Consider the following 136,259-nt stretch of genomic DNA (forward strand, 5'->3'; position numbering starts at 1 on the left):
AATGGCCTGGGAAAAGCAGCAGAAGACGGCCCAAGTCCTTGGGCTCCGTACCCACGTGGGAGACGTGGATGAAGCTCCTGGCTTCAGGTGGGCCCAGCCCTGGCCACTCTGTCTAGAGGGTGAACCTTTCGCGCACGCTCTCTCTCTCTCTCTCTCTGGCTTTCAAATAAATACATAAATCTTAAAAAAAAATAAGAAATGTCTGTGCACATTAAGCATGATTAAACTGCCAAATCGGTTCAAAATTTTTTTAAATTTCTTTTTAAGCTTTTTATTCGGTGAGAGAAATGCATGGGAGAGCGAGGGCTCTATCTGAGAAAGGGAGACCTGGATTCACACCAAGCAGAGAGCAGCAAGTGTTCGGTCTTGTGTTGCTACCAGCAGATTATCACGGGGCTGCGAAGTGAAGGCGTGGGGCAGCGAGGGGAAATAATGGAAAAAGGGGGAAAGGGAAAAAAGTTCAAACATTTTAAAGATTTATTTATTTGAAAGGCAGAGATATCTCTTTCATCTGCTGGTTCACTCCCCACTTGCTGCAAGTGGGGCTGGGCCAGGCCAAAGCCAGGAGAAGTGAACTCCATCCAGGTCTCCCAGCGGGTGCAGGGGCCCAGAGAATTGGGACATCTGCTGCTCTCCCAAGTGCATTAGGAAACTGGATCAAAAGTGGGGCAGCTGGGACTTGAACCTGCACACATAGGTGATGCTGCCAGCATAGGCGGGAGCTTAACCCGTTGTGCCACAGGCCGACTCCACATCGGCTCAGATCAAAGACTCCGTGTCGAGGGGCAGGCGCTGTGGCGCTGTGGGTCGAGCTACAGCTCTCGTGTCTGAGTGCCTGGTTCAAGCCCAGCCACTCTGCCAGTGCTCCTGGGAGGCAGCAGATGAGGGTCAGAGTGCTTGAGTCCCTGCCACTCATGTGGGAGACCCAGATCGAGTTCCTGGCCCCTGGCTTCAGCCTGGACCAGCCCCGCTGTTGCAGGTGGAGGATCCCTCCCTGTCTGTCTCTTCCTTTCTCTGTCACTCTGCCTTTTATCAATCAATCCATCTTTGAAGGGCCTGAATGATTAAAAGGGTGAAATAACTTTCAAAAGTTATGATGGCTGTAAACAACTGTAAGAAACCCGGAAGTAAGGCATTTCGTGTTCATCTCAGGAGCAGCAGCTGATCCAGCCCCTTAGCAGTGTCACAGCCAGCCAGCTGGGCTGCTCGAGCTGAGGCCGCCGTCCCCCGACTCGCGGCTGCACCGGCGCGCTTCTCTTCCAGGGGACACAGTGATCTGAGCGCCTGCATTCTCAGTCCTCACCTCTGCCGCCGGACTGGCACCATTTGGCAGGGGCGCTGCCTGTCCGGCCCGGTGAGTCACTGGGTCTGGCCCTGCCAAGCCACTGTAGCTGGACTCGAAATTCAAGAAATCTATAGCAGGTTATTTTTATGTTAAAGATCTATTTATTTATTTGAAAGGCACTGTTAACAGAGAGAGAGAGAGAGAGAGGTCTTCCAACCACTGGTTCACTCTCCAGATGGCCACAACGGCTGGGGCTGGATCAGGGCTGAAGCCAGGAGCCTGAAGCTCCTTCCAGGTCTCCCAAGTGGGTGCAGGGGTCCAAGTACTCGGTCATATTGTGCTGCTTTCCCAGGTGCATTGGCAGGGAGCTGGATCAGAAATGGAGTAGCCGGGACTCAAACCAGCACCCACATGGGGTACCGTTGTCACAGGGGGCAGCTTAACCTGCCATGCCACAGTGCTGGCCCCCAGGATAAATTTTTTTAGAAAGCTTTTATTTAAGGAGTACAAATTTCATAGGTACAGCTTTAGGAATATAGCAGTTCTTCCCTCCATACCCGCACTCCCACCTCTACTCCCCCCCCCCCCACCTCCTACTCCCTCTCCTGTCCCATTCTTCGTTAATATTCAATTTTAATTATCTTTATATACAGAAGACCAACTCTATACTAAGTGAAGATTTCAACAGTTTGCACCCACACAGACACACAAAGTATAAAGTAGTGTTTGAAGACTAGTTTTACCGTTAATTTTCAGTACAACTCATTAAGGACAGAGGTCAGGATAATTTTTCTTAAGATTTTATTTATGGCTGGCACCGCGGCTCAATAGGCTAATCCTCCACCTGCAGCACCGGCACCCCGGGTTCTAGTCCCAGTCAGAGCGCTGGGTTCTGTCCTGGTTACTCCTCTTCCAGTCCAGCTCTCTGCTGTGGCCCAGGAGTGCAGTGGAGGATGGCCCAAGTGCTTGGGCCCTGTACCCGCATGGGAGACCAGGAGAAGCACCTGGCTCCTGGCTTTGGATCAGCGCAGTGCACCAGCCACAGTGCGCCAGCCGCAGTGGCCATTGGGGGCTGAACCAATGGAAAAGGAAGACCTTTCTCTCTGTCTCTCTCTCTTTCACTGCACTCTGCCTGTCCAAAAAAAAAAAAAAAAAAAAGATTTTATTTATTCAAGAGACAGGGTTACAGACAGTGAGAGACAGAGAGGTCTTCCATCTGCTGGTTCACTCCCCAGTTGGCCACAACAGCTGGATCTGCACTGATCCAAAGCCAGGAGCCAGGAGCTTCTTCTGGGTCTCCCACGTGGGTGCAGGGGTCCAAGGACTTGGGCCATCTTCCACTGCTTTCCCAGGCCATAGTAGAGAGCTGGATCAGAAGTGGAGCAGCTGGGACTCGAACTGGTGCCCAGGTGGGATGCCTGCACTGCAGGTGCGGCTTTACCCGCTACACCACAGCACCGGCCCCCAGGATAATTTTTCAGTTGATTATGACCCACGGTTGATGTTATAAATATCCAAATGGCCCTAGACAGAAAAAAGGAGAGGAGTCAGCTCACTGCACCCTTGAACGCCTAGGGCGCTGGGCTGGCTTCTCTCCGCAGACCGCTGGGAAAAGTCTGCAGTGAGAGAGGTGCGGGCTATTGGGTGTTGAGTTTTTCTGCAGTGTCTTCGAGGAGCAGGTTGTAGGAGAGACTGGATCCAGAAGCCAGATTCCTGGGACCTGTCCCCCCAGGGAGAGCTGCTCAGGCAGTGACTAAGCCCAAGCCACTCTGAATCATCTACTGAAAATGAAGCCACCCGCTCATGTGTTGACTGCAGCCGGAGGGATTCGGAGGGAGCAGAGAGCACACGTAGGCTTGACGTGTCTCCTTATAGGCTTCCGGCCGGGAGGCACAGAAGGTTTGGTGAGTTGGTGCCTTTTTTGTATTTTCAGTACAGCTCTTCCAGGATCACGGATGCCAGGGACAAAGCTGAGCGGCACCTGGGGACGACGGGTCGAGATCATGTAAGTGAGAAAGCCAACACCTGCTCGCTCACACAGTCCACCTCGTCCTGGCCCCAGGCCACCCACGAGAGCTGAGCTGGACCTCTTCCCCTTGGGTACAACCCGACCGCAGGCAAGATCCACCCGAAGGTAAACTGTGGCAAAAGCAAGCCAAGCTCTGCCGGACTCGCTTCCTCTCCCTCCCCTCGACAGAGCCCTTCTGCGGTGTGTCCATCATCCATGGCCTCGTCCCAAATTGCTCTAAAAGACGACAAATATTTATCATCTCTCAGTTCTGGGGGTCGGGCGTTCCAGAGAGATGTGGCAGGCGGCTCTAGTCCTGAGTCTCCTGTGTGGTCACCCGTGGGCCCGCTGAGGGCTGGGGAGTGACCCGATGGCGCGTTGCAGGACCCATGGCTGAAGGCATCCGTCCCTCCTCAGGTGCTGTGTGTGTGTGTTCCATGGTGTGTTGGGAGTCACCTCCAGATAGCTGGGGAGGACTTTGCAGTGCCTGTCATGACCTAGTCTTCAAATCCAAAGGTTGTCACTTTTTTTAAAAAAGAAAAAGATTTATTTATTCGTTTGAAAGAGTCAGAGTCAGAGTCAGAGTCAGAGTTAGAGAGAGAGAGAGAGAGGTCTTCCATCCGATGGTTCACTCCCCAGATGGGCGCAATGGCCAGAGCTGTACCGATCCAAAGCCAGGAGCCAGGAGCTTCTTCCAGGTCTCCCATGTGGGTGCAGGGCCCAAGGACTTGGACCATCTTCCATTGCTTTCCCAGGCCATAGCAGAGAGCTGGATGGGGAGTGGAGCAGCCAGGTCTCAAACTGGTGCCCAAATGGGATGCTGGTGCTTCAGGCCAGGGCTTTAACCCACTGTGCCACAACGCCGGCCCCAGGTTGTCACTTTAAAAAAAAAAAAAAGTATTATTTATTCATTTGAAAAACAGAATCAGGGAGAGGGGGAGGGGGAGAGGGAGGGAGGAAGGGAGGGAGGGAGAGAGAGAGAGGTCTTCCATCCGCTGGTTCACTTCCCAGATGGTTGCAATGGCCGGAACTGTGCCAAGCCGGAGCCAGGAGCTTCTTCTGGGTCTCCCATACGGGTACAGGGGCCCAAGCACCTGGGCTATCTTCCACTGCTTTCCCAGGCCATAGCAGGGAGCTGGATCAGAAATGCAGCAGCCAGGACTGGAACCTGCACCCATATGGGATGTCAGCACCGCAGGCTTTACCTGCTGTGCCATAGCGCCGGCCCCCAAATTTTGTCACTTCTTAGAAGTGAGTCATTGACTTTAACCCACACTATAGGGGAAGAGAATTAGGTGCCATTAAAAAAAAATTATTTATTTGAAAGATAGAGCGGCAAAGACAGAGGGGTGGGGGAAATAAGGGGGTGGGAAGAGAGAGCGAGCCAGCCATCGTCCATCCACAGTTTCATTCTCTGAGTGCCTACAACACTCAGGGCTGGGCTGTACCTAACCCAGGAGCCCGAGACCCCGTCTGGGTCTCCCACACAGGTGGCAGGAGCCCCAGACTTTGGCCCATCACCCTGCACATGGGCAGGAAGCTGGGTCTGAAGCAGAGGCAGGACTTGGCCCCGTGCACTGTGATATGGGACATGGGCGTCCCAAGGGACAGCCCAACCCACTGCACCACGGCATCCACCCCCGTGGTGTGTTTTCAAACAGCCACACCTTGCTCTGCAGCAGGCCCGCACTCCTGGTTGTCTTCTGGCACCTCTGGCTACTCTGTCTCCATGTCCAGCTGTGTCCCTTGTCCCTCTCCACGTCCATTCGCATCCCTTGTATTGTTCCTGTCCCTTGGATGTTGCATCCTGTAGCTTCTCTTCGTCTCGCTCCACCTGTCGGCCCTGGGCTTCTCTCCACACCTGTGCACATTTGCACACGACCCCTGTGGGCCAGGGCTCGACAAACCCCTTCTGACCGGGCGCATGGCTTGGCGGGCCACGTGGCGTCTGTCGGAAGCAGTCCTCTACTACCGTGGTGCGAGTGTGGCCCGAGGCGGCGCAGAAGTGAGCGGGCGGCAAGTGTTCCCATATTTTCCTTGCAAAACAGGCTGCCAGGCCGCTGCCCAGCACCTGCTGCCCTGCTCCAGCCTCTCCCGGACTCTGGGCGCTGCTTCTGGGACGTCTGAGGTAGCGGAAGCTCAGCTCCACGTGTGTTCCGCCCCGGGCGCCTGGTTTTCTGGGTCCTCCCTCGTGAACGCCATCGCCAGCTCTGTGGATGCTGGAGCCAGAAAGGGAGATGTGGTCCCGGCTCGTCCTCCCCCACACCCCACTCCCATCACTCACCAGACAGTCCCTCCTAAGTCACTCCCCTTAAAACAGCAGGAGACCCGAAGGGCTTGGGCTCCTGCCACACACGTGGGAGACCTGGACGGAGTTCCTGGCTCCTGGCTTCAGCCCGGCCCAGCCCTGGCTGTTTGCCGGCATCTGGGGAGTGAACCAGCAGATAGAAGACCTCTCTCCGTCTCTGTGTGTCACTCTCCTTGTCCACTGCTGTCCCCTGGTTCGAGCTGTGCCTGAGGGCAGAACAATCCCCCCCTCCTGCCCCAAGCTGTCCCCATCCCGATCCCCAGAGCCTTCCAGGGCAGCAGGGACGTTGCTGGCGAGATCAGGGAAGGCTCTCGGGACGGGACGCTTACCTGGGTTGTGCGGGGCACCCAGGGGGGCCCAATGTAGCCACAGGTCAGAGTCAGACCCAGGGCGGGGAAGGGGCTGGGGGAGTGGAGATTAGAGCTCTCGGCTCCATTATGATGGACGAAGGGCCAGAGCCCATGGAGCACAGGTGGCCTCCGCACGCTGGGGCTCGGGGTGGATTTTCCACCAAGCCTGTGGGAGGAGGCCGCCCTGCCAGCCCCTTACCTTGAGCCCAGTGAGTGTGAGTCCAGCGGGACAACATGTGTGTATGATGTATGTGTATGCCTGTTTGTGTATGTGTGCAAGGGTTTCTGCATGTCTGTGTGTGTGTGTGTGTGTGTGGTCTGAGGCCACTGTCACCTGGGTAACTGGTCCGAGTGGCAACAGGAAGCAGCGCCCCTCGTGACCCTCCCTGCAGGCCAGCTGCGCTCGCGCCACAGCCAGGTGCGAGCTGTCGCATCCCCACGGAAGGGCTGCAGCGACTCCTGTGTCCTCAGGCTGGACTCCACGCTCCTTAGCTGACTCCATCACCAGCCCCCAGCAGGTCACGGCCGACCACCGACCACCGAGCACGATGAGCTCTGTGCCTGCTCGCTCCCTGTTAGCCGGACGCCCTCCGCACGGGGCACCCTCTGCCCCCCGCCCCCAGGGCTCCCGGCCCCTTCAGCTCTCAGCTTACACAGCAGCTGTCCTGGGACCCCTGTCCTCAGGTCATCCCCCTGCCACCCCGCCAGCCACACTGTGTCATTGGGACGCCGCACATGTGTCTGGTTGGCCACTCTGCAGCCAGCACTGGCCTGGCTGGCACACACCAGCGCACAGCGAGGGGCTGAGCAAATGGCACAAGCAAGAGTTCCCGGGAGGCTTCCCGGAGGTGGTGGTGAGGGCCCATGGTACCTGGCCTGCGTCCCCTCGAGGAACCGGAGCCGGCCGTGGGAGGTGAGCTGCCCTGTTTCCCTTACTGCTCAGTCCCAGTGGGGCAGGTGCCGGGAAGGGCAGCGGGCGCCACAGCCCGGCCGCCACAATTAGCTGAACCTTTCATTCCCCCTCTACAAAGCGGAGAGAGCAAATCAAAGCGAGATAAAAGTGTGTGTCCCACAAAGGACGCCGCGAGGAGGGAGAGGGAAGGGAGGCGGTGGCAGAGCGAGGCAGAGGCGGAGAGAAAGCCCTGCAGCCCAAACAAAAGCCGAAAACCAGCCCGTCCCAAGGATCAGACGGCGGGGACGCGGGGCCGGGAAGAGCGCGGGCCGCCGAGGAGGAGAGGGCAGGAGTGGGGACGGGAACGATGAAAAGCCCGCGGCAATGGCCGGGGAAGAGGGTGGAGACGGACAAAAGCATAAAAAGACCAGCCTGCCACCGTCCCGGCCCGGGAGCCGCTCCACCCAGCACACAAAGAGGAGCCGAGACAAAGGCAGAGGGAGACAGCGGCTGGGGCGCCCACCGGCAGACCCTGGCCGAGGCGCCATCAGCTTGGGGGGGCTCAGCACTTGGCTCTCCAAGGGGGCTCTGGCGGGAGGAGGCAAGACGCTGGCCTACATTTAGCGAAAAAAGTCCTGCCCGGTTAGGCTCTTTGTTTCAGAACTTCCTGTCGAGGGGATTTAAGGAGTGAACAGAGGAGCCCGGGGCGGCCTCCGGCCTTGCAGCGCGGGTTTTCAAGCCTGGCTTCTCTCTCTCTCCGTGTTAGAAGGCTGTTTGCAGTGGAGCCAGCTCACGGTCACTGCTGTATAGTATTCCGCCTCGCACCTGTGCCACTGCTGGTGATCCATCCCTCCTCCTGGCCCCGGGGGAGGGGAGTTTGAATTTGGGTCTGAAATCTGTTAGCTGAAACTAATCTGTTAGCTGGCTCCCATCCCAGCTGCTCCACTTCCCATCCAGCTTCCTGCTAATGCACCTGGGAAGGCAGCAGAAGATGGTCCAATTCCTGGGGCCTCTGCCACCGTGGGAGACCAGGATGGAGCTCCTGACTCCTGGCTTCTGCCTGGCCCAGCCCTGGCTGTTGTGGCCATTTGGGAGAATGAACCAGTGCATGGATGGAAGATTTCTGTCTGTCTGTCTGTCTCTCTCTGTCACCCTGCCTTTCTAATAAATACATAAATCTTGTTTATAAAAGCAGGGGGAGAAAGACGATGCCCGTGGTGCTTAGGCAGAGGGCTGAGCTCTGAAAGGGGCCTGGTGCTGGTTACCCAGCGGCTACAGTGACTGTAGAGGAGTCGGGGCAGGCCCTGCACCCTGCTGGCCCTCTGGTGCTCCTGGGTCCACGCCCCCGGGACACGGTCAACACCTTTGCTTTCACAGCCCCAGCTCCCGATCTCCTCAGCGGTGGATTACATTTCTCCTACAATTTTACTGGATCGTTGATCTCTTCCAGCCTTCTGGTCTTTGTCTCCAGTTCTGTTTTTCCTTGTCTCGATCCTTCCTTATCTCTGTTGTGTCCTTTAGAATCTTCCATCACATTCTTGCAGTCCCCTCCTCATCTCATTTTCCTTGTCATTGTGCTCTTTCCTGGCGACTGGGAGAAGACCCCGGGTTTGGAGGAGGCAGCAGAGGTAATGCACCTGCTGTTCCCCAGGGGGCTCTGTGTGCCGGGACTCCCCAGCGTTTACGCTCCCACCTCGACTAGGAGCTGAGCTGATCCGAAGCCAGGAGTCAGGAGCTTCTTCTGGGTCTCTCATGCAGGTACAGGGGCCCAAGCACTTGGGCCATCTTCTACTGCTTTCCCAGGCCATGGCAGAGAGCTGGATCAGAAGTGGAGCAGCTGGGACTCGAACCAGCATCCATATGTGATGCCAGCACTGCAGCGGAGGATTAACTGCGCCACGGTGCCGGCCCCAGATTGTTTACTTTAGTTCATTGAATCATTTACATTGTTTTAATCATCTCTTTATTTCTTCTCATTTACTTCATTTTTTTTTTTTTTTATTGACTGTTGCGTTTGTCTTCCTCTCTCTCCCGCTTTCCACTGTTTCACCTAAAAGAACTGATGGGGAAGCCCAGGCCTCGGGGAGCCGAGGGCAGCCTCACCCGGGGGCTGGGGGCGAGTGCTCCCAGATGCCCTTCCAGGCTCCTCTGGTGCAGGGACCCCTCCTGACTCTTACAAATGTCTCCCTGGGGGCCAGCGCCATGGCACAGCAGGTTAAGCTGTTGCCTGCAATGCCAGCATCCCGGGTGAGCTCCGGTTCAAGTCCCGGCTGCTCCACTTCCTAACCAGCTCCCTGCTAACACACCTGGGAAAGCAGCAGAAGATGGCCCAGTGCTCGGGCCCCTGCACCCACGTGGGAGACTGTGCCTCAGCCTGGCCCAGCTCTGGCTCTTGTGGGCACTCGGGCATGAACCAGCAGAGGGACAATCTCTCTCTCGGCCACTCTGCTTTCCAAATAAGTAGCAATAAATACGCAATTCTGCAGAGGCAAACGTAGACATGCATGAAGCAGAAGACACAAGACCCTGTGCCCCAGGTTTCTGCCCCTGACTGGGCTGTGCAGACTTGCTAACGTAATTGTGTGTAGCTCAGACACTTGCCTGTTTCAAAATAGCTCCGGTCCGGTTCCCAGGCTGTGTGGGGTCAGGACATGGGGTCCACGTGTGTGACCTTTGTCCATTGACCCCCAGGAGAGCCACCAGCCTTGCAGCAGGGGTTGCTGTCCCCTGGGGGAGGACACGCCCACAGCTCCTGATGTCAGAGCCCTCCCCCCCCCCCCGCCCCCAGCTCCTGTGCCCTGGAAGATAGGCAGGTGTCTGTCCTTGTGTTCCCATAGGCAGACGGCACCAAGTGCCAAGTGTGAGTCATGCCTGAAAGTCTGCAGGAGTCTCCCCTCCAGCCCCACCCCCACGGCGTCTGACAGAGCCGCGTGGGCCGGCTTCCCAGCCTTGAGCGTGCCTAGGAGGGGGCTGCGCCCAAGGACGTGGTCTCCTGGCACCCACGGTGGTGGGGTGGGCAGGAAGGAGGTGGGTGTGGGTCACCTAGTCAGCTTCAGACACCTCTACCTGCAGGTGAGAGGAGGAGGAGGAGGAGGCACCTGCACTCCCAGTAAACTCGTGTAGCCATCAGGTGGGGCCAGGAAGGGATGAGGAGAGGAGGGGAGTAAGCTCCCTGGAAGGAGCCCTCCTGTGGCCCCAGCCTAGGGACCCCCAAGGCCAGGCACTGGTGGGCAGGTGAGCCCCGTGTCCAGAGCAGGCACTGGTGGGCGGGTGAGCCCCGTGTCCAGAGCAGGCACTGGTGGGCAGGTGAGCCCCCATCTCCACAGCAGGCACTGGTGGGCAGGTGAGCCCCGTGTCCAGAGCAGGCACTGGTGGGCAGGTGAGCCCCGTGTCCAGAGCAGGCACTGGTGGGCAGGTGAGCCCCGTGTCCAGAGCAGGCACTGGTGGGCAGGTGAGCCCCGTGTCCACAGCAGGCACTGGTGGGCAGGTGAGCCCCGTGTCCAGAGCAGGCAGCTGGTCTGACTTTTCCTCCCTGAGTAAACTGAACACAGCCCTGAATTTTGTTACCTGGGGTTAAGACTCCATCGTCTTCCACAAGACAGGATGTCCGAGAGAGAGAGAGAGAGAGAGACAGACAGACAGACAGACATCAGAGGGCCACAGTCGGGGCCAGGCGCTGCATGGGTCTTTGGGGGTCAGCTTGGGTATGGTGAGTGGGGGTCTCTGACATGGCTTAGCAAGCTCTTATGCTCTGCCTGCCTCCAAATGGAACAAAATATCTCCTGAGAAGGGGCAATTTGAGTCAACAAGCATGTTTTATTATTTTTTAGAGATTTATATATTTATTTGAAAGAGTGATAGAGAAAGGGAATGAGAGAAAGATCTTCATCTGTTGGTTCACTCTCCAAATACCCGCAACAGCCAGGGCTGGGGCCAGGTGGAAGCCAGGAGCTAGGAACTCCATCCGGGTCTCCCACATGGACTTCAGGACCCCAAGTACTTGAGCCATCATCTGTTGCCTCCCAGGGGTGCCACCAGGAAGCTGGGTGGGAAGCAGAGGCGAGACTTGATCCCGGGTACTCTCTGGTACTTCCCGAATAGTAGCTTAACCTGCTTGTACCGCAGCCCTGCCCTTAGCCCACACCGCTCTGAACCTGCCCCGTCCCCTGCGGGTCTGCTGTATGGCTGGAGAGTGCCGACCACCCTTTCTCCTCTCACTTGTTAGTGGCAGGGACATTGGCAGCGTCCTAGCCCAGGAGACGTGGGTGGAAGCCGTACGTGGGTTTAGGGAGATGCTTGCCTTTCTTAGTGAATGGGACGGATGGCCCCTCTATTCCATTCCCTGGATAGGGCTGTGATGCCTGGAGCTTTGGTATCCATGTTGTGACTCTTGGAGAAAGATCAGGAAAAGTATAGGATATTCTCCTAATATTGTTGTGCCCTTGACCAACGCCACCCACTGACAACCTCTGGGCTTCTCACTACATAAAGAAAATAAAGTCCCACCATCTGGCTTTTCTGTCATCCGTTGAATGCACTCCCACGTGGCAGACCTGTTGTGTGTGTTTTCATGGGAAGGAGGCTTCAGGAGCCGCTATATATATTTTTTAAAGATTTATTTATTAGAGAAACAGACATCAATCTTCCATCTGCTGGTTCACTCCCCAAATGGTCACAACAGCCAGGGCTGGGCAAGGCTGAAGCCAGGAGCCAGGAGCTCCATCTGGGTCTCCACATGGGTGGCAGGGGCCCAGCACTTGGGCCATCTTCTGCTGCCTTCCCTGGCACATTAGCAGGGCGCTGGATCTGAAACAGAGCAGCGGGGACAGGAACCAGCGCTCTGAGATGGATTCCAGTATCTTGCAGGCGGTGCCTAACCACTGAACACACGCCTGCCCCTACAGTCCTGTGGGGAGAGGAGGATATTTCCATCTGGGAGAGGAACCTCCCCCTTGCTCCCTGGCAGGACCTGTCCCCCCGGCCCCAGCTCTGCCCACTGTGCCCCACGTCGGCCTTCTCCCAGGTGAGGGGCCCAGGGTTGTGCGTTCCAGTGTGGGAGAAGTCTAGGCTCTTGGGCTGAGTGCCAAAGAGGTGAAAAAGACAGCCTCAGCCACCACCACCCCCCCCCCCCCCCCCGCACCATGCAGCTGCCGCGTGCCAGGGCAGCGCGCACTCCAGGCCGCGCAGGTGCAAGTTGATGTGCTCGTCCTCGGAGGTCCCCGGGAGGTGCTGGGAGCAGCAGCTCCTTCCCCAGAGGCTCTGCAGACAGCCTCAGGGCCTGCAGTACAGAGCACAGACCCCAGGGAAGAAGCAGGAGGCAACTGGAGTCCTTGGTGCCGTTGTTAGGGGCTGACGTAGTTAATCCTCTGTAGCTGCCCGCTCCCTCCTCCCAGGGCTCCTCTGCCCGCCTCTTGCCTTCTCTCTCTCCTCCCTCGGCCAGGTGTATGGTTTCCATCGCTTCCCGCGCCCTCCCAGTCTCTGAGTCTCTGTCCCCAGCCAGACTTCCCTCCCAAACTCCAGCCTCAAATGAGAACCCAGCTGTTTCTTGTGTATCTGCTCCCAAGCACCAAAACCCTATCCTGTCCCAAACACAGATCTGTTGTCCCCAGGGATGCTCCGACCCTGGCACAGGTCCGTGGCACCTGCACCCTCATGTTGATTTCCTATTGCTACTACAGCTAATTCTCACAAACACAGTGGCTGACAACTTCACGGGTTAATTTTTAAAATAAGTGTCTATTGTATTTGAACCAATATTCTTTTTTAAATTTTCATCTACTTGGAAGGCAGAGTAGAGGGGGAGGGGGAGGGAGTGAGCGATCAAGCAAGAGCGAGCGAGCTTCCATCCACTGGTTCACTCTCCCAATGATGCAACTGCCAGGGCTGGGCAGGGCTGAAGCCAGGAGTCAGGAGCTTCATCCAGGTCTCCCATGTGGGTGCAGCGCCCCAAGCACTTAGGCCATCTTCTACTGCTTTCATAGGCACATTAGCAGGGAGCTGGATCGGAAGTGGAGTAGCCAGGACTCAAACTGGCGCCTATAAGGAATGCCAGCACTGCAAGTAGAGGTTTATCCCGCTATGCCACACAGTGCCGGCCCCTTGAGGATCTTTAACACACGTCAGGGGCCCTCCTGGGCTCACAGGGCAGCCAGAGCTCCTCAGGACACTCACCCGCGTCCATCTGGCTGGGTACCTGGGGCAGGGCCTGGGCTGGGCTGCATCCCTCCCACTGTTGCATCTCCAGGGATGTGGCAGAGCGCTGGGCCCACGCAGCAGGTGCCTGTAGGAGGGAGGTGGGCGATGGGTGGGAGGTGGAGCAGCCTGTGCCCACACTGCTGTGTCCCAGCCACAGGGCCGGGCTCCCTGCTGCCTGGGGAAGGGGGGACTCGCTCTGCCCCTCTGCAGATGCTAACCCGTGTCTCAGCGTAAGCATTTCCCTTGGGTCTGCCATGAACCGATGCTGTGGGTGGACTGTGGGCGTGGGGAATCACCTTGCCAGGAGGTGGGCATGGCGGCAACCCCAGCCCCAGCCGGAGCAGCTGTCTGCTCACCTCGCCCCGGGGCTGCTGCTGTTTCTGCCCCCGACTGGGCAAGGCCAGGTAGTGGTCAGTGGTACTGGCGATAGGAGGCAGCAGAGGAATTAGGGGGCAGAAATAGTGGGGAGGGGTGGGCGCTTGGCAAACAGTTAAGACACCAACCTGGACGCCTGCATCTTAGGTCACACGCAGACGGTGCCTCGTTCAAGTCCCAGCTGCTGCTGCTCCTCTTCCTCTTCTTTTTTAAGACTTATTTAATTTAGGCCGGCGCCTCGGCTCAATAGGCTAATCCTCCGCCTTGTGGTGCCGGCACCCGGGTTCTAGTCCTAGTCGGGGCGCCGGATTCTGTCCCGGTTGCCCTTCTTCCAGTCCAGCTCTCTGCTGTGGCCCGGGAGTGCAGTGGAGGATGGCCCAAGTGCTTGGGCCCTGCACCCCATGGGAGACCAGGAGAAGCACCTGGCTCCTGGCCTCGGATCAGCGCGGTGCACCAGCCACAGCGCGCCAGCCACGGCGGCCATTGGAGGGTGAACCAACGGCAAAGGAAGACCTTTCTCTCTGTGTCTCTCTCTCACTGTCCACTCTGCCTGTCAAAAAATAAAAAATAAAAAAAGGAAAAGACTTATTTAATTTATTTGAAAGATAGAGCTTCAGAGAGGGGGGTGAGATCTTCCATCCACTGGTTCACTTCTCAAATGGCTGCGATAACCAGATCAGGGGCATGTCAAAGCCAGGAGTCTGGAGCTCCACCTGGGTCTCCCACAGCATCCTTCGCTGCTTTCCCAGGCACATTAGCAGGGAGCTGGACCAGAAGCAGAGCATCTGAGGCTCGAACTGGTGTCCACACGGGCTGCTGGCATCGCGAGCACCGGCTTCACCTGCTGTACCACCACGCCGCTCTGCTTCTGAGCCAGCTTCCTGCTCCTGTGCACCCTAGGAGGGAGACCTGGACGGAATTCTTGGTTCATGGCTGCTGCCTGGCCCTGCCCTGCCTGTTGCAGGTATTTGGGGATTGAACCAGTGGATAAAAGACCCTCACTCTCTTCCTTTCAAATAAAATGAGAATTAAAAAAAATTGAAAATGAAAAGAAACACAGTGGGGGAGCAGAACGAGGGAAGAAGAAGAAGAGAGGATGATGAGATGGGGGCTCTGCCAGGCAGATTTAAGCCAGCCCGTGGGGTGCACCCCCTCCCCAACACGGAGTGCTTTCCCAGAACAAAAGACCTGTCGCCAAAGCGCTTATTTAACAACAAGAGCAGCAAAACATACAAGGTACAAAAACATTCTTCTTCAAATTTTCTTCCAGTTCCATTCAACAAATACTTACTTTCGTGAAAAAGCAGAGATATATAAAGAAATAGAAACATGTGGATTTTTTTTTTTTTTTTGATTGAAAAGCCTCTAGGTACATCCAGGAGAACAGCATTGCCGCGTTGAGCCAAGGCACAATGGGAAAGGATTTTTAAAATAGAAAAGAACACTAATATAGAAATGTACCACGGCAATTTAGAGACAGAGCAGAGACTGAACGTGGAGTGGGGGAGGGGACTCACAGGCAACCTGTGTTCTGTGTTCCCTGTGGGCAGCTCGGGGTGCAACTGAACCCCGGGGGACCCTCACCCAAGCCATGGACTATGGGGACAGGAAAGCTCTCTCTCCAGGGTGAGGGATAGTGTAGAAAGCAAACAGGACCACCGAGAGCTGGAAGATGGAAGGCTGCTCCCTTCCCTGGGACTCAGTTTCCCGTTCTGTAAAATGGGTTTGATTATCTCTACCACTGCTCCGGACGCTAGGGTCCTGATTCTACAGGAATCCCAGCAGGGACCTGAGACCTCCCCTCTGGCGTTGCACCCACAAAACTTCACCCAGGAAAATCAGAACAGCCCTCACCCAGCAGGAGGTTTTCTGTTGGCGGTTTAAAATGTCATATGTGAGCGAGGAGACAGAGAGTGAGACACACAGAGCTCCCCTCCCCTGGGTTGTTCCTCAAATGCCCCCGACAGCCCAGTGACCAAAGCCACGAGCCAAGAACCCAGCTGACTGTTGAGCCGGGTCGCGGTCGCCCAGGGCGGCCTCAGTGGGGACGTGGGGTCAGGAGCACCTGCTCTGGGCTGCAGGCTCCCAGCTGGGACTTAGGTGCAGGCGGAGGGTGAGACCCGCGCTCCGCGAATCCTTGGCATCCCGGTTTCCGTCCCCGGGGGTCTCTGTAGGTTTCAGTGAGGTCTGTCATGCCCGAGGTGGACGGAGCCGTCGTGGCTCTGCTGGGGTGGGGGCCGAGGTGGGGGGCGACCCAGCCACGCGGCCAGCGACAGTGGCCCGGCCATAGCGCTGCCGCGGGGCTCAGGGCTGCCTTGGCTTCTCACGGTCCCTTCAAGGAGCCTGTGCCTGTCCCCCATCTCACTGTCAGCGGGTTTGGCCTCTCCCGTCGCACTACATTTTCTCTTTTTTAAAAACTTTTGTTGCTCAAATTATTTCAGCTTTGACCACTGGAGACTTCAGGGTTTCTTTTATATTATTTTTTTAGGGAATTTATTAATACATTAGATTCTCAGGGTCACAGCAACTGCATGATAATTACTACAACACAATTCTCATCAATTCTCATGTTAATGTGATATTAATACAAACAGATTCAGTGTGGCTCCTAGGTACAATTCTAAGAATATAATGATGTTCTCTCTCTCCCTCTCTCCTTTTCTTTCTTCCTTCCTCTCTCTCTCTCTTTGTTTTATCTTCAGTTTTATTTTGAAATGTTTATTTAATTTTATTTATGTGAAAGGCAGAGAGATTGAGAGAGAGAATGAGAGGGAGAGAAACATCTTCCATCTGCTGGTTCAATCCCCAAATGTCTGCGACAACCAGGAGTAGGCAATGCAGAAGCCAGGAGTCCAAAATGCCACACAGGTGGTTCACGTGGCTGGCGAAGACCCAAGCTCCTGAGCCGTCTTCTGCCTCCCAGGAGGCCTCAGCAGGGAGCTGGATCAGAAGTGGAGCAGCCAGGACTGGAACAGGCACCCTGCATTGCGGGGGTACAGGGGTCCCAAGACGCATCTTAAGTTTTGCATCCTTCTTTGTTATTCTTTTAAAATTTTTTATTTATACTTATTTGAAAGGCAGAGAAACTCTGACAGAATTCCTCCACTTGTTGGTTCATTCCCAAATGCCCTCAACAGCCAGGGCTGGGCCAGGCTGAGCCTGGAGCCTGGGTCTCTCTCTGGGCCTCCCACACGGTGGCAGGGACCTGTGACCTGAGCCGCCACCCGCCACCTCCTGCTGTGTGCGTCGGCAGGCAGCTGCGTTGGAAGCAGAGCAGCAGCTCCCACCGGGCGCTCTGATGTGGGGTGCGGGTGCCCCAAGCAGCTGTGCCCGCCCCTCGCTGTGTTTCCTCCTGGCCCGGAAGCACCTGCTCCCGCCTCGGGCGCCTGGCTCCCCGTTCTCTGTCCACATCCCACACGGGTGCAGCGAGGGGCACCCATCGCATCCTCCTCCTCCCGGCCCCACACCCCGGGTGCTTCTGCGAGTGTCTTGAAGGCTGTGCCCGCCTTAGTGAGTCCCAGGTCCTCCGCCCCTTCTGGGTCTCGCTCCAAGTCCAAAGGCTCTGTGCCAATTACACCTGGAGGGAGCGGCCCCCTGCCCTCACCCCAGGCTTTGGAGCTGGGCTAGGCCATTAGGTCATCCCTGATCTCCATCATTGTGACTGCCGCAGCCTGGAGTCTGGAGTCTGCCTGCTCCCAGTGGGCCTGGGCCTGGGCGGCTGACTCGTTTCGCTCTGTGAGCCGCTCCTCTCTGACACTCCACTTGGATTCTCTCACTCTCCTTACCACTGCCACGGGGCGTCTTCCTGGGGAATTCGGCCTGGGGACGGAAGCCCAGGCTGAGAGAGAGACTCCCCCTGCAGCCTCTGTTCCCCAGGAGCCTGAGAAGGAAACAGCGGGAGGAGGGGGAAGCCCCTGAAATACAGAGGTTCCCGTGGGAGGGTGGGAGGCAGGGCCAGGAGTCCCCTGGACAGACGGCCCCTCTCTGCCAGCGGGGGCGCAGAGGCCTGCTGGAAAAGACCCCCTAGAAAAGCCCAGAAAGAGGGGGAAACCCCTTTCCCCCGAGCCACCCCCAGGGCTGCACTGGGCCCTATTACATTCTTATTGGGGATAACAACATGTTTTATCTTTATAGATAAAACTGATTTTTATAGATCAAACTGATAAAGCTGATTTCCTTTTGCTCCGAAGCACGACCTCGCTTGTCCCCGGCTGGAAGGGCGCGCGGAGATGAGCTCTACTTCATAAGTGAGGGACGTGGGAGCCCAGGGCAGCTAAGGGACTTGTGGGGGTCAAATCCAGAACCTGTACCCCAACTCTGCAGCCCAGAGCCGCTGGGCAAACTCCGAGACCCCACGTGGTCTCCTCTGGGCTCTTGAGACTTTTACTTGCTGGGTTGAAATCCCAGGGTTTACCCCCCTTGGAGATCCACAGGGGGGCTCCATCCTCTGGCTGTGGAGGGTAGAGGGGCGCCCCCCAGAATAAAGGGCCACCCCCAGCTGCCCCCTTGCAGCATGCAAAGCCCATGTCAAGACTTCCTGTGAGGATCACACTCGGTCCTCCCCAGATGCCTGGGTGGTGAGCCCTCGGATGACTCTTATTTCTCCAACACAGGGGATCAGAGATGGTAACGCCAAGGCCAAGACTGCGGCAACCCTGGAGCTTTTATTTATTTACGTGAAAGGCAGAGTTAGACACAGAGGTCTCCCATCTGCTGGTGCACTCCCCAAACGGCCATGGTGCTGGGCCAGGCCAAAGTCAGAAGCCAGGAACTCCACCCAGTCTCCCACGTGTGTGCAGGGGCCCAAGTATGTGAGCATCCTCTGCTGTTTTCCCAGGCACATTAGCAGGAAGCAGGATGGGAAGTGGAGCAGCCGGGACTTGAACCAGCATTCATATGGGATGCCAGCGTTGAAGGCTTAACACACCGAGCCATGATGCCGGCCTCTCTGGCGCCTTTAACTGTGAAAGATGCTCTCTGCCTCATGTCCACAGGTCCCCCGAGGGACACACCTGTCCTGTTCAGGCTGCCACAACACAATGCAGCGGCAATAAGGAGCACACGGGAGTGTCTCAGAGTTCGGAAGGCTGGGAAGTCCAAGGTGGAGATGCTGGTCACTGTGGTTCTGGGCCAGCGCTCCCTCCCTGGCTTAGGGATGCTGCCTCCTCGTTGTGCCCTCTCGTGGGGAGAGCTCTGGTCTCGTCCTCTTCTGGCTTTTTAAAATTTTTAATATATTTTTAAAGATTTATTTATTTGAGACACAGAGTTACAGAGAGAGGGAGAGACAGATCTTCCATCCGCTGGTTCTCCTGGGGAGAGGAGCTGGGACTTGATCCCAGGTGTCTAACTGCTCTCTGATGCCCATCCCGTCCTTTTTTTTTTTTTTTTTTTTTTTTAAGATTTATTTTATTTATTTGAAAGGCAGAGTTACAGAGAGAGGTAGAATCAGAGAGAGCAAGGTCTTCCGTCCGCTGGTTCACTCCCCAAATGACCACAACACCCGGAGCTGCACTGATCCGAAGCCAGGAGCCGGGAGCTCCTTCTGGGTCTCCCACATGGGTGCAGGGGCCCAAGGACTTGGGCCGTCCTCTACTGCTTTCCCAGGCCACAGCAGAGAGCTGGATTGGAAGTGAAGCAGTCGGGACTGGAACCTGAGCCCATATGGGATGTTGGTGCTGCAGGTGGCGGCTTTACCCACTACACCACAGCACCGGCCCCTCCTCTCCCTCTTATAAGAGCACATGTGGGGGCTCCCTCCTGGTGCCCTCATCTCATCCTAACCACCTCCTAGCACCATCACGTTGGGAATCAGGTTCCACGTATGAACTGGGGCACGCAAACGTTGTCCTTTGTGTGCAGGGGCACTGATGGGGAGAGCAAGGAACAGGAAAGATAAGCCAGGTGCCAGGGCCCCCGCGTGCCCGCAGGGCCACAGAGGTCACCTACTGACGACCTCAGGGTCAGAAACAAAGCCATCTGCCCTGGGCCCAGGGCAGAGACAGAGCCGTAACCTGGCATCCTGGCATCCAGGTCCAGAGCTGAGCCCTCGGGCCAGCCCAGCTCACAGGCTGCTTCCTGCTGTGTCCCAGCTGTGCCCCTGCCACCTGCCACGGCAGAAGCCTCGGTGGAACCTGTGTTCATCAGCCCAGCCCAGCCCGTGAAGAAACTTCTTGATGATCTACAAAGCTTCAAATCCTCACTGAGGGGCCGGTGCTGCGGTGTAGCGGTAACGCTGCCGCCTGTGACGCAGCCATCCCGGAGGGCGCCAGTTTGTATCCCAGCTGCTCCCCTTCCAATCCGACTTCCTACTGATGGCCTGGGAAGACAGTGGAAGATGGCCCAAGCGCTTGGGCCCCTGACCATGTGGGAGACCCAGAAGAAACTCCTGGCTGTTAGGGCCATTTGGGGAGTGAACCAGCGGATGGAAGATCTCTCTGTCTCTCCCTCTCTCTCTGTAACTCTGACTTTCAAATAAATAAGTAAATCTTTAGATCTCTGCTCTCCTCTAAGAGGATCCTCATAGGGGTGCTAGTCTGCTCCCTGCTAGCGCACACCCTAGGGCGGTACCTGGATTGAGTTCTGGGCCCCTGGTTTCCGCCTGATCCAGCCCTGGCTGTTTGGGGGCATTTGGGAGAATGAACCAGAAGATGGAAAATCATTCTCCGCCTGTCTCTTTTCAAGTAAAATAAAAGTAAGTAAATAATTTTTAAAGAGGGTCCTCCCAAGTACCTGATACCTTCAACTCCGTGGTCTCACACTGCTTTCTTTCCAGCCTCCGACCCGCCCCCATTCCTCGTGACTGTGTCTGTCTCACTCAGGGCACAGGAGCACCCAGAGCAGCGACGGTCGCTGGGCTGTGGCTTCCTGTCCGTCAGCGTGCACAGGAGAGGCCACTCTGCTGGCTCCAGGGCTGGGTGCCAGCGCCCTCCGCCTCCTGGCCCCTCTTGGCCCCTCCTGGCCCTCTGCTGCCAGCCCTGGGGCCCAGCCTCTTCATTGCCCGGGGCCTGCAGCCTCCTGGGGCCTGCGTCGGAGGGCAGTAAGCCACAGCTGTGTCTGAGAGCCCTGGACAGGGAACGCGGGGTGGGTCAGAGCAGCACAGACCGAGTCTCCCGCTGTCCCGGTGCTGTCCTGGGACGTCAGTTCTCCAGACAAGACAAAACCCCCGCGACTCCCTGAGCTCGCCGATGTCTGTGGGATCAACACGACCACAGCCAGGTGCAAGCTGCCCGTGGCGGGCGCGCTCCCGAGCGTCTCCCGCTAGGCGCTCCTGCCTCCTGCACGCCGCCGCCCCCCACCCCACCCAGGTGCCCACCCTCGGCTCCCAGACATCCTTGAGGCTGGGGCAGTCTCTGATTTTGTCTCAGGCTACGGCAGGTGTCTGTGGAGCAGTCTGGGAAAGCCAGGTCCCAGACAGTACCTCTCTCTGAGCTCCCGGGCCCCAGCCACAGGGGCGAGAGGCAAACAGCGTCAAGCCTTGATGTCTAAAAGGGTTTTTTCTTCCAAGAAGTTCAAAGCAGTTGCTGCGTCTGATCTTTCCTTATCCTCCAACACCCTGGGGAAGTGGGGGGACGGGCAGGGATGATTCTGGTACCCCTTCCTGGAAGCCGGGGACACCGAGGTCCAGAAAGCCGGCACTGCTGGTTCAGGGCCAGCAGCGGCAGAGAGCACAGGGCGGGCTGGGGAGTCCCACTGTGCTGCCTTGGTCAACCTCCTGTCCCCTCCCCTCCCCCTCCACATGACCCCGCAGCAGGGGGCAGGCAGGATGGAGAGGCACAAGCCCTCCCTGTGGTTTCCCCAGACAGAACCCGGGTGTGTGCTTTCCAGCTCCCTGTCTGAGACCACACACCCTTAGCACCTCCAGGGGAGCTGGCCCGACTGGCTTCCCTTGGGGCTGTGCCAGCTCTGTCTCATTAGCAGGTCTGTTTCCAGGTGGATCCAGCGTGCGGTCATTAAAGCGATAAACAAGTTCCCGGCTGTCGGCGGGCTAGCCCTGGCACCCAGCGCTCCCTGCATTGTGCTGGGCTCCAGCAGGCCCACACAGCCTCTGAAACAATGCCTCACTTCCTCCCGGGAAGCCGCAGACCTGAGCCAGCCTCCTGGGCTCGCCCACGTGCTCCGGTCAAGCCATTGTCTCCAAGGCGCGCGGGTCCAGCTATTCCCATGACCAGGGTCGTTGCATCCTCTTTGTCCACTCCTCCTGTCCACTTGCGGGAGGTCAAGGGGAAGGGGCCAAATCGCTGTGGCTGCCCTAAGGACGCCACGCCCAGCCCCCCGCTCCCCACAGGCCCTGGCTGACTGTCTGGATCCCACACCTCTGCATCTCCCTGGAATAGGGGCGCAAAAAAGCCTCTGGAAGCGAGCAGGAGCCTCCTGGCACCCCTCTGCTGTCTCTCTTTGGCCGGCATTGCTGCCTCCATACAGTGTTCCAGCAGAGATGCCCAGGGAGGGGCTGGGGGGTAGGCCGGTCAGTGATGCTCCTGCGGCCGTCGGTCACCGCCCGAGAGAAGCGCTGGCAAGCCCCGGGGCTTCTTTCCCAAGGGTCTCCAGTGGGCATTCAGCCAGGTCCCCCTCAAAGTCAGCTGTTGGGGCGCCTACATCAGGATCGCCGCCAGCGTGCGTGTCTATCTGGGAGTCCTTAGATGCAGGGAGAGCTCTGGGCACAAAGTGAGCTGGGGTTCGAAAACAGGATGGGGGCAGGTGTTTGGCCTCTGGCAACGATGCCAGAGTCCCATATCGGAGTAGCAGTACTCAGCACTGACCCCTGACCCCGGCCTTCTGCCAAGGCACCACTGGGAGGCAGAGAACTTGGCTCAAGGAGTGGGGTCCCTGCCGTCCAAGAGGGAGACCTGGATTGAGTTCTTGGCTTCTGGCTTTGGCTTGGCCCGGGGGTGTTGTGGCCTTTGGGGGTTGGGGGGTAATGAACCAGCAGAGAGAAGCATGCTCTCTCTCTCTCTATCTTTTCCTCTCTCTGTCAATTCACCTTTCAAATAAATAAATAATAAATCTTTTTAAAAATAAAAGAAAAAAAGGATGAGACTTGGCGTGGGGAAGAGACCAAGAGGACAAGGCCAGATCTGGTGGAACATCCTGACCGGGCCACGGGCAGCCTGGCCCTGGGGGTCCGCCAGGTAAGGGGTGCTGCGGATGGAGGCAGAGGTGCCAGGGACTCCGTGTGCAGTCTCTCGCCCCTGCCAAGACCTGAGCAGAGCCGGTGAGGACTTCGTTGAGGGCCAACTCTGCATCAGCTCAACACGACTGCTGAGCCGGCCCAGCTCTGGCCCCAGGGTACGCACCTGGGACACCCGGGCTGCTCAGCCTCCGGCAGGCAGGAAGCTCTGGTTGTAGCTGCCCGCGCAAGAGGGTCCTGGCCCGGGCTGGGCAGGGAGGGGCTGCTGGGAAAGGACCTGCCCCCCAGGAAGGAGCCCTGCTGTCTGCGGCCTTGGGGCTGCAGGGGGTGAGTAGGTGGAGACAGAGACTGGCCTCAGAGCACGCGTCCTTGACGCAGGCTACAGCAATGGTGCCTTCCTTTTCTTTTTTCCCTAAAGATTTATTTATTTATTTGAAAGGCAGAGTTATAGATAGGCAAAGGCAGAGAGAGAGGGAGAGAGGTCTTCCATCTGCTGGTTCACTCCCCAGATGGCTGCAATGGCCGGAGCTGTACTGATCCAAAGCCATGAGCCAGGAGCTTCTTCCGGGTCTCCCACGTGGGTGTAGGGGTTCAAGGACCTGGGCCATCTTCTGCTTTCCCAGGCCATAGCAGAGCTGGATTAGAAGTGGAGCAGCCAGAACTTGAAACGGCACCTATATGGGGTGCCGGCACTGCAGGTGGTGGCTTTACCCACTACGCCACAGCACCAGCCCCTTCTTTTTCTTTTAAACTTGGCTTTATCGAGATAGAATTTACTTAAAATACATCAGTTGAAAGTGTGTAGTTTGGGGCAGGTGTTGTCGCACACTGGTGAAAATGCCTACTTCACATCCCATGTTGGAGTGCCTGGGTTCAGGTCCCAGCTCTGCTTCTGAGTCCAGCTTCCTGGGAGGCAGCTGGCGAGGGCTCGTGTACCTGAGTCCCTGCCACCCACATGGGAGGCCCAGATTGAGTTCTGGGCTCCTGGGTGTGGTCTGTCACAGCCCTGGCTGTGGCAGGAATTTGGGGAGTGAACCACAGATGAAAGATCTTTGTCTGCCTGTCTCTCTATGTATTTTAAATAAGATTAAAATAAATTCAAAATAAAGTATACAGTTCCATGCGTTTTAGCAAATGTATAAGCCCACATAACCACCACTGCAGCCTTTGTGCCCACTGCAGCCAGTGTATCCCAGCCACTGGCCCCTGGTGACCTCTTGTCTGGCGTCTGTCGCTGGGGAATAGTTTCACAAATGCGAGGTATTGATGAGCCGTGGGGTACAGATCCTTCCGTCTCTGGCTTCACCCAGTCACTGCTCGTGTTGGTGGCTTGTTTCTTTTTATTTCTGAGAGGTGTCTCATCGCGCAGCTACGCCACAATGTGTTTGTCCATTTGCCCATTGAGGGACATTGGCATTGCTTCCAGTTTGGAGCTGTTACAGATGAAGTTACCCTCAATGTGCACGGACAGGTCCTGGTGGGTTATATTCTCAAATTGTTGGGTCGTGCAGCAAGTGTGTGTTAACCTGATAGGAAAGTGGCAAACGGGCCAGCACTGTGGCACAGCAGGTTAAGCTGCCAGTTGTAGTCCCAGCATCCCACCGCAGAGTGTCAGTTTGGGTCCCAGATGCTCTGCTTCTGGTCCACCTTCCTGCTGGTGCACCTGGGAAGACTGCAGAAAATGACCCAAGTCCTTGGGTCCCTGCCACCCATGTGGGAGACCTGGATGGACTTCCAGGCTCCTGGCTTCAGCCTGGCCCAGCCTGGCCCTGGTGGCCATTTGGAGAGTGAACCAGTGGATGGAATATCTTTCTCTCTTTCTGCTGCTCACATAATTAAATTTAAAACAAAGAAGAAATTGGCAAACTATTGGCAAAGGGGTTGTAGCCCTGTATGCACCTGCCAGTGATGTGAGAACCTTCCGGCTGCCCTGCACCCTTACTCACCCTTGACATTTTTTTGCTTGTAACCATTGCTATGGAAATGTAGTAAAATCGCACTGGGGTCTTAGCTCCCATCTCCTTAACCGTTAATGACGTTGAATGTGCCTCTCGGTCATTCATATATTTGGAGAAATGACTGCTCAAAGAATCCATGCAAAAACATTGATTTTTCTTCTTACTGGATTGCGAGGGCTCTTTCTAGGTTGCGTGCAGGTGTCCTCAATGCTGTCAGTGCGTGCATTGGGAATGCTTCCTCCCAGGCTGTGATCTGCGACTTCCGTTTTCTGGAAGCATCCTTTGAAGAGCCACAGTTTCCAGTTTCAATGGAGTCCCTGCGCTACCTCTTTATGGTGGGTGCTTTTGCTGTCCTAAGTAAGCCAAGGTCAGGTCTTGTGTTTTCTCTTAGAATTTTGCCATGTTAGCTCTGCTGAAAGATGCTCTGTCTTATCATTTGTTGGAAGATATTCTTTCATCTTTAAACTCTCTGGGTACTTTTGTCAAAAATCAATTGGTGGGGCCGGCGCTGTGGCATAGTGGGTAAAGACGCCACCTGCAGTGCCGGCATCCCATATGGGCGCCAGTTCAAGACCTGGCTGCTCCACTTCCCATCCAGCTCCCTGCTAATGCTCCTGGGAAAGCAGCAGAAGATGTCCCAGGTCCTTGGGCCCCTGCACCCACATGGGAGACCTGGAAGAAGCTCCTGGCTCCTGGTTCAGATCGGTGCAGCTCTGGCCATTGCAGCCAATTGGGGAGTAAACAAATGGATGGAAGACCTCTCTCTCTCTCTGCCTCTCCTTCTCTCTCTGTGTAACTCTGACTTTCAAATAAAAAAAATTTTTTTTAAATCAACTGGTGGGGGAGGCCTTGGGCCTAGCAGCTGAGGTAGCAGTGACACTGGAATGCCTGGGCTTGACGTCACCTCCGGCTCCGGACTCTGGCTCCTGCTAATGCCCACTCCGGGAGGTAGCAGGCGGTGGCTTAAGAAATTGGGTTCCTGCCACCCATGTGGGAGATCTGAATTGAATTCCAGGCTCCCAGCTTTGAGCCAGGGGCCACTGGGGGCATTTGGGGAGTGAACCAGCGGATGGGAGCTAGTTCTGTCTTTCTGCCTCCCAAATAAATAAACGTTTATAAAATCAACCTGCAAACCACGTGTGGGTCTGTCTCTGGATTCCCTATGCTGATGTGTGTGAGGGCAATTCAAAAAGTCACAGGAAAAATGCAACTATGAGTTTTGGGACTGGCTTTGTGACACAGTGGGTTAAGCTGCCACTGGTCATGCCGGCATCCCATATAGGCATGCCTACTGCTCAGTTTCCCATCCAGCTCCCTGCTAATGTGCCTGGGAGGACGGCACAAGAAAGCCCAAGTACTTGTGCCCCTGCCACCCGTGTGGGAGACGCAGATGGCGTTCCAGGCTCCTGGCTTTGGCCTGGCCCAGCCTTGGCCAGCTGTTAGGCTGCTTAGGAAGTGAACCAGTAGCTGGAAGATCTCTCTCTCTCTCAGTCTGCTTCTTCCTCTGTGTTGTTCTGCTCTTCAATCACACACATACACACAAAAATCTTTTAAAAATAAGTTTATTTTGGGGGCCAGCACCGTGGCACACCAGGTTAAGCCGCCACCTGCGACACTGACATCGCATGTCAGAACACCAGTTTGAGTCCCAGCTGCTCTGCTTCCAATCCAGATCCTGTTAATGCCCTGGGAAAGCAGCAGAAGATGGGCCAAGCACTTGGGCCCCTGCTGCCCATGTGGGTGACCCGGATGGAATTCCTGCCTCCTGCCTTCAGCCTGGCTCAGCCCCAGCTGTTATAAGTGAACCAGTGGATGGAAAATCTCTTTCTCTCTCTGTCCCTCCATCTCTCTGTAACTCTTTCAAATAAGTAAATCCTTTTTTTAAAAAAAAATTTTATTTTGATACAAAAAATGTTGGTACACTAGCCTAGTTTTTTCCTAATATTCATCTTCCATGAGTTTTTTTTTAAAGGATTTATTTATTTTATTTGAAAGGCATAAATAGAGAAAGGGAAGGGTAGAGAGAGAAAGATCTTCCATCTGCTGCTTCATCCCCAAATGGCTACAGAGACTGAGGCTGGGCCAGGCCGAAGCCAGGAGCCCAGCACTCACTCCAAGTCTCCCATGTGGGTGGCAGGGCCCCAAGCACTTGGGCCATCTTCTACTGTCTTCCCAGATACATAAGCAGGGAGCTAAACGGAAGTGGATCAGCCAGGACTCGAACCGGCACTCCTATGGGATGCTGGTGCCACCACGCCGGCCCCTTCCACAGACTTTCTGCAGAGCCCCTGTATCTCTTTGGTTTCTCTCAGCGAGTTTTGTTCTTTGCAGTATAAAGGTCCCACACAGCTTTTGGCACATCGACCCCTATTTCATGTTTGTGGCTGCTACTTTAAGGATGTCTCTTCATTTTCCAATTGTTTGCTACCCGTATGTAGAAATACACCTAACTGTGGGTGTTGACCTTAATTTCTGCCACCTTGCTCGATTCTCTTGTTGGCCCTGGCAGTTTTGTTTTGTTTGCCAATTTCTCAGAATTTTCTAGAAAGGTGTCACGTCAGCTGTCAAGAACGCTTGTATTTCTTTCATCACTCTCCATGGGCCCCGCGCTCCTGGTCTTGATGTCAGATCCTTTTTGTATTTTGCAAAAATTCGACAAGGGCTTTGGTGTCACAGCTTCTGTTCCTCGTAATATGTTTTTTTTATAAAATATTTATTTATTTATTACTTGAGAGAGTTACACAGAGAGAGGAGAGGCAGAGAGAGAGAGAGAGAGAGAGGTCTTCCATCCTTTGGTTCACTCCCCAATTGGCCGCAACTGCCGGAACTGCGCCAATCCGAAGCCAGGAGCCAGGAGCTTCTTCCGGGTCTCCCACACGGGTGCAGGGGCCCAAGGACTTGGGCCATCTTCTACTGCTTTCCCAGGCCATAGCAGAGAGCTGGATCGGAAGTGGAGCAGCCGGGACTAGAACCAGCACCCATATGGGATGCCGACACTACAGGCCAGGGCGTTAACCCACTGCACCACAGCTCTGGCCCCCCTTGTAATATCTTTGACGGCGATATCAGGGTAATGCTGGACCCTAACACGAGTTGAGAAACCCCCATCTTCCTTTGTTTCCTGAGATAAGTCCTGCAGGGTTAGGATCATTTCATCCTTAATGTTCGATAGGATTTCAACAGCTGTATTTACACTGCAAATTCAAGTCTGCAGGAGAATGAAGGCTGCTAGATTTTCCATTTCTTCTTGGGCCAGTTTTGGTGTTCTCAGTAATTTGTCCATTTCTTCCAAGGTAAGGAATGCAGCCTCTGAAGCTGTTAGTGCTGCTCCCTCTTTATCCGTTTCATGTTTGTAGCTCCTGCAGGCTGCCCCACCCCCCTTTCATTCCTGATGCTGGTCATTTGTGTCTTTCTTCTTTTGTGGTTGATCAACCTAGCTGGAGGTTTATCAATTTTATTGATTTCTCCAAGGAACCAGCCTTTGCTTTCATTGATTTTCTTTATTGTTGGTCTGTTTCTGATTTCGCTGATTTCTCCTCTTTCCTTTGTTATTTTCCTCCGGGCATCCCTGTTTGAAGGTCGTGGAAGGGTGTAGGCTTCCATTCCTATCTCCAATTACAAATCATCGGAGGTCAGAGTGACAAGGGACCTGAGACCTCTCCCTGCCACCCTCTCTGTTTAACAGGGAGGAGAGACCCCGAGGGGAGGCGACTTTCCTCAGGCCAGCTCACTGGATTTTTCCACCTATGTAGTGTTGCTCATTCCCACGTATGTAGTGCTGCTCATTCGTGTAATATGTATTTGTCACATGTACGCCGTGGGCCACAGGCTCTGAGAACAAAGATGAAGACGCCACAGGCTCTGTTTTCAAACAACTCCGGTGACACGTGCCACGGCCGAGGTGTGCTCAGGAAGCACGAGGGAGGAACGTGGCCTCGGGCGCATGGTGCCACGAGCTGTGCACATGCAGACAGGGCCGGGGCCGGGGGCGGGGAGGGAGGGCTTCAGAGAAGACAGTGCGAACAGACTCCTCCTGCAAGAGAACCCCTTTTCCCTCCAGAAAGAGCTTTGTGAATCTATTAAAAATGTGGTAAATAGGGTGAATGGGCCGGCAATGGCACAGCGGCTGAGGCACCGCATCCCGTCCGGGAGAGCCTGGTTCGAGTCCCAGATCTGGTTCTGGTTCCAGCTTCCTGCTAAAGGCCACCCAGAGAGGTGACAGATGATGGCTCAAGGACTTGGGTCCCACCGCTCACTGAGGAGATGCAGACTGGGTTCCAGGCTCCCGGCTTTGGCCTGGCCCACCCTTGGCTGTTGTGGACATTTGAGGAGTGAACCAGTACACAGAGGATCTCTGTTTTTCTAATAAACACAAATTTTAAAAATCTAAAGGAAATAGAGAGCAAAATAAGTCCCGGGCCTGGCATTGTGGCATAGCGGGTAAAGTCACTGCCTGTGACATCGGCAAGCCGCATGGACACCAGTTCATGTCCCAGCTGCTCCACTTCCAATCCAGCTCCCAGCTAACGGCCTGGGAAAGCAGTGGAAGATGGCCGGAGTGCGTGGGTCCCTGCACCCATGTGTGAGACCTGGATGAAGCTTTTGGCTCCTGGCTTCAGCCTGGCCTAGTGTTAGCCATTGCAGCCATCTGGGGAGTGAACCAGTGGGTGGAAGATCTCTGTCTCTCTCTCTCTCCCTTTCTCTCTCTCTCTCTCTCAAAATAAATCTTAAAAAAAAAAAAAAAGAAAGAAAGAAAGAAAGCAAAGCAAGTCTCAGTAAGCAGCAACCAATTAATCAATTAGTTCATTGTGTGTCCAGCGTCTTGCTATAAGGCTTGGCAGAATAGAGTATGAAAATGACTCCATCATGCTTCCCAGAGGAGAGATATTCTCCCAGGTTCCCATTTATCAATTTCTTTTCTTGTTTTTTTTTTTTTTTTTTTTTTTTTTTTTTTTTTTGACAGGCAGAGCGGATAGTGAGAGAGACAGAGAGAAAGGTCTTCCTTTTTGCCGTTGGTTCACCCTCCAATGGCCGCTGCGGCCAGCGCATTGTGCTGATCCGAAGGCAGGAGCCAGGCGCTTCTCCTGGTCTCCATGTGGGTGCAGGGCCCAAGGACTTGGGCCATCCTCCACTGCACTCCCGGGCCATAGCAGAGAGCTGGCCTGGAAGAGGAGCAACCGGGACAGAATCTGGTGCCCCGACCGGGACTAGAACCCGGTGTGCCGGCGCCGCAAGGCGGAGGATTAGCCTCCTGAGCCACGGCGCCGGCTCTCTTTCTCTCTCTTTAAAAACAAAACAACACAGTGTCTCCTTGGGCGCTGGTTCATGTCCCAGCTGCTCTACTCCCAATCCAGCTCCCTGCTGATGGCCTGGGTAAGCAGCAGAAGACGGCCCCTGCACCCATGTGGGAGACCTAGAAGAAGCTCCCGGCTCCTGACTTTGGCTTGGCTCAGCTCTGGCTGTTGAGGACATCTAGGGAGTGAACCAGTGGATGGAATCCCTCTCTGTCTCTCCCTCTCTCTATAACTGACTTTCAAATAAATACAGTGTTTTCAAAACAAACAAAGAAACAAGAATAGAGTTGCTGAGTCCAGCTCACACCCAGTGGAAGGGATTACACGGGGTCAAGGGCACCAACACAAACGGCTGGGATCACTGGGAGCTCTCTTGGAGACTTAGTATCACAGGTACCCTCCTGGATGGAGTGCAGCCTTGACAAGGAAGTTTAGTAGCATTGAGATCAAGATGGCTAATCCGAGCCTGCAATGCTGAAATCCCACAGGGATGCTGGTTCGTGTCCCGGCTGTTCCACTTACAATCCAGCTCCCTGCTAATGGCCTGGGAAAGCAGCAGAGGATGGCCCAAGTGTTTGGACCCCTGCACCTATGTGGGAGACCCAGAAGAAGCTCCTGGTTCCTGGCTTCAGTCTGGCCCCGTGCTGGCTATCGTGGCCATCTGGGGAGTGAACCAGCAAATGGAAGACCCCTCTCTCTGTCTGTCCCTCTCTCTCTGTAACTCTGACTTTCAAAATAAATAACATAAATCTTTACAAAAGAAGTCATTTGCTTAAAAAGAAAGACGAATTCATCCTTGCCGCATTTTCTACACAGAACTGTAAGGAAAAGACCTCATTCTAAGACACGGAAGCACCTTCCGGATGCTTGTCCTCTTTGTAGATATCATGCTGTTGCATCCTGAAGTCAGAAATAAGAGGACTTTTACTGAGAGCCCCATCCAGCTCCGTGCCGGAAGAAATGCCTTGATCATCAGGAGGCAGCTTTAAGGAATCTTCTAGAAGGGTTGTCCTTCATCAGTATGGAGTCGTGCGGACCGTGGCTCTCAGTTCACTTGTTCTAGAGGCAGGGGACCCGGACGCGGGCAGGGCAGAGGTGTGTGTGTGTGCGTGTACACATGTGTGTGCGTGTACACGTGTGTGTGCGCACGTGTGTGTGCGTATGTGCGTGTGTGTGTGGAGCCGGGGCTCCTGTCTCCTTTACTGAGTCCCAGCGTAGGATTCCACAGAACTTTTCATGGCGGAGCTGTGTACAGCTTCCAGGACAGCCCGGTCCGCAGAGGGGCAGGGCTGCCCGACGCTACCCTCAGCAGCGGAAGCAGCCGCTGAGGACCTGACCAGGCAGAGTGGAGGCGGACGTGGCCGGGGCCACTCAGAGCTCACAGCCAGCAGGTGAGGACTGAAGCGGATCCACAGCGTGGGTGGTGGCTGCAGGGTGAGCACAGCCTGCGGGGTTTGTGACCGCATGGGTTCTTCAGCTTCCATGGAGTTTGCTGTGAAAGTTGGATTTAAAGTGGGAATGAGGGGCCGGCGCTATGGTGTAGTGGGTAAAGCCGCCACCTGCAGTGCCAGCATTCCATATGGGCGCCAGTTCAAGACCCGGCTGCCCCACTTCCAATCCGGCTCTCTGCTATGGCCTGGGAAAGCAGCAGAAAATGGCCCAAGTCCTTGGACCCCTGCACCTGCGTGGGAGACCCAGAAGAAGCTCCTGGCTCCTGATTGGCGCAGCTCCGGCTGTTGTAGCCATCTGGGGAGTGAACCAGGAGATGCAAGACCTCTCTCTCTCTCCGCCTCTGCCTCTCTGTAACTTTGCCTTTCAACTAAATAAGTAAATCTTTATAAAGTGAAAAAAAAGTGCCGAGATGCAGCTCAGAGCTCCGGTCCGGAGGCCGGCCCCTCCCTCCTGCCTACAGGAGTGGCCCGCAGGGATCTAGCTGATCACCCCCTGCAAGTTCTCAGGGAAGTGGCTCCAGGCTCGGCTCTCCACAGAAAGGCCACTGAGGGAGAGCTGACTTGGCTGCTGTAACAAAGGCCGGCGTCACTGTGCCTTCTCGCGAGAATGAGTACCAGGGGCTGCCGGGGGCTCCCTGGCACCAAGGACACAGACCCAGCACCCTTTTTCCTTACATTTCAGCATAAGGGTTCCCTTTACAGGTATTGGTGATCTTACCTGGAAGTCGGTTTGACAACAGCAGGTACGCACCCCTACACTGCAAGCAGGGGCCAGCACGGCCTATGGGACAGTCTCTACACACAGCTAGCCAAGGGATGAGTGAAGCAGCAGAAGATTCCAGAAGGCCCTCCGCTGTGCCTCCTCCCAGGGACTTTCGCTGCAAGCATCCAGCCAACGTGGTGTCCTGGAGAAATGGGGAGGTCTTCCCGGTGTGACCTGTCCTGCCCGGACACGAGAAGCAGCCTCTTGTGGCTTGGTGTGACGTGTCGTGGGGCGACGGCCTCTGCTGCGGGAGAGCCAGCAGGCGCGGAGGCCCAGATCTCTGCTCGGACACAGCGGGGCCAAGGGCCCATGGGAGGAGCTGGGCGCCCACCCAGGCCCCGAAGCCAGGGGCGGGCTCGGCCGGGAAGCTCTCACCCCAGGGCTGCGTTTCCAGCCTCCACTTTTAATAAGCTGAGAGAATGGAAAACAGTAAAAAATGGAAGATAACACAACAGTCAATAAAAAGATAAAATAAATGAAGAAGACATAAAACGATGATTTTAAAAAAAGACAATAAAAAAATAAAAAAGAGGGGGCGGCAGGCAATCAAGTGATAATACGAACTAAAAACCAACCAAATAAGCTAAAAAGAAATTAAAAGATAGAGCAAAGACACGATAAGGCAAAGGTTAGAAATAAAAGATGGAGAACTGAAGAGATAATACAATAACAATAAATCTACACGATAAGATGAGATAAAAGAAAATAGTATAAAATAGCTCGAAGAAAGACAAAACTGAGATTAAAAATGACTGAGATAAGACCAGAAAAATAAAAGGCTAAAGGGATGAAAACAATAAAACGTGTTACACCGATACCAGAGGAAATAAAAGATTTAGAACACAGGACTATGAGGGGAGAGAGTGATAGATCAATTTTGTTTCACATTAAAATAACACTGCAGCGTAAGTACAGAAGCTCCCCCTTGCTCCCCCCCACCCGCCCCCGGACACGGCCAGGCTCTAAGGGTCACCCACATCTCCCCGCTGCTAAGCACCCGTGTGATTTGCTAGGGCCTCCCCGACAAGGTGCCACAGATTGGGTGGCTGCTCAATTCACGGAAAGCAGTTTATTCCCAGGGGAGGGTGTTGGGAGCAGTGGTGAAGTCACCACTTGGGACGCCTGCCTCGCATGTCAGAGCGCCTGGTTCGAGTCCCGGCTCCTCTGCTTCCGATCCCGTGTCCTGCTAAGGCGCACCTGGAGGCAGCAGGGGAGGCTCCAATAGTTCAGCCCCTGCCACCCACATGGGAGTCTCAGATGGAGTTTGGGGCTCTTGGCTTTGGCCTGACCCAGCCCAAGGCTGGTGCAGGCATTTGGAGAGTGAACCAGCCGGTGAGATCTTTGTCTGCGTGTGTCTGTCTCTCTCCCTCTGCGCATCTCCCTAAGTTGAAAGCAAGGAAGAATTTTACAGCGTTGATTTTCTGATGGTTCTGGAGGCTGCAAGTCCACCACCGAGGTGTGGGCGGGGGACCCTGCTCCAGGCCCCTGCCTGGGCCACAGGCCATCCTCCCCCGTGACTGCCCACGCCCTGACCTCCCTTTCTGGGCCTGTGCCCGGGTCCCCTCGTCTTAGGAGCATAGGCATCACACTGGAGTAGAGCCCACCCCAATGACCTCGTACGACCTCTGCGAAGACCCTGTCTCCAAGTGCGGTCCTGGATCTCTGGGGCTGGGGCGTTTGGCTCTGGCAGGGCAGGGACCTGAGGCCTCCAATGCAACTGATTCCTGCCTCCCGTTGGCTTAGATTCTGATGAACAGCCTTCCTTTCGCTTGGACCCAAGGGTGGGGACGCTGGGTCCTACCAGGAGCCCCTAACCATCTCCCCTTAGGTGTCTAGGTTGCTGGGAGCGAGACGCTTGCTGGCAGCCAGTGTGAGCCGTGCCAGGAAAACGCCCCCTGTGGGTAGAAACATCTCGTGAGATCAAAGGGGCCTCCGAGCCCCCCAAACTAAGAACATCTCCAAGGGCTGTTGCTGTACCATCTGTGGCACTGGTTCAAGTCCTGGCTGTCCCACTTCCAATCCAGCTCCATACTAATGGACCTGGGAAAGTTGCAGAAGATGGTCCAAGTGCTTGGGCCCCTGCACCCACATGGGAGATGCGGAAGAAGCTCCTGGCTCCTGGCTTCAGGAGGGCCCAGCTCCAGCCATTGTGGCCATTTAGGGAGTGAACCAACAGATGGAAGACCTCTCTCTCCCTCTCTTTCTTTCTCTCTCTCTCTCTCTAACTCTGCCTTTCAAGTAAATACATGGATCTTTTTTTTTTTTTTTTTGACAGGCAGAGTGAATAGTGAGAGAATGAGAGAGAGACAGAGAGAAAGGTCTTCCTTTTGCCATTTGTTCACCCTCCAATGGCCACCACGGCTGGCACGCTGTGGCTGGCACATCGCGCTGATCCGAGGCCAGGAGCCAGGTGCTTCTCCTGGTCTCCCATGCGGGTGCAGGGCCCAAGTCCTTGGGCCATCCTCCACTGCACTCCCGGGCCACAGCAGAGAGCTGGCCTGGAAGAGGGGCAACCAGGACAGGATCGGTGCCCCGACCGGGACTAGAACCCGGTGTGCTGGCGCTGCAAGGCGGAGGATTAGCCTAGTGAGCCGCGATGCCGGCCTATAAATGGATCTTAAAGAAGAGGATCTCCAGCAGGGTTTTGAGCTCAGTGGTCCTGGTTTGGAGCTCAGTGCTCCTCCTTGTCCTGTTTCCTGTCCAGGCAGCCCCGGAGAGCCCTCAGCCCAGGCTGGCACGCGGTGGCTCCCTGGCTCCGAGTTAGTCTGCTTGGGCTGTTGCCACAAAGACACCTTAGACCTGGCACAGGTTCATGGCTCGAGCCACCCACCCGGTGATCGGCTGTGTGCCCAGGGCCTGTGCCTTGCAGGTGGCACCTTCTGTATGGTCCTCCCATGGCCCAGGGCAGACAGCTCCTGCTGGCCTCTCTATAAAAACCCTGACCCCAGTCGTGCAGACCCTGCCCTCCTGACCCCAGCACTTCCCAAAGTTTCCACTTCTTAACTCCCTCACACTGGGGATGGTGACACATGGTTTGAGGGCACAGAAATATCAGACCACAGCCTGAAAAATCCTCTCCTCTCACCCTGGACGGGAAGGGCAAGTTCAAGTCCACTTAGCTGACGGTGCAGAAACCCAGGAGGGAAAGACTGGCCCTAAGGTGTCCCCGTCCTCATCCCCACCTCATTCCACTGTGCACACACACACACACACACCGAACAGGCAGGCAGAGCCCAGCCCGGAGCCACCTGCTCCCAGGGCTGGTGTCCTGGGTGTGCAGCCTGGGTGCTGTGCCCAGAAAGGCCCTGCCCTTCGCTCACCGCTCTGCTCTCACCATCTTGAAATTCTTGGCAGCTCTGGAGCCATGGCATCTCCATTCCGTTCTGCACTGGGCCCAGCAGGTGCCGGAGGCCGTCCTGCTCCGGCCTCCACGGCGGGCAGGGACGCCTGCCCCATGGAGCCGTTTCCAACTGGGAGCCCCTCTGCCCGCTGGGGCAGACTTGGGAGTTGGGCATGGCTCTTGGCACCAGGTAAACCCTTCTGCAAAGGGTGAAGGGATTCAGGCCCCTGCTCCTCCTCTCTGGCCCTTCTTGGAGTCACCCGCTCAGACCTTCGACCCTCAGCCTTGGCCGGTCCCAGCCGAGTCCCTGGGGGATCCCCTCAGCCTCCCTGGCAGACACCCAGAGGGGCGGGGCAGGGAGGGGTGAGGGTGGAAGCATCTGCCTCTGGAGGCCTCAGTGCCTCTGCTCTTCCTCCTCCTCTTCTTCCTCCTCCTCAGTCCTCCACCCCCCCCCCCGCCGTTGCCATGGAGACCAGAACAAAGACTCTCTTTCCCCTCTTTTCTGGATTGTTAATTGTCTTTACTGCATGGAGCCTTTGTCAATTGTTGCCAGTCCCTCCCAGGATGGGGATCTAGGTCTCCTCCAGACAGGAAGAAGGGTTTAAAAAAAAAAACTTCCGTGGTGGGGGTGGGGTGGGATAAGCTGGGTGGGGGTGGAGCACGAGGGATGGGGAGGACCCTGGGGAATTGGTCCTGCAGCATCAGGATGTGCTACCCTTTTTTTTTTTTTTTTTTTTAAAGGCATGTGCTTTGTTTATTTTCATTCTCTTTTGAAAGGCAGAGAGACGGAGATCTTCCATCTGCTGGTTCACTCTGCAAAAGTCTGGAATAGCGAGGACTGGACAGGGAGCTGGGGACTCAATCTGCGTCTCCCATGGCGGGGGGCAGGGACCCAAGAACGCCAGCTGTCGTCTGCTGCCTCCCAGGTGGCCTTAGCAGGAAGCTGGACGGACAGCAGAAGCAGAGCTGGGTCCCAGGCCACGCAGGAGCCCCGGGCGGCAACCAGAGGCCACCCCAGCCTGCCCAGGCCTCTGGGAGGGGAACCCCTTCTTCACCTCCTTCCCCGCTTCTCTCAATCAGCTGTCTTTTCAGGTGGGGTCCTGTGTGGGAGGAGCATGAAGGGTACAGAGAAAAGCCTCGGTTGCGTGTGCTCACATGTGTGCAAGTGTGTGGGCGCCCTCTCGGAGGCACATGGCCCTGTCTCTGTGCCGCACCCTTCCGACCGGGTCAGTAAGAACTGCTGTTAACCCCAGCCTCTGGGACGCCTGATAAAGACACTTGCAGAGAGTGCACACTGGGGCCACTGAGACTGGAGTGGGGCAGTCTGGGCCTTGCGCGTGCACCCACACCAACAGGACCAAAGTCCCCAGCACAAGCGGAGCCCAGACACCCAGTGTGTGTGCAGGGGTACTGGGGTGGTGTGGGCTGGATCCTTGTGCCCTCCCCCTCCAGTGGGGCGTGGGAGGCTATCACCCAGAAAGTGTTGTTGGTACCTCCAGGGTCTGGGCTGGAATCTGGGGTGCCACGTGATCCTCAGGGGCTGGCTTCCATGGCTCAGACTCTAAGGGCCAGAGACCCCCAGCGAAAGGGAAGCAGCGTGGTATGATGTCACCATTGCGTGTGGCCTCACTGTTCTTCATCTGTAAAATGGAACGGTCCCCATCTTCACAGACAGGAGATGGTGGGTGGGATGTGCCAGTCTCGGACAAGACGGCCCTCCTCTCTGCCGGTATGTAAAGCCGGAGCAGGAGAGGTGGTTCTGGAAGTCTGATTCCTTCCGGATCTTGGGACTCCCAGATTCTGAGAGGCAAATGAGCATTGTGGGCTCCAACCTGTTACCTGGTTGATTAGCTTCCCTACCTGAGCATGACTCTCTAGAATGGAGCAGAACTGAGTAGGAGCCCACCTAGGGGCAGTGGACCCCTGGGAGGTCCCTGAGCTGAGCACCTCTGGCCACAGGAGGACGCACAGCTGCACCCCACACCTGACCTGGCCCAAGGTACAGGTGCCTTCTCTGCAGAGAGAGAATGGCCCTCGGGTGGCTGGGGCAGGAGCCAGGAGCGAGCCAAGGTGTCGTCCCCTCCCCCCTCCTCCCCTGCTCCGGGCTGGGGGCCATCGGTCACACCCTTCTGTGAATGTAATCCTTGTATGACTCCTCCCTGGGGCATTTGCAGTATACACCTTGTCTCTAACCTTGCAGAGGGAAAGGGAAAGTCGATCCCAGCACACCTGGCACCCCCGCCCCCCCCCCCAGGGGGGGGGGAAGCTGATGCGAAGGCACTGCCTGAAGCCAGTCTGAGTCACTCCTGCATCTGCTCCAGGGCTCTGGCAATCCAACTGAGAATGGGGCGGACACGGCCCAGCCTTGCTGAGTGAGAAGGGGAACAAGAAAAGAATCAGAAAACAGGGTGGGCGTTTGGCATGGGTTCCCGGGGTCGCGGATCTGCATCCTGTCATTACAGCGCCTAGGTTTGAGTCCAGGCTCTGCTTCCAATCCAGCTTCCTGCCAAAGTGCACCCTGGGAGGCAGCAGACGATGGCTCAAGTCCTTGGGTCCCTGCCACCCACGTGGGAGACCAGGATCGTGACCTCAGCTCACTGCTTCAGGCTGGCTGTTGCCAGCATTGGAAGAGTGAAGCAACAAATGGAAGATTTCTCTCTCCCTTTCACATTGAATGAATACATTTATTTTAAAAAAAAAGATTAATTATTCATTTGAAAGGCAGGGTGGAGAGAGAGAGAGAGAGAGAGAGAGAGAGAGAGAGAGAGAGAGAGGAGTCAGAGATAGAGATCTTCCATCCACTGGTTCATTCTCCAAATGGCCACAATGACTGGGACTGGGCCAGGCTGAAGCCAGGAACCTGGAACTCCATGTGAATCTCCCACTTTGGGGGCAGGGACCCAAGTACTTGGGCTATCACCTGCCGCCTTCCCAGTGCATTGACAGGGAAGTGGATTGGAAAGCAGAGCAGCCAGACTCAAACTGGCACACCGATATGGGATGCTGGCATGGAAGGTGGCGGCTTAACGGGCTGCACCACAAATAAATAAATTTTAAAAAAGAGAAAAGGGGTCAGTGTTGTGGCGACAGGGAATGAAGCCCCTGCAGCACCGGCATCCCATATGGGCGCTGGTTCGAGTCCCGGCTGCAGCCCCTCCGATCCAGCTTCCTGTTAATGACCTGGGAAAGCAGCAGAAGATGGCCCAAGGGCTTGGGCCCCTGCACCCATGTGGGAGACCCGGATAGAATTCCAGACTCCTGGCTTTGGCCTGGCCCAGCCCAGCCTCAGCCATTGCAGCCATTTGGAGAGTGAGCCAGTAGATGAAAGATACCTCACCTCTCTCTCTTTCCCCTCTCCCTCTCCCTTTTCCTGTCTCCCTCTTCCTCTCCCTCTCCCTCTCTCTGGTAACTCTGCCGTTCAAGTAATAAACACATCTTTATAAAACACAAACAGGGAGAAAACAGATAACATAAGAACCAGCTGTGTCAAGTGCTACAGAGGCAGCAAATGAGGTGGTGTAAGAAAGAATGAGATGGGCTGGGGTGGGGGATGACTGCAGACGGGGAGGAGAGGGGGGACAGAGGGACCGTCTTCTTTATCACCGAGACCAGCGGATGGAAAGGAGCTGGCTCTGGGAGCAGCAGGTGCGAGGAAGTGATTTCCAGGCAAGAAGATATTTATAAGCTCTTACGTCCGGTTTGCCACTGGCCCTTCAATACGGAGATCTGATTGGGATCGGGCACAATTTGTGACATAAAGATTTAGGCTTGGTAGACACTGCAAGGGGAGAGCCTTGAAAAATAAACAGTTGATAAGCCGGTGGTTTGCCCAGTTAAACTGTTGTCCTGAGAAGGGGGCCATTGAAACAGGCTATTGTTCAGATAAATTGATTTTCAAGAAGTTCCTAAGCAAATAATGAAGTTATTTATTGGTTTACAGTCTTATCTTCCTGGGCGAGAAATTCTGGAATAGTGGACTCACATGGATGCAGCAGCCTGGTTGCAGGTGACGGCCCTGGTCTCTGCTCTTAGAAGAGAGAGGCTGCTACAGGCCAGTCCGGCAGGGACAGCAGCCGTATTGGCATGGGGACTCCAGGAACATCGCAGTGGGTACATCCCAATATATTTTTGGAGCTGGATCAATGATACTCCAGGAAGTCTACTAGATAGGGAGGGAGGATGGAGGCTGACCAAGAGGTTCCTGGCCTGAGCCCTGGGGAAGTGGTGGCACCACTTACGGAGGTGGGGACGAAGGAGGAACAGGGCACAGCCCGGCTTGTGGGAGGTGGTCCCAGGTTCAGGTTCAGAGTCTGTGGGGGTCAGGATGTCCATGAGGCCCCATGCAGAAATATCAATTGTGAGTGCAATCAATAGTTTCAGATTTAAATAATACTAATAATAAAAAGGGAGAGTCATCAGCTCAGAGTGGGTACTTAAAGCTACAGATCGCCGGCGCCGTGGCTCAACAGGCTAATCCTCCGCCTTGCGGCGCCGGCACACCGGGTTCTAGTCCCGGTCGGGGCACCGATCCTGTCCCGGTTGCCCCTCTTCCAGGCCAGCTCTCTGCTGTGGCTAGGGAGTGCAGTGGAGGATGGCCCAAGTCCTTGGGTCCTGCACCCCATGGGAGACCAGGAGAAGCACCTGGCTCCTGCCATCGGAACAGCGCGGTGCGCCGGCCGCAGCGCGCTACCGCGGCGGCCATTGGAGGGTGAACCAACGGCAAAAGGAAGACCTTTCTCTCTGTCTCTCTCTCTCACTGTCCACTCTGCCTGTCAAAAAAATAAAAAAAAAAAAAAAAAAAAAAAGCTACAGATCAAATATTACCAGGAGAGACAGCAGAGGCCAGAGGGGTGCAGGGGATGCCGGACAGAGGGTGGAGGAAGGGCTATTGGCAAGCAGGCTGAGGAAGCTGGTTGGAGGACATTCAAACTTCCTCCACCTGTTACCTATGACCTCAAGCCTCATCTTCTCCCATCTCAAATGGACAGAATGACATCAGCGCCAGAGGACTGGGGGAAGGTGCAGACGGCCATCACGCAGAACAGGACTCAGGCACGGAAGGCGGACACCCAGCATCTGGGACCGGGAAGTGACACGGCAGGTGGAGGCGTGGTGGACAGAAGAGAGTCCGCTCCTCACCTCCCTGTGCTGCTGTGGCCGAGGACAGCTACAGGGAGGGGACCATGGCCAAGTCGCCCTGTTGAAGCTGGCCGGAGAAAACCAACCAGATACATGGCAAACACCACCAAGCTGTCCCGGAGGAGGTAAGGCTTGGTGGCACTTGGAGATTCCTCTGGTTTCTGAAACGTATGCAGCCCGGCATCCAAACGCCAGACCCTTGGGCGTGAAGATTGACTTCTCCCCCCTCCACCCCACCCCTACCTGATTACCTGTGTCCTTTCTTCCAACCACCATCCGTATAGGAGCTCAGGATGCATCACTTTTTTTCCCTCATTTTTTCTCTAAAAATTAGTTATTTTAAAAGCAGAGCTTACAGAGAGAGGGGGAGAGACACAGAGATCTTCCATTTCCTGGTTCACTCCCCAAATGGCTATAAAAGCTGACACTGGGCCAGGCAAAGCCAGAAGCCAGGAGCCAGGAGCTCTATCCAGGTCTCCCACATGGGTGCAGGGGCCCAAGCACTTGGCCCATCTTCCTCTGCTTCCCCAGGTGCATCAGCAGGGAGCTGGATCAGAAGTGGAGCAGCTGGGACTATGATGTGGCGATGCTGGCCCCAGGCGGCATCATTTGTACCCTGGTCACCAGACTCTTCCTCGCCTCCAGCTAAGGGGGCAGGCGTTGTGGTCCAGCAGGTTAAGCCACCGCCTGCAACAGTCATCCCACAGGGGCGCTGGTTCAAGACCCAGCTGCTCCACTTCTGATCCAGCCCTCTGCTAATGCATCTGGGAAAGCAGTAGAAGATGGTCCAAGTGCTTGGGCCCTGCACCCATGCGGGAGACATGAATGAAGCTCTGGGCTCCTGGCTTCAGCCCCAGCTGTTGCAGCCATTTGCAGAGTGAGCCAGCAGATGGAAGACCTCTGTCTCTGCTTGTCTCTCCCTCTCTCTCGCTGTCACTCTGCCTTTCAAATAAATAAAAATAAATCTTACAAAAACAAAACACAATCCTCAGAGGCTGCCCTTTCTCATCAATCTTCAGTCAACTAAGAAGCGGTTACTTGGGGCCTGCAGGTTGCCAGGCCCTGAACAGGCTCCAGGGCTCTAACACTGAACCAGAGACATCCCTGCCTTCATGTTGTGGGGTGAGGGGAGATGATGAGTGGCAGGAAGTGGTACCAGAGCACCTACCACTGGGGGCTTCCAGAACATTGGACCCAGAAAGACTCCTCGCGGAGTGGACACTCAGGCTGAGGCCCGACAGATGAGCAAGAGGAGTTTATGGGCCCGGGGTGGGAAGCACGTGGAAGGCCACAGGGGTGGCCATGTGGGTCTCAGGAGCATGGCTTGTTGCCACGCCGGCCCCCACCCTGGGCCGGGGGTACCTGCCGCTCTGCACCCTGCCCTGCCCTCACAGGTCCTCCAGCACCCACTGCCCACAGCCTGCACACCTGGTGGTCCTTGGCCCATGCGCACAGAGGAATCTTGGACGGGTCAGGCAGACTCTCACGGTCCTGCGGTCCCCAGCACCCAGGTGGGCTTGGCCTGCTGTGGTCGGTTAGTAAATAAATACACTCACATGCAAAAAGAGAACCGGGCTGGGGAAAATAGAGCTGTCTGAGAGGCCTCGAGTGACAGCCCTAGGGAGCCGCCCGAGGCGCGTGGGTCGGCGGGAAGCAGTGCAGCTGGGATCCGGTGGGATCCCAGGTTCCCAGGGAAGCAGGTGGGGTCCGGTTCCCAGGGCACGTCCAGAAGTGGGGGTCTCTAGACGCCTCAAATCCAGGGGTGCTGGGAGCCCGACTGGGAACTTGGAGCGAGGATCTCCGCGGCCGCCCTCGGGCCGGGCAGCACCCACCTGCTGGCTCCTCTTTCCCCCACCTCGCCCCGCCCCGCCCGCGCGCCCGCGAACCCTGGCTCTCCCGGCCGCACTGAGGCTTCCAGCTGTGGATGCCTGGCCGGACCGGCGGCGGGCGGGAGGAGGGAACTCGGCGTCCCTCCCTCCGCCTGCATCTCCCCACCCTCCCGCCTTCCCTCCTCCCCTCCCCGCTCCCTGCCCGCTCGCGGTCTCCCTCCCTCTTTCTCCTCCGCGGCTGTCGAGTCGCCTGGCGGCCGCGAGCGCCGAGCGCCTTGCTCCAGTCCCGGCTCGGAACTGAACTGTGCGCGCGCGCGGGTCCTGGAGCCGGGGACGCTGAGCCCAGGGTGCAGGGGGGCAGCCTCGGAGGCCGAGGTTCGGACCGCGCCGAGGCGCGCAGCCGGAGGAGAGCCGCGGAGCCGGGCGGTCCCGGAGCGCGGCCGCGGAAGGCGGGGAGACGGCCGCGAGCCGGGGCAGAGGGCAGAGTGCAAGAGCGGCCTGGCCCGGCGGAGGGCGCCGGCCGGCCGGAAGACAGCGAGCCGCCCGGGACGGCGGCCCCGCGTGGGGCGCGCACCCAGGGTGGCCGTGGGGCGGGAGCGACTCCCGGCCGACGGCGGGGGGCGTGCCCCCTCCCAGCCCGGCCCGCCCGCCGCGTTGCCGGGGCATGTGAGCGCCGGGCCCAGGCTGCCAGCCGCGAGGACCGCCCGCAGCGGGAGAGGAGCCCCGAGCCCAGCGCCCAGCGCCCGGCTGAGTAGTAAGTGCGCCCGTGCGCGCCGTCGCGCCCCTCTCCCCGGCCCTCCCGAGTCTTGACGCTGGCGCCCCCACGGGCCTGGGCACCACGCCGGCTCTCTTCCCTCGGAGTTTCCCTCCTTGGCAAAGTTTTCCGAGCAGGGACGGACCCCCCACCTGTCCCCCCCACCCCCCATAAGGTCGGCGGACCCGGGTCCTGGCGCAGAGGGGTGGCGCCCGCAGGGCCGGGGGCGGCTGCGCCAGTGCCCCCACCGCCCGCCCCTCGCCCACCCGGCGGCGCTGGGTCTTTCTCGCCGGCCCTGGCCGTGCGCGCCCGGATTAAGGATTTCCCGGTGCAAAGCTGGGGGCGACGTGGGCGCGCCCCTGGTGGGGCTCGGATCGCCCCCCCCCCCCCAGCGAGCCGCGGAGCTCCGGGCGCCGGGTGGGCGGGGGCCGGGGGCGCGCCGCTCACCCCTCGGCACGCTGCAGGTTTATTCCCCGGCGGAGCGGCCGGGCGCCGCCTCCTGTTTGTTTTCCGCCCGCGCCGCTCCGGGTCCACCCCCGCCCCCACCGCGGCCGGCTTCCTCCACCCCCACCTCCCGTCCGGCTGCCGCCCGGGCGAGCCTTGCGCCCCGATTTCCCGGGGAAAGCGAGTCGCGCCCAGAGGCAGCGGACGCACTGGGGCCGCGCGGCGCTCCCGGCCGCTCGCCATTGTTGTCGCGCCCCGCGCGTTCCGGACGTAAACACACACACACACACACACACCCGCGCACGCCGTGCACACGTGTCCCGGGCACACGTGTGTGCCGCCCGCGTCCCGCGGAAGCAGCCGCGTCCGGGGAGCGCGAGGACCCGGCGGCCCGGGGAGGGGGCATGTGCAGCTTCCCCCTGGCCCTCCCGGGAGGAGCCGGGCGCTCGCCGGGCCCGCGGCGGCTGCGAGGACTCCGCCGGCTCTCCCGGCATTCGCCTCCCAGACGCGAGCTTGGAGGAAGCCGGAGTTTTCCTGGGAAGTTTGCTTGGACTCGGTGGGGATTTCCGGACAAGGCGCCTTGGGGACGTCGCCGGGGCTGCTGCTGCTGGCCTTGCAAAGCCTCTGCTGTCTGCCGTGTCCCTGGTTGGGGCTCAGCACCTGTGCGCTGGGCAGCATGGGCAGGGTCCCGGCCTCGGGGGAGTGATGTGTGAGGGTGCAGGTTCCCAGTGCAGGAGCCCAGGGGGTGGGGACCACCGAGTGTCCAGTGGCTCAGAGCAGAGAGACTGGAGTTGCATTCCAGCTGCTGCCCCTGGCTCTGTGCCTCAGTTTCCTCGCCTGTAAATGGGGTTCCCGTGAGCAGCGCTCATGTCCCTGAGTGATGCCCAGAGCTGTGCCGGCACACACAAGTGCAGGGTGCGAGTTCCCTGTGACTGAGCGCCTGGGAGCTGGAGGAGTTGTGCCCCGGCAGTTAGGATAGTTCATTCGGGGGAGGGGGGAGTAGGGAGGCCTCACACTGCCCCCGCTCCACTTCCTGTGGCCTGAGTCTTCCCTCTTCCGCCCCCCCCCCCCCCATTTCTTGGCGATGTCCATGAAAGCACTGGGTTGCCGCCTTTCGTCATTCTTAAAAATTGCTCTTGGCCCAGCTGCAGCCTCTGGGGTGGACGTCAGGCCCAGGAAGGAAGTGTCTACCAGGGCGTCCCCCCAGCACCTGCGCCCGGCTGCCGGCTCAGGGTTGAGTGTGATGTGCATCCCTGGGGGCGGCTGGGTTTCCATGGGACCCCAAGGGCAGCATCAGCGGGATGGGTACGGGCCAGCCCGGAGGCTGCACTCTCGTGGGGAAACCTGTAGTTTGGTGTAGCGAAAGCGGGGAGCCAAGGTTGGGCTGTGCCCCACGCACCCTACCTGATTCCGGACCCTGCAGGCGCTCCTAAGCCATGGGCTGAGCGGCAGGAAGAGCAGTTGCTGCTGCCACCTGTGCTCCTTTCCTGACCTTTCACCCCACCCCGGGGTGGTGCTTGGCGCTTGGGGAGCCCACGCGACAGACCCACCTGTTCATCCCTGCAACATGGACATACTGAGCACCCACTGTGCTAGGCAGGGGGCCAGTGAACATAACAGGTAGGTGCTTTTCCAACGGGGAGAAGACGGTGGGGTCTGCACTGGGAGGCCATGAAGGCCACCCTGGAGAGAGGACAGCACAGCCCCCGCCTGTCCCGGAGACCTGCAGGCAGAGGGACCGGCCAGTGCAGAGCCCCTGAGGCTTCTGGGGAGATGGGAGAAATACGAGGAGGCCAGGGCCTGGTCTGGCCGCACCGCACCCACCCAGTAGGACTGGTTAGGGGCCTGGCATTTGTGGTTGGTGAAGCTGTTGGCCAGTTGCGGGCCGGGAGTGATGGGATCTGAGATGGTGGTTTGGAGAGATTATTTGGTGCGCAAGAGGTGGTCGTCATAGGTGCCCCGGGCGAGGGAGATGTTGTGTTTTGCCGTGGACCCTTTTGTCTGTTCCGAATTGAGAACCACGTGCGGGTATAAACTGGACAGAGGAAACAAGGCTTGTAGTGACCCCAGAACGGCTTCCGACCTGGGAGTACGTGTGATAAGGGGTAAGGAGACGGGGTGTAATGATGCAGTGCCCGTTTCGCAACAAGGATTCCACGTATTTGCCCGCCTGCCATGCACACAGACACACGTGGCGATGGCCACAGGGGCTCACCCTGGACCCCGGACAGAGAGCTGACTTTTATGTCCTTGTTTATCTTCTGTTGCTTTCCCCACACTTGCACAGTGGTCATGAATTACTTTTATACACAGGGAAGGAATGCTGTCAAAAAGAGAGATGGCTTCGGCTGCTGGGCGGAGGTTGGCTTGGAGGGGAGCTAGGACGCACGCAGAGGCTGGCCTAGGGGCCTGGGGGGCCTGGGGGCTGTTTGGGAGGCAGAGCCTGTGGCCTCCCTAACACAGCAGCATCGCTCTGTGCTTGCTCAGTGCACAGCTATGTGGTCAGTGGGGCAAGCGTCAGCCATGGCAGGCGGATTCCAGGGCTGGCTGGGCTTAGGGCACTAGGCTGCTGTGATGATGAGCACGTTCAGAGAGACCAGAGAAAGGATTCAGAGCCGAGGAAACACTCCGAGCCTCCTCCTTCCTATCTGTGCAATGGGACAGCAACAGCAATCAAACCTGCTTCTTAGAACTGCTGGGACCTGAATGGATAGGGCTCCGGGTTTGCTGTGGCCAGCCCTGTCCCCTAAAGGGATCTGGGTGTTCTTGACCTTGAGAGGCCCACACGCGAGTGTGCAAAGGCTGGCTCTTCCAGGGCAGCTCCCTGTGCCCGTGTCCAGGAAGCTGACAGCGGCACGGAAGAAGTAGGACTCCAAGGCAGCCGTCCTATTGCGCCCCCGCCCCAGCCACCTTGGGGGTGAAGCTGTGCTGTGCGTGTGAAAAGAGGCCGGCCAGGCCCACAGCGCCCGCCGAGCTCTGAATGGGAGTTATTTTTGCGCAGTGTTTGCTTAAGAGGGCTCGCTCTCTCCTGCCTGAACTCGCTGCGTCCTCACCCTTGGCTCGTCCCTTCCTGGAACCCGGATGTGTGAGCCCGGGAGGCCGTCACCATGCCTGCCACCAGATGGGGAGCCCAGCCCCTGGAGGATGGCTGCCCCCGCCCCTGCCCCTGGAAGGCCGGCCCTGGGTGGTGGGCTTTGCCTGGGGGGGACCCTCCTTCTTTTGGAAGACCGTGAGAGTCGCTAAGGCCAGCTCAGCAGGCCACCGCGCCTCTGCCCGCTTCTCTCCTCAGGGGGTGGCTGGGTTTCTTTTCAAATGCAAATGCTCTGAGCACCTGGGCTGTGGCGTGCCCTCCTGAGGGTCTGTTCTGTGCCACGGGCCCAAGGAGACAGGTGAGTGCACCCGGCTCTGGGCTCTGGGTCCTCCCACGGCAAGGCTCTGTCCCCGTCCTGCGTGGGCCACGGGGCAGACCCCCACCCCACTCCCCAGCCACCACCTGCAGCTCCAGGCGGCTTCTTGGCTGTCCTGTCCCAGGGCCCACCTCTCTGGTGAGGCCCCCAGGCCCCAGCACGGCCCCCTCGCTGCTGGGGAGAGCCGAAGCTGTGGATGGTCACAGAGACGGGGCAGCGGCAGTGGGCAGACCCTGCCAGAGGTCGGGCGGAGGGGGAAAGACTGGGTGTCCCCGCCTCCTCTCAGGGTCTTTGTGGGTGGGTCTCAGGGGCTGAGGTGGGCCGGGGGCCGGGGTGTGCTGTGTGTGGCCTGGCACCTCTGGGGAGCTGCATGAGCTCCTGGCTGCCCAAATGGTGGGGGTTCTAGTGGTGGGGGAGGGGGCATGGTGGAAAGTAAGGATGGAGGAAGTGGGGACAGACCTGCAGCTGCCACCTTTTCCCTAAATAGCCCTCTGGGCGCCGGGCAGCGGTCAGATCTGGAATTTTCTGTGCCCCGGGTAGGAACAGCACCCGGCTGCACTCCCACCCTGCCCTCCTCCAGCAGTGGTCTTAGCATTTAAATGGCCTTGGCATGAGCTCCCCGCGGGGTTGGGGGAGGGGTGTTGGTGTCACCCCTACATTGTTCCGCTGTGGCTTCTGGGGACACGGCCAGGCCAGTGTAGGGTTTCAGCATCTTGGCTCGAGAAGAGTAAGGGGAAGGGTCCGGCCCCCGGGCAGGGGCACTGCGGCTCTTTGGCTCTGGAAGCCCTGCCAGGCCTGCAGCTCCCTGGGGGATCCGCCCCAGAGGCGGCTGGACTGCCCTCCCCATCCCTCCCCTCCCCCCGCTTCCCCTCCCCCGCCCGCCTCCCTTCCCTCTGCCAGGATGGAATGTGCAGCCCGGAGAACTGGACGGGGTGAGAGCCGCTCCCAGAGGGCCTTGCTCCGGCCCCTCCCATCCCCCACGGAGGGGCCCGGGCTGCGCTGCGCTGGGGCAGAGGGGGTGCCACGGGCCGGGGCTGGCCCTGTGGAGGAGCAGCCGGGGAGGCGGGGCGGGCCGGGGCCTGGGGCCCAGCAGGCAGAGCAGCCCCAGCGGCCACCGTCCCACCGAGGCCAGCCTCTTCCCTTGGCTGCGGTTTTTTTTTTGTTTGTTTGTTTAGGTAACCTGGGGCTCCTAATGGTATTCCTATTTCTTGAAGTCAGACAGGCTACTGTTGTGCCGCAAGGTCCTTATATCCCTATTAACACGACCGCGGGTGTTACCTCTGCACACAGTGACTGACCAGCCCATGAAAGAGGAGGGGCCAGGGGTTTTTGCACGGAAGACCAGGGAGTGGGGCTTGTCCCGTGCTGCAGGAGCAATGGCAGGTCCTTCCCTGGGGACAATTAGGAGCCCACCTGAAATCCCTGGGCTCCTGATACCCAGTGGGAAGGAATCCCCCTTGGGCTGGACTAGACAGGGGGGCTTAACCCTTGCCTGGCTTCCAAGAAGGCCCTGGGCAGGGCCCAGCGAAGGCCGAGAGGGGTGAGCGGCGGAGTGCACCCTCCTGCCCCAGCCCTGTTGCAGGAGCCTGGAGTCCCCCAACCTCCCCGGGGGCTCTGGGGCCAGGGCTGCTCCTTTGCAGGGTGCAGCCGGGTGAGAAGGAAGGGGAACAAAAGGTGAATGGGAGGGGCTGCGGCCCTGAGGCAGGGGTAGGGGTCTGGGGCAGGAACCCGGAGCTACCACTGCTGAGGCTGGCTGAGTCCGGTGTGCCCGCCAGTGCCCGCTGGCAGCTGTGGCCCTGGACAGCCCCCTTGGCGCTGGGGAAGCAGGTGGGGCCTCTGAGAGCTGGAGGACCTCAGACTATGGCCGGGAAGCCAGGAGCTGGGGGCAGAGGCCCTGTGTGCGCCCGAGTGTGCGCATTCTCCCCCCACCCTCACCCAGCCCCCCCTGCTTCCGGTGCCCCAAACAGACTGGAGTTTCAGTTCCAGGCTACCTGGGTGGGGCACGGGGTGCTGGTGATCGCCCTCCTGCCTGCCCTTGACTCCTGGTAAATTCAGTTTGCACGCTGATCTGGTCGTGGGAAGCGCAGCCGCCCCACAGCCAGGAGTGAGAACTGGAGGGGGAGTGGGCACAGAGCCAGTGGTGGGGTCCATAGGGTCCCCTGGCTGGGGCTGGGAGGGGGAAGGGCACACCCTCCACGACCAGGGACCCCAGCAGAAATGCCAGCACAGGACACAGGGTTGGAGAGCTGCCTGGAGGGGTCAGGTGGGCAGGCGGCCTTCTCTTTGGTAGCTGAGGGAACCAAGAAGTGAACTTGACTTTGTATGCCAGAGAATCGTAATGAGTAGACAAGTCCAGGTGAATGGTGCTCGCGTGGTCCGTGCAACCGTACACAGTGGCCCTGCTGGCTTTCACAGCGGAACTTTCCCTCTCTTCTACCAGGTTTGCCTGGCCCTAGACGGCACCCCTCACTTGGAGTGATCTTGGCTGTTGGTGGGTCCCTCTCCTGGGCACGGATGGAGCTTGGGGAACCGGTAGCGAGGGGTGAGGGCCTGTGGGTGCGTTGGGCAGTTGGTAAAGATGGGGTTTTTGGAGCAGCTGAGTGCGCGTTGGCTGACTGGCCACAGGTGTCCTGCATCCTGAATCATGATGGGCGAGGTTTGGGAGCTCCCACCTGGGGCAGAGGGAGGTGAGCAAGTCCTCCCTCTCCTGAGCAGCCCCAGCCCCGCCTCAGGCCCTTTTACACTGGGTCTCCTCTGTGCCCGGCCTTTGTCCCCCATCACTCGCACCCCCTTGTCCTTCCGGGGTCCTTATTCTTTGTTGCCCAGGAGGTAACTGCCTGGTCAGGTTGAACTCAGATAGGCACACGGCAAATTAACAGGTGGCCCAGGCACACATTAGCCCTTTACTGCCACGAGCCTGGTTAGTCCAGGGCGTGGTTTAAAGATGGGAACGTGGGGTGGGGGTAGGGGGGAGGCAGACTGGCTGTTAGAGCCTCGGGGGCCTGCTCCTCCGAAGCCATGCCACCAGAGCAGGCTTGTGCAGCTCTGAGGGAGACAAAGAGGAGTAAGCAATTGGCAATGACCCCGAGTGACAGTCGGGAGGCCCAGGGCTGGTGCTTGGGGCAGCATTCAGGATGGACTTCTGAGCCAGGCTTGGGCAGTCAGGGAAGGCTGCCTGTAAGAGGAGCCGCTGTGACCTGAGAGTGAGGAGCTTGCTCAGGAAGAGAATGTGGTACGGGCAGCCCCCCAGCTCCCACAGCTTCCCGAGGCCCCAGCCAGGTCTCCCAGGATGCATTGGGTGGTCTCCCCCTCCCCAGGGGTCCTGAGGAAGGGTGGGTGGTGGGCGTTTGAAGACAAGGTAGCTGGGGCTCCCGGCACGCGGCTTTTCGCAGTGTGTGCGGAGCGTGCACTGTGGTGTGCGCTGCTGGACCCAGGGCATCAGGTGCAGTTACAGCGGCACTGGGGCAGCGTGGCCGTGGCCTGGGCCACCCGGGCTTGGCACCCCGAGCCTCTCCGGCAGCTGCGGGGGTGCCGGCTGGCCCAGGCCAACTGCGAATGAGCCAGGGGGGATGCCTTGCAGCTTCTCTCCTCTCCGCGCCAGCCCCCCGCCCCCCAGGACCGACAACTGTGTCAACAGCGGGTGGATTGTGCTTGGCCTGCAGCCTGCGGGGCTGCCGGGATCGGGCAGGTGCTGGCAGGGGCTGCGGGAGCCCCACGCTGGGCGCGAGCCGGGCCTGGCTGCCAGGGCTGCGGGATAAACAAGGCCGCACACAGGCCCGGGAGGGAGGCCGTGGGCAGCCGGGGGAACAGGTGTGTCAGGAGCTCTGCAGATACAAAGGGCCTCTTGTCTCCCCCTCCCTGGGCCGGGGAGACGGCCCCCTGTCCTTGCTCCTCTCGGGCCAGCGACCGGGTCAGCCGGGGGTCCTGCCTTGGCAGTTTTTCTTTCTTGAGACCGGGTTAGCGTGGACCCTGTAGGGGCAGGTGCCCTGGCTTCTGAACGGAGCTGCTGGCCCTGTGGGCTGTGTGGGACTCAGTTTCCCTGCTGGAAAGACAGGTCAGCCACCCGTGCTAGGGCGCTGAAGCCAGAAACGGATGGGAGGGGGGAGAAGCGCCTGCAGCTTTGGGGCCCACAGGAGGACTGAGCGTCGGGAGTCGGCCGGTGGGGCAGGCAGCGGGCTGGGGGGATGTGGGCCTGGAGGGCAGAGCCCCCTTCTCCCTCCCGCCCTACTCATAAACCAGGCCTTCACCGAGCACCTACTGTGTGCCGTAAGCACCCACTGTGTGCCATGCACTGCCCCAGGGACTGGGAGGCGCTGGAGAACCATCTGGTGGTGCACACACAGATGGGCAGCTTCTGGAGCCTTGGGCAAGTAACCCAACCTCTCTGTCTCCTCTGTGTTCTGGGTGATAACGCGGGCTACAGTCGTGGTTTAACACAAAACGGTGCGTGGCGTAGAGGGAGGGCTCCTGGGAGGTGCCCACTGCCGTCCCTGTTCCTTGGAGAGTGGCGGGGGCTCCAAGCCGTCCACGGCCAGGGAGGTAGGTGGGGAGGCAAGCGGCAGTCCAAGGAAGCACGTGCGTCCAGAGCCGCCCAGGTTCTCTGCGTTGTCCTCCTAAGACGGTCCAGGAGGGGTTTATAGAGGAGGGGTATCATTCGAAGTGGGTTTTGAGTGAGGTGTAGGAGTTTGCTGGCCTAGAGTGCAGGCGGGGCTGCCGCAGGAGCCAGAGCTCGGTGTGATGGCGCAGGTGGCGCCTGCGGTGCGGCGCCATGAGGGTGACTGGTGGGGTGGCCTGGGCCTGCTGCCACGCCCAGGAGTTTCGGGGCGGCTTTGGTCTGAGTGGTGTCTGAAAGGCAGAGTTACAGAGAGAGGCAGAGGTCTTCCATCTGCTGGCTCACTCCCCAGATGGTCTGCCCTGTGGCCGGCCCCTGTGAGGGTGAGGGTGAGGCGGGCAGGTGCAGCCAGCTGGGGCTGTTGGGGTTGTTCCACGCAGTGTCACTGAGTCGTGAGCCTGCCTGGGTTGGGGGCTCTTGTCTGTCCTTGCTACTACGATTTGCATGGAGGAGGTGGGCCTGGCTGCCTCGCTCCTGGCTCAGGAGGCCAGGACCCCTGGCCTGAGACAGGGGCTGGGCGCTGGCCCTCTGCACGGAAGTGGAGGAGGCTCCAGGTTCCAGTAGGCCGCCCCCTGTGCTGCTTTTCCTGTTTGGGCAAAGGCCACAGGAGGCCCCCTGACCTAATGGATCCCCAGGGAGCCCTGGTCTGGCCCTGGGTGCCCTCGGGTCCATGGACCAGCCTCTCGGAACCTCATTCCCAAGTGCGACTTGGCAGGGACACGTTTGAGCCTCCCTGAGATAAAGCGAGGATGCTGCCGTGTGCCTGGGGAGGGCACTGGCGGCCCCCTGCCAGTTTTGGCTGCAACTGCAGAATCCAGATGTGGAGTTGGTGGCAGGGCAGAGAGTGTCTCATGCCCCCATTTTGTGGATGAGGACGTTGAGGTTCCTGTAGGTGGTGGGGCTTCCAGGAGTCTCAGCGGCCACGTGGCAGGACGAGCAACGGCCCACTCTCAGATCTGGCCTGCTGCCTGGCCTCTAGTGCCGAGGATTGTGGGGAGCCCGCTGGGTCTCCTGGCTGTGGCAGGGAGCCCATCGCAAGGCCGGATCTGGAAGGACTTTCGCCTGGACAGAGGCCGCCATTCTCCCCCTCGCCTCCTCACCTGCCACCTTGGCTGTGCCCAGTGTGGACGTCACCCGTTTCCTCTTCCTCTTGGGTAGCCACATGTCTCAGGTGGCTGCCAGGTGAGCTGAGGCCCAGGGGAGCAGCTGGTGCAAAGGGAGATGCTGAGAGGTAGGGCCGGGTGCACCCAGCCAGGTGCTCAGATGTGGCCTGGGTCGCCTTGGAGACTGCCAGAGAGCGCGCAGCAGTGGGTTGGAGTTTTTTTTTCCCAGAGCCCTTGTCCATGTTTACGTGCAATTTACATAGAACCAATACACCGAACACAGTTTTATAGCCTGTCCCCAGGCACAGTGAGATTTGCCTTTTATTATTACTGGTTGTGGTGGTGTTATATGAGAGGCAGAGAGAAAAAAGAGCTCGTATTCACTGGTTCACTTCCCAAACGCCCACTCCTGGGCCAGGCCAGAGCCAGGAGCCCGGAATGAAATCCAGGTCTCCCCTGTGGGTGGCAGGAACCCAATTACCTGGGCCACCAGCGCTGCCTACCAGGATTTGCATTGGCAGGACGCTGGAGTCGGAGCCGGGAGTTGAACCTAGGCACTGTGGTGGGGGACACAGGTGTCTTAAGCGTGAGACCAAATGCGTGCTTCTGGGTCTTTTACTTTATTCTTTCTAAATACCACTGCTTCAAGCTTTGGCTCTTGTCTGTGTCTTCTCGTTCCTGTCTCATTTCCCTGCCTGGCCTCTGCTGTGGGGCGTGGGTGCCGGGGAGCAGAGCCAGCTTGGAGTTGTGGCTGCTGGGGTCAGCACAGGGGGCCGGAGCAGCCACAGGTGTCGCCACTTGTGCGCAGGAACACACAGGCCCCCTCTTCACCTGTGTTAGTGATCAGGGCGCTTCCACGCACAGGTGCACCTGTGCCCGGCAAATTGCAGATGAAGCACGGTTAGAGGCAGGGGTGTTGGCCACAAAGGCGCACCCCTCACTCTCCTTGGGGTCCAGCTTTTGTGCCCAGGTTGGGGAGAGCGAGCCTCCAGGGGCCCTGAGGGTGAGACAGCGTTTCCTTCTCCGTGACGGTGGCCCGAAGAGGCCTTGCAGGAAATGGTGCTGAGGATGAGAGGAGCAGAAAGGAGGAGTGGGGCCGACTGCGATTTTGTTTTTCAGATGGAGGCCGTGTTATTAGCAATTTGTTACATCCGGGTCTCCACCCAAACACATTCTGTTCTGCAGCATTGGAGGCAGGCGCCTGGGGGACCCGGCGGGCGGTTGGACAGGGCCGGGGGACAGATCTGTGGTCTACGATGGACCTGGCTGGGGGCAGCCTGTGCCAGCCCTGTGTGGCGAGGGCCCTCTGGATGGCACCGCGTTCCCACGGTAGCCACGTGGCCCTGGAAAGCAGGGTGCGTGGGCTTGAGCTCCAGGTTCCTGTCCGTGCAGTGGGGTCAGGGCGGTGACTCCCAGAACAGAACGGGGTTCCTGGAGACAGCAGGGCTGGGGAAGACCCCTTGGAGGTGAAGGAGAGTAGCCGGAAGAGGGGGCGCGGGCCCGACGGCCGCCCCTGTGGAAAGAATGGCGCACCAGTGGCACGGCCCCCTGTCTGCGGAAGTGCTGAGCTGGTGGAATTTCGCTGGGTGGCTGCGAGATCGGGGCCGCAGATAGATCTCTGCGCACGCCTGGGCTGTGTGTGTGTGCAGGTTGTCGTGTGGGGGTCCCGGAAGAGAATGGAGAGGGCAGGGCCTGCTCCCCCTCCCCCAGGCTGGCCGCCGTGCTTCCCAGTGCTCAATGCTGGTCACTGCTCCTGGAGGCCAGCGCTCCACCTCCATCAGCTGCTCGCGTAAGTCCCCCTGGTCCTCCTCCCGGCTGTCTGACTTTCACTGGAAGCCACACTCCCCAAGGCCCTGATGCCATGGTGGGGGACTCTGGGGAGCCCCGGCACAGAGAGGGTGAGCTGGGCAGAGAGCCTGGGTCTTGTCTCATCCTGCACCTGCCCCTGAGCTAGCCCCAGTCCCCGGGTCTCTGGGTGGACGGCCATTTCAGCAGACGGCTCAAGGCTCTGCCAGGAGTTGACGAGCGGGTGAGCGCCAAGGCAGGACTTCTCATCCCCTGTGTCCTGCTAAGCGGGGGGCTCCTGGGACCCCGTGGGCCAGGCCGAGGAGCCCTGCTGGGACGGGGCCCACCCTCGCTGCAGGGGTGGGGGACCGGGACTCCCTTCACAATGGGGAGCCGAGGCTGTTTCCGGGATCTTTCAGAATGGGTGGCTCATTCATGCAGGCCAGAGCGTGCGGCTCATTGTCCCGTGGGAAATGCCAGCAGAACTCTTTCTGCTGCTTTCCATTCAAAGATGCTGCCGACCGCCCGAGACCACTCGCCCTGCCCGTGCGGTGGGCTCCTCCGCGTGTGGGGCCAGGGCTGGCAGCTCCGGGGACTCGCTGCCCGTAGCTCTGGTGGCACTGCGTGCGGCCCAGGGGAGCCTGGCGTGTGTGCGACCTGCCTCATTGCTCAGGATGGAAGGCCCTGGTCGTTTTTAAGATTTATTATTTGAAAGGCAGAGTTACACAGAGAGAGAAAGATAGGCAGAGAGAGAGAGGTCTTCCAACCACTGGTTCACTCCCCAAATGGCCGCAATGGCCGGAGCTGTGCCGATCCGAAGCCAGGAGCCAGGAGCTCCTTCCGGGTCTCCCACATGGGTAGAGGGGCCCAAGGACGTGGGCCATCTTCTACTGTGTTCCCAGGCCATAGCAGAGAGCTGGATCAGGAGTGGAGCACCCGAGACTCGAACTGGCGCCCATGTAGGATGCCGGCACTGCAGGCAGCAGCTTTACCCGCTACACCACAGCGCCGGCCTCGCTTGGTGTATATTTGAACAGATGAAGAGCCTGGCCTCTAGGGAGGGGTGCTGAGCTGCATGTGGGGGACAAAACTCCCTCCCCATCGCAGGAGCCGTGGGTGGGAGGCACAGTCAGACCAGGGCTCTCAGTCCTGACTCTGCTGCTTCTGAGCTTGTGATTTCTAGCAAGTCCTAGAACTTTCTTCTTTTTTAAGGTTTTATTTGAAAGGCAGAGTGACAGGGAGAGAGAAAGAGCTTCCATCCACTGGTTCACTCCCTAGATGACTGCCACAGCCAGGCCTGGGCCAGGCTGAAGCCAGGAGCCGGGATCTCCACAGGATCTCCCCTGCATGGGTGCAGGGGCCCAGGTACTTGGGCCACCTGCTGCTACCTTTCCAGCACATTAGCAGGGAGCCAGATTGGAAGTGGAGCAGCCAGGACTTGAACTGGCGCCCCAGCAGGATGTGGCTTAACCCACTGCAGCTAGAAGCCCGATTTTCTCACTCCGTGGTGGGAGATGGCTGCCTCCGCTGGCTGGGATGGCTCTGTGGAGAGCTCGATGTGTTTACAGTGCTCGCTCCAGGGCCTGGAGACCACAAGGCCCTGTGAGCTCTTGCTGTCGTGGCTACTGTGGGGTTGGCTGTTGAGGCTTGTCCTGGGGTGGGGATGGCAGGCTCTCCTGGGGCCCACTTGGATGTGAGGGTCCCTCCCAGGGGTCGTGAGTGTGGCCTCTAGGACTAGGAACAGGAGGAGAGCCCCTCTCCAGGGTGTGGTGCCTGGGGCACCTCCCTCAGCCTCCCACAGCTCTGTTGCCACAGGCAACCGGCCCGATGCCTGCCCTGGCCCTGGCTCGTGACTTAGTCCCTGGGCTGTGGCTCTCAGCCGGCAGCCTCGGCTGAGCACGACACCCGTGTGTTGAAGAGGCTGGGCTGCCGGCTGGCACATGGGGCCTTCCCCAGGGGTTATTCTGTCGCTGAACCCACTCCAGGGTGGGAGCTGCTGTCCCAGGTGTCCAAGGAGCATGGAGCAGGGCTCGGGGCACATGTGGAGCTGGGCTGGGCCATGGACCCCGTTCTGGTCCTGGGGAGCAGCTGGTAAAGGGAAGAAACTTTGCCGTGTGCTGGTAGCAGGAGTGACCTGAGTGACGCGTGTACTCTACTCCTGTCCACCCTAGCTAAACTGGCCCAGGGAGGACGCTTCTGAGCCCAGTGGGTTTGATTTTTATTACACTGGTGGAATCCACTTCGAGTTGGGATGGTTTGGGACATGAAGCCACAGCATTCCCCAACACGGCCACCACCGAGTTCTAATCATCGCAGAAAACAGCTCTGGCCTTCGGACTTCGGTGCCCAGGACCCTGTCCGCAGGGACCTGGCAGGAAGCAGAGGCTGCATGGGTGTGTGGGGCTGCCTCCCCTCCAGCCGCGGTGATGGTGATGGTGCCAGCCCTGGACCGTGGGCTGTCCCCTGGGTACCCAGCCCCCAGGCTCACCAGAGGGAGTCCCTTGGGGTTTGGTGTGCCCATGGGAAGTAATGGCTTCTCAAAGACCCCTGTGCTGTGGTTTTATGTTCATTTTATTTTTTTTTAAGATTTTTTTATTTGAAAGGTAGAGTTTCAGAGAGGCAGGCAGAGAGAGAGAAAAGGGGGGAGAGAGAGAGAAAAGGGGAGAGAGAGAGAGAAAAGGGGAGAGAGAGAGAGAAAAGGGGAGAGAGAGATAGAAAAGGGGAGAGAGAGATAAAAGGGGAGAGAGAAAAGGAGGGAGAGGGAGGGAGAAGGAGAGGGAGAAGGAGAGGGTGAAGGAGAGGAGGTGAGAGAAGGAGGGGAAGAGAACTGCTGGGTCTCCCACACAGATGCAGGGGCCCAAGCACTTGGGCCTTCTTCTGCTTTCCCAGGCCATAGCAGAGAGCTAGCTCGGAAGTGGAGTAGCCAGGACTTGAACTGGCACCCATAAGGGATGCCGGCACTGCAGGCAGCAGCTTTACCTGCTATGCCACAGCGCTGGTTCCTGTTCATTTTATTTGAGAGACAGAAGGAGAGCGATCTTCATCCGCTGGTTCACTCCGCAGACACCCACGACACCCTGTGCAGGGCCAGGCCAAAGCCAGGAGCTCCATCGGAGTCTTTCCATGTGTGTGGCAGGGCTCCAAGCTGCCTCCCAGGGAGCACATTAGCAGGATGGTGGAATCAGGCGTAGGGGTGGGGCCTGGAACTCAGGTACGAAGGAAGGGGCTGGTCCAAGAGCAGCCTCAGCCCCTGTGCACCGCTTTTGGACTTGGAGCCCAGCCGACTTCTAGCTGCTTTCCACCTGCGCCTGCTAGCTTCAGCGTCCTCACTGTGAGCTGGGTCTCGCGCTTAGCTTGTTGGGGTCCTGGATAAATGGTGGTGCTGTCCTGTTCTTTCGTGAGGAGCCCCCATAGCTGGACAGCATGGCCTTAGCGGTGTCAAGGACCTGGACATCCTCGCCGGGGCTCCCAGCTCCTCTCCAGGAGGAGAAAGCGACCGTGGAAAACTGGGGCCTGCAGGGTTGGGTGGTTTGTCCCAGGCCCAGCAGCGAGCGCGTGGCCTAGGGGTCTCCTTCTCGGGTGCAGCATCGTAAACCATCAAATGTGTGGATGCTGTGGCGTCAAGGGACATCACGGCGCCGACACCTGGTGGCCGCCGGGTGGGCTCTGCTTTTATTTTTTCATTTTCTTTGAAATCCAGACACACAGAGGTCTTTTCACTCTGATGCTCCCATCAGCCTGGGCTGGGCCAGGCCCCCAGTTCAATCTGAGCCACCTCTGGAGGTGGCAGGGACCCAGGGACTTGAACCATCATCTGCTGGTGACCCTCCTGCTGTGGTTTCCCCCTCCTCACAGGGGCTCAGTCATGAGCCGGGAGGGAAGGGGTTAAATTCTTCCAACTGCAGAGCTGGTTGGAGCTGGGCCCTTGGTGACCCCTTGGCTAACCCCCTTCCCCTGGGTCAGGTCTGCAGGCTATGGGGGAGGGGAAGCAGGCAGCCAGAGAGCTGGCCCAGTGGAGGCTGAGGGAAGGCTGGGGAGGGGCCTTGCCTCTCTCCCAGTCATAGGATGAAGATGATCAAAGATGTGGGTGGCTTTCCCCCCGGCTCCCTGGGAGACACCAAGGCCCCTCCGGGGTGGGTGGTGGCAGCCTCTGTGAAACCCGGATGTACCCTGGGTGAGAGGGAGCCACAGTGCACTGAGTGGAAAATCAAACAGCAGCGTCAGGTGCACCTGACGGCCAGTGGGACTTGGGGCGGGCCTGCCGTGCGTTTACAGGGATCTGGGTGTCTCAGGGGCCCACAGAAGCCAGGTCTGGGACCCCTAAGGGATCCTTCTCTGCTGCCCTGCCCCAGCAGGGGGCCTGTGCCGCACTCCCTCTGGTAGCACGGATTTCAACTGGACCCTGCTCCTGTGGCCAGGCAAGGCCGGAGCAGTTCTGGGAACCAGGTGGCCACCACCCTGAAGGCCATCGGAGAAGACTGGGGAAGTGAGGGCCTTTTTTTTTTTTTTTTTTTTTTTTAAGGCTTCTTTATTTGAAAAGCAGAGCAACAGAGAGGAACAGAGAGTTTCCAACTGCTGGTTCACTCTCCAAATGCCAGCGAACAGCCAGGGCTGGGCCGGGTCGGAACCAGGAACTCCATCCCACGTGGGCGGCAGGGGCCCAAGCTCTGACGCCACCATCGGCTGCTTTCCCAGGCGTGTTATCGGGGAGCTGCATCGGAGACACAGCAGCTGGGATTCCAACCAGGGCTCTAATGCCAGCATCGCAGCCCGTTGCACTACCATGGCATCGGCACTGATGTTTAAGGGAGGAATAAGACCTCTTTCTCTGGCTTCTTGCCCCCCAGGCCCCTCGAGCTCCCTGCTGAGGACCCCCAAAGCTGCCTTGTGTCTGGGGTGCCTTTGGCTGAGGGAGGCGGTGGGGGTTGGCAGGTTTGGCACCGTCTGGCCCTTTCTAGACACTTCAATTAGTGAGGTTAATTACGGCCCTGCGAGCATGAGCACCCGTCCCCCTGGGGCTGCCGTGCTGTCCCGCCCCCCATGCTTACCCTGTGTTAAGGTCTCCTTGTTGGCAGATTACAGGTGCTGTGAACCTGTGGATTATTAGCAGTTTCCTGCTGTCCATCATGACAAATACCGTGTTAACATACACAACATAAAACGTGCCATGTTAACCATTTCCTGACATGTAGCTTGGGGCGTGAAGTGCGGCCACCGTGTAGTGTAGCCGTCACCCCACCTGCCCATGGAAGCACCGGCCATGCTGCAGCGCTGCGCTCGCCGCTCCCGGTCCCCTCTGCCCAGCCCCCACTGACTCCCACTTCCTCTTGCTGTGCCTGGCGCTGGTTTAAGGACCTCGCGGAGGTGGCGCCAGGTGGTGTCTCCAAGGTTTGTCTGCGTCGGGGCAGGTGGCAGGTGTGCCCCTCGTAGGCTGATCTCTGCTGCGGGTGTTTATAGACGCGTTCTGTTGATCTGCGCATCTCCTAGAAGACACCTGACTGTTTCCCTCTCTGTTGCCGTGAGCATGAGCGGACAACGAACAACTCCAGACCCTACCTTCCACTGGGTTCGCACGCAGAAGTGGGGGTGCCGGGTCCTAGGCTGAGTCCAGCTTTAAGTTTTCAAGGAGCCGGGTAACTTGTCCACGGCGGCTGCACTGTCTTACAGCCCCACGAGCAGGGACGTGTCTGTGGTATTTCCTTTCCTTTCTCTCCTCCCTTTCTCTCCCTTTAGTGTATTTTTTAAAATTTGAGAGGCAGAGAGAAAAAAAAGCTTCTGTTTGCTGGTTTACTCCCCAAATGCTGCAATGGCCAGGACTGAGCCGGAGCCAGGAGCTGGCACACAACCCCGGTTTCCCACGTCAGGTTGTAGGGATCCACCTGCCTGGGCCATCACTGCTTCCTCCCGGGGTGTGCATCGGCAGGAAGCTGGAGCCGGAGCTGGGACTCACAGCCGGGCACCCTGGTGGGCACACAGGCGTCTCAGCTGGCGTCCCAGCTGCTCGGCTGAGTGCCCATTCTCTCTCTTTCTCTGCCCAGCGATGGAGCAGGAGAGTGCTCAGAAGAGGCTGATGGGAATTTGCCGAATTGTTATCAGTGGCCTCCCCCAGCCTGCTGGGAAATGGAGGCCTTTTTTATTTCTTTGTACGCATTTTAAGTTTTGCAAATGGTCTACAGTGAGCACACGTTGCTTTTATGTTCAGAAAGGAATTGATGAACAAATAAGGCCACAGCCGGGCATCGGGCATGCGTGTTGCAAGTGCACGGCTCTGCGTCTTGCTGTTCAGAGTTCAAGGACAGGTGGCCTGGAGGACTGGCAGGAAACAGGACATGGGAGGCGTGAGGCAGGTCAGGGGCCCGGGTGGCGTGTGGCCCCTTGTTCTGTGGGTGGGGCGCTGGCGCTGAGCCTCCCCGGGCCCCCCATGTTGAGCTCCCGGGCTGCGCTTGCGCCGGCTGGCAGAAGCGAGGGAAGCCTGTGTGTGGCCTGTGGAGATACAGAGATTTGCTCTCCCTCAACTTGACTTTGACTTCTCACATCAAATGAACCAGGACCCCTGACCCTCGTGGTGAGAGCCGCACTGGCCAGGCAGAGGTGAAGGGTGTGTGGGAGGCTTGCGATTCAGCAGAGAGACTGGCATAATCCAGTGCGTAAAAGAAGGGACGTGCAGCCTGTCCCTGGGTTCAGCTTCTTGGTCACCACCCCCTGGCCGTGACCGGGGACAGTGGCCCAGCTGCCTTCAGTCCCCAGGTAGTAGTGTTTCCCAGGCCTAATGATGGCAGAGTCGGACGGTCAGGAGCCCTGTGGGTGACACCCGGTGTGCTGTGTCGTCCTTGGCTGTGGTCTGGGTGGGGCTGGGTTCTGTGCTAGGTTGCCTGGTTCAGATCACCTCAGTGGCTCACTTTGTCTGTAAAGTGGGGATACCGATGCCACCTATCTCAGCTGGTGACTGCGGAGGTGAAACCAAGTGCCGCCATAGGCGTGGCCCACGGTAGGTGTGCCGTGACGGTGCGGCGCTGCCAGCTGGGTGGGTGGCACTTGCTTGCTAAGTCTTTTGATTGATTGCCACCTTTTCATTGCCGTTGGCATTGTGGGTTCCCGGAGCCGAGATCCCTCCTAGGATCAGACCTCATCCCACCCCATTGCCAAGTCTTGGTTGAGGGGGTCCTGCCTCGGTTTCTGAAGGGTGCTGGAGCTGGGACATGGGACCCCAGGCCGGCTGCTCCGTGAGCCTCTGTGATGAAGCCAGGGGTGCCCTGTGACCCTGTCCTCTCCCCGCTTCCCTGCCCTTTGGAAATGGAGCCGAAGCCGCTCGTAAATAAAGGGGCCCTGAGCCAGCAGTAGGGGACGGATTCTGCTTCGTGCCAGGCCAGGGGTAGATAACAGGAGAGGAGGTGCCACCAGGCGGGGGGAGGAACCACACAAGCCAGGGCCACCAACGCTGGTCTGGGGGTAGGCAGCAGTGGTGCTTGGGCTAATGTCCCACCCAGAACCACAGGGAGGCCAGTGTGTCTGGGTCCACCATGCAGTGGCTGCACGCGTGTGTCCGGGTCCAGCACGTGGGCCTTAGCCGCCGTGGCTGCACGCATGTGTCCGGGTCCAGCACGTGGGCCTCAGCCGCCGTGGCTGCACGCATGCGTCCAGGTCCACGCCGCTGCACATGCGTCCAAGTCCAGCACCCCGTGACTGCACGAGCATCGGAGTCCAGCATGCGGGCCTTGGCCGCTGTGGCCGTGTGAGCGTCAGACTCTGTGCTGATCAATCCCCAGGCGTCTGTTGCCGATGGAAGGTCAGAGGTGTAAAGAAGTCGCGCCTCGCTTGTGCCGCTTGGAGTGGGCGACCCCCCCCCCCCCCATCTAGGAGCTGTGATGAAGCCGTCAGTCACCTGGCAGGGCCGTGTGCCAGGCCCTGGGCTCTGGCTGTCAGAGCCACGCCCAGGGCTGTCTGTGGTCCCTTGGTAGAGGAAGGAGGGAGTGAGCTTAGAGAGCTGGGGGTGTCAGCTGGTCACAGGGAACCAACTCGGGTCTCCAAGCCTGCGTCTCGCCTTGTACCCCGATGGCACAGTCCACGTGGCTGAGATGGGACACCACAGGGAAGCCGCTGCTGTCCAGCCTCCCCCAGCATGGGGGAGGGAAGCCTGGCACAGAGCTGGTTTGCTTGCTTTTTTTTTTTTTCCCCCCAAGATCTATTTATTTATTTGAGAGGCAGAGTTACAGAAAGGCAGAGGCAGAGAGAAATGTCTTCCATCCCCTGGTTCACTCCCCAGATGGCCGAAATGGCCGCAGCTGGGCTGATCTTAAGCCAGGCACTTCATCCGGGTCTCCCACGTGGGTGCAAGGGCCCAGGCACTTGGGTCATCTTCCACTGCTTTTCCAAGCCACAGCAGAGAGTTGCATCAGGACTCAAACCGGTGCCCCTGTGGGACGCCAGCACTGCAGGCGGTGGCTTAACCGCTGTGCCACTGCGCCGGCCCCCAGAGCTGGTTTCCCGGAGGGCTTTGGCCGCTCATCCTTGTCCCCACCTGCGCCACCCCTCTGGTCTAGCCGACTGCAGGGGGCTCGTGCAGCCTGCGAGCTTGTGTGTCTTGGCCACATAAGCAGTGATGCTGGGTTGGTTTCCCTGGATGCATCTGTACCCCTTTATCCTGTCCACACCGCCTGGAGCCTGAGGAGAGTCCAGGGTGTAAGGAGACAACAAGAGAACATCGGGCAGCCATCGGCTTCAGAGGGCAGCGTGGGGAAGCTTCGTGGGTAAGGTGGAGGGGCTGGCACGCCCGGCTCTCCTTCAGGTGTGCGGCTTGTGCTTGTCTGACCGTGGCCGGTGGGTGGCAGGGACTGACGTCAGAGTTTGCTCCTTCCACCGTGGAGTCCAGTCTTCTCAGGCTGCAGGTGTTACGGTCAAACTTTAGAGCTGGGGAAACGGAGCCTCCCCATGGGCACAGGGCTTGGCTTGGAGTCCGTGGTCGAGGCAGGTGTCCAGCGCAGGTCCGGGTGACAGTGAAGTCTCACCCCCCACCTCCAGAAGGGCCTGGGACATGCGGGCGCCGGGGACCAGACTGGTGGTACCCTGGGCCTGGGAGGGCTGAGGCTAGAGGAAGGGACATAGCAGTCTCTCCTCTCTGACAACTCGCTTCTGACCGCGGTGTGCCAGGGAGCCCGCAGTTCCTCCAGTTTGGTTCTGACATCAGCTCCCGAAGGGCGAGGGCTCGGCACCCCCCCTCCCACTGCAGATGCCAGTCGCAAGCCCCAGGTGGGTTTACCAGTGCTTCCTGACCCCCTTTTCAGGCCTAATTTTAAAAAAAAATTGATTACTTGAGAGGCAGAGAGACAGAGCTCCCATCCTCTGGGTCACTCCCCAAATCCTGCAGTGGCCAGGACTGGGAGCCAGGAAGCCACCCCAGGTCCCCATGAGGGTGGTAGGGACGCAGCTTCTTGGCAGCACAGCTGTCTCCCAAGGTGTGCGTCGATGAGCAGGTAGCGGGAGTCGGGAGCCGGAGCCGGCGCTGGAACCAGGCACTGTGATACGGGACGCAGGTGTATTGGGGTGAGGGGGGAGGCACTATGATACGGGACGCAGGTGTATTGGGGGGAGGGGGGAGGCACTGTGATAGGGGACACAGGTGTATTGGGGTGAGGTGGGGAGGCACTGTGATACGAGACACAGGTGTATTGGGGTGAGGGGGGAGGCACTGTGATACGGGACGCAGGTGTATTGGGGTGAGGGGGGAGGCACTGTGATACGGGACGCAGGTGTATTGGGGGGAGGGGGGAGGCACTGTGATAGGGGACACAGGTGTATTGGGGTGAGGTGGGGAGGCACTGTGATACGAGACACAGGTGTATTGGGGTGAGGAGGGAGGCACTGTGATACGGGACACAGGTGTATTGGGGTGAGGGGGGAGGCACTGTGATAGGGGACACAGGTGTATTGGGGTGAGGTGGGGAGGCACTGTGATAGGGGACACAGGTGTATTGGGGTGAGGCGGACGCCTGCTCACAGAATTCGGGAAGTGCTCTCAGCAGCCACATCCAGAGCACGAGAGATGCACGGAGCAAGGCGTGGGGGGAGGGGCTCGGGCCTCGAGGCGCTCTGCAGGGCAGGCTGCCCTTCCAGCCTCCACGAGGTCACCCGCAGGCTCTTGCAATGACCCCCTGGGTCGGTGTCCACTGGTGATCAGCTCAGCCTTCTGTGGGTGGGGTGGGGGCGGCCTTCCTGCCAGCCCAGGTCAGCTCATTGGCATAGAGGAGGGGAGGACTAATGGAGGCCAGTCTGTTTCACAGCGTCCCAGCAGGGAGCGGAGCCGGGCCCTCCCTCTGTGCCTGTCCCTGACTCTGCTTCCGCCACCTCCCCGTCACGCAGCAGGTGTTGAGGCCTAAGGTTTGGAGAGATGGGGTCTTTCCCCCACGTGCTTTGGTTTCTTGGACTGATTTTTCCTTGGCCACAGACCCAGAATCCTGGGAGTGGTGAGGGCAGCGGCCCGTCGGTCATCGACAGGTGGAGGGAGAGCAGCCAGGGCAGCAGTCCGCAGGGGACAAGATGTGGGCTTGGGCTCAGACCCACCCCGCTGGCCTCGGCTGGGGTGCTGGCCCTGAGCCTTGGGCTTTGCTTGGGAGGTGCAGGTACTTGAACTTGAACTTGTTTGCTTGTTTCCTGCTGCTCCTTCCTCTGATGTTCAAGGCTGTCTCTGGCCGGGCACTTGACGAGGCCACATTGCTGCTGCGGGCTGGACACTGTCCCTGCAGGAGGCCAGGCGTGCACCCCTTTCTGGGGCCCAGGCCTGGACCTGGCCCCTGGGAGACTAGGGGAACCTGCACCTGCCTCCTTGTACCGTGGGGGTGCAGGGTGCCTGGAGAGGGGCCCTGAAGCAGGAGGGGGCTCCTGGAGAGGCTTGGCCACATCTCGGTGTTACCTGGGCCTTGGGGACCTTCTGAGGTGCCCATCACGCCGGTGGCCCAGTGCCCCTTTGAGGTGTCCCTCTTGTCTCTTTGTGGACTCTGCCCTGGGTTGGAGAAGCAGGCGCTGCTGAGGCTGAGGGCCGGGTGGGAGGGGCTGCTGAGCCTCCAGGCCCCTCCTTCCTTCCTTCCCGCGGGCTGGGGGCTCCCGGGTACTGATGGGGAGGTGGCCGGAGCTCGGGGGTCGCTGAGTCTCGGCCTGGCTGCTGTCGGCTGCTCTGCCAGGTGAATGCCATCTTGGCCCATCTGCCAACAGCCCAGGGAGTGGGAGGGTTGGCGTCGCCCCCTCCCCCAGCTGGGCTGGACCAGACCCGGTCATGCCCTGGTTCTGATACCGGCAGGGCCCCCAGAGGCTGGAGAGGGTGCGGGGGACTCCAGGGAAGCTCTGTCTGGAGCCTGCAGCCAGCCCAGCTCCCAGCTCTGAGTAAACATTAGAGATAGGATCGGGCGTAGCCAGGAAGGGTGGCAGGGTGCGGCTTGTGAGAAGAATGGCAGGATGTGGCACCGGGGCACCGTTCTGGGCACCCACGCCTTGGGCCATTGTGAAGGGCAGCCTGGGGCTCTCAGCTCCCTGGGGCTTTGCGAGGAAGTGACATTCCCCTGGGACTCAGGCCCTGGCCCAGCCTTGCATGGTCTCATTCCTGGCCATGCCCCCTGGCACCACCCACGCGGGGCAGGTTTGGAGAGGGTGGTGGCGGTGGGAGGGGCTCCATGTGTGCCCGGCTGCCCTCCCTGAGGGTCTGCCCATCTTTCCGGCTGCCTTCCTGTACCCCATCGTGCTATGGTGACCAAATTTATCTCTCTATCTGCATCTCTCTGTTTGGGGGAGGAGGGGACTGTGGGAGGGACCGAAGGAGGGTGGACTGAGAGTGAGAGCTCCTGGGATTCCCCTCCAGCAGGGTCCAGGAAGTGGCTGATTTAAGGGCGGAGAGGGGCTCCATGGGTGCTCGCCCAAGGGCAGCTAGGGATCCGAGGGGTTCGCTGCGGTGGGGAGCAGAGGCAGGGGGTGCACCTGCGCTTGGCTTTGTGGCATAGGGCGGTGCTCTGAGCCTCTGGCCCACCTGGGCGGCGGGTGCCTCTCCACACCTTGTCCCAGACACAGGACTGAGGGGCTCCAGGGCCTGGCAGGCACCAACTCAGACTCAAGGCTCAGTGTACCGAGGGTGACCACGACCTGAGCCCTGTCCTTAAGGACACTGGGGTGAGACAAGGCCGGGGGGGGGGGCAGCTCCTGGGTGCTGCTCAGCCCCCCAGCTGTTGAAGGCGCCTCTGAGTGGGCAGCCTCTTCCCCAGCAGGCCCCGTGGGCTCGGCATCTCTGGAACACAGTTTCTCCATTTGTCAAATATGGGTAAGGTTGGGCACGAGCAGGGAGCGCTTGCTCCTGGGAGGCTGGCAGGGGGCAGCGTGGCCCGGGTGGGCAGGGGGGGCTGTGGTTCCTGACCCCTGGATCCCGGCTGATAAGGCCCATGAGGGAGGGGCTTTTGGTCTCGGAAGTCAGGGGCCCCAAGTGGGGGCCCCAACAGGCGTCTGCGTCCAAATGTGCGGAAGCTATTTCTTCCCTGAGCCAAGGCACAGAACAAAAGGAGCAGGACCGCCCGGCTGCTGGGCCACATTTAGGTCACGTTAGGTGTGGCAGGTGGGGGCGTGGGAAATGAACTCCCCTAGCGGCCTCGGGCCAGGGCTGATAGCACTGCTGTCACCTGCCAGGCCTCCAGGCCTGCTGATTCTCTGCTATCGTTGTACAAATGTTTATGGAGCAGCTAACACCCTCCAGGCGCTGAGCTGCCTCTGGGGTGCTCTGGGCAGGCTGGCCTGGGTTCCCAGGATCCCTGGTGAGTCAGAAAGACACCCAGCATGTGGGGGTGTCACTTGAAGGCCAAGTTCAGGGAGCCGTGAACCCGGGAAGCAGGCACACCTCACAGGGCCTGACAGACGCGCACTTCTTCGCAGTTGGTTTTCCTATTCTCGTTTTACTGTGAGGAAAACAGCTCAGGGAAGCCCAGCTCCTCGCCCCGGGTTGCCCAGCAATCAGTAGTCAGAGCTGGGATCGGAATGTACCCAGGTGTGTCTGGTCCCTGTATGACTTCGTGGGCACTCCCCCTGTGTCGATTAGTCTCTATGGAAACCTGTGAGATGGGTTATTGTGGCCACTGTATGGGTGAGGAGAGAGGCTCAGAACTCGCCTGGGTCCCCAGGAGTCCGGAGGTGGTGGGGCAGGAATTTATTTTTAAAAGATTTATTTATTTGAAAGGCAAGAGTGAGAGCGGAGGGAGGATTCCATCTGCCGGTTCACTTTCCAAATCCCTGCGATAGCCAGGAACGACAACCACGTCTCCCTCCCTCGTGGGTGTCAGGGCCCAGGTACTTGAGCCATCCTCTGCTGCCTCCCAGGGTGTCCATGAGCGGGAAGCTGGGTCCACAGTGGAGTAGCCAGCACTTGCAAATGGGATAGTGCCCGCCCCAGGGCAAGTTGTTGGACCCCAGAGTCTGTGACTTTGTCAACCTTCCCACTGCCCACTGAGGATGTGGGGAGGGGGGGGCTGGGGTCCAGAGCTGGTCCCTGCGGTCTCCCTGGAGGGGCTGCTCTTCCCAAGCAGGGCTACCCTTGGCGGGGTCGGGAGTGTGACAACAGAAGTGCCCAGGTGTGAGGGGATACTCCACAGGGGGCCCACAGGCCGAGCTGTTACCTCTCCCCCCACACATGGGACTGGCGCCCAGCGGGAGTCAGACACCTGTGCCAATGATAGCTCCCGATTGGGCTGCAGGGTTATCTGGTGGGCACCAAGTCCCGGGAACACGCTGACACCTCCGGGCCCGTGTGGCTGGTCACAGGCAGCTGGTTCCTTTGTGAGCTGGAGGCAGGCAGGCTCCCTGCAGCTCCCACAGCCCCCACCGGACGGCCTGTGGTGCGGGGTGGGCAGGGAAGGCCGCTGGAGCTCAGCCCTGTGCATCGGAAACCAGGAAGCCCATGTGTCCCTGCAGCTGTGTCGGAGAGCGGGAAAGGAGCAGGTGTGGTGGGTCCTAGCGATGTCCTTCCAGAACCCAGCCCACCCCAGGCTTGTGGGGAGTCACGTGAGGAAGGAGAGGGTCTAAAACCTGGTCAGTGCTTTCCCCCACGTGGCAGCCCCGTCCTGGAGCCCTGCCTGGGAGGGTAGGGGGCTGCCCACCGGGTCCACTGCGGGGCGGGGTGGTCTCTGGGTAGGAAGAAAGGCTTTGAGGTAGGAGCCAGGGGGCTGTGGAGCTGGGGCTGAGCCACGGAGAGATGGCGAGGAGGCGCGGCCGGGAGGGTGTGGGACGCGCTGGCTCGGGCCAGCCCGGGATCAGAAGCCCACAGGCCCGCATTGTGTGCCTGTCACACTTCCTTTGGCTTTATTGCTTTTGTCCAGCACCCTATTGTCCGGCTTCCTTTGTCCCCGGTCAGTGCTGCTGCCTTTTATTTTCCAGCCAGCCCGGTTGTTTTCATTTCTTTTGTCTGAAGTTCCTGAGAGGAAGGTTTTATTTTCAGCGGTTTGATTAATTCACAGCTTGAGCCCAGGGTTTGTTTGTTATGTAACTGCTGCCCTCAGCTTCAGGATCGTACCCCCTCCCTGCCTCCCCCGCCCCCACTCCTTGCCCCCAGGCCCGGGGCTTGGCTCCTGCCCCTCCCAAGCCCGGATGAGCTGAGCCGCCTCCTCCTGGAGGCACTCCAGGATACCCTCACGGCCCCCTGTCTGGTGGGAGGGGGCCCCAGGGTGGTGAGCTGATTTCTGCAGGGTGGATTCCGGTGAAGGGGCCCTGGCTATCTCACTCGGCTGTACCGCTCTCTGAGTTACTCCAGCCCGAATGCCAGCGTGTGCGCCCTCCCTCACTTGATGTGGTCTGTCCAGCCGCCTCTGCAGAGCCAGTGTGGGGCAAACACTGTGGACCTGTGTGTCCCATGCTGGCCGAGACAGCCCGCCTCAGAAAACGTTAAAGAAAAAAATCACGTCTGTACCCAGCGGGTACAGATTGCCATTCTATCCTAAACCATGCAGTATAACTGTTTACGTAGTATTTCCATTATACTGGGTATTAGAAATGACCTAGAGAGAGGGGCGCAGACTGTTACCCTGCTGCTTGGGGTGCTGCATCTCGTTAGGGTCCTGGTTCAAGTCCTGGCTGCTCCACTTCCGGTCCAGCTCCCTGCCACTGCACCTGAGAGGCAGCAGGTGATGGCTCAAGTCCACAGGGTCTTGTCACCCATGTGAGAGACCTGGGTTGAGTTCAGGGCTCTTGGCTTCAGCCTGGCCCAGCCCTGGCTGTTGCAGGTATTTGGGGAGTGAACTAGCAGGTGGAAGATCCCCCTCTCCCCGCCACACTCCCCATCTTTCAAATTCATTTTTAAAAGATAGGGTGTCAGCTACACAGGAGGATTGCGTGGGTCACATGGAAATACCATGTGTTTTATAAAGAGAACTTGGACACCTGCAGGTTTTGCTGTTCACAGGGTTCATGGAATACAGGGGACAGCGTCACCCTGGTCCCACCCTTGTCTGAGATTTAGTTCCCTGTGGATGGCTCGGAACAAACATGTTAAATGGAACATTCCAGAAATAACTCCTAAGTTTTAAATTTCACACTGTTCTGGGTCGTGATGAAATCCCGCACTGTCTGGTGTCCCTCCCGCCTGGGCCTGGAGCATCCACCCCTGCCTTCCTAAGTCCTTTAGTAGCCGCGTTGGTTTCCAGATCTGCTGTCCGATGCCACAGTGCTGGTGGCACAGCAGCCCTTTCACTTGATAAGGGCTCAGAGTTCTGCAGCCATGATGCTGGCATGGGGCATGCTGGGAGAAACTGAAGCCCCGCCTGTCAGCCACAGGTGGAAGTCCTTGATCTCAAGGAAAAAAACCCCTGTGTGTTGAGGTTGCCTAAGAGCTACAGAAAGGATGAATTGTCCATGGTGTGGCAAAAAAGGAAAAAGAAACCCACGCTAGGTTGGCCGTCACATCTCAAACTGCCACAGTTACAGGCACCACGCGTGTCAAGTGCTGGGGTGGCGTGGGAAGGGCAGGCAGCCTGTGGGTGAAGGTGTGGGGAAAGCAGGGTTCACACAGCGTGCGGTGTCAGGTGCGCCTGGGGTCCTGGAACGTGTGCCCCACACGAAGGGTGCCGCCCTCGTCCCGCCGTGCCTGTGGTCTGACGCGGGACCTTTTACTCCCTCTGATTTCTACCATGAGCCTCCCCTCAACGTGTAATTGCCGCCCGCTCGCCCCGCTTTGTGCTTCTACCCAGGCTAGGCCGCTTTCCAATGTTAACTGCGCGTTTTTGTGGGGTACCTGGGGAGAGGCTGCGATAGTCCAGGCCGTGTACGCGGGGAGCTGATTTCTTGCAACGTCATTTTTTCAAGTTTCACGCCGTGCAGTTGGTTCTGGTGAGCTACGGCCATCTGCTGTGCCACCCTCCTGTGCCATGGGCCGCAGCACTGCTCCTCCCGTCCCACTGTTGTCCAGCCTTCCTGTCTCCCTGTCTGCCTCCACAGAGTGGTGAAAAGAATAGCTTTGTTTCTCATCACCCTGGAGCCTGGGAAGGCATAGGGTCTTAGGAGCCACTTCATCCCATGGCAGAAGGTGGAAGGACAAGGGAGCAAGAACCCAGTTGGGACAACCTGCTGTCCTGAGATGCAGGGCAGTGTCCTGTGCATAGGGGCGGAGCCCTGCTGAGCGGTTTTTCTCTCTCCCTCCACCCCCTCCCCTCCCTCTCCCTCCACCCCCTCCCTCTCCTTCTCCCCCTCCCCCCTCCTTCTCCCTTTCCCCCATCTCTCCCCTTCCCCTCCACTAACCAAGAGCCCCGGGTTCCAGATTATATTTCCAACATGTCAACATTGAGGGGCACACTGGAACTATGTAACCAAGTGTTGGAGGCTCTTACTTAACAATGCAACTCTACCTGGATCCCCCGCCCATAGGAGAGTGAGACTGTGTAACAACTCTTTACAAAGCACTTACATTGTACAAGGTGTTACTAGTGGTCTAGCCATGATCTAGAGGGAAGCTGTGCAGGTCACACAGGAGACTTGAGCACTCAATTTTGGCACCCTGGGGAGTCTTGGCGCCAGCCTCCCATGGGTACCAGGGACAACTGCCCAGGAGCGCAGCTGGCAGTGGGTTGACAAATGCTTCTAGTGCCTTGAACTTTGCACTCACAGTCCTCACGCCCGCTGTGAGGTTGGAACTCTGGTGCTCCCTTTACAAATCAGGACCCTGTGGTGGTGGTGGGGGTGGGGGTGCTAAGCAGCCTTTGCCCAAGGTCACCTGGTTGACCTAGCACCCAAGGCAGGACGCGCGCGTGGTTGCACCTGCCCTGTGTCCCTGTGAGGGAGGGTGGGTGTCCACTTCTCCGGCCCGAGGCTGGTGTGGCCCTGGATGGAAGCCGCTCCCTGAGATGCTGTGGCTGCTCAGCATCTCATCGCCCAGCCAGGGGTGGGTGTGGCACGTCCAGGCTCCGGAGCAGCTGCAGGTGTTGCAGCTTCAGACAGAACAAGGTGTCAGAAAACGGTTTTGTTAAACTGTTCATCTCCTAGCCTGTTATTCCCCTACTTTTGGTAGAAATATGTAGGCAACATTTTACTTTTGTCTTATCTTTACTATAAGGAAAAAAAAAGCATCAATGTCTCAAGGGGGTAGTTGGTACTTGGCTTTCTTTTGGGGGTTAGTAGGGAGTGGTAGGAGCTAAGGCAAACTGGCCTATACCTGCTACTCAATTGTAGCGAGGTTTTTTTTTTTTTGTTTTGTTTTTTTAGATTTACTTATTTATGTATTTGAAAGAGTTAGGGGAGAGGTAGAAGTCTTTCATCTGTTGGTTCACCCCCCAAATGGCTGCAACAGCCGGGGCTGGGCCATGCAGAAACCAGGAGACTGGGACTTCTTCCGGGTCTCCCATGTGGGTGCAAGGGCCCAAGGACTTAGGCCATTTTCCACTGCTTTTTCCAGGTGCATTAGCAGGGAGCTGGATCAGAAGCAGAGCAGCTGGGATTTGAACCAGCACCCATAGGGGATGCCAGCACTGTAGACAGTGGCTTAACCCACTATGCCACAGCACTGGCCTCAATTACCGCCGGTTTCTGCCACAACAGTCCCGATTTCTAGTTCGCTAGCTTTTGGTTTCTTAAATTTTGGTAACTGTGTGTTTGCACACAACACGGACCTCAGGGCTGACACATGGTGCAGTGAGTGGTTAAGGCATCACTTGAAATGCCCATGTCCCATACGGAAGGGCCTGGGTTCAAGTCCAGGCTCTGTCCCCGACTCCAGCTTTCTGGGAGGCCGCAGTGATAGCTTGAGGACTTGGGTCCCTGCCAGCCACGTGGGAGACCCGGAGGGAGCTCCTGGCTGTAGCCTGGCCTAGTCCTAGCTGTTGGCATTTGGGGAGTGAACCAGCAGGTGGAAGATCTCTGTCTCTCTGCCTTTCAAATAAGCAGATGAGAGCAAGTCTGACAAACAGAGCAATCCCTGGGCTCCTGAGTGCACCTTGCAGCTGGTACCCCACTTTGCTGCAGGCAGGGACCCCTCTATTTAATTGGCAGCACAGCCTGAGGGAGAGATGGGTCTTTGCTGGTTTTTCTGTAGCCTCCTGAGGCAGGCTATGTTCTGTGTGTCCAAGCCCACTTAGGGGGCGCCAGGAGGCACTGGTGCTGTGGAGGGGACACCCCTGCCTCTGCCCCCGCCCCTCCGCGAGCATCTGTGGCTGGCTGCAGGTCTCGCTCACTCTGTCCATCCCCCAGGATGTCCATGAGGAGCCCCGACTCTGCCCAGCTGGCCCCGGATGGCGGCGGCACCATGGTGAACTGCACCATCAAGTCAGAGGAGAGGAAGGAGCCTGGTCACGAGGCCCCCCTGGGCGCGGCCACCGAGGAGGAGCCCCAGCCTGCAGACCCAGCCCGAGCGCCCCAGCCGCAGGAGGGTGCAGAGCCCCAGCCTCCAGCGCAGGTACCCAGCCCTGCCTCTGGCCTCGCCCCACGTGCCATCCCGGGCCTCTGCTCCCCTAGCTGGGAGCAGGTGCAGGTGGCAGGGACTGCTAGGGGCCGAGGGCAGGCCCTGCTGAGTCCAGGCCGGGGCTGGAAGCCAGGTCACCTGTCAGGAGACTCACTGCTGCCCCGCCCCCCGCCTGCTAGTGCCTGCTCCCCCCATGTCCCAGTCCTTGATGGGGGACACATGCTCAGAGTTCGGCCTTAGATTTGAGAAGAATCAGCTAAATTCATTTGCTGTGAAAGAACTTTGGGTTCCTCACCCTTATAGTGAGGGGAATTGAATTACATCATTGACACGGATCCTTGCAGCTCTTGGGAATTCTGCAATTCCAGGCAAGAGGTGGAGAAAGGGAATGGGTAATCAAAGCCAAGCCAGTGAAAATGAGGGTCTGGGGCTCATAGGAGGAATCTGGCCTGGAAGAGTGTATGTGGTGATCTGGAAGGCTTCCCGGAGGAGGAGGGCCTCAAGCTGTGCCTTAAAGATGGGGGGGCTCAGAATAGCGAGGAGAAGGGGGGGCCCTGTGGGAGGCAGCGGCTGGAGTAGCAGGTGTGCAGGGAGGCCCCGCCTGTGAGGAGCAAACCACACCCCGTGCGTTCGCTCCCACAGGGTCCCACTCCTGTGCCAGTGGAGGCACTGAGGAAGTCAGGCTCAGAGAGGTGCAGCGGCCTGGGGGGAGTCACTGAGCCTGCTCAAAGCCAGGGGTGTATCAGGAGGGCCCTGCGAGCAGTGGGGCCCCAGTGGAGTCCAGGGCCCCCCAGGTGAGCCTCTGGGGTGCCCGGCCCTCCGGCAGCCTGCCCCCCTCCTCAGCGCCACTCACTCTGGCTTGTAGGACTGTGGCTCTCCGCGGAGTGATGGGTCCCCAGATCCCAAGAGACCCGCAGCCTTGGAGGCTGCAACTGGAAGCCAGGAGAAGCTGGACTTCAGCCAGAACCTGAAGGAAGGTGAGGGGCCGGCCCAGGGAATGGGGGCTGGGGTGAGTGAGACCCGGCCGGGCCCAGGGAGGGGCAGGGCCAGGGCTGGGCCCAGGGAGTAGGGGCTGGGGTGAGTGAGACCAGGCTGGGCCCAGGGAGGGGCGGGGCCAGGGTGGGTGGGGCTGTGCCCAGGGAAGGTCTGCGGTATGGGACCTGTCCCACTGCTCCTCACACCCTCACTGTCTTGCAGTGGTGCCGGCCATCGAGAAGCTGCTATCCAGTGACTGGAGGGAGAGGTTTCTAGGAAGGAGCTCTGTGGAAGCCAAAGATGTCAAAGGTGAGGGCGGGGCGGGGGGAGATGCCTGAGTGCCGTTCCCGGCCGAGCCTGGCCATGCACACCCGGTCTGGAACGTCCTGGTGCCCTCATGCCCGCCCCTGTGCGGCCCTCATCACTACATGGGCCACTGGCCTCTTACTTCCTGGGGGCCCCGTGGCTTCGGGCTCATCACTGCCCCTTCCTGGGGCAACAAGTTTCCTCTCACTGCCCATAAGGAGTTCTAGGCCACCAGGCCCCCACGGAGTGACCGAGGCAGAGTTACAGAGAGGCAGAGGCAGAGAAGTCCTCCGTCCTCTGGTTCACTCCCCAAATGGCTATAACGGCTGGAGCTGTGCCAATCCAGAGCCAGGAGCTTCCTCCGGGTCTCCCACGTGAGTGCAGAGGCCCAAGGACTTGGGCCATCTTGTACTGCTTTCCCAGGCCATAGCAGAGAGCTGGATCAGAAGAGGAGCAGCTGGGTCTCGAACCAGTGTCCACATGGGATGCCGGCACCGCAGGAGGTGGCTTTACCCGCGGCCCCCAGCACAGTTATATTAAAGGGTTACAGCCCGGGATTCCTCAGAGTGACCCATGGAGGGGCTTCACTGCGAGGTGGATGCCTGGGCCCCCCCTTCTCAGCGAGAACCCCGTGGGATGGGGGCCTGGGCCCGGGAACACACCACGGTGTCGCACAGATGCTGTGCTGCAGGGTGGGGACGCAGCCCGGTGTGCACTGGTTGGGGACCAGGCCTTCTGTCAATTAGTGCCATTGATCCTCCTGCTAGCCCTGCGCCATGGTCACGAGGCTGCTGTAGAAGCGTGTGGAAAATGGAGTTAAAGAGACACATTTATGTTTTGAAATCTGCACATAGCTTTTCCATTACCCTGACATGTGGAGGGCCGCCTTTAGGCATGGATTTTTGTCTCACTTGGGGCTGATGCCATGGCGTAGCAAATGAAGCTGCTGCCTGTGATACCAGCATCCAACTATGAGTGCCAGTTCGAGCCATGGCTGCTCCACTTCCGATCCAGCTCCCTGCTAATGGGCCTAGGAAAGCAGTGGAAGATGGCCCAAATTCTTGGGCCCTGGCCCCTCTTAAGGGAGACCCAGATGGAGCTCCTGGCTCCTGGCTTCTGCCCGGCCCAGTCCTGGCTGTTGCAGTCCTTTGGTGAGTGAACCAGCAGGTGGAAGATCTCTCTGTGACCCAGACCCGTCTGCAAAGCCTGAGTGTGTCCTGCTGGCCCTTCTATGGGACGGGTGTCCACCCTGACCCCCTGGCACTGGGCACTCAAGGAGATGGGGCAGAGATGCCCACGCCGGCAGCTCCAGGGCCTGGGATCAGTGGGATGGTGGGGGCCTTGCAGGCCAGCTCGTCGTCCCAGCTCCTAGATGAGCCCCTCTAGGAAACGAATCACAGGTCTCCATCTCTGTGGCTGAGCCCCTAACAGGTGTCTGGGACAGAGCAGTTGCTCAGTGAATGGTGCGTGGACAGGTGCGTGGACAGCCTAAAATGTCCCTGGGGGCACTTTCGCTGTGGAGCAGGGACCCAGGAGAGCCTGGCGGAGAAGGAGCTGCAGCTCCTGGTCATGATCCACCAGCTGTCCACCTTGCGGGACCAGCTGCTGACCGCGCACTCGGAGCAGAAGAACATGGCTGCCATGCTGTTCGAGAAGCAGCAGCAGCAGATGGAGCTGGCCCGGCAGCAGCAGGAGCAGGTGGGCCCCCGCGGCTTCCCTCGGCCCGGGGAGGGGCTCCAGGGCCATGCAGGCTGCACACCGGCCGGCGGGCCTCCCACCTCCCCTGGCCCGGAGGTGCTACATGGGAAGAGCTGTGCCTGGCTTCCTGCCCAGCTCTCAAGGGGGTGGGTGCCCCAAAGTGAGAGAGTCCCTTCTTCTACCGGCTCCTCCTGCAGGGCCGGCCTCGGTCTGGCAAGCAGGGGCAGGCCGGGGTGGTGGTCTGCGCCCCCTTGCCCACGTGTCGCCGTCTTCCAGATCGCCAAGCAGCAGCAGCAGCTGATCCAGCAGCAACACAAGATCAACCTCCTGCAGCAGCAGATCCAGGTGATGAGCGGGGACCCGGGGAGCGCCGCCTGCGTGGGCGTGGGTGCAGGCTGCCCAGAGCAGACCTGCTTGGGCCTAAGCAGGGGGCCCTCAGCTTCTGCTTGACCCCTCACCCCCCACCCTGTTTCCCTTTTAATGGAGGGTTCCAGAACGTCACCCTCCCCAGCTAAGACTCGAGGGCAGGTCCACAGCGGGGGTGGCATGGGCTCAGCTGGGCGGCTCCTCGGGCCGCAGGGACTCACCCAGGCCGTGTCTCTAGCAGGTCAATATGCCTTACGTCATGATCCCAGCCTTCCCGCCGAGCCACCAGCCTCTGCCTGTCGCCCCCGACTCCCAGCTGGCCCTGCCCATCCAGCCCATCCCTTGCAAACCAGGTGAGTGTGGGTGGAGGCTCAGCCACTGAGGCCGGGGAGGGAGCCGGGAACTGTTCACACCCATTAACCGGCTGAGTGGCCTTCATGGGCCTCGCTGTGGTCCATATCCCTTCTCTCTGAACGTCACTCGCCACCACGGAGGCCTCCAGGTGTAAGGGGACAGTCTGGAGTCTTGGCCTCGTCTCCCCAGGGTACGTGTACCCTGCTGGAACGTGAACCGAGGGTCACACTCTTCCCAGTTCCAGCGCTGCCATTCCCCAACCACATTGTCCCTGCCCGAACCCGTCACTGAAATTCAGAAAAACTGACCTCGTGATAGACACAGCGGGGGGTGGGGGGTGGGGGTGGTACGGTATGAACTTTGAACCCACGGAAGGCAGTCTGGGGAGGGGAGGAGATAGCCGTCACCAGGGAATGTGGGAAGGCTTCTGGAGGTGGCGTGTGTGCAGCACTGGGTACACAGGTCAGGGAGAAGGTGGGACTGAGGCCGGGCAGGGAGGTGTGGGCAGTGTGGCCGTGGCCGGGTCTGGGATGTGCTTGTGGGATGCGGGGTGCACCCAGACTTTCAGGAACAGGTGTGCTGGGGTGGTAGGGAGAGGAGGGCGGCCAGGCTGCAGGCAGGACCAGCAGGGGCGGCTAAGATGATCCCAGCAGCGCGGATGACCCCTGAACAGGGCGGTGAGGATGGAGAGGGCTGCAGGGTTACTGACTGGGAGAGGCAGAGAAGCCGCCGCCATGGCCCCGGGAGCACGAGCCCCCCCCCCCCCCCGCCCCATTCCACAAGGGTGTCAGGTGCAGGCCTGCGCCTTGGTGGGAGGGTGCACAGGCTCCCTCAGGCACCTCTTCTTTATTTGAAAGGCAGAGTTACAGAGATGCAGAGAGAGGGAGAGAGAGAGGTCTTCTATCTGCTGGTTCACTCCCCAGATGGCTGCGATGGCTGGGGCTATGCTGATCTGGAGCCAGGAGCTTCCTCCAGGTTTCCCACGCAGGTGCAGGTGCAGGTGCAGGGGCCCAAGAACTTGCATCATCTTCTACTGCTTTCCCAGGCCATAGCAGAGAGCTGGATCAGAAATGGAGCACCTGGGACTCAAACCGGTGCCCATATGGGATGCTAGCACTGCAGGCAGCAGCCTCACCTGCCACGCCATGCCATGCCACGGCACTGGACCCCTCTCAGGCCCCTTATAAGGGTGCTAGTCCCTTCATGAGGGACAAGTCCCCGTGACCTGGCCACTTCCTATCACATCACCTTGGGCAGTAGCCTGTACCCCAGGTATTCGCGGGGTGGTAACATTCAGACATTCAAACATTCAGAGCGCAGCTCTGCCCCACCCCCGTTCTTGCTCTCACATGTAAAATGCGTCCCTTCCTTCCCATCAGCCCCCAGAGTCTTTTTAGAAAATTTCTATTCATTCGAAAGGCCAAGGGAGAGAGAGAGGTTTGATCTGCCAGTTTACTCTCCAGAGGCCCACAACAGCTGGGGCGGGGCCAGGCTGAAGGCAGGAGTCCAGACCCAGTCCGGGTCTCCCCGGGGCCCAAGCGCTTGAGCCATCACCTGCTGCCTCCCAGGGTGTGCATTAGGGATCAGAGCCGGGTCCCAAACCCGGGCGCTCGGGTACGGGCTGCAGGCACCCTGTTGGCTGTGCCGGACACCTATGCTCCCTGCCTCCCCAAGTCTGAACGAGTCTTATCTCGGGGTCCCTGAAATCAGGTGTGGGTGAGATGGGAGGGGCCGCTCCTCCGGAGCAGGGCCCCCAAGTCTGTGGGAAGCAAAGCTGTGTTTGCCCGGCGAGAGCAGACCCCAGCAGGTGGCCATGAGGAAGGAGGTTTACCAGGTAGCTGGGGGGGGGGGCACCTGGGGTCTGGAGGAAGGTGGAGGGCGGGGCCTCGGCCTGGCCAGGGGAGGGCCACAGAGTGCCTTCTGGAACAGGTGCCGGGAGGTAAGCTTGTTGGCGGCAGGGTGCTGCAGGCTGCCCCCTAGCTGTTCTGAGTCCCGCCCTCCGTGGCTCACAAGCCTTGGAGCTGACCTTGCCCGTCTCAGCCCCCGCCTCCCACTCTCTTGCCCACCATGCTCCCTCCTCTCCACCTGTCTGAAGCCACCTAGCCTGCAGGCCCCCTCCTCCGGGAAGCCTGCCCCAGGCACCCTAGCGGAGCAAAGTCCCCAGGCACACCGCCCTCGGGGCCACCTGCCATGCAGGTGCTGGTTTGTCCCCAGGCTTATCTTGCCACCTGAACTGTCAACTCCTGGACGCTGGGCCTGGTGGAGGGTGAGGTGGGCTAGGCAGAGAGGAAGGATGGGCTGTGGAGTCTGGGGGACCCGGGTTCAAATCCTTGGGCAACCAGTCGCCGTCTGAGGTCTCAGTTTCCTTACCTGCACCACGGGATGATTCCATAGCGACAGCCTCGTCTCTGCCACACACCATGAGCACGTGCAGGAGACGCCGCGCACACAGTAGGTCTAACAAATCCTCGGCAGTTCAGAGTGGGCTGGGAAGGGCAGGAGCGTGGGGAAGCAGGTGCAGCCGGGATTTGGGGTGGAAAAGGCAGGGGCAGTGGCAAGCTGGGCGGCTCCGAGCCTCTGCCCGCCTCCAGCGCCAGGGCCTCGTCCAGCGGCCTCCGCTGTGGTGTGCTCATCCGGGGCTTTTCTCCACAGTGGAGTACCCGCTGCAGCTGCTGCACAGCCCGCCCGCCCCTGCAGTGAAGAGGCCCGGGGCTGTGGCCGCCCACCTCCCCCTGCAGGTACCGCCGGCTGGCAAGCCTGCTCTGTCTGTACCTCTCGTGGCTGCTTGTCTGGTCTGGGTGTGCCTGTCTCACCTGGCTGTCCCCTCTGTCCCCTCCTCTCCCACCTCCTAACCTCAGGAGCCCTCCCAGCCCCTGAACCTCACAGCCAAGCCCAAGGCCCCCGAGCTGTCCAGCGCCTCCAGCTCCCCCAGCCTGAAGATGAGCAGCTGCGGCCCCCGCCCGCCCAGCCACGGGGCCCCCACCCGCGACCTGCAGGCCAGCCCGCCGAGCCTGCCTCTCGGTAAGCGTCCACCAACACCTTTTTTCCATCCGCCTCCTTCCAGGGCCCGGGAACGGTCCTTGGCGCCCTCCTTCCCGGCTCTGGCGTCCAGGTTAATAGAACAAGGGGCTGGACTGTGCCGGCCTCAGCGTCAGGGATGCAGGCTGCCAGGTGGCACAGGGCCAGGGGTTGCAAACGGTTTCCAGCCCACAGCTGTGTGCGCGCCACCCCACAGGCACAGTGCTGCATCCCCCAGAGATGCTGACCAGTGGCGTGGCGAGGCGAGGCGAGCTTGGGCTCAACCTGAGTGCCCCCTCAGCTCCCTGACCACCCCCTCCCCAGGCTTCCTCGGTGAGGGGGATGCAGTCACCAAAGCCATCCAGGACGCCCGGCAGCTGCTGCACAGCCACGGCGGGGCCTTGGAAAGTGCCCCCAGCGCCCCTTTCCGCAAGGTATGGGGCTGTGCTCCCCGGTCCCTGTGGGCAGGAGCGGGTGTGGCCAGGGGTGGACGACCAGGGTGGCGCCGAGGGGCCGCTGTACTCTTTGCCCCTGTCGACTCCAGGACCTCATCAACCTGGACTCGTCCCCAGCCAAGGAGCGGCTGGAGGAGAGCTGTGTGCACCCCCTGGAGGAAGCCATGCTGAGCTGCGACGTGGATGGTGAGGGCTCCCGGGTGTCCCCCGCACTCTGCCTGCACTGGCCCGTGGGCCTCACTTGCTCCTCTGAGGCTGTCGGGCCTCCCCCTCCTCTCCCAGGGGCCCAGGGTCTCTCCGGGGTCTGTGTTGATAAGTTGCCTCTGGTTTCCTGCACACCCTTTTCCCAGGCTGGCGGCTGTGGGAGCCTCCTCAGCGCCTCCTAGTGGCCAAGCAGGGCACACCTCTGCCGGAGGACTCAGCCCCACCCTCGATCTCTGTTCCCAGGCTCCCGCCCCTTCCCGGAGTCCCGGAACAGCAGCCACATCAAGAGGCCCATGAACGCCTTCATGGTGTGGGCCAAGGACGAGCGCAGGAAGATCCTGCAAGCTTTCCCGGACATGCACAACTCCAGCATCAGCAAGATCCTCGGTGAGAGCCAGCAGGACCCTGTTGCGGGGACCGGCTGGCTCTGCTTGGGGCTTGCCTGGGGTTCCTCCATGCCACAGGGGTCCCCAGGGGTGTGTGATGGGGGTGCAGGAGTTGGGGATGTGGGGGCAGCTGGGTTCTGGGGTCTTGGAGCACTGCAAGGCACCTGTTCTTGAGAACTCAGTGAGGATGTGCGAGGCCAGGGTCTCTCCCTAACGCATCCCGCCGAGCTGGCCCTGGCAGGGAACAGGGGAAGCTGGTATTCCTGGGCCCTCGGAGGAGAGGTTTCTAAATCCCAGCCTGGAGACCACGGCGGGAGGGAGACGGGACAGACATAGACCAGGGCAGTTGTTTCAAGACTGGGCTCCTCCAGCGTCCACTGAGATACCAGGTGTTCTGGGCGGGGACCCCGACTGGGTTGCTGGGGGCCTGGGGTGGCTGCTATTTTGTTAATGCAAATGAGGCAGCCCAGAGGCCTCTGGGAAGCTGCTGGGTGGTTTGGGATGTGGGCGGCTGCCGAGCCCTAAGCTGGGCATCCCCCACCCCGTACATGCCGACTGCCTTCATTGGTCCGCCCCGCCCTCAGACCCACACAGGCGGGGCCACGCCCCAGTACTACCTTGTGGACCCCTCCTGGGGCCCAGGCTGTCCTTGGGGCCTGCAGGGGGCTGGCAGGGGGCCTCAGTGCCCAGCCCTGACCGCCTGCCTGCCTGTCTCCGGGGCTGGGCCAGGCTCCCGCTGGAAGTCCATGAGCAACCAGGAGAAGCAGCCCTACTATGAGGAGCAGGCGCGGCTGAGCCGGCAGCACCTGGAGAAGTACCCCGACTACAAGTACAAGCCGCGGCCCAAGCGCACGTGCATCGTGGAGGGCAAGCGGCTGCGCGTGGGCGAGTACAAGGCCCTGATGCGGACCCGGCGCCAGGACGCCCGCCAGAGCTACGTGATCCCGTGAGCAGGCCCCGCCCCGCGTGCGTGCGTGGCTCGGGAGTGCCGTGTGCGTGTGCGACTCCGGGGGCGATGGTGGCCGAGGGTGCGTGAGCCGGGGCACGGGCCTGTAGATCGCACCTGCAGGGGGACTAAGGACCAGGCTACTCACTCGTCATGCAGGGTTCCTAGCAGGACCAGCATGCACCCCAGTGGCTTCCTTTAAACAGAGGTCTCCAGGGCATTGAAAATATACACTTTCTAAAAATCAGATTCATGTGCAATCCTCCGAGAATACTCTCTGTTGCACGCACCCCTGGGCCTGGGTGTGCAGACCTGTCTTCGGGGCCGTAGCTGAATCTGGCCATCGGGACGCAGAGCAGGACACTGGGTGTGTGAGTCCTGGAGCCAGGAGGGGGGCGGGGTCGGTAGGAGGGACCGCCCCCGAGGGGCGGGGCTGTGCGCTGTGACCACGCCTCTTCCCCGCCCCTCAGTCCGCAGGCCGGCCAGGTGCAGCTGAGCTCCTCGGACGTCCTGTACCCCCGGGCGGCCGGGATGCCCCTGGCACAGTCGCTGGTGGAGCACTACGTGCCCCCGAGCCTGGACCCCAACATGCCGGTCATCGTGAACACCTGCAGCCTCCGGGAGGAGGGCGAGGCGGCGGACGAGCGGCACTCGGCGGCCGACGGCGAGGTGTGCAGGTACAGCGAAGACGACGACTCCGAGGGCGAAAAGAGCGACTCGGAGCTGGTGGTGCTCACGGACTGACCCCGCCCGCCGGCACAGTGGGCCGACCCGGACTGAGTTGGTACTTGGCCTTGGACGTGCCTGGGGCACGGGCGGAGCTGTGCGCTTGTAGATAAATTCGTGAGGGAGACCCTTCCCCCACCACACCTCTGGCCTGGGTGGGCGGGGCCTGCCAGGTGCAGATGGGCCGAGGGGGCTGAGCCCCTGGCCAGCGGGCACTGGATGATTTTGTCTCCTGCGGCTCTGCCCAGCTGGAGGTGTGGCAGCAACACCCCCAGCCCCCCGGGGTCACCGCTTTGCTTCCACTCCTGTCCTGGCTGGCCCAACACCGGCTCCTCCACCGCCTGACCCCGCCCTGCCCCTGGCTGTCCGTGTGTGTGCTCATCAGTCCCTTCATTGCACAAGGTATTTATTGAGTGTCCACGGTGGAGCGGCCACGGGGTTCCCAGGGGACTCTCGCAGCTGCCTGGCTCCGTGCTCCTCTTTGTCCCAAATGGCTACCTCCTTGTTGGTCTCGGTGTCTCAGGTCCCGTGCTCCTGTGTGCGTCTGTCCTTGTCGCTCTGTCCCTGGGGGACCCCTGCCCCTCAGCCTCCCCGACACTCCCTCCCTGGCTCCGCCGGCCAGTTCCCAGGGAGCCATTTTTAGCTCTGCGCAGCGGGGGACGGTGGCCCAGCCCCTGGTCCCAACCTGAGTCCCAGGAGTGGGGCTGAGAGGATTCCTGGTGCCCCCCAGAGGCCGTGGCCAGGGGCTGCAGGGCAGCTGGTCTCCACCGCCCCCTTGTGGGCACGGAGTGGGGGTCCCCATTCTCAGAAGGGGGTGGGCTTCGTCCTCTCTCACCCTGGGCTCCTGCTACCCCTCCCTGATCTGAATCAAACCCACTGGCACCTAACTCCAAAGATGTGGACAGCCCCCAGCTTGGGGAGGGGGGAAGGGGTGGAGTCTGTGCCTGCCCCACCCCCACTGCCATCCAGGCTGTTTCTTTTCTATGACTGTAAACATAGATAGTGCTTTATTTTGTTAATAAGATAATGACGAGTAACTTAACCAGCACGGAGGCTTCTGTTTTCTGATGGCGGAATAAAGACGACCTTTCGGACCCTGGCCCTCGACTGAGGTGCAGGGTGGCTGCGTGGAGCCCGTGGGTGCGGTGGTCAGAAGTGGGACAGGCCTTAGGGTCAGGCCTCTCCTGGGCCTCACTGACCCTAACCCTGGCTCCCAGCCTCTCTGAGGATAACGAAAGCCGTGGGCCCCATCCCAGAGCAGAGCTCCTAGACACCCCCCACACATACAAGGGGCTCCTAGACAGCCCCACCCCCCACGGGCTCCTAGACACTCCCCACACACACGGGGCTCCGAGACACCCCCTGACACACAAGGGGCTCCTAGACACTCCCACACACGCGGGGCTCCTAGACACCCCCCCACACACAAGGGGCTGCTAGACACCCCCCACACACAAGGGGCTCCTAGACACCCCCCCACACACGGGGCTCCGAGACCCCCCCGGACACACACAGGGCTCCTAGACAGCCCCCCCCCCACGGGCTCCTAGACAGCCCCCCCCCACGGGCTCCTAGACCCCCCCGACACACACAGGGCTCCTAGACACCCCCAACACACACGGGGCTCCTAGACACCCCCCCACACACACACAAGGGGCTCCTGGGTGCTTTTTGGAGAATGAGTTTCCATACCTGGAGGGACAGTCGCCCAGAGAGGACCGAGGGGACAAACCCCACAGCCGTCTGTAGGAGCCACACTCACCATGGAGGGGGCTGCCACGTGAGTCAAGACTCCCCAGGAGTCGGGGCCCTGCTCTTTGACCTGGGGGAAACAGGGGGGTGGTGTCTCCCAGCCCAGGCGCAGAGCCTTGGGCCTCCATCTCCTGCCCTCCCCCTGCGGCTGGAAACAGCACTGGAGCCTGGCTGGCCGCGCCTGCCCCCTGGTGGTCACCCCCGGGAACTGCTCGTTTCAGTTCCTCCGGCAGTCTCTCCAAACCCCTTCCTGTTGCTGACACCCTGGCCCCACCCCCGGCCCAGGGGAGGCCGGACAGAGACAGAATGTCCCGGCTCTTAACGGGAAGGCTGGGCGGGAGCCTGCTGTCTGCCTCCGCAGTGCTGCTCCACAGAGGCCGAGGGTCGTATCCTGGGCCGGGGCCCTGTGGCCAGAGCTCCTGCAGAGGGGCCAGCAAGGGCCTGTGATGGCACTGGGACTCCAGGCCTGGTGCTGAGGCCGGAGTGGGGGGGTGGCGGCGGGAGGGAGGGAGGGGGACTCTGGGGCTGCGTGCCCAGCCCCTCCCCCTGAGGGCCCTGTCCGGCACTCCCTGCTCACCACTGCGACACCGGCCTCCAAGGCTGTGACAATCCCAAGCACCAGGAGGCTGGAAAGGAAGCTGACTTCACAGCTGCTCCCCCTGTCCTGGGCTCCAGAGGCGGCTCCGTTCAGGCCCCAGCCAGGGTGGGCGGGTCCACGGCCACCTGACCCCACAGACAACCCCTCGGGGCCACCTGCCTGCCCTCTGCCCTGTGCACGTCTCCCCCTCCCTTCCAGAGGGGCAGGCTACACTGGATCACTGTGACCTTGGAGGCCCCAGCTGCTGGTGCCGGCTCCCGTGGTTGCCATGACACCCTGGCACTTAACACAGGCCAAAACCAAACAGCCAGAGTCCACTGGGCACGCTCCGGGGAGGGTCCTGCTTTCTGGCCTTCTGAGAAGGTGACCGCGGGGCTCCAGAGGTCCCTGCAGCCTGCCATCAGAGCAGCCCCCGTCCCCACCCTAGGGGCTAGATGTGGCCCCAGGAAGGCTGAGCACTGTGGTCAGGGGCTTCCCTCCTCACCAAGGTTCGCCAAAGGGAGCCCGGCTCCTCTCCGAGCAGCTCTCTAGGGGTGCAGCAAGGTCAAAGGCACAGCAGCTGGGAAACAGCCATGCCAGGTGCAGCAGGGCGGGGGGTGTGCAGCAGGGGAGGAGACCTGGGCAGCTCATGGGGAGGGGGGGTGCAGTGGGGGGAGGAGACCTGGGCAGCTCGGGGGGGGGGGGGGGTTGTGCAGCAGGGGAGGAGACCTGGGCAGCTCATGGGGAGGGGGGGTGCAGCAGGGGAGGAGACCTGGGCAGCTCAGGAGGGGGGGGTGCAGCAGAGACAGGGGGCTGGGCAAGGTGTGGGCCCCGCCCTTCCCCTCCCCTCCCCTGGAATCTAACCACACCCCCCAAGTCAAACCCTTGCCTCTGCCACTTGGACACAGTCCAGAAATGAGCATTTTAATGCAGAAACCACCATAATTTACAAATGAATCACTTTATAGGCCACAGCCTGGAGGGCACCCCAGGAGCTGTGAGGACTGGAGGTGGAGGCTGGTGAGCGCCAGGGGCCGTGGGGCTAGGTCAGCACTGGCACCATCAGAGCCTGCCCCCAGGGGAGGAGGAGAGGTCCTTGGGCAGGAGGCAACTGGCACAGGCACTGGCCACCACGCCCTCCCTGCCCCCAGCAGGGACCTGTGGCGGGGAGGGGCATGGTTCCTTGGGCTGGGGTGTGGGGAGGGGGTGGGCTGGAGCTGAGGGCCTCAGAGAAGGGGGCTGCCTGGTTTTGGCCCCCGCCCCCGTCGGGCAGAGCTGGCTGATGCTGGTGTGGGCCATGCAAAGGGAGACAGGCTGGAGGCTGGGGCACTGGAGGTAGTAAGGCGCCCTGGCCCCAGGCCAGGCAGGGGCAGACGTGTCTAAGGCAGCCCAGGTTCCAGCGAGGGCTGGGACGGACGGGTGTGCTTCCCCGGGGTTCTGGGTCGGTCTGGCCGCAGGCACTTTCTCCTGTGCCTGGTGAGGGGCAGGGGACCCCCCTGGGGGGGGGGGCTGGGTCCTGTCCGCCCCTCCCAACAGGAGAATGAGGTCTTCAGTAGCAGCCACTGGGGGCTGGCGGCAGGGACAGAGCCTTCTCCCTGGACCCCGCCCCCTGCCCCGTCCCCTCTCCCACCTTGTCCAGGGGTGAGGCCCCCGGAGCAGAGCGGGGCCCGGGGAGCAAAGCTGGCCAGGCAGACGGGCGAGGCTGGTCACTTTGGCATCTCCAAGGCCGAGACTTGAGGCTTCACCTTGAAGTACTGGTTGAATCGGATCACTGCGTACCTGCAGGAAAGGAGGGCGGGGCTGGGCACGGCAGGGGAGCCGGGTGGGCCCTGCAGGGACGGCCATGGCGCTCTCAGCTGGCTCTCAGGCTGCAGCAGGCTGTCCTGGTTAGTTCTCAGCTGGAGTTTTTTCTTAGACTAGAACAGTCTTCTCCCTAGCGTATTCCTGGTGTTGTGCAATGAAGCCCCGGAACTTTTCCATTTTGTGAAATTGAAACCCTACGCTCATTCAGCCGCAGCCCCCGCCCACCCCCACCCCGTTCTGCTGGGTGTCTATGACTTTGACTCCCGGGGTTACCTCTGTATTAGCGCCATCAAACCCTCTCTGCTGAAAAGTCCTCAAGGGGCAGGACTTGCTTCCCTTTTAAAGCCAAGTGATACTCCATCACCTGTAGGTACCACGTGGTTCATTCATTCACTCATTCACCTGGGTTCTGCCTACAAGCGTGGGGGTCCGGTGTTCTGAAACCCTGCCTTCAGCCTGCTGGAGGGACCCCCAGCTGCAGGACCCCTGGGCCATTCAGAAATTCGATTTTTAGGTCTTTGAGGAACTACCATATCCGGGTACCTCGATAGGAAAGTGAAAGTTCATGGGGAAATGAAGCGTTTATATTGCTGCAAAGGACTGAGCCACGCATATGAGGGGGCTTCTAGAAGGCCATGGAAAATGTATATGATGGAAAAAAATGCACAATTTCAAAACATTTGCACCAAACTAAACAGCTTGCTGCTCGCCGCCTGCTGTCAGCCACCTGCCAGGCGCACGTGGCAGGGTTGTCATCATCCCTGTCAGGTGCAGGGAGCGGGAGGGTGATGGGGACCAGACCAGGAGGGAGGAAGGACGATGCCTGTCCCCGAGCTCAAAGCCAAGTGCAGTCTGCATGTGTTCCCGGCGGGTCCCCAGGAGCCATGGGAGCAGGGGTTGGGTCTGACTGCTGCTCCGTTCAGAGCAGGCACTAAGCAGAGCGAGGCACCGCAGGAGGTGGGCCCTGCTCCGTCTGCTGTGGAAAGCGCTCTTAAGCCATGGACGAAGCCAACGATTCCACCCACTGCCACATGCTGGGGACCAGAGCACGGCCACAGGGTGGGGAGCTGGGATCTCCCAGGGGCAGCACTTCTGCCCTGTGGGCAAGGGATGGGCCCTGGGCCTTCTGCTTGGCTGGCCTTGGCCTCAAGGCTCTTCCTTGCCCCTGCCCTCCCTGCCAGCTGGGCCCTGCACCCACCTGAGGAAGTCGAAGTCGATGGTGGAGTACTGGTTCTGGATGAGGGCCCAGAGAGCCCAGAAGAAGTGAGATGCCTGCAGAGAGACCAGAGCAGGTCGGCTGGCAGCATCCCGACTGCTGTGCGCCCTACAGAGCTGCAGGGACATAGGCATGGAGGCCGACGCACGGGGCAGCTCTTGGGGCCTGTGCTGTCTTACTAGGGAGAGGCAAGCAGGACTGGGTCAGCCCAGGTCCCAGCGCTTGCCCTGCCATGGGCGTGGCCAGCAGGGTGGCGCCCCCAGCCTGCACAGCCCTTGCCACCTCCCTACCCAAGGAGAACTCAAGGCCGAGGTGAATCCCAGCCAGAGCTGAGGCCCAGCAGGGGGACAGCAGAGTGGGAGGTTGCGGTGCCCTGGGCGCCAGTGGGCACTGGGGACCTGGGACTCCTGAAGGAGCCCTCGCTGGCTTCTCCCACCCCTCCTCTCTTGTGAACACCAGCTGGGGTGGAAATTGACTCTAGATCTGAGCACATCAAGTCATGCTGCCCCTCTAGTCGGATGTGTCCAGAGGCCTGAGCACACAGTGTGGTGCCCAGGTGGGGGTCTCCCACCCCACCATGCTTGCCCTGGGGCAGCCGCGTGGCTGACATTACGCTGGCTAGCGATGCCCCACACGCACACCAGTAGGACCTGGCATGCACCACCATCCGTGGAGGAGCTGTAACTCAGAACCAAGAGCTGATGGCACGGGGGTGAGGAGAGGGCAGGGAGAGAGCCCCTCTGCAGAGAGGAGAGGAGAGGGGAACTGCTGCTCCTCCAAAGGCCACGGGGAAAAAAGATGAACTTAACTGCAGCAGGAATGGCTTAGGTCAGACAGCGGGAAGAACTTATCCAAATGAGAGAATTGCTACAACAGGAGCTGGCATCCATGCAAGGGTCCTTAAAAGAGTTTATAGGAGGGGCTGGTGCTGTGGCATAGCGGGTAAAGTGATCTGCAGTGCCGGCATCCCATATGCACACCAGTTCGAGTCCTGGCTGCCCCATTTCCAATCCAGCTCTCTGCTATGGCCTGGGAAAGCAGTGGAAGATGGCCCACTTGAGTCCTGCACCCGCGTGGGAGACCCGAAGAGGCTTCTGGCTTTGGATGGGCTCAGCTCCGGCTGCTGCAGCCAACTGAGGAGTGAACCAGCAGGTGGAATCTCTCTGACTCTTCTCTGTGTAACTCTGTCTTTCAAATAAATACATCTTTTTTTAAAGTTTACAGGAAAGTGGCATTAGGAAGTTTAGTGCAAGAAAAGTTTGAAATGTACATGTATGGGGGGCAGGCACTTGGCACCGTGGTTGAGACCCCGCTCGGGACACCGGAAATGCCACGTCAGGCACCCCACTGCATTCCAGCTTCCCGCCAGTGCACACCCCTTAAGGCAGCAGGTGATGCCGCAAGTGCTGGGGTCCCCGACACCCACGGGAGAGAACTGGCTGGGGCTCTGGGCTCCTGGCTTTGACCTGACCTGGTCCTGGCTGTTCTGGGCATTTGGGGAGTGAACCAGCAAATGGAAGATTGACCTCTTTCTCTGCCTTTCAAATAAATGTAATTTTTTTTAAAATCATGTTTTTTCCTAAGACAGATTTTGCATGCGTGGATTTTACATGCATGGATTTCAAAAATGTTTGCATGAAACTCATTTTTTAATTCTCTTTTCCATGAACATTTTGCAGTACCCTGGAATTTTTCTAGAAGGGAGAAGATCTATATCTCCCAGGGCGGGAGCAAGGACCAGGCATTGGGGTGGGAGGGACACACATGGGAGGCTGGCTCTTCCCAGATCACCCCCCAAGCCCCTCCCCCTGCCGCCCCCCCCTCCCCTCACCAGGGCAAACTTGTTGACTTGCACGTAGAGCCGCTCCACCTCCCTGGGGGTCACGGCCGTCTCCTTCTGCGCCTGCAGGTAGTAGTGCAGCCACTGCAGCTGGGTCTCGCGGGCCGGGTACCGGCAGTAATCCACCTCGTTCACACCTGCCGGGAGCAGGGCGGAGCGCTGCAGGGACACAGGCCCCCGCCCTTGGGGTCTCCCTTCGCCCTGCGAAACGCCCGTCCATCGCCCATCGCCTTCCACCTGTGTGGCTGCAACCAGGAGGCGGCCCTGGGCGCGCACTCAGCTGGGGTGGGGGGCACAGCGCTGAGGGGTTGAGGAAGGCAGGGCACTGACCTGAGTGTGTCAGGCACCCCATGGACAGCGCCGCCACACACCCTCACCCTGTCTGCTTCTAGGACCCAGCTTAATAACATTGCCCAGAGAACACCGTCCCTGGCCAGGCCTCCTGGCGATCCCGACTGGACCTGCGGCCAGGCGTGGCCCCGTGGCCACTCGGCTGAGCCCTGCCAGGAATCCGCAGGACGCCCACCCTGCCTGCCCACCGTGTCCTAGCCGAGGTGGTGACCCTGGCCACAGAGCTGCTGCTGAAAGATGGTTACTTAAGATGGGGATGGGGGTTGGGGCCCCAGCAGTGCTGTGGTACAGGTGAGGCTGCTCTCTGCAGCCCTGGCATCCCCATACGGGACTGGTTTAAGTCCCGGCTGCTCCACTTCAGATCCAGCTCCCTGCTGGTGCGCCTGGGAAAGCAGCAGAGGACGGCCCAAGTGCTTGGGCCCCTGCACCCATGTAGGAAGCCCGGATGAAGCTCCTGGCTTCTGCCTGGCTCAGCCTTGGCCATTGAAGCCATTTGGGGGAATGAACCAGTGGATGGAAGACCTCTCTCTCCCCCAATTCTGCCTTTCAAATAGAATCAAATAAACCTTAAAAGCACCGTCAGGCCCAGGACTGGGCCACCTTCCCCGAGCTCGCTTCCTCCCTCTTTCCCCCTTGTAGAGGGAGAAACTAAGGCTAAGAGCGGAGGATTAGCCCAGGGTCACACGGCCACTTGGCTGGAGTTGTCTCCTGCCAGTGCGCACCGCCCTCTCTGCTCCACCCCTCCAGCTCCTAAACCTGCCCTCCCTCCTACCTCTGCTCTCCACCTGGGAGTCAGACGCAGGCTGCCCCCTGGCGGGCTTCCAGCTGCACTTTGCCCAGTACAGCGGGCAAGGACTTAAAATGCCTGGGAATTAGCTGTTTTGGGAAAGGCCAGCGGGCCTGGGGGGTGAGCACCCTGGCCTGGGCCCCATCATGCCTCGGGTTCCTGGGCGCAGCTGGCAGCTGCCTCCGAGGGGAGCCATCCCCAAGGACACCATCAGGGCTGCATTGACTCGCTCACCTGTGGTTCCAGAAGAACCCGGATTGGGCTCAGGAGCGGCTGTGGCTGGCCTGGGCATGCCTCACCTGCCCTAAGCCACGGGGGCTGAGCATCCCGCCTCACCAGCCTGGGGACAGCCCCCCAGTCCATGTCCGGCTCCCCCATCCCTGGCCTACTACCTGGTTCCAGCTCGTCCTGAGCAAGCGGGCAGGCCGGAGAACCCTGCCAATGCTTCCTGCACGCACATGGTTCACTGGTGCAGACCAGGCCCGCCCCCGGGGCTCACCTGCCTGCGCCAGCCCCCTCGGTTCCCGCTCCTCAGGCACCGCAGGAAAGCACCCCTGCCTACCAGGACCAGCGCTCAGTGTGCCGCCCCTGCGTGTCTGCCTCTTGTCCGTGCTCCCGAGTAGCTACCGCTACCACGTGCAGAGCGAGGCAGCCTGCCCAGGGCTCACACAGCTAGGACTGGGACGTGGGAGCAAAGGTGCAGAGCACACGCTGAACTACTGCCTCGGGGCTGTCCTCAGGCCTCCACAAGCAGCTGCTTGGAGGCTGATCCATGTCCTAGCTGCAGGAAGGGCCTCATGGATAAGGAGCTTGCCAAGGCGGTCATCCTGGGCTGTGCTGGCCGTGCTGGCACAGGCAGCGTCTGTCCGGAGAAAGGGTCTTTTTACATTTATAAGCTGGGGGGCCAGCACCGTGGCACAGGGGGTCAGACCACTACCCACAATGCTACCAGCATCCCACATGGTGTCAGCCCCGGCTGCTCTGCTTCGGATCCAGCTCCCTGCTAATGCACCTAGGAAAGCAGCGGAGGATGGCCCAGGTGCTTGGCAACTATACCCGTGTGGGAGACTCCGGATGGAGTTCCCGGCTCGGCCCCGTCCCGGGCCCTTGTGGCCATTCGGGGAGTGAACCAGGGGATGGAAGCTGCGTCTAACTCTTTCAAATAAATAAAATCTTTTTTTTTAAAAAAAATGTACATGCCGAGCTGAGTACCCTCAGGCATCCTATAGACGGTGTGCTTTTCTAGCTTGTGTCAGTGGGGCTCACAGAGGTCAGCTCTGCGTCTGTGGGTCATAGCCTCCACCCTGGCCCTCCCCCGAGACCTAGCCCCTCCTCCTTAGAGGCGTGCCTTGGACACAGTGCAACAGTAGCGCCCTCTCACCTGCAAACTCATTGAAATGGTTGCCAATGTCAAAGGCCTGGTAGTTGTAGCCGGCATACTCGTAGTCGATGAACCGGACGTGACCTGCGAGGTACAGGACAGGCAACAGGGTTGGTCCCATCACCTCTGAAGCACACCCTTAGCCGCTCCACCCACTCCTTCTAAGCCACTCCCTTCTCTCTGTCCATCTGTCCTTTCCCCAGCACCCGCCACCCCTCTCTCACAGCCAGACCACAGCCCACCCCCGGAGACACCTGTCCTCAGCATGGCCATGGACGAGAACCAAAGCTCAGGACAGGCGGCCTTGCGCATTCAAGGGTCCCACAGCGCTGGCGTCACACTGCATCTGAGCATGCGCAGACAGCACCGTGCTGGCTCTCCACACGGCAGTCTCTAGACACGATCTAAGTAAACGGAGGAGACCGGCCCTGGACGCAGTGGTTAAGACACTGCTTGGCCCTGCAGGAGGGACCTCTGTGGGCGAGACCCCAGCGGAAAGAAGTGGCCAACAAAACGGAGGCACTTTTCTCTGAAGGGAGGAGAGAACGTCCACTTTGCTTATGGCCTTGTCTAGATACTGACAGTTTGTGGACTCAAAAGGCTTCCACAGCCTCGGCAGCTCATGTCAAGAGCCTCGGGTGGCCACTGACTACATCAAACATAAGTGTCAATTGTTGAATTAACAACAGGAGTCACTGCACTAACTCCCCACGCAGGCGCTCTGTCCTCCATGAGTTGTACTATGAGCGTTAACTGTAAAACGTGTGTGTGTGCGCGCGCGCGTGCACACAAATTGCTGAGCTCTTTATCAGTATAGACTTGGTCTTCTGTGTATAAAGTTAATTGAAAATGAATCTTGGGGCTGGCGCCATGGCACAGTGGGTAAAGCCACCGTCTGAGTGCCAACATCCCATATGAGTGCTGGTTCGAGTCCCGGCTACCTCACTTCTGATCCAGCTCTCTGCTATGGCCTGGGAAAGCAGAAGATGGTCCAAGTGCTTGGGCTCCTGCACCTGTGTGGGAAGACCAAGAGAAAGCTCCTGGCTTCAGATGGGTGCAGCTCTGGCCGTTGCAGCCAATTGGGGAGTGAACCAGCACATGGAAAACCTCTCTTTTTGCCTCTCCTTCCCTGTGTAACTCTTTAAGATAAATAAACATTTAAATTTTAAAAAATGAATCTTAATGGATAATGGGACTGGGACTGGGAGAGAGAGGAGGAGAAGGGGTGGGAAGGTAGATATGGTGGGAAGAATCACTATATTCCTAAAGTGGTACTTAGGAAATTTGTACTCATTAGATAAAAGGTTTCTTTGGGGAAAAAGCTGCTTGGGACGCCCATGTCCCATCCTGGAGTGCCTGGCTTGGAGTCCTGCCTCCACGCCTGATTCCAGCTTCCTGTACTCTGAGGCAGCAGGTGACGGCTCAAGTACTCGGGTCCCTGCCACCCACATGGGAGACCCAGACTGATCTGATGGCTCCTGGCTTCAGGTTGGCCCGGTCCCAGCTGTTGCTGGCATTTGGGGAGTGAACTGGAAGATTTTTTTTAAAAAAAATCTTTCTCAAATAACTTTGAGAAAGACTGTGCATGGGAGGTGTGCATGGGTTAACCCAGAGACTGCCATTTTATGCAAGGAACTTGAATATCCTTAGAGTCCAGTATCCAAAGAGGGCCCCAGAGCTGGTGTCCTGTGGATCCTACAGGTCAGCCATGCCCCTTGGGGGCGACGCTGTCACTAAGGGCAGCAGCTCCGGGCAGCCCACGGAGTTGCCCCAAGGAATGGCGTGGGTGCCTAACCTGGACCTCCACAAACCAGGATTTGGGGTTCTTTCTCGCGATACATTTTTCTAACTGGGGATTTCTTGTTTTCTCTCTCCCACACATTAACTTACGGCCTACACCCAGGCTTCCCCCTGCTTGTCCAAGCGCCAGCCTGCGGGAGGGGCCCCTGCAGCCCGCCGTCCCCAGGCAGGGCTGGAGGAGCCGTACCTTTGGCGCTGTCATAGATGATGTTCTTGCAGAGCAGGTCGTTGTGACAAAACACCACGGGGGAGTCCAGCTGGGACAGGTGCTCCTTCAGCCAGGCCAGCTCCCACTCCAGCACCTCCACCTTAGGGACACCTGCAGAGAGGCTAGGCAGCGGCAAGAAGGTGGCCAGTGTGGGGAGGGCTGGTGACAGACTGGCAGGTGCACGGCCGCCACGGGCCATCACCGCGGGGGGACCTTGGGCAGGCAGCCAACCTATCAGACCCTCTCTCTCTAGTGGCACTACGGCTCCCGTCCTGACTCCTGCAGTTATGTCAAGAAACAGATTAAAGCCAGGCCATAAAGGCAGCTGGCCGAGCCTAAAAGTCACCGTCCAGGGGCAGGTGTTCAGCCTCCAGGTCTAGATGCTGCCTGGGACGCCTGCCTCCCATACTGAAGTGCCCGGGTTCAAGTCCTGCTTCTGCTACTGATTCCAGCTTTCCGCAACACACGCCCTGGGAAGCAGCAGGTGGTGGCTCAAGTAGTTGGGTTAAGTCCCTGGCCCCTGGCTTTGGCCCCCAGCAGGGGCCCTCGTGGACTTCTGGGAAGTGAACCAGAGGATTGGAGCTCTTTCTCTATCCCAATACAACTTTCTGCTTTAAAAGGCAAGGCTGTTGTCCAAATGACATCTCTGCTACCCTGTGGAAGGGACGAGAAGGTAAGGAAAGGGCAGTGGAGGCGAGAATGAGCGTCCAGACCGAATGACCCCACTCCGAGAGAGAAAAAGGCTGACAGGAGCAGCAGGGAGAAGTGGCCAGCAGGCCTGGCCTAGGGCACTGGGGAGCCCCTGGGGAAGGGGTCACTCTCCAGGGTGAGCTTGTCCCATGGAGAGGAACAAGACCTCTCACCCCACACACGGACCACCTGGGCCCACACCTGCCAGCCCACACGGACACCGAGGACTTCCGGGCAGCCAGCAGGCGCTCTGCTGCTCCCTAGTTACTGCCCCGGGTCCCGGCCAGACCGTGGATGGGCAAACTGACAGCAGAGACGAAAGGGCACAGAGGCCCCCTCTCCTCCTGCCCACACCCCACCCCATGCACACAGCAGCTGCTTCTGTTCAATCCATAGAGAATGAGTGGCTGGGCCATCCAAGGTCATCAGAAGCCACGTGGAAGCTGGCGAGGGCATGTTGTGCTTGTGGGCCCTGCACTTTGGCCTGAGGATGCACACCGCTCTGTGTACACCGAGAAAGCCAAACAGTGTGCAGGACCCTCATAGGCCCAGAAGCAGCGGCAGGAGAGGGGCAGGGCTGGTGCTCCGCTCGCGCGTCTCCTGTTTGTGCGGCTTGTCCCGGACAGGGGAGCATGCACAGGACGGCCAGCGGGAGGCCGCCCTCTCCACCTGCCCACGTGATGGCACGCGGGCAGAGTTCAGCCACCAGGGCATCCCCACAGCCCCCTCAGGACAGGGCAGAGTGGACAGGGCAGAGTGGGCAGGCTCTTGGGGCTTGGAGTAGGCCCTAGTTCATGGGGTCTTAGGTCATCTGGTCCCAGATAGGGACACTGAGGCTCATGAAGGGGAGGGGAGGGGTGGGGAGGGGAAGGGAGGGGCTCCCTTCCTGCCACCTGCACAGTGGAATCCTGGGCCTTTCCAAGAACCCAACATGGCACCAACTCTCCCTGAACACGCTGGCCCTCGGTCCCTGGAGGCTCCTCCTCCCTGCGTCCAGGCCACGCCCTCCCTCCCCTCTGGGAGTTTATCTGCACCCATAGGGCCGCCAGTCACCTCTCTCAGCCTTGACTCCCTAGGAAGCTACCTTTCTTTCACCATCTCTTCCCTCTTGGCCTGAAACACCGAGAGATAAGAATTGGGAGGCTTCCTCTGGCTTGCCCAGGCCTGGCCAAAAACCACAGCCTTGCCACCACAGCCTTGACACCCCAGACGCCTGCGCTCCTCAGCCCCGACCTCTGTCTGACCCTGTGCTGCCCATCCCAAGGCCACGGAGATGGTTACTGTGAGATGATCCAGGCCTTCTGTCTCAGAGCAGCACACTTGAAACATAGCCAGCCCGGGGCCACGGCTGCATCCCACGGACAGCAGGAGACGGCAAGGGGCCGTGGCCTCCCCAGGGCAGCCTCAGGGGTCCTCCTGGTGAAGGGACAGAGGTCAGGGTCTGGGCAGGGCAAAGGGCCCTTCTCCCTTTGAGACACTAAGTGTCCCAGCACCCGTGTAGCCGCGTCTCCTCACCATGCCTGGTCACGTACCAGCCCTCCCAGCCATCCTGGGCACCTCCATGGCCAGCCCAACATCAAGGCTGCCGAATCTATTTCCACAGGTCTCCAACACATCGCTCCACCCCTCAGTTCCCTGGGGAGCCCATCAAAACTCAAATCCCCTGCCAGCGCCGTGGCTCAACAGGCTAATCCTCCGCCTTGCAGCACCGGCACACCGGGTTCTAGTCCCGGTCGGGGCGCCGGATTCTGTCCCGGTTGCCCCTCTTCCAGGCCAGCTCTCTGCTGTGGCCCGGGAGTGCAGTGGAGGATGGGCCCTGCACCCCATGGGAGACCAGGAGAAGCACCTGGCTCCTGCCTTCGGATCAGCGCAGTGCGCCGGCTGCAGCGCACTGGCCGCGGCGGCCATTGGAGAGTGAACCAACGGCAAAAGGAAGACCTTTCTCTCTGTCTCTCTCTCACTGTCCACTCTGCCTGTCAAAAAAAAAAAAAAACAAACAAACAAACAAACAAACAAAAAACACCTCAAATCCCCACCCATCAGCCTCCAGGGCTGGCCTGGGCATCTGCAGGTGCCCCAGGGGAATCTCAGGCTGTTTGGGAACCCTAGTCCTAGGTCATCTGGCCCAATTATGACAACAGCTGGTCTGCCCACCTCAGCTCCACCTGCTGCTGATCGCCCAGCCAAAACCGTCCCCGACTGCGAGAGCGCCTTCTCCCTAAACCAGGCCCCGGTCAAGCATCTTGGAGCCTCTCCCACTCCCACCACGTTCAGTCTCGGCTCCTGGGCCTGGCAGCGAAGGCCCCTCACGATGGAGCTCCAACTCACCCATGGCTCCCTCCCAGGCCCCCTGAAGATCTGCCCACAGCAGCCCCCCAGCCAGGAGCACTTTCCTAGCTCCCCACGCACAGTACCCATCACACACCCTGCCTCCTTTCCCGGCCATGCACGGACATGTCCTGGTGACCCAGGTGGCACCTACACTTCTTGAAGGCAGGGCCAATGTCAAGTTCACTTTCATTTTTTTGGGAATTGCTTTAAATCCCCGACAATCCCTGTCTGCGACAGCAGGGACTAAGTCAGGGTCATGAGGCCACGGCTGCAGCTCTGCGGCTTTCTCCTGCCCGGCCTGAGTGACTATTCCTTGCTGTCCTGCTCAAAGAACAACCAAACCTCGACTTTCCCAAGGTCAAAGGTGTGGCAAGAGCAAAGGGAGCTGGGCCGCTCTTCCCCAGGGCCCCCTCCCCAAGGGCAGGCGGCAGCAGCACCGTTGCCGGGACCCTGCCTGAGCACCAGGAGGCCAGGACTCTAGGCTCAAGGTGCCCCTGACCGTGACCTTGGCAGGTCCATCCCCTGCCTGGGACTGCAGTGAGGTCCTGCTCCCCCTGTGCCATGCAAGCCCTAAGGGAGGATTCACCCCTTGTCCCAGAGACACCACGTGACACGGAGAGTCTGAGCATGGTCACAAAGGGGCAGGCGTGGGCCATTCTGGACAGACAGTCCCAAAGCAGAACTTGGCAAACGTGAAGCAGGAGGGGCAGATAGTCACACATGTGTGCGAGGGGGACGCAGGGAGAGACCGTTCCCCAGGCCTCTTCTGCACGCTACCCCGTGAACTTTAGAACAAAGCTGGTGCTCAAATTACCCAGAGTTCAAAGCAGCTTAACAGAGAGGATTCGGAAGGGTTCCAACCCAAAGCAATGGCCAACGTTTCAAGCGAGGGTCTCGCCATCTCCCTGGTCTGATGGTCCCACACTGCATGCATGTACCGAAACGTCACATTGTCCCCATACATATATACATCATGCCAATTACATTTGTTTAAATGTGCTTTTGAAGGGAGCGTTCAATGCCCGTGGTGTGCCGAGGTCAGAGCCTTGCTACCGTCTCTCTTACAGGACGACACCAGCCCTCCCCCATGCTTCTATCTGCCCTTTCCTTAGCACTCAGGGGGAGTCGGGCCTCTGCAGGCTGGCCAGGGGCTCACGGACAAGCTCAGGGAACCCCGTCTCCTGTGGGGTAAGGCTGTGTCGGGATGGGGGTGCCCACTCCCCCGGAAAGGGCCATGAAGGAAAGTGAGCTGTAGCTTTGAGCCGAGTTGGGGGACAAGTCCCAGAGGCACAGGAGGATGGGGGAGGCGGTCGAGGCAGGGAACAGGAACCTTGCTGTCCCCAGGACTTGCCGGCTGGAGACTGCCCTCAGTCCCACCCCACTCCCAGGGGGCCTGGCCCTTCTCCGTGTTCAAGAGGTGCGAGAGCACTGAGCACTGGCCTGAGAAACGAGAAACAGGAGCCGTGCCCGGCCCCGTGACGCGGGCTAAGCTCCCTCTCGGAGCCTCAGCGTTAGGCAGAAGTCCCCGCCGCAGTCAGAAGACAGAAACAGCGCAAGGTCTAAGTTCCCAGGGCTCAGTCACTGGCCATCTCGGCTGGGGGCCAGCAGTTCCGGGAGAGGGACTGAAGGGGCGGGGTGGGGGAGAACTGCCTAGCCCCCACCCGGACCTGTGCCCACCACTTCCGGGATGGACGGGCAGCAGAGAACGGGCAGGGGTGGGACCGCACGGTGGCAGCCTGGGACCCTCCCAGACCTCTGTACCTGGGGTTGATCTCGTTCCTCACAAGTGTGAAATAATTGTGCATCTTGTACCAGAGGGTAGGCTTGGGCAGGCTGCCATTGGTGTGGATCGTGTGAATCTTGGCCATTTCTAAGGCGATTAACCTAGGGCAGAGAACAGGAGTGGAGCGCATCAGTGCCGGCCAGTGGGCCCTCCCCTCCTGGCCAGAGAGGGCCCCCGCCAGAGGACCAAGCGTGGTCGTGGCTGCACAGTGGCAGGGCTCGGCAGAAGGCATGCAAGTGAAACAAGACCTTGGGCCTCCAGCCACCCTCCAGTCCCAGAGCTGGGCCTGCTTCAGGGAGCAGTGCAGAGCCACAGGCAGCGGGCCACAGGTCGATGGCACAGGGGGCACCCGGGAAGGGGGGTGGTGCTCTCCCTGCCCCCTGGACTCTGCCCCATCCTCGGAGGGGAGTGAGCACAGGCCACTTTGCGTGGAGAGATAGGGGGTGGGGATGGCAGGCAGGGAAGACACACACCGCCTCTTATCAGCCTGGCCAAGGTGGGGAGGGAAAACAGGCTGGCCGGGGGCAGCCCCTTCCTCAGCCACAGGGAGCTGATGCTGGCGGCTGGGTGCCAAGGACGCAAAACAAGCCAGCGTTCTATTTTCAAGTTCTCCAGTGGACCTTATCCAAGGTCCCGGGAGAGAAGGAGTGGGCGGCAGGGAAGGTTGCTGGGAGAGGGCGGGGGTGGACGGAGGACTGACCGGTCAGAGGGGGAGGGCCTTGATAAGGACCCCAGCCCTGTGCAGCCCCACCCCCGCTGTCTGCCAGGCCTCCAACATTCAGGCTTCCTAGCTGCCTCTGCCTATTGCTCCCATCATCACCAGCAGGAGAGACAACAAAGACACTGGCTGGTGGAAATCTGTCCCCAGGGCAGTTCCAGGCAACCCCCCCCCCCCATCCCCTTACCCAGCCACTGGGAAGGGGCAGGGCAGGGCCCCACGGGGACCTCCGGGCAGTCTTGGGGCTCCTCTGGAAGCTGCCCTAAGGCTCCCACCTCCTAAAGGGTGGAGGGGAGAGGGGGAGCCACACTCTCAGGGGCCGGAGCCCTGGAGGCAGGAGGGAGCCGGCCAGGGCTCGGGCAAGGCAGAGAATCAGACCTGGAGACCCAGGCCCTCTCTTTCCTTCCCAAAGGAAGATCCGACCAGAGCATGAACAGAGCGTTTCCTTGAATATCAATAGGACTGTTGTCTGGAATAGCAATGAAAGTAACCTCAACACTCAGCAGTTTTATGCTGCGAAGACAGCAGGCTGAGGCTGGGGGGTGGGTTCGGGGGAATGTGGGGGCCTCCCTGAGGCTGTCACCTGCCCTCAGGGATCTGGATCCAGCCCCGGAAGACCATGGGGAAGGGCCTGCCTCCTATACCTCGCCCAATTTCTGGCTCTCTCCCAAATGCCAAGTTCTTATCAAACCCAAATCCATCTTCAATCTTCCTGACAATGGTAATTGTTTCCACAGGAGGATGAGTGACAACAAGGGATTCAGAGGGGAGGGAGGCTGGGAGTGGTAGGACCTGCCAAGGTTTAAGCTTATTTGCACAAGACAGGGAGTTGGGAGAAGCCAGGACGGGGTTCCTGACCTCACACCCCGGACCTGGCACGTCTGGAGCTGCTCACCTCGCACAGGTGTATCTGCAGCCTCCCTACCCCCAGCCGGAGTGGGCCCTCGCACAGGTATATCTGCCTCTCACTGCAGCCTCCCCACCCCCAGCTGTAACACTCGCCTCAAAGCCAGTACCGCTTGGCAGCACAGGGCCGCGGGGCCTCCAGGACTCCCTCCTTGTAAGTCCTGGAGGGCCAAGTGCACCAACTTAGAATTAGCTGGGTGGCAGGTGAGCAGGCAAAGGAGCTTCCTGATCCACCCTAGGTGGGCTTCACTGCTCCCCCTCGGACTGCACAGGGCAGAATCCAGGGATCCCACACAGACCCTGGCGGCTGGCCGCAGTGCCTGCCAGTCGGATTGCCCTCCATGTGGGTCAGCCCTGTGGGGGAGGGGGAGGCCACTGCCTGGCCTGCCCTGGCCCATGCTGAGCCACATGGTGTCGTCCACAGGGCTTGAGGGTGAAGTCCAGTGCCTGGGCCCTGCGTGTCCAGGCATCACTCCTCTGTGAGGAGGCCAGGGCCACTCCTCAAACCCGGCTTCCCACCTTGTCAGGGAGGCCGGGAGCAGTAAAGACCAGCGGGAGGGGCCACGTCTCCCTGGGCTGGTGAAACCACACTCAGCCCGAATGGGGCCCATTTTCCCTGCACACCTGAGCTCTTGGCAGGAGGCGAAGAGAGACAGCAAACCCTGGGTGCCCCGGGGACTTGGGTCAGATTACACCTCCCAGGCTCCGAGATGTTTCCAGGCCAGACCTGGGGTGGGCAGAGGTTTGGGGCCTGCCTAGGGCCAGGAGGCAGCCCCACGTTCACCAACATTCTCCCTCTCCTCCCAGGAGACGCTGCTGAACAGCGACAGAAAGTTACAGTCTCTCCCTGCAAAGTCCATCAACACGCACACACTTCTCCCGCACCCCGCCGATCTCACCACGAAGCTGCTCCAAGGGCCACTCGCTATACCCAGGAAAAGCGGACCCCGGGCACAATTCCTCACCTGAAGAGCCGGGGCTCCCGGATGTGCTCGGGCCCCAGCGCCACGCCTTGCATGTACTCGTAGCACAGCCCATTCTGGAAGGTGCAGTAGAGCTTGGGGGCGCAGCCGTGTGCTCGCAGCAGCTGGAAGTTCCTGACCTCATTCTCCCGGTCCACCAGCAGCTCCGTGCGCTCCCCGTACACCCGGACCAGCACACAGTCCCGCATATCCTCCTCCACGTAGCAGGCCACCAGCTTGTTGGTGATGCCATCGGTGAAGCGCTAGTGGGGAGGGGGCAGTGCGTGGATGGGTGGGGCTCCCCAGCTCCAGCAGGAGGGGCTCGCTCGGAGGAGGAGCGCCACACAGAACCCCCAGTCCCTCTGTCCTGGAAAACTCAGCGCTGGGCTTGGCGCAGGGGGCAGTGCACGAAGCCCTTTCCCCCTTCCTTTTCCTCCATCCTGGCCCTGAGAATAAACTGCTGTGGACCACGACGGGGCAGAGGAGGGCGAGGAGTTGTTCAGAATAGCACCTCCTGACCAGCGCTTCCCCCTGCCACCCAGGCATGCCGCTCTCTGCTGCGTCTCTCGCCCTGTCTCTCAGTGGAGGCCCGAGGAGGGGCACTGAGGGTGCCCACATCCCAGGGCTCCAGGGGTCCGAGGTCCCCGGGACCGCCCAGCTCCACACCAGAAGAGGGAGCACTGGCTCCCCAGCCAGGGTGATAAGGGGCTCCTACGCCAGCCCAAGCTGCAAGCCCCCACGCAGCCACTTCCTCCTCGGGCAGCCGGCACAGGGCAGGGGGTGGGTGGGCAGGTGTCGCTCTTTCTCCTCTTTGGAGAAGGCAGATCAGCTGGGGCGCCAGCCCGGGGCTCCTCAGTGGGAGGCGCTGCCCACAGATGCATCTTGGAGAACCCGTGCTCAGCTGGGGATGGGGAAGGCGCCCAGTGGAGGGGCCTGGGACCCCCTCCCCCCAGGCATCTTCACTCCCCTCCCAGCGATGCGTGCCTGCCTGTGTGGGCGGCGAGGGGGGGGGGGGTTCTTCAAAAGTTCCTGCCTGCTCGCGTTTCAGAGTGGGTTGGGCAGCGAGGGGCACCAGCCCGCGGCGACAGGGCGTGGGGCGGGCGCGCCTTGTGCTGACAGCGGGCAGGTGGCCCTGCGCGCGGGAGCCGGGGTGGGGTGTGCGGGACGCGAGGGGCGTGAGCCCAGCTTTGCAAATGCAGACACCCGCCTCCCCACTCCCCTGCGCCGCCGCCGCGTACCCCTGGGACCCGCACCCGGAAGGATGCACGCACAGCCGGCCCCGCAGGGCCCGGGCTCGGGCCCGATTCCGACCCGCTCGGCTACCTTGGTCCGAACTTGCTCGGGCTCCCAGTGCGGCCGCAGCTCCTGGATGAGGCGCAGGGCGCCGGGCAGGATGTCGTCCTGGTCCACGCAGATGCCGAAGCACGGGACGGCGGCGGCCCTCTGGGGGCCCGGCGGCTCCGCGCAGCCCGCGCCGGCCGCCGCCTTCTCCTCCATGCCCCATGGGCAGCGCGGGCCCGGCGCCTGCCCCCGCAGGTAAAAAGGCGAGCACGGCAGAGGAGCCGATGGGGGCGCAGCCATGCCCGGCAGCCCCACCCCCTGGGCCCGAGCGCCGCGCCCGCCTTAGCCCCGGCGGGGGGGCCCGGAGAGGGAGGGGCGGCGGGAGAGGAGGGGCCAGGGGAAGTCCATGACTCAGGCGCCCGCCGCCCGCTCCGACCGCCGGCCCGGGGACGCCGCGGCCCGCCGCGACCGTGACATCACGGGCGCCGGCCTCGGGAACGCCCCCCGCCCGCCCCGCCGGAGAGCGCCGCCGGCCCCCGCGGGCAGCCGCGGCCGCCGCTACCTGGAGCGCGGGGCGGGCGGTGCCCCACGGAGGCCGTGACGTGAGGGGCGGAGCCCGAGGAGGCCCCGCCCCCGCAGGGCCCGCCCAGGCGGCCGGGGGCGCGCGCCCCCACCTGGTCCTGGAGTATGGAGGCCGGCTGTTCCCAAGATGTGTGCCGGGGCGCGCCCTTCTGGGTGCCTGCCCGGTGCTCCCTGGCCCTGGACCCCGGGGGGCTGGCGCTACCGGAGTGGTCATCTCAAAGGCTGTTCCCAGCAGGGGGTCCCCAGGCGGCCCCACCCCCTCCACACACACACACACACACACGCATGCACGCACGCGCTTCCTCCATGGAGTGGGGCCCCGGGTCATGGCATTGGGTGGGTGTGCCGGTCATGCAGAGTGCACTGTTGGCCAGCAGGCCTCCGAGCGTGCCAGGGCCTTGAGCAAGGCTGAGCTTTGGTCGCTGCTAAACCCTAACTGGAGGGTAGCAAGCAGGTGCTCTGTTGGCACCAGGCGTTGGAGGTGGGCAGGCCCTCGCTGGCCCTGGGGAGGGGAAGTCAAGGACTCTGCCGGCCGCCAGCCCTCTTTGCCATATGGAAGCCTCGGCGGCTGGTTCCCCCTCACTTGTTACCATTCCACCCTGTACCCTCCCCCCACCTCTCCACCTGTCCGGAAGCCAGCTCTACCTGGCCCAACTTCTGTGATGATGTAAATGCCTGTGCTGTCCAAGCAGTGGTGGCTGGCAGGGTGGCGTCTTATTGAACTGTGATGGGTTTAAGTATAGCCCTAGGAGTGCCATACTGGGCAGTGTAGGAGGACAGCCTCGGAGCTCCCTGGGGAAAGGACACTGCCTCCAATCTTCCTTTTGCAATGAGGAAGTAAGGGCTCCAGGCTGGGGGAATGTGGACCACCTGTGGCAGCCAGGGGTCCTGAAACCCAGATCTGTGCCCTTGGCTCTGCACAGTGGCGCATCAGGTTAGACAGCCCCCTGCGACGCCGGGTCCCATGGGCACCACCTCGAGTCCCCACTGCTCCACTTCGGATCAAACTCCCTGCTAACGAGCCTGGGAAAGCAGCGGAAGATGGCCCAAGTACTTGGGGCCCCTGCGCCCATGTGTGAGACCCAGATGGCGTTCCAAGGCTCCTGCCTTCCGCGTGGCCCAGCCCCAGCTGTTGTGGCCATCTGGGGAGTGCACCAGTGGCTAGAACATCTGTCTTTTCTTCTGTTATTCTACCTTTCAAATAAATAAATAAATCTTAAAAATCGAATACTGCCCTAGAGCAGTCTGGGGGTTCCACCGCACCCCGGCAGCTGCAGTTCTACAGGTGGTTTGGCCTGGCAGAACCTCAGCCCTCAGTCAACACAATGCTAGGGCAAGGGTTTGGCCCAGCGGCTAGGATGCCACCTGGGACGCCTGCTTCCTCTACTGGAGTGTCTAGGTTTTTGCCCAGTGTTCCCAGTTCTAGCTTCCTGCTAGTGTACCCTAGGAGGCAGCAGGTGATGGGACAGGTACTTAAGTCCCTGCCACCCCTGTGAAAGACCCCGACTGGGCTCCCAGCTCCTGGCTTCAGCAAGGTCCAGCCCTAACTGTAGCGGGCACTTGGGGGGAATAAAGCAACAGTTGGAAGATCTGTTTGTGTCTATTTGCCTTAAATAAAAATAAGGAAAGATATTACAAAGAGAAAACGGGTAGAGCAGCCATGGAGAAGAGACAACTTCTCCGGCCCCAGGTGCATAGCTGCCTTCTCACTTCCAGGCTGTAGACAGCCAAGGGGTAAGAGAGGGAGGCAGACTCCAGCCTGGGGGGAGTGGTTTCCCATGTCCATGTGCTATGCACGTGGCCCCATACCGGAGTGTGTGGAGCTCTGTCCCGGCGACAGGACCAGTGGTGTGTGGCCAGCGGGGAGCTCCCAGGAACCGAGTCAGGCCAGGTTCCAGCCTTGATTGTTCACTACCATTTGGTACCCTGCCTTACTTGACTCCTTACTGTGCAACCCTGGGCAAATGCCTTCCATTCTCTGGGTTCCCCACGTGAAAGGTGGGGGCGTCGTCTGTGACCATCCGTGGGGGCAGAGCTGGGATGAGAAGTGGGGCTGATGGGAGTTGTGGGGGTGCAGAGGTAGGGCTGGCAGGCTCAGCACCGCAGGGCCTGAGCTGGGAGCATCTTTCTGGCCACAACCGATGCCAAAGCACTGGCATTGGTCCCCGAGGGGTCCCTGGGGGGCTTGGGCTGGCGGTCTGCATCTTCTCATCCGAGGTTGTATAACCAACGCCAGCTGAGCCCTGCTGACAGCAGGCGATGGCATCGTCCCTGCAGGTAGGGACCTGTGCACAGGGCTGAGTCTGTGGTTCGTCAGTCTGTGTCACATTCCTGCCCGCACATGACCACGCAGCGGCCCCTCCCTCTGTTCCAAGCCCTAGTGAACTCAGGTGTAATGGGTTGTGAACATGAAGTCTTTATTCTTTGTCCTCCAAGCAGGGAAGGGCTGGCACAGGGGGCAGGGCAGGCATCCAGCAGGAGCTCCAAGCCTGATGTCCCCGCACAGGCACAGGTCCAGGCAGAGGGGGGCTCCCAGAGTGCTCCAGCGCTGGCCTCAGCGGGCCAAGGCGAAGCCAATGCGATTGTTGTGCCGATCAAACTCGGTGTAGAACTTGCGGATGAAGCTGGCGCCCAGCACCCACACGGGCCCCGTGGGCGGGGGGATGTCCAGGCCATGGAGGGCCAGGGTGCACAGGTCATCATTACTGTAGGGGTCCTAGCAGGAAGCAGGAGTATTCCCCCATCACCTGGCCTGCCCCAGCAACCGCCTTGAGCAACTTCTCAGCCCCATCTACTAGTTCTTCCCCCCACCCCCACTGGACCCCCATCCCAGCTGGGCCCTTTGCACCCCCCACGGGGGACGGTAAGCAGACAAAGAGGCAAAGGATGCATCAGGCTGCGGGCTGCCTCCAAGGGCTTCAACTCTGCCTTCACTTCTGACCCTGGACAAGTTACTTAGCGTCTCTCGGCCCATTAACCATGAGAAGATGAGAGTGTAGGAGCCTTTGATGAGAAAGGTGGAGACACAAGGACCAGCACCGTAGTTTGCGAACATCGCTGCAGGTTGGAACCCCCCTGGGGCCGCCCTTTGTGGAGGTTCTGATGGAGCAGGTGCAATGGTTGCCTGGGTCCTAGAAATTGGAGACCCCGTGCCTTGGTCTCGGCCCCGCCCACCCTCCCCACCTGTGCTCACCTGGAGGACGTAGTCCGCGCTCGTGAGTGTGTAGGCTCTGCCTCCCAGGTGGAAGGAGATGTCGGGGAGTGTAGGCACCTGGTTGCAGTTCACCACGTACTGGAGGGGACAAAGGGTCTGAGAACAGGGCCCTTCCTCTCACCTGCGGAGGGGGAAGCCTGAAATGGCCTCTTTTGGAATCTAGTGTTGCACCCAGCGTGGTTTGGGGGCCTAGACCACCCTCCCCATGGAACCCCCCTCCCCTGCTTCTTACTTCATCCGAGCTCTGCTCCTTGGCTCCCAGGGCCTCCGTGAGCAGCCTGAGGGAGCTGGTGGGCCCCGAGATGTAGGATGCCCCAGTGTCTACCACCGCCATGCAGCCCTCCTCACACAGCAAGGTGGCTGACCCTACGGACACGCTGGGGAGGACAGGGCAGTCAGCCAGGCACCCAGGGGCTGACGGGCGCCTCCAGGGTGCAGAGATTTCCCTAGTGGGGGTGGGTGATGGGAAGCATGCTGGTGGTCCCATGATGCCATGGGGAGGGGGAAGGGATGTGCTGCCCCCTCCCTCAGCGCACAGCAAGCGGCATGTGGCCCTTCCCCACCCTGGAGGGAGCAAGCAGAGAGGGCAGCCTGATCAGTCCGCCCCGCCCCCAGTGGCAGCTGCATTTTGGGGGTGTGGGGAGGGCTGAGAATCCTGACCCCTTCATGGTGATCTGCCAGGAGCCAGTCTTGCTGATGCTCACATAGTGGAAATTGCCTTGGTAATACTGGGGGTCGCTGCCTCCCAGCACGATCTCTCCTCCCGGCAGGTGGGAATTCCTAAAGGAAAGATCAGAAGCTCTTGGAGTCAGTCAGCAACAAGGGGGCAGTGGGCCAGGGTGTGGGTGGGCCTCCAGGCTGTCGCCGGAACCGTCCAGAGAGCTCCACTTCTCTGCTGGGCTTGCTCCTCCCAGAGACCAGCCAGAGCATCTTCCAGGGCAGTCTAGCTGTGCCCCAAAGGCATCCCCAGGGAAGGGACAGGCCCAGGGACAGCGAGGAGATGCAAACCAGACACAAATCACACACCCCCCCCCCCCAGGGTGTGGGCTACTGTTGAGCAGGTGCATAGGGAAGGACTCTGGGCAGGCTGCATGGTGACAGGTGGGTGGGGGCAGGTGGGAGGGACTGACAGTGGGGATCAGCATCCTGTGCAACCTGACTTGCTGAGGGGGACTTTGGGGGGAGCTGTGTGGGAGTCTGGGTCGGGGGGGTACTGAAGGTCAAGGCCACGTGGTGGGTTTTCTGAAAAGAAAGAGCCGGCAGAGAGGAAGCCATGCTTTCAGGTGAGCCCACGGCCCTGCTGCCGGCAGCCTGGGTGTTGCGTGCTCTCTACACTTGGAGTCACCAAGAGGCGAAGTTGCTTGGCCTCAAGTTACCCAGGCCATGAGTGGACGAGCTGGGGACTGGCTCTAGGGTTCCTGGTGCCCGGTGGGAAGCCACTTTCCCCTGCCCTCCCTTCCTCCACCCTGCATAAGTCTCCCATGGCTCAGGGGCTGCCTTGGGGCTGGTTTCCAGAGCTTGCAAGCCTGCACAAATGCGTGTAATGTGATCTTGCAGAATTCACAACAAAGGCACATGCATAGGTGGGCCTGGGTGTGCGCATGGGCACACGGTGTGCTGTGCAGGTGTGAATTAATCATGTTTGCACAAATTCCCTCCGAGGCAGGGTCTCTGGGGACGTCCCCTCCTCCCCACGCGGAGGGAAAGGAAGGCACAGACCCTCCCTCCACGAAGCCCGCCCTCTTCCTGTTTGCTGGGTCCTCGGCCCTTGCGCGCTCCCAGGCTCCTGTGCCCCACTTATCGCCTCTTGTTTCCACATCTGCTCCCGCTCTCCATTGGCTCCTTCCTCCACCTACGAGCGCTGCTCCGGCAGCCTCGGCTCGCTACCAACACCCACCCTTCCTTCCCCTGCCTGGGTCTGGATCTCGCCCCGCATTCCCATCCCTGTTGGATTTCCCAGGGCAGCCCACATTTTGTGACCTCCGCTTCCCCATGCCCTCTGTCCCCTCCTAGCTGCTGGCCATGTGGCCTCGCCCCCACTTCCTCCTTGCTGGCTCTTCCCAGACCACCACTGACTGCCAGCCATTGACTGGCCTTTTCTCAATGCCTCCTCACCAGAGAGTCCTCCTCCGTCTCCCCTGGCCTCATGCCCCCTCCTTGTGACCTCTTGCCTGCCACTCAGCAGCTTGGAGCAGCTCACAGCCCTGCCCAGGACTGCCAGCTGCTTCCCACGGCTGACTGAGCTGCAGAGACGCTAGCTCAGCCGAGAACCGAGAACCACGCTCACTCGCCCCGGGGCCACCTGCAGCAGGCATCGCCTTGCAACACTTCTTATCTCTGTGTCAAGTGAGCGCAGGCGGGATGGCAGGGACTGGGCTTTGCTCCTTGTGTTCTCTGCTGTGCCCTGGTGCCTAACGTGCTGCGTGGCACCGACCATTTATTCAAACAACGAGGGAGCAAATGGACCGAGGAAGGTGTACGTGAATGAATGAAGTGTGGGGAGCACGGCCCTCCTGGGGAGGGTCACAGCGATGCCAAGTTTCCCACCAGCCCCTCCCTGCCTTCTCCTCTGTGCTGTCCGTTGGAACCTTCTGGGCTGCTCTGTACCTGCACTTTGCCATATGGGAGTCACCATGCACCAAGGCTGCTGAGCCCTTGGAATGTGGCTGGTGCAACCAAGGAACTGCCTGCTTCGTTTAATCTCATTTTAATGAACTTAAATTCACACGGCAGCTTCCATGCTGGCTGGGACAGCTGCGGATACTGACTGAGCGCCCCCAGTGCATTCAGATCCTGCCCAGACTCTCCTTCCACTCCCCCAACCCAGTTCTTGTGCAAGCTCCCTCCTGCCTCGCCACCTCTCCTGCCTTGTCCCTGCGGTGCCAAGCCCCACCTGCTGTAGTAGACAGAGAAGACTTCCTCCTTTAGCACCCGCTGTGAGAGGATGTGGTCAAAGACAGGGGTGACCCCGCCGACGGCCTGTGCGGGGAAGCCCATGCCCAGGACGCCGTCGAACTTGGCCAGCATGAAGGGTATCAGCGGCAGCTCCGTGACCTCGCCGAATGTCTGCGTCACCGTGATCCCGCCCACCTGCAGGAGGAAGCACCACGGAGGCTGAGCCCACTGCCCCTGGGACTCACGGCTTCACCAGTCCTGCAGGCGTAGCCCCTCTCCCAGCATGCATCTGTGCTGCAGGCCCAGCAGATGGCCCAGAGCTCCCGCTCAAGCGCAGCTTCCCCGCGCGGCCCCAAGGGGCTGGGGGTTCCTTTGGCACAGCCAAGCCTGCCCCGCCCACCCCTTTTCCTGCTCTCACAGACGAGTGGAGGGGTGAGGCCCCACTCCGATTTCCTCCTGAATACCCCTCCCCTAACTCAGACAGGCTCCGGAATGGGGAAGGGAAGGACACAGGTCAGATGGAAAAGAAAGCCAGGCTCTGCCAATAATCGCGGACTCTCACCCGAGCTCTGACCCCGAGTCTGGCCCGGGGTTTCTGTCTAGTGTCTGGCTCCGAGCCCAGGCAGAGCCTCAGGTAGGCTGGTGGGCCCTGGGGCTCAGGACAAGGCCAGCACATGGTGCATCACCCAGCGGGCAGTTCAGCTTTGTGCATTTGCAGCCCCAGCTTGGAGCTGCGCAGAGGGTGCCCCTCAGATCCCAGGCTCCCGGCTAGGCTGAGATGTTGTGGGGCGGGGGGTGGGGGGAGGACGGCCCCACTTACAGTCAGTATGTCCTGGCTTAGGAAGCCCTTGACCTTCCCCGATCCGTAGTGGATGGTGAATTCCGTCCCGTTCTCCAGGTAGCTGGAGGATTCCGCCGAGTCGTAGAGGTTGTGGATCTCTACCAGGAGGACAAGAGCTCAGGGTTGCTCGAGAGAGGCCCGGGCAGGGTGTGCAGGGCAGGGCGGATGTGCTGAGGTGCAGGGATGGCGTGGCCCTGAGGGTGGAGGCCTGGAAAGGGTGCTTCCTCCCTCAGGGACTGTGTTTCTTAGGCCCCTCTATGTGCCAGTGCCTCTGAGAATTCCTGTCTCTAAGCATTTGAAAGTACTTGCTCGATCTGCATCACAGAAGATTCTAGGCCCAGGGTCAGGCTCAGACAGAGGTTGCTGACTGAGGCTGGGGGTGGCAGGGCCCAGGTGTCCCGGCTGGGCGTGGGAATCCACTCCTGTCCCCATCAGGGGGCTGGGAGGCGGCCTTCTGAGGGGCCAGGGGACTCGGGAGCCTGCCGTTCCCCCTCGTTGGCCACTTTGGGAAAATGAGGGCAGCTTCCCCTCTCCTCCCAGGGTCAGAGGGCACAGAGGCAGACAGGAAGCTGTGGAGTTGGCAGCAGGAGGGGTGCAGCGGGGTATGGAGCAGGACTTCCCAGGCAGGGCAGGCCAGGGCCCTCGGGGAGAGGCACCCCAGGCGGGGGGCTCACCACAGGCGGTGTAGAGAGGGCTGCACTTGGTGGAGGGCACCCAGAGGTTGGCCGAACCCGTGTCGAAGATGACTTTGAAGGTCTGGGGTGGGGTGCCGATGCCCACCTCGCCGTAGTACTGGGTCTGTAGGGGTGGAAAGAGGCAGCTGGGGGCCTTGGGTCTCGGGGTCTACTCGGCTCTGCTGTGGCTCTTGGGGCGAGCTTAGAGAGCGTGCACAGTCTCTCTGGGTTTGCTCTCCTGCAGGCACTGTGGCATCCCAGGAAGCAGGAGGGTCAGGGAGATGAGAGAGCAAAAGCAAACACCAGCAATGAAGCAGGGAGGTGCCGGGCCCTCAGCGGGCCACTGGGGCAGGGGCCATCAGGCTGTGCTGGGCTGGCTCCCAGGTGCCCCACTGAGGTCCCACTGCCCTCCCACCACCAGGGCCACCTGGCTGGAGCCTGGGCTGGGTGCTAGCCTAAGCCTCCTGGCTCTCTGTGCCTCGGGCTCCCCAGCTGTTAAATGGGAATTCCATGGGGTGCTACGGTGGAACCCAATTCCTTGGCTCCTCAGTGAAACACAGCATGGGAAGAGTGGGCCTTGCTGGCAAAGGAAACCTTGGGGCCAAGAGAGAAGGGGACTTGGGGGTAGGGGTGGGACCAGGCCGGGACAGGCACTCACGTCCAGGTAGTTGGTGAGGACCACGGGGGTGGTGCCGTTGCCCAGGGAGAGCCTCTTGGTGAACCGGCTCCACTCGGCACCCAGCCTGGCCATGTCCACACCTCGCTCCTGCAGGATGTCCCGGACTGAGGGCATTTTCTTGAGGAGGATCCTGGCCCAGGGAGGAGGAAGCAGAAACAGAACTGTGCTGGCCCCCGGGACTGCCACAATCCCAGAGCCCACCGTGGACTTCAGCCCAGGCGCCGTGGGGTCACGTCCCAGCCCAGGGCTTTCTGTGAGCCACCGGCCCTGGTGCTAGATAATCCTTGGCTAACCTCTCCCTGTTGTCTAAATTTGATTAGATGAGGCCATCTGTGTGATGGCCCATTTATTTGCTCACTCATCCCATAATCACACATTGAACACCTGCTCTGAGCCGCATTATGCTGGGTCCTGGAGATAGACAAGGAAGCCCACCAGGCAGGAGACAGACAAGGAAACAGGCAGCCACATCACTCCATTCCTGCTGGGGCCAGCATCCCTCAAGCTGAAAGGAGGGAGGCAGTGCCACATGTGGCCTCTAGGTGGCAGCAGACACACAAAGCACTCTGCAGGGTCGGTAGGACACCTGGGAGCTGGCACCCAGCGGGGCTGGAGTGGGGTGGACCCACAGCACCAGGCCAAGCAGGGTGCCCGTGCACCTTGTCCTCAGGAAGATGTGTCTTGGGTCTAAGTCTCCGTCCCTGGGCTTCTTGTCCAGACACCTTCCCATCCCCTTTGGGAGGCAGAATTAGAGACGTAGGGGACTGGAGCATGGTGAGCTGGTGCCAGACGGGGATGTAGAACTGTGCACACTCACCCAGGCCAGCCACACAGCAGCAGCTCTGCAAACTAGCGTCCTTATCCCACGCTCTATGGGAGGAGACTCAGGAACAGGGGAGCAGGGAGCTGACGCACCTGGCTGGCCCTCTTTCCCGGAGGATCCCCTGGGGTGTGGACGCGGAGGCTGCTTGCCGACGCCTGGACCCCCAGCCTTGGCCAGGAGGTCCCAGGACTGGAGCCCCACTTAACCTTGCGGCAGATTTTCCTATACACAGAGTCCCTCCTCCTTCTCTGGCGGGTGCCCCCTGCACTCACACTTCTCCTGCCCCCGCCGCGCTGGCCCATGACCGTGAATGCCGCCTGCGTGCCTATCCCCAGAGATTGTGCTGGAACTGTCCTCTCACGATGTACAGGTCACGAGCTGCCTTCACAGTTGGTGCTTCCTTTGATCCTCACTCATCCCATGGGGTGGGTGATTTTATTAAGCCCAGAGGAGGCTCTGACTCCACTCCAAACAGCCTCTGCCAAGCGCCTTGGTTTTGCTGCCACTCCCCTTTCGGGAAACCCCTTCTGTCTCCCCAGTTCTTCTCTCTTCAAAGTTCAGCACACGCCCCTGCCTCCGGAACCTTGTTGGGGCCGGCGCTGTGGCCCAGCAGGTTAAGCACCGCCCTTTGATGCCAGCATCCCACACAGGTGCCGATTCGAGTCCCGGCTGCTCCACTTCCAATCCAGCTCCCTGCTAGTACAACTAGGAAGGTAGTGGAAGATGGCCCAAGCCCTTGAGCCCCTGCACCCATGTGGAAGACCTAGAAGCTTGCCCTCAAAGACTCAGTCCACACTGGTGTTCCCCACCAGCCCAGGGATGTGGTACCATACGGTGGGGGAGCACACAGAGCTTGAAACCCCTGTGTGACTCTAAGCAAGTTGCCTAACCTCTCTGGGCCTTTTAAGACCCTCATTTGCTTCCCTATGAAAATGGGTCTAACGGTGGTGTCTACCCCAGCACAACTCTGCAGCCCAAGCCCGCCGCTCCCTGCGCAGTCCCTGTGAGTCCTGGGGTGTATGGCAGCGATGGCACCTTGAGAACGCAGCGCATCGATTCAGACCTCCCCTAAGTGCCTTCTCCACTCTGCACGGGGCGGGCAGCACAATTCCTCCAGCTTCAGGCAGGTACTGGGGCACAGTGGGTTAAGCCAGCCCTTGGGATGCCTAAGTTCCCTATTGAAGTGCAGGTTCAAGTCCCAGCTGCTCCGCTTCTGATCAACTCCATGCTAATGGCCTGGAAGGCAGCAGATGATGGCCCAAGTCCTTGGGCTCCTGCTGCCCGTCTGGGAGTCCCGGATAGAGTTTCTAGCTTCAGCCTGGCCCAGCCCTGGCTCCATGGGCATTTGAGGGGTGAACCAGTGGATGCAAGATCTCTCTCTTCTCTCTCCCCTCCCATCACCTGGCCTTTCAAAATAGATTTTTTAAAAATATATCTATTTATTTACTTGAGAGGCAGAGTTATAGAAAGAGGGAGACAGAGAGGGGGTCTTCCATCTGCTGGTTCACTCCCTAAATGGCCACAATAGCCAGAGCTGGCAGATCCGAAGCCAGGAGCTTCTTCCAGTTCTCCCACATGGGTGCAGGGGCCCAAGCACTTCAGTCATCTTCCACTGCTTTCCCAGGCCATTAACAGGGAGCTGGAATCAGAAGTGGAGCCGTCGGGACTCAAATTGGCGCCCATATGGGATGCTGGCAACTCAGGCAAATGCTTCACCTGCTATGCCACAGTGCCGGCCCCTAAATATAAATTTTAAAAATGGCAAATGGAGACTTGACGAGGTTACGTAGCATGCACAGGGTTCCAGAGGTAGCTCATCCTGCTGGTGGAGCAGAATTTGAACCAGACGGGCCACCTTTGCAAGGCTTGCACTTAGCCACAGTATTAGCCTGCTTTCCTGGCAGAGTTTACACTACCCATCCCTCATCCCCTTCCTAACACCAGGCTGTGAGCTCAGGGGGCGGGGGAGGGCCAGAGCCACATCTCAATCATCTCTGAGCTCCGCCCCACTCCCCCCCTGCCCCAGGTAGGATCCAGAAGGCGTGGCTGCCGGGCTGTGTGACACTGGGCAAGCTGCTTGCCCTCTCTGGACAGGACTACACCTCCTTGCCCAGCTGGTCACAAGGATGGGGAGGCACCACATAGCTAGACTGGGTGCCAGGAAGGTGGGAGCCTCCAAGTCCCTGCCCGAGTTACCTTCTGAAGGCGCTGGTGTCGGCGGGGAGACCCAAGGTGCAGGAGCCCCAGAGCACCAGCAGGAGTCCCCAGCGAGGCATTCTGCTCCCGTGGCCTGAGCTCGCTCACGCAGCCTGGGGCTCCCTGGTCCTTCTTCCTTTATACACCAGCATCAGGCATGGTCGCCGTCCTGCAGGGTCCTGATTTATTGCACGGGGGCAGAGGCGCGGCAGCCACTCGTAAATCCCACCCGGGGGGGCCCAGGCTTCCTGGATGCGGAGCAGGGCTCTGTGCCCAGTGACGCCAGTGCTCCTCGCCTGGCCTGGCCCCGCGACCCCCGGCGGGGGCGGGGGCTGCTGAGCAAACCATGCTCAGGGATAGGCCTGGGCTGGGACGGGCAGAGAACCTGGTTCCCAGCCCCCAGCCGCCATGGCCTTGGCGCTCCCTCCTCAGCCTCAGCGCAGCTTTGCCCCTGCCTCTTACCTGGTCTTCCCATCTGGAACGTGGGGGAAGCTTCCTGACTTGGTTCTTGGTGTGTGGAGGGATCCTGTACCTGGCGGGGAGTCTGCCTGCCCTACCCATGCAGGAGGCTGAGAGGCATGGCATACCATGCTTGCCAGGAGGGCTCCCACAACCTGACTGCTGGCTGGCAGGCGGCGGGAGCCCAGGCACTCCCCCCCCCCCCCCCACTCCCTGTTAAAGGGCCCTGTAATTGCCAATCAGGTAAACAGCTCCCGGGTGCGGCCCGGGCCCATTAGGACCACCTGGAAGGCTGTCCTACCTACGAGACCCTCAAGCTGATTGGAGAAGCATAGAGGCGCCCCTATCAGTTCTCCCCTATAGAACTAGTGCTGCCCTGAATTAGTTACGCCCCTTCTGCCTGCCCTTTAAAAGGTGTGTGTGGTCGTTAATCCAGCACACCAGTTCACCGACACTTGTCTCCAGTGCTTCTTGCCGAAGATTGCCGTCGCCCCACCATCCTGACAGTGTGGGGGTCCCACGGGTAGAGCCCACAGACTGGGAAGCAGGGGCCGGGGGAGGGCAGCCCTTGTGCCCTGGGGGGCTCCTGCAGAGGAGGGGGCACAGCCGCCTTCCCACCCCTCCGCCCCCTTCTGCGTGGCCCGTGTTCCGTTTTGCCGAGTCTGCATCCTTCCCCCTTCCCTGTAGCTTGCCCAGCAGTCTGGGGCAGTGCCGCACACACCTGGCCCCTAAGTGCCAGGATGGGTGTGGTTTATCCAGCTTCTCCTGATTTCAGGGCCGTCCTCCTCCACGGAGCAGGCCTCGACTCAGCCCAGACTCAGCCGGGGATGGGCTGCCTTCTGCAATGGGCTCCATTCGGGCTTCGTGCCATGAAGAGCACGAGCCATCACCTGCTGCCTCCCAGGCACATCGGCAGGAAGCCGGATCTGCAGTGGAGGTGGAACTCAACCCCAAGCACTCCCAGGAGTCTTAGCGCAGCGCATCACCACGGCCAACCCTTGGTGCTCTGTAAATCCTCGTTCACTGAGCATTTGTGCTTTGCAGACCCTGGGCTTACAAAGGTGACAGAAGTGCACACTCCGCTGCTCCTGTGTGCCCACACTCTGTGCGGAAATAGACCGCTACCGTCACACGCTGACAACACAGCGATGATGGCTAGTGCTGGCAGTGACCTCCAGGAAGCTCTCCCCTAGGAAATCACCCCTGAGTGGGCACCTTCAGCCCACCTCCCCGCCTCCAGGTCTGCGAGAAATGTGTGACTGTGGCTGACAGGTGCTCCCAGCAGTCCAAGCAGACGAAGACAGCAAGGAAGGACAGGACAGTAGGAGAACTGACTTTCAAATTGCTTTTGCATCCAATTTTGAACCTATCTTTAATTCCTTTTTTTATTTTATTTTATTTATTTTTTATTTTTTTGACAGGCAGAGTGGATAGTGAGAGAGAGGGACAGAGAGAAAGGTCTTCCCTTTTGCCGTTAGTTCACCCTCCAATGGCCGCTGCTGCCGGCACATCTCGCTGATCCGAAGCCAGGAGCCAGGCGCTTCTCCCGGTCTCCCATGCAGGTGCAGGGCCCAAGGACTTGGGCCATCCTCCACTGCCCTCCCGGGCCATAGCAGAGAGCTGGCCTGGAAGAGGGGCCACCGGAATAGAATCCGGCACCCCAACCGGGACTAGAACCTGGTGTGCTGGCACCGCAAGGCGGAGGATTAGCCTGTTAAGCCACAGCGCCGGCCTAATTCCTTTTCCCATGAATGGTTTGATGACCTCTCAAATAGCAAAGGCAGCTATTTGGAAGAAGTTGGGCCGTAGGGAAGGAGATTGAGAGCTGGAAATGTAAGTGAGGAACCAAGGAGGAGTCTCTCTCTTCCCCCCCTTCTCTCTTCCTTCTGCCTTTCCTTTCCTTCTTCTTCTTCTTCTTTTTTTTTTTTTTTTTTAAGATTTATTTATTTGAAGTCAGAGTTACACACAGAGAAAAGGAGAGGCAGAGAGAGAGAGGTCTTCCATCCACTGGTTTACTCCCCAATTGGCTGCAATGGCCGGAGCTGCACCGATCCAAAGCCAGGAGCCAGAAGCTTCTTCTGGGCCTCCCACACGGGTTCAGGGGTCCAAGGACTTGGGCCATCTTCTACTGCTTTCCCAGGCCATAGCAGAGAGTTGGATTGGAAGTGTAGCAGCTGGGACTCAAACCAGCGTCCATATGGGATGCCGGCACTGCAGGCGGCAGCTTTACCTGCTATGCCACAGTGCCAGCCCCATACCCTTCCTTTCTTAAAATTTTTTATTTTATTATTTTTTTTTTTTTGACAGGCAGAGTGGATAGTGAGAGAGAGAGAGACAGAGAGAAAGGTCTTCCCTTTTGCCGCTGGTTCACCCTCCAATGGCCGCCGTGGCTGGCGCATCTCGCTGATCCGAAGCCAGGAGCCAGGTGCTTCTCCTGGTCTCCCATGCGGGTGCAGGGCCCAAGCACTTGGGCCATCCTCCACTGCCCTCCCGGGCCATAGCAGAGAGTTGGCCTGGAAGAGGGGCCACCGGCATAGAATCTGGCGCCCCAACCGGGACTAGAACCCGGTGTGCTGGCACCGCAAGGCGGAGGATTAGCCTGTTAAGCCACGGCGCCGGCCAAAATTTTTTATTTTATTTATTTGAAAGGCAGAGTTATGGTGGTGGGGTGGGTGGTGGCTTTTATCTGCTGGTTCACTCCCCAGATGGCTGCAATGGCTGGGGCTGGGCCAGGCTGAATCCAGGAGCCTCTGGGTCTCCCATGAGCATGCAGGGGCCCAAGCACTTTCCCAAGGGCATTAGGAGGGAGCTGGATAGAAAGTGGAGCAGCTGGCGCATGAACTGGCTCCCGTGTGGGATGCCGGCATTGCAGGCAGTGGCTTAACCTGATACACCACAGTGCCAGCCCCTTGTCTCCCTTTTTCCTTTGTTTCTCCTTCCTCCTCCACCTTCCTCTCCCCACCCCTTTCTCAGGATGGGAGGGGTTGCACGTATTAAAGGCCTGGGAAACACTCAGTTGGCAGGCAGGGCTCCTCCACACAGTAAGATTCTCGAGAGGTGGTGGTGGGGGCAGAGGTGGGAGAAGCCCGGGGCCGGGCAGCCGTCTGCTGGGGCAGGAGAGAGGAGGGCAGGCCCCCAGTGTCAGCCCCCTACTTGCCAGGTCCGGGGAGCTGGAGGACTTCCTGGTGCAGCTTCTGGCATCTGATGAGGAAGCCAGGGCCTCTGCTGGCACAAGGGACATGGGAATAATTACACACCGTGGAAAGACGGTTGCTGTACTGAGTGCAGATGTTTGATGGCTGGAGAGCAGGGGTTATAGGAAGCCAATCAGCCCTGCTGACTGACCGCTCCCCCCACCCCCCCACCCCACCATAGTGCTGGGCCCCTGGGGTCTGGATGCAGAGAAAGGGCGTGGCTGGCTTCATCCGGCGTTGGGATGACCAAGATGAAGGACAACGAAACTTCAGATCTTAGATGGCAGTGCCTGCAGTGGGTCCTGGAGAGAAGACGAGACAGGGTAGGCCGGGTGAACTGAGCAAAGGATTGTGGGCCGTGAGAAGAGCCAGTCTAGTGGGAGCTGGCCTGAGGTGGAGTGGTCCTGAGTGATGGCATGTCGGGCAGGTGGCTGAAGGGGATGAGGGTGAGGAAGTGGGGCACCCAAGGCGGTGAGAGGCCAGGGCACGGCGGGCTCACCCGCTGCGTGCTTGGTGACATCATCCGAGAGAATGGCAGAGGGCTTGGGGAGGAGGAAGCGTGTAGCCAGGAGCGAGTCTTTGACAAGCGAGGGGGTGGGACCTGCCAGGCCAGTAATGGCAGCAGCAAGTAGGGGCAAGAAGGCGCAGGCCTGAGAGGAGGCGGTGCTTCCCCCGCGTCACCATCAGCCTGCGAGGCCAGGCGCCAGCATCCCCGGAACACAGGAGGAAACCGAGACCTGGGGTGTCCTTGTTTGCAGATGGCACTGGCCTGTTCGGGACTTACATCTCCCCTGTGTTACTGGTCAGTGTAGCCACAGAGGTCTTGGGTGCCGGGCCTCCAATCTCACTTCTCCCCGCCTCCAGGGCCCCTGCTGGAGGGGGGTCCGTCTGTCTGGCTTGAGCCTCAGCGGACAGGCTGACCTGTGGTGGCCAGTGAGGGTGAATGATCATCCACTGTCTTCTCCCCGCCCCCTAGGGGGAGGAGCAAGGAGTAGGGAGGAGACAGAGAGGAGGACCTGAGGAGGTGGGGCCAGCCTGGGGCTCAGAACAAGAGTCACACCAATGGGATGCAGAAGAAAGGGGTGCTGAGTGGGGGCAGCGGCTGGGCTGCTTTCTGGGGTGGGGGAGCTTTTAAAGCCACACACCAAGTACAGCTGGCTGTGAATTCTGCATCCATGGATTCAGTCAATTCAATATTCAGGGGAAAAAAAAACAGCACCACTACTGAACATGTGTAGACTTCTTGCGACGCTCCCACGCTCCCCTAAACAATACAGTGTAACAACTCCTTTTTTTTTTTTTTTGGACAGGCAGAGTGAACAGTGAAAGAGAGACAGAGAGAGAAAGGTCTTCCTTTTGCCGTTCGTTCACCCTCCAATGGCCACCACGGCCAGTGTGCCACGCCGGCACACCACGCTGATCCGAAGGCAGGAGCCAAGTGCTTCTCCTGGTCTCCCATGGGGTGCAGGGCCCAAGCACTTGGGCCATCCTCCACTGCACTCCCGGGCCACAGCAGAGAGCGGGACTGGAAGAGGGGCAACCGGGACAGAATCCGGTGCCCCGACCGGGACTAGAACCCGGTGTGCCGGCGCCACAGGCAGAGGATTAGCCTATTGAGCAGCGGCGCCGGCCGTGTAACAACTCTTTAATACCAGTTACATGGCATTCAGTAGCCTAAGTGACCCCGAGATGGTGCAGAGCGTGCGAGGGTGCGTGCAGGTTCTATGCAAACCCTGTGCCGCTTCGCAGAAGGGGCCAGAGCATCCGTGGACTTTAGTGCCTGCAGGGGATCCTGGAGCCCATCCCTGTGGGCACAGAAGGAAGGATGAGCAGTGAGAGCCCCGCCTGCTGCAGGAGGGCCTTCCTGCGTATTTCAGGTCAGGATTCAGGACTCTCCGAAGGCAAGGGCCAGCCAGAGTTCTGAGCAGCCACTGTATCCAGGCTGCTGGGGACCCAGCACTCCAGCCAAGCTGCCCTCACTCTTCACATCCATCCGCAGCCTCCTGCCAGGCCGTGGCTAAGTGTGAACATCCCCCCACCCCAAGGATATTCTAGCTCCTGGGGAGGCTGCAGCGTGGTGGAGAGCTGCAGGGGCAGGAGAGGCAGGGGGACCCACTGGAAGAGCACAGGGCCTGTCTCTCGTGGTCCCCTCTGCAGCACAGTGCCCGCCATCGCAGAGGGAAAGGAGGACCTGAGGGCAGACTGGCTGCCACAGGCTCGAGGGATCTCCCTCACAGCCAAGCCCCTCCAGGGCTGGAAGAGAGAAGGCCCAGGGCACCACGAAGCCTCCCCGGGAAGCAGAGCCCCTTTAATCCTGGGGTAGGCAGGAAGAACCCAGCAGGCCATACCACCCAGCCCCAGCGCAGACGCCCTGGGAGGTGGTCAGCTCCCTACCTGGGGACAGTCACGCTGCGGCCAGAGCTCAACGGTCAGGAGCTTTCCAGGTGGGAGGGGCCCCGCTGGCCCAGAGCCCTGCCTCCGTGGTGTCCTAGGGTTCTGCAGGTCCTGACCCTTTGTCAGGGCCTGACTGTCCCCCTGCATCTCTGCCAGGGGGTAATCCAGGGTTGGGGCAGACCCGCGGCTTCTCTCGTGCCCTTGGAAGGCGCCCTTCCGGAGCCCTGGGCCGTGGGATGGAGAGGAGAGTGTGCCGGCTCCTTATCAGGGCATCTTGCGGGCCCCGCAGCCCAGGGGTCCAGTTGTTCTCACAGAGGCCCCCAGGATGCCTCACCCAGAGGTCAGGGAAGCCGAGAGGGTGGGGGAGGGAGGTTGCATTGCCCCTGCCCTTCTCAGTGGGGCAGAGCCGGTCATGAGAACCGTCAGGAGAAGCATAAATCCAATGGGAGCCGGGCCTGCCCACCTTTCCTTAGCTGCTGCAGCTGTGCAGGGTGGGGTCCTGGCTGCTCAGGGTGGGGTCCTGGCTGCTCAGGGTGGAATCCTGGCTGCGCAGAGTGGGATCCTGGCTGCTCAGGGTGGAATCCTGGCTGCTCAGGGTGGGGTCCTGGCCATGCAGGGTGGGATCCTGGCCATGCAGAGTGGGATCCTGGCTGCTCAGGGTGGGGTCCTGGCTGCTCAGGGTGGGGTCCTGGCTGCTCAGGGTGGGATCCTGGCCGTGCAGGGTGGGATCCTTGCTGTGCAGGGTGGAATCTCTCAGTATTCAAGTGTGGCTGAGAGCTTCTCTAGGGCTGACTGCTACCCCTTCCCTCCTCCATGATAATGTCCCTGTGAGGCTGGGTGGTTGGGGAAGGCCCTGGGTGGAGCTGGGAAAGGCTGGAGGTCACCCAGTTCAATCTGTGCAGCTTTGAACAGGGCCTGGGTTTGGCCCAGGGTGTCTCACTGTGGCCTCTGCCATGGGACTGAGCCTTACTGTTCTGGAGCTAAACATCTGGGGCCCATCGGCTTCTGTGGGTGACAAGCAAAATCGGAAGCCGGGGCTTCTCCCACACCTGCCCTCCCCCGGCGTGCTCTGCTGCCTGACCCTGGAGGGCCCCAGCTGGCTGCTGGGAAGATTTGTTCAATTAGAGGGGACCAGAGCCCAGCAGCCGAGGCCTTGAGAGGCAGGGCTGCGTGTGGGCAGCTGCGGCAGGCAGGGTTACTCAGCTGTGCTGGGGGTGGGGTGGAGGGGAGTGAACCCGGCATCCCCAGCTGTTTGGTCTGGGGCCTTGAGGGATCAGGAATTCGGCCATGGGGATGGGGTGACCCCGTCCCGAGATCTGAGGCCACCCTAGAAATAGCAGACAAGTCACATGGGTCACAGGGCTGCCGGGGGAGGGGGGCTGCCAGGGCCCAGGGGAGGGGAGGATTGGCGGCGAGGGGGTGGGGAGGGAGCGGGGTGTGTCGGGCCCGTGGAGCCTGGTTGAAGGGCTGTTGCTGGAATGAGACGCAGCTGATGTAGGGACCCCGCAAGTGCCTGGAGGCTGAAGGCCTGAGACAGAGCGGCCGTGCCCCAGGTGGCCCGTACGTCTGTTTCATCTTGGAAAGAGCTGAAGCAGGGTGTGTGTTTGGCCTTGCAGCTGGCACCCTCATGCCCACATCTGAGTGCCTCAGTTCAATCCCCGCTCTGCTCCCGACTCCAGCTTCCTGCTAATGCAGACCCTGGGAGGCAGCGCTGATGGCTCAGGTCCCTGGGTTCCTGCCACCCACACGGGGGGCCTGGATTGGGTTCCCAGCTCCTGGGTTTTGCCCTGGGCCTATGCGGGTACTTGGGGGAGTGAACCAGCAGATGGGGGCTGTTGTGTGTGAAATAAATGACATTAAGTTAAAACATGCTCTGGTTTAAAAACCCCATAAATTACAACAAAAACCAGCAGTCTGCAGTCCCGGCCCCCCCACCCCCCGGGTGAGCCTCCAGCTCTGCCCTGCCCAGCCCAGCTTCCACACCGTGGCTCCTGCGCCACTGAGAGCCAGTACAGCCCAAGAGCTGATGCGTGTACTGCCATCCCTTCTACAGTGCACGCACTTCTTACTGATCACCTCTTATGGGGGACCGGGATTTCCCTCCCTCCACCCCTCCAGGTCGGAGCCTGGCCTTCGCATACCCAGGGCGCAGTTACTGGTCCCCAGTAGGTGATCACGCCTCCTTTCTTGTGTAACTGGTTGCTATTCATTAAGTTCTCCGGTTCCCTCCTCCCCCACCCCCCCCCCCCCCGCTCCATTTCTCCTTTTTCCAGGGTCCTGTGAATTCTGCCAGGATGCCCTGAGCCCGCTGGCCCCTGGCCTCGCTCCAGGGGTGGCGCCCAGGGGTTTTCTCCTGGGCTTGCTGCTATCCCAGGGCCATCTGTGCTGCCGCCCTCTGTGGCCTGGGAACTTCCTTTCTCTGATGACGCTGGTGTTTAGGCGGAGCCTGTGCTGCCAAGCTTCTTGAGAAGAGACACAGGGGAGGCAAGCATTTATGGTCCTGGCAAGCCTAAAACGTCTCCGTGTGCCGCGAGCATCAGGCCCAGCTGTTCCGAGGCTGCCTGGGTCCGAGCACCTGGGTTTGAGGCCCAGCTCCACTCCTGATCCCTGCAAATGTGCACCCTGGGAGGCAGTGGCGGGTGGCTTAAGGTACTCAGGTCCCTGCCCATTTGCATCTGGGGAGTGAACCAGCAGAGGGGAGCTCTCTGCCTGCCTTTCCCTATGCCTGGCCTGGCTTTTTTTTTTTTTTTTTTTAAGATTTATTTATTTATTTGAAAAGCAGAGTAACATGGAGAGCAAGGGGGAGAGAGATCTTCTAACCACTGGTTCACTCCCCAAATGGTCCCAGTGACTGGGGCTGGGCTAGGCCCAAGCCAGGAGCCAGGAGCCAGGAGCTTCTTCCATGTCTCCCCAACATGGGTGAAGGGGACCAAGCACTTGGGCCATCTTCCATTGCTTTCCCAGGCCATAGCAGGGAGCTGGATTGGAAGTAGAGCAGCCGGGATTTGAACCAGCACACATACGGGATGTCGGCATCGCAGGAGGCGTCTCTACCCGCTGTGCCACAGCGCCGGCCCCCAGCCTGGCTCTTTTTCCATCTCTTCTGTTCTGACAAAGCAACTTGCAGTAGTGCTTGATCGTTTCTACCCTTGGCCTACCTCCTTCCTCTCTACTTGGAACTCACATTCGTAGCATGCCGCCACTTCTGCTTGTTTTTCTAGGTTTCTTGTATTTTCCTCCTGATTTCCTCTTCTCCTACCTTCTAGATTTCCATAACTATATGTTCCAACTCTTTTATTTCTGCTCTTACGTGTTTTACTTCTGGAACTCCTAATTCTCTTACTCCTTGTCTTACTGCAGCCACTCTGTTTTTTACGGGCACAAATTGTTCTCTTACCCTGGCCCCAGGGTAGTAATTACAGACTAAGTTTTAAATGTTATCTCTGGGATGAAAAATTCTGGAAGCCTGCAGCACAACAGCCGACCGTTCTTACACTGCTCACGTGGACATTTACACGTGGCCAAGATGCTAAATTCTATGGGCTTTTTTTCCTTTTTTATTTATTTGAAAGGCAGAGTTACAGAGAGAGAGGAGGAGAGGCAGAGAGAGAGAGAGGGGGAGAATCTTCCATTGGCTCGTTCACTCCCCCAGATGGCTGCAACAACCAGGACTGAGCCAGGCTGAAGCCGGGTGTCAGGAGCTGCTTCCGGGTCTCCCACGAGGGTGCAGGGCAGAGCTCCAGGCTGGCTGCCCACTGCAGATGGGGGTCCCCAGTGTCAGGGTACAAAGGTCCCGACTAGACCTGCTGGCTCCCTGTGTGCCTGGGGCCTCGCCCACACAGCTGCCCTCTGTAGCCGCGTTCTCATTGTGCTCACTGTCAGTGACCGTGACCACCGGGGCACCCCCCCCCCCCCGCCTGCCTCTGCAGAGAGGAAGCCCTGGCCTCTTCCTGGGGCGCCGGCCCCTCGGCATCCAGAGGTGGGCCTGGGTGGGCTCAGCTGTGCCCCCAGGAGCCCCGTGGAGGTCAGAGGCCCCCCGGCTCTGCCAAGCCCTCCGAGTCGCTTTCACCTTCAGACACTTGCTGCCACTTCTCGTTTGCTCCTCCCGTCTCTTTGTCCTCCAGGGTTTCTACCTTCCTCGTTCCGCTGAGGTCTCAAAGGGGCTCAGGGAGTGAGCGGACAGCAAGGTGTCCCGAGGGAGTGAGCGGACAGCAAGGTGTCCTGAGCGGTGCTCTCGAACATTGTGTGAAGCTGATGTGAAGAGGGAGGTGGCCCGGTGTCTGTGCGTCGTGTCCTGGCTCCCCCCCCCCCGCCACCGGCAAAGCAAGCCCTGCCCCTGGGTCCCCACCCCCCAGCCATCTGAGGAAATAGGACGGGGCAGGGGAGGGCATGCCGCTGTCCCCCGGCTTGAGGTCCTTCTTCCTGTGACCCAGTCGGGGGCTCTGGAAGCTGCTGGCAGGGAGGGGAGGCAGGGCCCACAGGCTGGAGGGGAAGAGGCCTGGGCAGGGGTGGGAACAGGCGCAGTGGCTGCCAGAGCCTGGCTTCCCAGGGCAAAACATTCGGGAGAAGAGTGGGGTCTGCCACCCAGCAGTGCCTGAAAGTGGAGGCCAGAGAGGGGATGCAGTGTGGGAGGACCCTGGGGTGGGGGTGAGGACGATGGGGGTCTGGCCCTCGGCTCTGTAACTCCAGCTGCCTGCTTCTGGGCACACCACTTAGCCACGCTGAGCCTCAGTGTCCTCATCTGTATAATGGGATACCACTGCCCATCCCAGACACCGGTGAGGATGCCCTGAAGAGACATGGCGCTCAGCACACTCCAGCACTCAGTGTATCAGCGACGGTGTCAGGTGCTAGGAGTGTCCTCCCAGCCCTCTCCCTGCTGCCTCCATACCCCTTCCCAGAGGGCCTGAGAGCGGCTCATTGCTGGAGGAGTTACCCGAAGGGCGGGGCCTGGCAGAGACCCCCCTACTTCCCCAGCGAGGAAGGCTGGGCCTCTTGATTTCTTAGCACACAGGGACTGTGCGGGGTTCTTGGGAGAAGCAGGCAGCAGCCCTGCCTCTGAGCCCTTGGGCTGCAAGGTGGGGGGAGGGGAAGCTCTCTGAGCTGACCCAGAAAATCTGGAGAGGGGGATGGGAGTCCCAGTCACGTTCTAGCCCCTCGCAGCTTCCGTCGGCTGCCCGTCAAGACAGCAGGCTCGGAGGCAGGCAGGGGCCACAGGAACACGGAGACCCCTGTGTGCTATGGAGACCCGTCCCCTCTTCTCCCCAAACCGCAATGCCCAGAGGCTTGGAAGAAGCGTGGCCACGGCCAGCAGAGAGATCTCCAGGGCTCTGGGGCTGGCAGGTGCTTGGAGGGGACTGCGCCACACACAGGGCCACCGGTGCCCATGCACACGGAAGCAGACTCTCACCGCCACCCCCACAGCACACACGCACGGCTGCGAGGAGAGGCTAGAGGGGGACACTGGGAATTTCGTAAAAATGAGGCTGCCTAGCAGCTGGTCTCAGGGACCCACTGTTCCCGGTGCTGGGGAGATGTCACTTAAAAGGACAGAGGCAGAGACGCCCCTTCCAACAGCGACAGCCTCAGGCCGTTGGGACATGCTAGGGCTGGAGCTCACGTCCCTTCAAGGGCAGTGATGGGGGCGGGGCAGGTCGTCGCGTTCCCATGGCAGCCCATCTCGCTGCCATAGCAACGCAGCTCTGCCTGGTCCTGCACAGTCCTGGTTGCTGGAATGGGTGGAGCGCTGGTGCCCACAGCGCCCCAGGAACACGGAGCAGGACGGGGTGCCTGAGGCTGCCACAGAGGGCTGGGCTCCTCGGGGTGGCCGCCACTCCGCCTTCCTACCACCGCATCAGCCCCCAGCCCACGGGCCCCCGCGAGGGACTCATGCACCTGCCGCAGGCACACCTGGAGCAAGTTACGTCTCTGAACTTCAGGGTTGCACCTGTGAGGATGGGGTGAGGCGCGCCTAGCTGCCCGGGGTCACAGGAGAGAAAGGACAGCAGGAGGCCTGCGCGCGGGACCCTGGGGGGCAGGGAGTGCCCGCCTAGGCGCGCAGAGGCTGACTGCGTGGACGGCGGCATCCTGCAGTCTTGCGCCGGTGGCTGTGCGCCTTCCTGGGATCAGGGAAGAGCCGTGGGGTCTGCCCCCGGCTGCGCCCGCGGAGGGCCGGCTAGGCCCGTGGACGCGTCTTCAGACGGTTGCCACGGTGGGAAACGCCCGACCAGCGAGGGCGTCCCCTCGCTGAAGAAGTCGGACGTGCAGGGATTCCGCGTGTCTGCCGCGGGTTGGGAGTGAGCTGCCTGCGTGACAGCTCGGGAGCCAGCCGCGGGCACCGTCGGCCTCCAATTCCACGCCGGCCACGCCGCTGCATCACCTTTATTGCGTCAGGACAGAAGCTCCCGCCTCGCAGGCCCCGCAGGCCCCGCAGCCTCGCTGGGTGCCGTGCCTGCCGCGCCCCCACGCCCAGCCCGCGCCTCAGCAGCGCCCCGCGCAGACCCCGCCGCGGCCCAGCGCGGCCCCCCGCTTGCCGTAGCGCAGGCCGAACGAGTTCCAGTTGTAGGCGGACGAATCCCTCTCGCGCTGCACCAGCACCGCGTCCCGCGGGGCCGGGGCCAGGCGGCCGCGCGGGGCGCACCGGCTCCCGGCGGCCGGGCACTGCGGCGCTGCCCGAAGGCTCAGCGGGGCCGGAGCGAGCTTTGTCTCCAGCGCGCGCCGCAGGCCCGGGGCTCCCAGCCGCTGATCTAGGACAGAAAACAGAGGGAGGTGAGGCCGAGGGGCAGCCAGGACTCTAAGCGCCCGAATTTAACCCAGGATTCCCTCCGGTAATTTTTGGGTTAAATTATACCCTTTTATGAAGCAAACAAGGTACAGTTTGGAAATCCGGAAATCCCAAGTAGTTGGGGGAACTCAGCTCTGCTGCTTTCCCAACCGGCCGTGCAGCTCTGCGGGGTCCCGCCAGGCACCTGCGGCTGTGGGTGCCCTGTTTGGCTGTCTCTGTGTCCCCAGGGTGCGTGACAGTGCCATGCACGTAGCAGGGCCTCCATGAATGCTTATGGGAAGTTCTACAAAAGCAGGGGAGTGCTGGGCGCAGGGCCCGAGTCCGCCCTCTGCCTTTGGGGCTGCTGCGCTTCTGAACCAGCTCCCTGCTAATGCACCTGGGAAAGCAGCAGATGGCCCAGGCGCTTAGGGCCCTGCACCCACGTGGGGGACCCCGATGGAGCTCCTGGCTTCCGCCTGGCCCAGCGCTGACAGTTACAGCTTTGGGGAGTGAACCAGCAGCGCATGGAAGATCTCTCTCTGTCTCTCCTTCTCTAACTCTGCCTTTCCAATAAACAAAACAGTGTTTAAACAAAGAAGCAAACAAAAAAGGACTTGTTCCTAAGTGCCATCCCTGCTCCCTGATAAGCTGTATCAGGGCTCAGTGAAGAGGGGAGGGTGACCAGGTCTGGTCACCGGCTCCCTCCCCCGTCTGGGCGGGCTGTTTCTCCCCTCCCTACTGAGGGTTAAGGAGGCTAATTCGAAGCGCTTCACACGCAAGGCTTAATAGGTCCCTGTACTTTATGGCAGTAAAACAGGGCAGCCAGCCCTGTGTGTGGGCGTGTGCTGGGGTGGCTTGGAGCGTGGCTCCTCAATACGCTGGCCCTCTTTGTAACAGAGGAGTGGGCGTCCGGTGCAGAGTGAGCGTCTGTCTAGCAAGCTAATGCCCCTTGCCTGGGGGCTTCCCAGTGATGCCCCCTAAGCCAGCAGCAGGACACCTGCGGCTGCTATGTGTGGCCTCCCCTAGGGCCAGCTCTGTGTCCACACGGCGGTGGTGGGACTTCTCTCCGGAGCAGCCCCCCTCCCTCAGGAAGGGAGCGTTCTTGGCCAGGGACACCTGGAGCCATGCCCTGTGCTCTGGGAGCTCTCGGGGTGTGCGCCATGATGTGGGCGGTGTAGGGGGGAAGGGGAGGGCCAGGGAGGCTTGGCCATGGGCTCTGATTTGCCCAGAGAGCTGACATCCAAGACGCGCTCAAAGGCACAGCTCCCACCGGGCTGTGGCACCGGTCCAGCGGCCAGAGCTCCCCAGAAACAGGGCCGGGGCTCTGGCACCTGCTGGGCTTCTGTGGTGCTGACCCAGTGACTCTGAGGGCCTCTCGTGACCCCTCTGGGCCTCAGTGTCCCCAGCTCATCTGTGCAGTGTCCCTCGATCCCCTCAGGTGGACAGGAATCGGGATTTGTCCTTTGCTTTGGGGTTTTGGTTTCTTTCTCCTAATTCCTCATGAAGACTAGGAAGTCTCTAATGAAAAGAAGCTTGCACACTGGTTCCCTCCCCAGAGGACACAGCGGGAGAAAGGCAGGACGGCGCTGGGGTTAACAGGCACCTGAGCCAGGGTGGGCGTCCTGTGCCAGCCCTGCCCTGCGGGCTCGGTGGGGCTCTCAGCGTGGGGCAGACACGCCAGTCTTGGGTTGCCATCAGATGCACGGGAGACCACCCCCACCCCGTGCCAACTACGGCGAGGCATGGGTTGCAACCGCCCACCCTCCCCAGTAAAGCCCACCTGTGGGTCCAGGCTTCTCCATGGCGGCCACCTCTCCCGAGCTCTCCCGGAAGGAGGTGGCACAGAGGAACAGCAGCAGCTGCCAAGAGACCAGTGAGTTCATTCTGGTGAGGTGAGGCAGGTCCTGGTGGTACCCTGAGGCTGAAACAGAGACAGGGAATGAGGCATAGGCCAGGCCCAGTATCTGGGCTGGGTGCTGGGGCCAGAGCCCAGTGCCAGAGGTAAAGCACTCAAAGAGCTGTGTCTGAAAAAAATGTATCAGGGAGGTGAGCTAAAGACCACTCGCACAGTGTGATTCAGAGCCGGGTTCATGCTAGGGAGGATATCAGGGAGGACTTCCTGGAGGAGGTGAGACCAGTAAGCTTAGGATGGAAGGAAGAAAAGACCCAGTTGGTTGGAGAATGGCCAGGATTCTGAGTCGCAGGCTTGCTGGAGAAAGGAGTGTGAGATGTGGTGAGGGGTGAGCTCAGGCACTGGGCGAGGCACAAACATCCCCCAGAGCCCAGGAGCCGGCACCTCTCCCTCTGTGCAGACCCATGCGTGCCTGGGTCGCCCTGACCCCGTGTGTGGCCCCGATCCCTCCTGCTGTAACATAAATTTAATTCGCTTTCTTTTTCAGGGAAAAAAGGAAGAGGCAAGCATCTCGTTCTCCCAGCATGGCGCAGCCTCCAAGCTGTCGGTAAATTGTCCTCCCGCCTGCAATTCGGGGATGAGAAAACCTTTGGCAGGTGTGGCCGGGCCAGTGGCCTCCCCAGGCCCCTCTTGGTGGGCTCCGAGGGGGCACGGGTTGAAGGGGCCTCCTCCCGTTGGCTGCTGAGGTGGGAGCCGTGTGCCCTGACCCTCGCCCCGCTCCCTCTGGCCCGTCATGCACACCCTCTGGCTCCCGGCTCCCGGTTCTCATGGAGGAAGTCACCAGGCACCTGGAGATTGTCCAGGAACCGTGATGGAAGCTGCCGGGGAGGCAGGGGCTCTGCAGGCGGAGCACCAAGGTGGTCCCCGTGGGCGGGGCATGGGGAGGGGGCATCGTGTGCCCATCAGCTCCCACTGGTTGCTCAGCCCCCCTGGGTCCCTCTGCTCTTGCCTGTCCCCTGACTCCCTGCGGGGCTCAGGCATGTGTATTGGGTATGAATCCTGCAAAGGTACCAGGAGCACTTTGTCCCCAGCTCTGCCTTCTTTGCTGTGAGACCGGAGCAAGTCATCCCCTGCCCCCACCTCCAGATCTCGCTGTCCATCTGTAGAATCAGAGCTTTGGCTCAGATGCTCCCGTCCCTTGCACACTCACACTCTGCAGAAGCGACTGCACCTGCCTTAAGACCCAGGGTCTGCGCTGGCGCTGTGGCGCAGCAGGTTAACACCCTGGCCCGCAGCGCCGGCATCCCATATGGGCGCTGCTTCGAGTCCTGGCTGCTCCTCTTCTGATCCAGCTCTCTGCTGAGGCCTGGGAAAGCAGTGGAAGATGGCCCAGGACCTTGGGCCCCTGCACCCACATGGGAGACCCGGAAGAAGCTCCTGGCTCCTGGCTTTGGATCGGCGCAGCTCCGGCCGTTGCAGCCATCTGGGGAATGAATCAGTGGATGGAAGACCTTTCTCTGTGTCTCTACCTCTCTCTGCAACTCTTTCAAATAAAAAATAAAAAATCCCAGGGTCGGGAGCCGAGGTGGGTGCCTGGGGATAGGCGGGCTGGGAAATGGATCCCTGAGCTGGGAGCAGGCAGTGGAGCTGCGCTCGGTGCTGGGGGCAGAGGTGGACTGACACAGGGCTGCTGCCCGCCATGCTCCTGAGACCTCACGTCTAGCGTGGCAAACTGACTCATGAACAGATCACTTCAAAATGATACGGCAAATGATGCTCTGGATGCAGGTGGGTCCCCTGGGGGCTGTGGTATCCTGGGAGCCGGACCTAGAGGGTCCCGGCAGCTCCTGGCAGGTGCCAGAAGCAAGGTTACCATGGAAGGCGTCCCAGCAGGGGCAGCCGCATGGGATGGTGCTGGGGCGCTGAGCCTGTGTGCCCTGCGAGAACTCTGCCTGTTACCAGCACGCACACACACACATACATGCACACACACATGTACACATAGATCCCCCACCTCTGTCTCCTCTCCCTCCCCCCAATTCACTGCCAGTGCACAGGGGAGCGTGACCTTTGTGGTAGAACTGAATCGTGTGGGGAAGGACTCGACCTGCTAGGGCCCGGAGTCCTGACTGCACCTGCTGTGTACACGTCCCCCACCCCAGAGAATGTGGTGCTCAGTGTCCAACAGGAATCCAGAGCTTTGGAAGTGGGGTGGCTTCCTCCTGGGGACCCCCAGTCCTTAGGTAGGTACCCACCCATCATGTGGGGGGACAGCTCAGAGGAGCCCCAGGGAGCCCAAGTCCCCGAGGGGCTCCCAGTCCCCTCCCATCCCCGCCACAGCATTGCTCTTCGAACTTTCTTGTGCTTCCCAAATGGAGTGCACAGCGGTGTGGTCACCTCAGCATCCCAGAGCCCACGCTGGGGAGGACGGTGGCTTCAGGCCCCTCGCCTGCCTGGATGCACTTGTTGGTCTCGAAACGAATTCCCCACACCCCTCCAGTGCCTCGCCGGCCAGGGCAGCTCCTCCTGGAATGCGGGGGCTGCCGTGTGCACCTACCTTCGCTCCTTCGGGCCCAGTGGGGGCTCTGCAGGGTGTCTGGGGTGTGAGACCCCCTGGGGGTGAACACTCAGAAGGAGGGGAGCTGGGTTCCTGGGCTCGCTCTCCCGGCTCCCTGGTCTCAGCCCCCCTTTATAAAGACTGCTGACGTCTCCAGGCTCGACACCACCTCTGCCGCCTCCCCCCTCCCGCCCTCTCCGCCTCCCCGCCCCCTCCCAGGCAGCCCTCTCCTCAGGGGTCCTCCTGACCTCCTCCACCTCTCCCCCTGCCCACCCTCACCCACTCGCCAGAGACCCGTTCCGTCCCAGACAAAGAGGAGAGTCATGTTGGAGCGTGGGCAGGGGTGTCAGGGTGACACGTCTGGTTTCCTCTCTGACAAGTGCCACAAACCCACTCAGTCTGGAGGGAACGTGAGGAGAGGGCACGGGCTGACCCCAGGGCTCCCCGTGCTCCAGACTCTGAGAAAGAGCGGGTCGGCCCCCACCCCGACCAGGGGGCCCCGGGCTGCGCCCCAGCACCAGTGGGGCAGGGCGAGGGCTCGGCGTCCAACGCCTTCTTCTGCCCTCAATTACTGGGCACTTGCTCAGCAGGCTGCTTCCTTTTCTTCCTTATTTTTTTTTTTTAAATAAATTTGCTGTTTTTGTTATTTGAAAGGCAGAGAAACAAAGAGAGAGAGAGAGACAGAGAGAGATGGTTCATAGGCTGGTTCATTCCCCAAATGCCCACAGCAGCCGGGGCTGCACCAGGCTAATACCAGGAGCCTGGACCCCATCCAGGTCTCTCACGTGGGTGTCTGGGGCCAAGCACTGGAGCCGTCACCTGCTGCCTCCGAGGTGCGCGTTAGAGGAAGCTAGAATTGGAGGTAGCGCTGGCCCTCGACCCCAGGCTTGGGGATATGGGATACAGGAGTCCAAGGCTGTTCTGGGAGCCGCTGGCCTTTGAATGCAAACTGAACAGTGGCCCTAGGCAGTGGACCTCTCGGGGAGGTGCTGGGGACAGAGTAGCGGCTTCGGGGTGGCGGCACACCCGAAACTCCTGCGCTCCTCCTCCTGTGGCAGGGTGGGACAGGCTTCCTTGGCCGTGACCTCAGCCCCCCAGGGGTCTGTTCCTGTGGCCCGGGAGAGGGCTGCTTCCTCTTTGGGACTGGAGCTCTCAGGAGGTAGGAGCTGTGTTCCCCGCCCGGTTCGGGAGGCTCTGCGTGCCGGGTGCGTTGTCCAGGACAAGCAGGTAACGGCGCAGAGGCACGTGCCGCCAGGACGTGCCCAGCACTTGTGCAATGACTGCTGCCCGCAGGGGCACTAAGCAGGGCGGAGGTTATAGCCTAGGAGGGCAGGGCTGACCCTCACATGCCGCAGGTGTGTGTGGGGGTGAGCAGGAGACGCTGACTCCGAGTCCCAGACACACTCACCGCTTGGAGATTTAATCTTCGTGTTTCCTCCCACGAACACAGGGCGGGGCTGTGACGTGCGCCCCAGGCGAATGTCCCTGGGTCCAGATGTCTGTGCCCAGAGTCCCTGCAGCCTCCTGAGCTACCCTGAGCTGACTTTGAGAACTGTTGCTCAGCTCCGTCCTTCCTTCCGGACTTGGGGCAGTCTGAGTCAGTGTTGGCCGGGGGTGGGGGGTGGGGGGTGGCCTCCTGTAACCCTCCCAGCTCCCTCAGCCAGTGATCCAAGTTCAAGGAGCTCATCTCCATGGTTCAGACCATCGAGCCGGTGCCTTGAAGCCTCTGGAACAGCTGTGGGAGGCAAGAACCATTTACTCCAGACAAAGAGCAGAAAGCAGACGCAATCTCCAGGTTATTACAGGGCCACCCTTGAGAGCTGGGGACGGCGCCAAGCGTAGACAGGGATAGGGGCTGCGGGGGATGGGCCCAGCTGGCGGGGGCGAGATGCTGGCCATCCCTGGGCCCCCCTGGGCTAACAGACCTCCTGTTCTTTCAGGTGCTGTGGAGGAGCTGGGGTAGGGGCAGGGCCTGGAGACCCCAGCCCTCACCTGCTCCAAGGAGAGGCCAGGATCTGCCTCCTGCTTTTCCTGTCCTTGCTGGCTGAGACACACCCTTCCCATCCCAGCGCCCAGGTCTAGCCAGCTCCCAGGAGGCTCAGGCACCCTGCCTGGGCAGGCAGCTGGGGTCTCGGGGCCCCCATTTCTTTGATGTCATGAGAGGCTGGTACTGGCTACCTGCCATGCCCACCCCGCCAGGCACTCTGGTCCCACGGAGAAGGTGCAGGGAGGGGAAGAGGGGCTGAAGGCTGGAGCCCTGGGGGCAGATGGGGCACAGGTGCTTCCCCTCCCCTCGGCACCACGGCCCAGCTAAGCTGCAGGTGAGACCTACTTACCACACTCAGGAAGGGGATGTTGAAGGCGCTTCCCAGGAAGCTGAAGGCCACAGGGAAAAAGCCCCTAGGAGAAGGGAGGAGGGCAGCATCAGTGATGGCCTGGGGGCGGGGAGAGGCAGTAGCCAGGCTGCCTGCGCCTCCCAGAACAGCTGGCCCTGGGCTCTAGGGCAGACTGTGCTCTGCACCCCTGTAACCCAGGAAGCAGCCGGATCAAGTTTAAGAAGGAAGGCTCCCTGTGTTCAAATGTCAGCCCCGCCCCTCGCTGGCGCTGTCCACCCTGGGCAAATCCTGTCTCTGTGTCCAGCTGTAACAGGATGTACATAGGGGTGGGGGCTTTCACAAAGCGAGACTCAGTAGGTGCTCCCTTGTCAGGCCCGGTCCTCCTCCTTCCTCTTCTTCTGGCCTGAAGCCTTCTTCACCCTGGGGTCCGGTGTGAGGCATCTGCTCTCGGTTTCCGGGCTCACGCTCCCCATGCCTCAGTTTCCCCGTGAACCCACCCCCTTGAAGTCCCACTCTTCAAACACCCCCTGGGGTGCCGGGGACATGTGTGTGGTATTTTCATGGGCAGGCAGGTGCCAAGGCCACCATGAGGAGGGCCTCCCCTCGCCCCTGCCATCCCCCTCACTGGATGGGTAGGGGACGTTTGACTTCCGGCTGGGCCCTTCCTCTCCTTGGGCCCCGGTTTCCTGAGGTCCCCTATGGCTCTTGATTGTTGCGTCCCTGCCATGCGGCAGCCCAGTGTCCTTGTCAGGTTTACTTCCGGTTTGAAATACAGAATCTGCAGCAGCCCCCTCGCTCCCCAACCCTGAGCCCTCCCTGAACTCTGGGAACCGTGGACTGAATTTACTTCCTGTCTTCCTTCCTGAAATGCAAGCTCTCAGGCCCTCTCCCCTCCTGCGGTGCCGTATCCCCACAGCTAGCCTGGCACTGGCGCGGCAGGTGCTTGTTCTATATCTGATGGTTGGATCTGTGCCTGCACAGGTCCTGCGGCATCCAGAGCCCGATGTCTTTTCCCTTCTGTTCCTCGGTGCCCACTGTGTTCCCCGGGCCCCACCCACGCTGCAAGGCCTGTCTCAGCCCCTGCTCCCCCCATGGACACCTCCCTGGCCTCCCTTCTGAGCTGCTTCTGCCCTGGCCGTGGCCACACAGTGTCACTAACGCCCACCCTGCCTGCTACCAAGCCCAGGCTGACCCAGCACAGGCCAAGACCCACAGCACCTGGGTCAAGTTGGGATCGTTCAGGAAGTCAATGTGAGAGCCCAGGTGGCACCGGGTATGTGTGTGTGTGTGTGAATGTGTATGTGGGTGTGTGTGTATGTGTATATGTGTGTGTGTGAGTGTGTATGTGTATGTGTGGGTGGGTATGTGTGTGTGTGAATGTATGTATGTGTGTGTATGCATGTGTGTATGTGGGTGTGGGTGCATATGTACATGTGTATGTGTGTGTGTATGTGTGTGTGAATGTGTATGTGTGTATCCATGTGTGTTGTGTGTGTATGTGTGTGTATGTGTATGTATGTGGGTATGTGTGTATGTGTGGGAGTGTGTATATGTGTATGTGTGAGTGTGCATATGTGTGTATGTGTGGGTGTGTATGTGGGTGTGTGTGAATGTGTGTATGTATGTAGGTGTGTATGCATGGGTGGGTGTATGTGTATGTATG

The 136,259-nt window shown here is 60.0% G+C and overlaps 5 protein-coding genes across 11 annotated transcripts in view; 1 reads left to right on the top strand and 4 right to left on the bottom strand.

Annotated features, from left to right (window-relative positions):
- Positions 1-42,988: 42,988 nt before the first annotated feature.
- SOX13 (SRY-box transcription factor 13) lies at positions 42,989-84,295 on the top strand. 5 transcript variants are annotated; one of them, XM_062211641.1, is made up of 14 exons: positions 42,989-43,068; positions 73,107-73,311; positions 74,183-74,294; positions 74,515-74,601; positions 76,121-76,296; positions 76,573-76,641; positions 76,901-77,015; positions 79,669-79,754; positions 79,875-80,037; positions 80,359-80,468; positions 80,579-80,675; positions 80,937-81,080; positions 81,809-82,025; positions 82,496-84,295. In XM_062211641.1, exons 2-14 carry the CDS (start codon positions 73,108-73,110, stop codon positions 82,767-82,769), a joined length of 1,854 nt encoding a protein of 617 aa, XP_062067625.1. In that variant the 5' UTR covers positions 42,989-43,068; position 73,107; the 3' UTR covers positions 82,770-84,295. The 5 variants fall into 5 exon arrangements, with proteins under 5 accessions (XP_062067625.1, XP_062067628.1, XP_062067627.1 ...); XM_062211644.1 differs by having other exon boundaries at positions 76,904-77,015; XM_062211643.1 differs by having other exon boundaries at positions 76,124-76,296.
- A 1,730-nt stretch (positions 84,296-86,025) lies between these two features.
- ETNK2 (ethanolamine kinase 2) lies at positions 86,026-103,552 on the bottom strand. 2 transcript variants are annotated; one of them, XM_062211646.1, is made up of 8 exons: positions 103,180-103,552; positions 101,860-102,119; positions 99,249-99,371; positions 94,446-94,588; positions 92,459-92,542; positions 89,931-90,098; positions 88,082-88,155; positions 86,026-86,859 (listed from the first exon to the last, which is right to left on the bottom strand). In XM_062211646.1, exons 1-8 carry the CDS (start codon positions 103,435-103,437, stop codon positions 86,143-86,145), a joined length of 1,827 nt encoding a protein of 608 aa, XP_062067630.1. In that variant the 5' UTR covers positions 103,438-103,552; the 3' UTR covers positions 86,026-86,142. The 2 variants fall into 2 exon arrangements, with proteins under 2 accessions (XP_062067630.1, XP_062067631.1); XM_062211647.1 differs by having other exon boundaries at positions 86,694-86,859; positions 89,931-90,076; positions 103,180-103,541.
- Positions 103,553-106,273: 2,721 nt separating this feature from the next.
- Positions 106,274-115,121, bottom strand: REN (renin). The gene is made up of 10 exons (XM_062211364.1): positions 115,042-115,121; positions 112,002-112,152; positions 111,344-111,467; positions 110,649-110,767; positions 109,827-110,023; positions 109,262-109,270; positions 107,594-107,713; positions 107,166-107,310; positions 106,913-107,011; positions 106,274-106,435 (listed from the first exon to the last, which is right to left on the bottom strand). The coding sequence occupies exons 1-10, from the start codon at positions 115,119-115,121 to the stop codon at positions 106,274-106,276; spliced, it is 1,206 nt and encodes a 401-aa protein (XP_062067348.1).
- A 12,447-nt stretch (positions 115,122-127,568) lies between these two features.
- On the bottom strand, positions 127,569-133,746 carry KISS1 (KiSS-1 metastasis suppressor). The gene is made up of 3 exons (XM_062210753.1): positions 133,669-133,746; positions 129,632-129,772; positions 127,569-127,834 (listed from the first exon to the last, which is right to left on the bottom strand). The coding sequence occupies exons 2-3, from the start codon at positions 129,732-129,734 to the stop codon at positions 127,569-127,571; spliced, it is 369 nt and encodes a 122-aa protein (XP_062066737.1). The 5' UTR covers positions 129,735-129,772; positions 133,669-133,746.
- GOLT1A (golgi transport 1A) overlaps positions 132,948-136,259 on the bottom strand; it is a 12,201-nt gene continuing 8,889 nt past the window's right edge. For both annotated transcript variants that reach the window (XM_062211277.1, XM_062211276.1), the window contains exons 4-5: positions 134,597-134,660; positions 132,948-133,995 (exon numbers count right to left, since the gene is read on the bottom strand). In XM_062211277.1, coding sequence (XP_062067261.1) covers positions 133,957-133,995; positions 134,597-134,660 — 103 coding nt within the window. In that variant the 3' untranslated portion in view covers positions 132,948-133,956. The remainder of the gene's footprint in view (positions 133,996-134,596; positions 134,661-136,259) is intronic.

Source organism: Lepus europaeus, chromosome 14 (assembly GCF_033115175.1).
Source record: "Lepus europaeus isolate LE1 chromosome 14, mLepTim1.pri, whole genome shotgun sequence".
Classification (NCBI taxonomy): Eukaryota; Metazoa; Chordata; class Mammalia; order Lagomorpha; family Leporidae; genus Lepus; species Lepus europaeus.

Bases quoted from the DNA above. Each gene is read 5' to 3' on its own strand.
- KISS1 (XM_062210753.1), bottom strand. From the start codon at position 129,734: ATGAACTCACTGGTCTCTTGGCAGCTGCTGCTGTTCCTCTGTGCCACC. The intron at 127,835-129,631 runs GTGGGCTTTACT...TTTCTGTCCTAG, and splicing joins GGAGAAGCCTGGACCCACAG to ATCAGCGGCTGGGAGCCCCG.
- ETNK2 (XM_062211646.1), bottom strand. From the start codon at position 103,437: ATGGCTGCGCCCCCATCGGCTCCTCTGCCGTGCTCGCCTTTTTACCTG. The intron at 94,589-99,248 runs GTACAGAGGTCT...GCCGCTGCCTAG, and splicing joins AGGAACGAGATCAACCCCAG to CCTCTCTGCAGGTGTCCCTA. The intron at 88,156-89,930 runs GTGAGGGGAGGG...GTCTCTCTGCAG, and splicing joins AAGTCAACAAGTTTGCCCTG to GCATCTCACTTCTTCTGGGC.
- SOX13 (XM_062211641.1), top strand. From the start codon at position 73,108: ATGTCCATGAGGAGCCCCGACTCTGCCCAGCTGGCCCCGGATGGCGGC. The intron at 77,016-79,668 runs GTGAGTGTGGGT...TTTTCTCCACAG, and splicing joins GCCCATCCCTTGCAAACCAG to TGGAGTACCCGCTGCAGCTG. The intron at 80,038-80,358 runs GTAAGCGTCCAC...CCCCCTCCCCAG, and splicing joins CCCGCCGAGCCTGCCTCTCG to GCTTCCTCGGTGAGGGGGAT.
- REN (XM_062211364.1), bottom strand. From the start codon at position 115,121: ATGCCTCGCTGGGGACTCCTGCTGGTGCTCTGGGGCTCCTGCACCTTG. The intron at 111,468-112,001 runs GTGAGTGCCTGT...CCACCCCTACAG, and splicing joins TCCTCACCAACTACCTGGAC to ACCCAGTACTACGGCGAGGT. The intron at 110,024-110,648 runs GTAAGTGGGGCC...TTCCTCCTGCAG, and splicing joins TAAGCCAGGACATACTGACT to GTGGGCGGGATCACGGTGAC.